This window comes from Corvus moneduloides, chromosome 17 (assembly GCF_009650955.1).
Source record: "Corvus moneduloides isolate bCorMon1 chromosome 17, bCorMon1.pri, whole genome shotgun sequence".
Classification (NCBI taxonomy): Eukaryota; Metazoa; Chordata; class Aves; order Passeriformes; family Corvidae; genus Corvus; species Corvus moneduloides.
In genome coordinates, this window is record NC_045492.1 from 3193618 (window position 1) to 3333670 (window position 140053).

Sequence of the window (140053 nt, forward strand, 5' to 3'; positions counted from 1 at the left end):
CTCTACAGACCTGTTGAAGCCCTGGTGCCCTACACAAACCCTCTGCAAAGACCCAGGGCTATTCTGCTGACCAATACTGCAGGAAGATAAAAGCAAGGCTGGATGTCTTATCCCTGGGAAGACCCTTCTAGAAGGCTGCCGTGGCAGCTGCTTGGAAAAGCGCTTTTGTGACCATGCTTCCTAATATCCATCTAATGCAGTGCCACCCTGCAGAGCTCTGGAACGCCACAGCCACCACGAATGGAGCCACAGCTTGGCAAAACACACAGTCCTCAGCAAAAATGCTTATGATCCAAGTCTATCCCACCCTCCCCTGTGCCACCAGAGTCAGCCCCTGTCCTCTGGGATCAGCCACCCTGCAAGGGGGAAGCGGGTTAGTACAGGGGACACGCGTGCACACAGACATGCTCTGTATTACTGACCTTGGTGCTAGGACCGAGTGGCTCTGTGCATGCTGCAAAGCCCCTTTTTATTGTGTCTGTCAAGGTCAGAGTGGGAAAAGATATGTCAGAAATTCCCATGTGTCATGTCCACACAGCTCCATTGGTGCTGCTGTCCCACTGCCCGGACAGACACAAAAGGCAAACTTCACTTTTATCTCTCTGCAAATGCAGCCTGGTTATTTTTACTCCTGTATTGTCAGGCGAGTACAAAGGCAGAGTGAGAGACTCCAGCTTGGGAAGGCAGCACAGCTCTCCCAGCCTGCTCTGCCTGCTCCAGTGGGGAGCTGAGGAATGAGAGCTCTGCCAGTTCCTCCTGCACCTGAGCACTCAATCCTGCTGCTCCTTCCTCACACCATGCCAGGAGAGCTGCTGCTTGGTGGGATGTGTGTGGCCGCTGGCTTTTCCAGCTGGAACATCGCAGCTTCTCACTCAGCTCTGGTTTAGCCTCTCCCAGACAGCCAGTCTGGAAGGGAAGGGACCGCGGGACTTGATCCTCCAGGTTCTGCTCTCAGAACTCCTCACCTTGGCATGGGAGTTTGTTTTGTGGCTAGGCCAGGTTCATAATGTCTCAGCAGAGAGGTTGCTGGGTTTCCTGCACGCCATTTTACCCAGCCAGCACCCAAAGGTGCTGTGTGCAACACGGTGATGGCAGCCTGGAGCACACCTCCATCCTGGCAGCACCACCACGGGCTGCCTGAGATGGGAATAGGACACCCTGGGGCTGCTCCAGCTTAAGGAAAAACCATTTAGCTGCTGGCATCCAAAGTGCAGTGAGGTTTCTACCCTGGAGAGCCAGAGCCTGTGGCTGCAGGGTTTGGTGTTCCCCATTCAGCACCTTTCACACCCCAGAGTAACTTGGGGCTGCTGTACCCTCCTGAGACCAGGGGAAACTGAGGCAGGGAGCAGTTAAGGATCAGCTGTGCAGTGCTGTGCCCAGGCTGGATGTGGCACGGCCTCTGTCACAGCCAGAATAGCAGCACCGGAGGCTGCTTTGGGTGTGTGGCTTCAGCCTGGGCACACAGCCCAGGTTGCAGAGAGATTTTTGCAGCCCCAGCACCTGCCCTGAATCTGAGCCCCAGTCACAGTCAGTCTTTCCATCCAGCACACAGGTTTGCTGCTACACCCCCCAGTCTGGGTTCCCAATGCCGCCATCTCCGCACCCCCCGACAGAAAGGTCCCCTGCCCTCCCACCCCACTTTGGAGAGAAGTCTGGGAGATTCATGGGGTGGAGGAGGACTCCAGATCCCTCCCCTGTGGGTTGAGCCCCAGCAGGGAGGATGGCTAGGCTCAGGGATGGGTTGATGTTGCCTTCACTGGCTGTGCAGTGCAATGTCAGCGCTTTGCACAGTACCAGACTCCCCCAAGAGTTGAAACGGTCCCACGGAGGGGAATCTGTAGCATGAACAAGGACTTTGGGCACATCAGGATGAAATGGGGTGCAGGCCCCCATCTCCATGTCCCATGTGGGCACTCCTCAGCAGGTTAGTGTTCAGGAGTGCAGCTCCTCATCTGGCTTTGTGAGCAGCTGGTGCAGAGCTGCAACCCCACCAGGGACACCATGGGCACACCAGTCCTGAGGTCTCTCTTGACCATGGCATGACAGAGGTGTTCAGACTTGCCAAGATGGCAGAGTTCCAGGGTCCTGAAGAGCCACAGGCTCTGGTGGGCCACAGCTCCCTCTGAGGTTACCCTGGTGGTCTTCTGCCTCTCTGCCCAGGGCTCAGAGTCAGGTTTCCACCCACTCCCTGGAGGGACCCGAGGATTTGGTGGGTCCTGTGCCAAGTACCTTTGCCACAAGCGGCCTGGCAGTGGGATGAGCCCTTGGCCCAGACACACCAGCTGGCCCAGCCTGACACATTCTTCCCAGGGCATGTACTCGCCCCGCACTCTGCTCACCCCCTCCCCTGCCTTATCTTTAAAGCAATTTTATTTTCGGAGATTCCTCCTGCAGTTCCTTCTGTTCGCCCTGGTTTCTCACCCTCTTTGAAGAGGTTCCAGCAGGGTCCATCAAAGGCTGAGCAGATCTGTAGACGGGGAAATGTGAATTGGTCACTCCAGCAGCTGCTGAAGGGTTCTTCTGCCAGGTTTGGGTGTTTTTGGCGCTGATGTTTCTGATGTGGTTTTCTGGATGGTGGGAAGCTCATCCTTGTGTGGCTGGCAAGGCCTGAGCTGTGCCCTGCTCAGGGAGGTGGGACAGGGCATTCCCAGTGGGGCAGTAGGATCCTATGGACCTCCCACAAAATCCCATGGGCACAACAAGGAGCTCATGGCTTCAGCCTGAGCAGAGGGGAGTTTTCACTAGGTGGCTCTTGCCCAGAATGAACAGTCAGCCTAAATGATCCACCAGCCCTGCATGTCCACCCTCAGCAGTGAAATCATCTCCCCTGACCACTGAGACACCCCTGTTCTCCCCCCAAGAGAGCTCTCTGTGTGTAGTGCTGGTGTCCCATAATACAATGGAAAAGGATGGGGCTCCTCAGCCAAGCCCCGAGGGCTGGACAAGCCTGTCTCCCCATGGGGCAGGACACCACCAGCAACAGACAGCAGAGCTGCCCCTTCAGTGAATGTTTTGTGGTCAGACCAGCTCCTACCCAGCCCTGGAGAGCCAGGAGGGTGCCAGGGGCTCAGCCACCCTCTCCAGAGAAATCCCCTGGCTGCTCCCTGACCCTCAGGAGGAATGTTTCCCATTAGCAGGCTCTGATAAGTGGCAGGAAGGAGAATTACTCTCCGTGTCAGGCAGCTCGCTAGAGGTTTCCACACTTAACATATCCCCACTATCAGCCCCCTGAAATGCACTGGAGGGGGATGCGAAGGCGGCTGATTAGATAAAGACAATCTGCAGAGGGGCTATTTCAGGCATATTTCCATGGAGTGGGAATGTCTGCTTGCAGCGAGGCAGGAGGTGACAGGCCAGTGCTGCCAGACTGGTCATATCCCCCCGGCTCAGCCTGGCTGTGCAAGGCCCCCTCCAAAGCAAACCCCTAAGCCCCCCCAGTGCTGTCCCACGAGGGTGACCAAGACAGCAGCCACTAGCCCAGCACAGCTTTCCATGCCCCTTCGAAGTGAGCAGGAGATGGGGGCAGCAGCAATTCTGCTGCTGGGATCCCAAAGTTAAGTTGCTCCTGTGGGGTTTAGGATGGGGTGAGCACTGGATCCCCTCATCTCACAGCTCCCTGGGCACTTCCCAGCATGGGACAGTGCTGGACCCATCCTGAGCCGGCTGTCCTTTGGCTGGGGTGAGGTGCTGCCTCTCTAACCCTTCATGAACACACACAAGGCTGCCATGAGCACCTTCCTGCAGTGGTCCCCACCCCACCATGCAGGAGCCTCGGGCAGCACAGGCATGTTGGTGGCTGACCCTCTCCACATAGGAAGCCTCCAAAATGAGTATCAGGAATGAGAAAGCTCCTGGAAGAGATGTGGCATGAGAAGTTAGTGTATAGAGTTAGTGAGCAAGGTCACACGCAGGCATGGAGAGAGTGAGGTCACCTGGAGATCGGGAAAATCGGAGAGGTTTTGTTTGTTCGCCTTGGATTTTCCAGATTTGAGGTTCCAAGGGGTTTTGTTCTGGGGATTGCCATCATAAAGCATCTGTGTAGGAATGAAGGTTGTACTGAACACTGCAAAATTACAGGAATATGTGAGCCTTTGGTGAGGTTTTGGCAATGCACTTCAAAACAAGGAGAGTAAAGAGAATCTTGCCTTGTTCATTTGAATACTTAATAGCACCTTAATTGCAGCTGGCCTGCCAGGACAGATCCTGGAACACGGCAGCCTTTGGAAATCATGACCAGCAGCTGCCTTGGAGACTGCAAGGGAGGGGCAGAGGCTGATCAGAACCAGAGTAGTTCCGACACTCTGTGGGCAGGGTCTGCCCCTGCAGTGCCCCAACCACTCTGGTTTTGCACTGGTTTTCATCTGCTGTGTGATCTGGGAGCAGATTTGGGAGATTTTTGGAGGAGGTTGGGTGGGTGTTGGCCTGCACATACACACCAAGCCCAGCCACACCAGCAGCTGCCTGCAGAGCATCAGTTCCTGGGACGATCCCATCCCAGCCCCCTGCTCTCTCCATCCCTCTTGCAGCTTCTCCCTCATGCCACAGGAAGCCTCCCCACTGCTCTGGGTCATCAACCCTCACACGAGATCGAGCTCAGTCCATCTCGTGGCAGGGGAAATTGTTCAAAGTGGAGTGGCAACAAGCATGGGAGTTCTTTATGGGATCTGGTCAGCTTGGACCGTTCTCAAGACCCAGGAGGGAGGAATATTCCTGCATATCCTCACCTCATGACAGGAGAGTTTCTCACCTCCCTGTGGCACATCAGCCAAGATGTGCTTTTCCATGCCAAAACTGCAGCGAATGTCTGGTTCCAGGCATCCAGTCTCTAGTCTGGACTGCAGACAGAAGCTTTTCCCTACAAGCTGTCCCCTGTCCCTAAACAAGGCTCTGTCCCATGGCTTTTGGGATCAAGGGTTTCCTGAGCACCCCAGCAGAGCAGCTGAGCTGGACACACACACACAGTCTGTGCTCCCATCTGCTTGGTGGCAGGTAAGTGAAATAACCCTCCCTGGAAGTCTGTAACTCCCTCCCGAGGGGCAGCAGAGGGGCAGGCACTGATCTCTGCTCTCTGTGACAGGGACAGCACCCAGGGAACGGCTGGAGCTGTGTCAGGGCGGGTTCAGGCTGGATATCAGGAAAAGGTTCTTCCCCCAGAGGGTGCTGGGCACTGCCCAGGCTCCCCAGGGAATGGTCCCGGCCCCGAGGCTGCCAGAGCTCCAGGAGCGTTTGGACAGCGCTGCCAGGGATGCCCAGGGTGGGGTTGTTGGGGTGTCTGTGCAGGGCCAGGAGCTGGGCTTTGATGAACGCAGTGTGTCCCTTCCAAGCCGGGATATTCTCAGGCTGATTCTAAAAGCTGCCCCGGGAAGTAAGTGCTGTTGTTGGTGGGGATCTGGTCCCAGGGACCAGCTGCTTGGTCCCTGCACGTCCAGCACTGGGGCTGTGCCTGCAGGGACCTGCTCCCTGCCGGCAGAAGGGGATCAACATCCCTGCCTGGTCCCCACCCTGGTGCTGTCGAGGCTTGGGCACAGCTCGGGGAAGCAAAGGTGCAGCCCAGCACGGCAGCTCCGTTTGCCACCAGCCGGTCCTGCTGCCCCTGTCGCAGCCAGGCTCGGGCTATTTATACCTCACTCCGCGGCCACTTCACGGCACAGAATGGTCTGGTAGAAAAGCCAAGGAAGTGAAATTACTTTGAGGAAGAAATGACACTAGTCGCTTATAAATAAACCCGGGTTTCATTGATCTTTTAGATGCTCTCTTGGCAGAGAGTCCAATGTCACTGCTCCAGCAGTGCAGACAATACTCGGGCATTGTTTTATTCTCAGTTACAGGGAAAAGGACAGCACCAGCTGCCGTTCTATCTTTAGCCCATGAGAGCACCCTTCAATTGTTCTGCATTTCAAACAATAGCCAAACGTGGGGAGGGGGGGGGGGGGGGGGGGGGGGAGGAGGATTGCTGGCTTTACCAGAGCATTTTGCATCGAAATACAGCCTTAGAGACAATAGATTTCTGTCACGCCCCGGCTGAAGCTGGGTGCTTATACCGCAGGGAAGACAGGGTTGTTTCTGTCTTGTTTTTCTCGGGATGATGGGCCAGCAAGAGGTTTTGGCTCCCGAGGAGACCTCTGAACTCTCTTGCATGAAAATAGCCCTATTGTTCTGTCTTTATGGGTCTGGTGCTGGGCATCGCATCATCCCCTCCTGCCGTGTGACCACTCGTGGGTGGCTTTGGGACTGCTCTATTGCAAGCGCTGGTCTCTGCATCGATGCCCAAATATCCTCAGGTACAACAAAGCCGCCCAAAACCTCAGACTGGGCTAAATTCTCTGAAGCCGGAAAAGCAAAGGAGATCCGGGGCTTTGGGGGTTTTTTTCCTCATTATAGGGTACCAGGGCAGCGAGTGCGCGAGTGATGAGAGGCTCCTTGGAGGCGTGGAGGGGCAGCCAGCACCCAGCTCTGCACCCACCGGCAGCTCCAAGGGTATCGAGTGCCCGTGCAAAGCTCAGCAGCGGTGCGGGCAAACGAGCTGGGTGCTGGCTCTCTGCTGGCCCTGCCAGCGCCCTCGGTGCCCTGCACGGCCGGGCCACCTGCGGTGTGCCGTGGGCATCCCGGCTGCGGGATGCGGCTGCCTGGGGGATGTACCTGCTGCAGAGCTCCCATTCACGTGCCAGGCTCGGCTGAGCGAGGAGAGCAGGGTCATGGCACAACTATTCATTCCCCCCACCCCGCTGTGGCTGATGTTGTCTCGAGTTTCAATTGTCTGAGCGCAGGGCAGCCTTTGAAAGGGGATGCGACAGCCCAAAGCCACAAAGCCCATCTTTGAAGGCTCTTTAACAGGGAGAGGAGAGGTTTACAAATATAAAATACTTTTCTTTAAACTTTGCGGGACTCTATTTTTAGCAAATAAAGATAATGGCCCAGTTGCTGTTGTTCATCTTTTGTTGCATGGAACATGCCAAATACTTACCATGTCTGCCATATTTTTTTATGATTCAACCTCCTCCGAGCTGCATTGCAGCTCTCTGACCCTGTGGCAGAGATTAGGAGCAATCTGCGTGTACAAATCCTCCCTGGGCTACTGGATTACTCTGAAAAAAATCTCATTCTCCAGAGTGAATCGGGAAAAGAGACAGAAAAGGCAAGTCACAGCTCCCTATAAAACACTTCTATTCTGAGCAGGGTGCATTCAGTTCCAGGAACTCCCAGGGAAAGGGCAGAGCTTTTTTCCCAGCTTCTTGCACTGAACTTGGACAATTTTTGCAATGTTTCACTTAGAAACTGAAGGGTTTTATGCCCTTTCTCAGACTCTCAGAGCAAGCATCAGGTAGGGGAGATGCAGGACCCTGACAGGAGTGAGGACTGAGAAGGGAAATGCCTCTGTTTGAGAAAACTTTGTCCTTCTGCATCCTTATTAAAATTTGTTCCTCACTGCTGGTGGGGTCTGAGTTGGATCCTGGCCCAGGGCAGTTTTCCAGTGAGATACGACTGGATTACCAGTTGCCAAATTCTGTATTAATTAAGGTGTGAATCCACAGTTACTGACAGATGGGGCAGCAGAGAGGGAAAAGAAGAAGGATTCCTGTGTCCAGAAAACAGAGTGGGTGTTTATGGAATCACAGAATGGTTTGGATTGGGAGGGACCTTAAAGTTCATCTCATTCCATGTCCCTGTCACTTCTATGTCCATGTCTATGTCCCTTCCACTATCCCAGTTTGCTCCAAGCCCTGTCCAACCTGGCCTGGAACACATCCAGGGATGGGGCAGCCACAGCTTCTCTGGGCACATGGCCTCCTCACCCTCACAGGGTAGAATTTGTTCCCAATATCCCCTCTAACCCTGCCCTCTGGCAGTGGGAAGCCGGTTCCTCTGGTTTTGTCACTCCAGAACCTTGTCTAAAGTCCCTCTCCAGCTCTCCTGGAGCCCCTTTAGGCCCTGCAAGGGGCTCTGAGGTCTCCCTAGAGCCTTCTCCTCTCCAGGTGAGCACCCCCACCTCTCCCAGCCTGGCTGCAGAGCAGAGGGGCTCCAGCCCTTGGAGCATCTTCATGGCTCTGCTCCAGCAGGTCCATGAAAGCTGTAACCACAGAGCTTCATGTTGGTGATAGATCCCTAAGAACAGAGCTAAGTGGCTCGAAATGCCCTGGACAACTCCTGGCACAGGTAGTAGGATAAAGAGCCAGCCATGTCCCAACCTGTCCAACAGTGATGAACTCTCTGGGTCTGTTCCTAATAGAGGAATAACCCTCTCAATCGCCCACACTGCCAATTCAAGCCCTACTGCTGGGCAACCAATGTCCTGCAAGTACATGAAAGGGTTCTGGGATCTGCTCTTTCTCAGGTGTGCCCAGGTGAGCAGGCCCAGAAGAGCCCCAGCTTTGGCTCTGTGTGACACGACGGCAGCGAGCAACCCCGTCCCCTGAGGAAGCGCGGCAGAGGGGAGAAAAATCCACAGCCACAGGGGAGAAACATCTCAGCTTGTGCTGTGCCCCAGGGCACCGCAGACACTGCTGAGCACCTGGGAGCACCTCCCTGCCCCGGCACACGGCCAGGGACACGCCCTGGGGACACCCGGGAGCACGGGAACAACGGGGGACACCGAGGTGCCCTCAGCCAGCCCCTCCCCGGGCCCTGTCACTGCGGTGCAGCAACGGCAAGTGGGGAAGAAAGAGGGCAAGAAATGGAAAGCACAAAGATATTTCAAATTCCTTTCACTTCCTCGGGCAGGTTTGCAATTCCCCTGCCTGCCAAGGGTGAGTTCCAGCTCCCACGAGGGCAGCAGATAACGCAGCTCCAGTGCGTGGGCGCCAGCGAGTTAACGCGGAGGCGCTTCCATGGGGCCGCAGCACGGCCGACGCTGGGAGCCGCCTCCGAGACCACTGCGCCAGCCACTCCCATCGCTTTGGGCCCCCAGCAGCCCCGGCCCCGAGCAGCCCCTGCCTGCAGCGCTCGGATTTAAGGAGCCGCAGCCCCAGACGCGGCCGAGCACCCCCAGCGCCCTCAGCGCCTCCTTGATGTCACGACATGACGTCACACCCCCGTGACACAGCCCTGCGCGTGCGCGCTGCGCGCTCCCCACGCGGCTCCTCCTCCTCCCGCCCCGCGTGCGCGGCGCCGCACGCGAGGGGCGCTTTCCCCTCACTGATTGGTCTCTTGCGCTGTCAATCTGAATGGAGGGCGGGGCGAGGAGCGCAGCCTGGCCAATCACGGGGCCGTCCGCAGCGCCCGCACCGAGCGGCCGGAGCGGGTCCGGGCGGCGGAACCGGGGACGCCGGGACGGACCGGGGGACGGGGTCAGTGAGGGGCCAGGGTCAGGGGCGGTGTGGGACCGGCAGCGTCAGAGAGGGCGAGGGGTCGGGGACTGGGAGTCGGGGAGGGACCGGGGGTCGTGGGTCAGTAGGGGCCGGGGGGCCGGAGAGGGACAGAGGGGTCGGGGTTCAGGGGACAGCGATGGCCCGGGGAGCGGGAACCAGTAAGGGGCCGGGGAGCGGGAACCGGGCTCGGGGGTCCGGGCGCAGTGACGGTCTGGGGACCGGGGGCCAACGACGGGCAGGGACCAGGGGTCAGGGCACAGGGGCTAGGGGACAGCGAGGGGCCGGGGGTCAGGGCACAGGGACTGGGGGACAGCGAGGGGCCGGGGGTCAGGGCACAGGGGCTGGGGGACAGCGAGGGGCCGGGGGTCAGGGCACAGGGGCTGGGGGAGAGCGAGGGGCCGGGGGTCAGGGCACAGGGGCTGGGGGACAGCGAGGGGCCGGGGGTCAGGGCACAGGGGCTGGGGGAGAGCGAGGGGCCGGGATCAGGGCACAGGGGGTGGGGGACAGCGAGGGGCCGGGATCAGGGCACAGGGGGTGGGGGACAGCGAGGGGCCGGGGGTCAGGGCACAGGGGGTGGGGGACAGCGAGGGGCCGGGGGTCAGGGCACAGGGGCTGGGGAACAGCGAGGGGCCGGGATCAGGGCACAGGGGGTGGGGGGCAGCGAGGGGCCGGGGGTCAGGGCACAGGGGCTGGGGACGCCGGGACAGGGACCAGGGGTCTGGTGTATGGGGACGGCGAGGGTGCGGGACGGGCAGTGAGCCCTTGCTGTGCTGTGCCCGCAGCGCTGCCATGGCCGCGCCCTGGCGGGACGTGGTGCGGGACGCGGCGGCCGTGCGGGAGGCGGCGGCGGTGGCGGTGGACGCGGCGCTGCTGGCGGGGGTGCTGATGCGGACCGGGGAGCAGCCCCACGCCTCGGATGTGAGTGCGCAGCACGGGGAGGAGCCGCTGCTGTGCCCGGGGTCCCTGAGCCCTTCTCAAGGAGCGTGTCCCGGCTGGAGCAGGGCCGAGCTGGGGCTGCAGCTCACAGCCCATCCCGATGATGAGCGCAGCCCCCGAGGAGACTGCCTTGCCATACAGATTCCCTTTTTCAAGGAGAGGGGTAGATCTGGGAAGGCTTAGGAAGTTGCCAGTGTTGGTGCTGGGAGTTAATCCGTCTCCCAGCCTCTTGCCACCTGTATGAACCTTTGAACCAGAGGAGAGTCTCTCGGAGGGGCCTCTGCTTTTGGCGTGTTCCCAGCTACGATCAGCCTTTGCCCCATACCTGGGGTGAGGTGACAGAGGTGGAGGTGGCTGATGTGTGGGATTTACCTCTGGGCAATCCCTGGCGGATGGCTGGGGTGGGAGGGCTCAGCCTGTTGGAGCAGGATGCCATGAGGGGTCTCAGAGGAAGAAGTACCCCTGTGCAGGGGGAGTGGGGCACCATTGGGAGAGGGTCTCTGAGGAGCCTGGGGTAAGCAGGCAGCTGCCAGAGGTATGAGGACGGAGGTCTTCACCACAGCACTGCTCCTTGGTGTCAGGGCTCTGATCTCAAAGGGTGAGAGGAAGAGGGAGCCTGGGAGGAGAGGCTAAACATACTGCCAGTGTCCCTTGTTTCATGTGAAAATCCAGGTGAGTTGGAAACTTCTCCGTGGTCTAATATATAGACTTTGAGTGTGACCCCGTGCCTGAGATGTGGGATGAGCCAGGGGTCTGGAGTCACTGAGCAGGGATCAAAGGAAGTAACTGATGGCCAAGAACCCAGGACCGGCAAATGAACCTTTTCTCTGCCACTGAGATGTTCTGGAGACAGTGCTGCCCAGTTCAGGTGGAGACAGGGGGAAGCCATCAGCCCCTGAGCTCTGGAGCAGCAGTGGCCTGTGGATGGTTCATAAAACAGAGTCCTCAAAAGTTAGGAATCCGCAGGGTCGAGGCCCTGTGTCTGCCCAGGAGGGCTGGGGGTGGCTTCACCCTTCAGACAAGCAGAGGAAGCACCTCTTTAGCTCCTCTTCAGCTGCCCAGACCTGACTGCTGTGCTTCATCCCTGCTTGCAGGTAGTGAATTACGCGCCCTTCACGCTGCTCCCGTCAGCAGTGCCACGGGCCTTGTTTGAACAAGCCTACGCTGTCCAGCAGGATTTTAACCTGCTGGTGGATGCCATCAGTCAAAACAAAGAATTCCTGGAGCAAACTCTGGCCAGGTAACGTTTCTGTGTGTTGCATTTTAATGAAGTATTTCAAATGTAAAGCATTTATCACCCTTCTGGCATTCCTGCCTTTCTGAGGTCTGTTTGCCACTGTTTTAGGCTTGTGAATTCATACTTGTGAGCTTGTTGGACCCTGGGTCTTAAATGCAAATCACTGGAGTCTTTGAGTCCTGGGTTTAGGAGTCTCCTGTAGTCTTATTGTGCATCTGCCTGTGTCTGTCCAGTAGCCACCAGCTCTCCTGCAGCACTGGTGGAGAGGAGGTGTCTGTTCCTTTTCCCACACCCTCTGTCAGTCACCCCCATCCCCTCTTTCCCATCCGCAAACTCTGGGTGCAGGACTCTCCAGCTCTGGCTCCAGGACTCTGCTGAGTTTATCTGTGGCTGTTGCCCTGGGCTGGAGTGACCATCCCTGACTTTGCTGCTCAGAATTGTGGGGCTGATGCTTCTACAAATCGCTCTTCCCTTCCCGCTGCCTGTTCTGTGCTGCCTGTGCACGTGCTGCTGCCTCTGGCACTGGCACAGAGCAGAGGGGGCTGTTTCCAGTATGCTTTTGTTTTGTTGAAGCCTGACCCCTTGGAGCTGTTCCAGTGCTTGTGCCTTTTCCAGAGCTGGCTGCAGCCAGAGCTTGTGGGGATGTGTTCATACCTGTGGTTAAAGAATGCAGCACCTGGGGCTTGCGTGTGCTCAGGTGCCTGCCCTGTGCCAGGGCAGCTCCCTGGAGGTGCTGCTCAGGGATTTGGGACCCTGAGGAAATTTTGGAGGGATTTGGAGCCTAACAGGGCAGGGGGACTTGGATTAAGCTTGTGAAACTTCTCTGAACTGTGTGGGCAGGCACAGAGAGACCTGTGGTTTCTTCCCTGAACCTGCAGAATTCTGCTGCATTTCTTTGCCTTTACTTGTCCCATCTCTGCCCTGCCAATGAGTCACCTCTGCACAGGAGGGCCTTTTTTGGAGTGGCTGTGCTGGGAAAACTGGGTTTGTGTTGTGGTTTTGCACTGAGCATTCATGGGGAGGTGTTTCACAGTGCTGCAGCACTTGATCAAGCCCTAGCCCTGCTCTTTGTGCTGGAGAAGGCCCCTGCTAAGGGCTTTTTCTGCAGAAGAATTAATTTTCTTGTTCCTCTGTGACAGCATCAGGGGACTGATGTGGTCTGTGTTTCTTTCCAGCACCATCAAGGTAGACGACTTCACAGCTCAACTCTTCAGAATCTACATGCAAGTTTTGGAGGAAGGCTTGGCTCAGGTACCTTGGCAGGGGATCCCAGTGGTCTGTGCCCCTTGGCATTGTGGTGGGGGTGCCTGGGCTCTGGCTGCATGCTTTGGCACTGTGGACTCTGAGCTGTCCCTTGGCCAGGCTGCTCACTGCCTGTGCTGCGATGTCTTGTCACAGCCTGTGAGCTCAGGACCTCGCCCTGTTGAACAGCTGAGCTCTTTGGCTGGTGCTGCTAGAAACAGCCTGGCCTGGAGTGGGAGGATTTAATGTGGTTTGTCCTCTGGGAGCCTCAGGAGTGTGCAGGGACATGTGTCCTGTTGGGACCTGCACCAGACAGGCCATCCCTGCAGAAGCTCCTTTACTCTCAGGAGTGTTGGGAACTCCTCTGGAGCTCTGAGAGGGCTGTGGGCCCTGGGCAGGGGGCAGAGCACCCAGGTGTGTGACCTGCAATGGTTTTTATCAAACTGAGGGTGACAGGACAAGGGGGAATGGCTTCAAACTGACACAGAATAGGTTTAGATGAGATACTAGGAAATTTATTGTGCAAGTGGGGAGGCCCTGGCACAGGTTGCCCAGAGAAGCTGTGGCTGCCCCATCCCTCAGAATGTTCAAGGCCGGGTTGGACAGGGCTTGGAGCAACCTGGGATAGTGGAAGGTGTCCTTGCCCACTGCAGGGGCTGGGTTGAGGTGATCTTGAAGGTCCCTTCCAACCCAAACCATTCTGTGATCCTCTGACTGGATCTGCTCTGGGAGGATTTTGAAGCGAGGTCATCAGCGGATTTGCAGTTAAAGGCGACAGGAGACCCCAGCTCCCCTCCCTGTGTTCCAGACTGTGTTTTTGGGCATCAACCGCTCGGATTACATGTTTGACTGCGGGCTGGATGGCACAGCAGCTCTGAGGCAGATAGAAATAAACACCATTGCTGCCAGCTTCGGGGGGCTCACCTCCCGCACCGCCGACGTCCACGGGTAAGGAGCACCTCTAGCACTGCAGCAGCTGCACTGCGTGGCCCCTGTGCTCTCCATGCTGTTCCCTTGGTCCAGCTGGGCATGGACATGGCATTAATGGCTTTTGTGTTCCACAGGCTGGTGTTGAAAGTGCTGGGAAAGACTGAGGAGGCATCACACCTGCTGCCCAACAACCCAGCGAAGGGGCTGGCCTTGGGAATTGCCAAAGCCTGGGAGCTCTACGGTTCCCAAAGGTAAGGACAGAGGAGGAGAGCATGGACAGGAGCAGTGCAGGAAGCCTGAATCACAGAGATGGAAGGCTGGCTATCCAGCTGGGAGCATGTGAAGTGTTTATGGGTTTAATGATGTTCTTGGTATCTCTTCCAGGGCTGTGGTGATGTTTCTGGTGGAGGAAATCCAGAGGAACATTTTTGATCAGCGTTGTGTAGAAAATGAGCTTTGGAGCAGGTAAAGTTTGAATTTCCCTGAGATGGGAAAGGAAGGAGATGGTTCAGTTTCTGGAAAGGGAAGCTGAGCAAACTGCTGCCAGATCATAGGATACATAGGAAGGGTTCCTATACAGGGAGTTTTTTGGGCTGTAGGATTTCTCTGGCTCCATTGTACAAAGCCTGAGGCTATTTGTGAAGGAACCTTCAGATCCTCCTTGCTGCAGCCACCGATTCCACCCATGATTTCCAGCTCAAGTACCCCTGCCCAGCCTGGTGACTCTCACTCTCCTCCTGACAGGAATATCCGTGTGATCAGGAAGCGGTTCCGGGATGTGTTTGAGCAGGGCTCCCTGGATGCCAGCAGGAGGCTGTATATGTGAGTATGAGCCAAGGTGCGCACTCCTGCCGTCTCTCGGGCACACGGGGCTGGCAGTGGGAGCTTGCAGCCAAAGCTGAGTGTAAGTAGTGACTGACTGAGAAAGCAGTTCTCTTCCATGCTCCAGGCTGCTGCTTCCTCTTGGAGCTGAGATGATTTTGTGTTCACAGTGGTGACATTTTGCAGATGCACATCAGCAATCGGCTGCATTCACAATCTCCCTCCTTGAGGCCTCAGCCTTCATTGCTCTGTGGGATCTTTTACCTCCTCCACAAAGATCTGCTCTCAACAGCCCTGGCTATTGGAGAGGCTTCCACAGGGCCATTTCCTGTTTACTGTCCACATGATGCTCTCCCAGTGGGAGCTGGGCTGGGTTGTTAGTGCTGGAGGAGGCAGCATTCCATGTCCTTTGAGGATCTCTTGGGTTTGAACTCACTCAGCATCTTGCCTGCTCTCTGTGGAGACCAGGATGGGAGGATCACAGACTCCCAGTTGGTCCCAAGTGTGACGTTTGTCCTATTTCCGGGTAATGTGCTTGGAGCTGGATGAACCTAAGGGAAGACATGGTTTCATGCCAGTGATTTTTCTGTAGTTAGGCTGATTTTTCCATGGTTTGACCTTTGGTGTCTGTGCTGTGTTTAATTAACAAATGCATTTGTCATGGCCTGATAGTTGAGGGGAAAGTGTATCTCTTGTGCTTCCTCCTGAGCATCCTTCCTTGTCACTGCTGAATGCCTCTGCCTCTCCTGCCTGCCTGCCAGCAGCTGCCAGACCAAGTGCACAGTTCTGTGGCCAAAGCTTGGGCATGTGGTGCTACAGCTGTGCTGCCAGCCCAGCCCTGGCAGGGTGGTTTGGTGCCTCTCAGGTTGATGAGTTGATGTCCTGCCTTGAATTACCACAGGAGGAGAACCCTGTTCCCTCCAGCTTCAAGAATGACAGAGCTGTTATGGTTGGAAAAGACCTCTGAGATGGAGTCCAACCTGTAACCCAGCACCACTGAACATGTCCCCAGGTGCCACAGCCACACGTCTTAAAGTCCCTCCAGGGATGGTGACTCCATCATTGCCCTGAGCCACCTGTCCTAGTGCTTGACAACCCTTTCTGTGATTTGCCCTAATCTCCAATCTAAACCTCCCCTGGCCCAGCCTGAGGCTGTTCCCTCTCCTCCTGTCCCTGTTCCCTGGCAGCAGAGCCCGACCCCCCCGGCTGCCCCCTCCTGTCAGGGACTTGTGCAGAGCCACAAGGTCCCCCCTGAGCCTCCTTTGCTCCAGGCTGAGCCCCTAAGCCAGTGTGGGGTAAAAGCTGTTAAAAAAGAGGTTCTTACTCTCTGCTAGGCTGGTTGTCAGAATTATTGAGCCTTTGGTTAGAGCAGGGGCTGGGTGTCAGCTCTCTGTGTCTTGGGACCAGCCAAGCTGGGGCTCAGTGGAGAGGAGCCAGGGCTCTCAGTGCTCAGCTTGCTCTGGCAGAGCCAGGCAGGAGCAGGAGGGCCAGAGGCCAAGGAGAAGGGGCAGAGGGCTGTGATGCCCCCTTGGTGCTGGGGATGGGGCAGGGCCTGGCCTGGCTCTCCGAGCACTTCTGGTTTCCATTCCAGGGACGGCCAGGAGGTCGCAGTGGTGTATTACAGAGAGGGCTACGTGCCCCAGAACTATGACCACCAGGTCAGTACCCACCTCCCTGCCCCAGAAACCACCAGCTGAGCACTGTTCAGGGAGCTTGAAATAATCCCAGGGGCAGCTACCCTGTCTGGGGTGGGGTCAGTCCTGCCTGGTGTGGCTGAGAGCATTGGGAAGCTGTGACTCCAGAGAGCATGTGGGTGACCCTGCAGTAAGAAAAATGGGTGGCTTTCTTCTCCAGGGGCTGATCCCTTAGTGCAGCACTGCATTGCTTTTGTACAATAGGGGTTAACACAGGTATGAGCACCTGCTTACAGGTTTCACTCTGTGCTCTCGTAGCACGATCAGGCTGCAGGTATTAATAGCACAGAGCAGATCTTGCTGGTGTCTCGAGGTGGCAGCACCGGACAAGCTGGGGAGGGAGCACACAGTGGATTAATCTGACTGTGCTCTTCCCAGAGGTGGTGGGAAATCCATGTCTGCTTTTCTCTGGAGTGCTGTTCCCACCCCCTGTCCCTGCCAGCAGGCAGGGAGGAGACAAACCATATGTCGATAACTGCACAGAAAAGAGCAGAGCAAACCTTTTGTGTGTTTCTTTTTCTCCTCACGGGGTGGTTGCTCCCTCGCTGCCTCAGAACTGGGAGGCGCGGCTGCTGCTGGAGAGGTCCCGGGCAGTGAAGTGCCCTGACATTGCCACCCAGCTGGCGGGCACCAAGAAGGTGCAGCAGGAGCTCAGCCGGCCAGGGACGCTGGAGAAGCTGCTGCCCGGCCACCCCGAGGCCATCGCTCGGATGAGAGCCACCTTTGCTGGACTCTACTCCCTGGACGAGGTGAGTGGGAATGGGACTGGAGCAGGAGTGGACATGCACACCTGTGCTCTTTGGTTGAGAAGAAGAGATGGCTTTGTTGTGGTCCTTGGGGAATTTGTTGATCCCTCTGCTCAGAGGGATCTGCTGAGGAGCCCCTGCTGCTCCCTGATGCTTTGCTGTTTGCAGAATCATTTAGGTTGGAAAAGCCCTCCGAGATCATTGAGTCCAACCTTTGACCAAACACCGCGTTACCAACTAGGCCATGGCACTGAGTGCCCTGTCCAGTTGTTCCTTGAACACCTTCAGGGATGGTGGCTCCATCCAGCTCGTTCCAGTGTGAAACCACCCTTTCCGTGAAGAAATCATTCCTGATGTCCAACCTGTTTCCATCCTTTCCTGCCAGGGTGAAGAGGGTGACATGATAGCTGCCACAGCCATCGCTGACCCCGACCGCTTTGTGCTGAAGCCGCAGCGTGAAGGTGGAGGTACGAGCTGGGCTGTGGAGGTGTGAGCTGGGCTGTGGAGGTGTGAGCTGGGCTGGGCCCCTGGGCGTTTCCATTGTGATTTGTGCTGTATTTGGGATGGGCAGTAGCTCTGTGCCAGCTCCTGGTCCTGTGCTGAGGGATAAAGGGTGGAGTGTCTTGTGGCTACTCATAGCCATGGGGACTAGTCCTGCTACTAAGGCAAAGCTGCTCCTGGAGGAGCTCCCAAGGCCCTGGTGAGGCAAAGGCCAGGTCATTTGGGCTGCCAGGGCTACATAGCTGGGGCCAGGGGCTTCTGCTGTCCTGGGAAGGGCTTGACATGCTGTTTTTGTTTGCCAGGGAACAATCTCTATGGTGAAGAGCTTAGGCAGGTTCTGGAGAAGATCAAAGACAGCCCTGAGAGAACCTCCTACATCTTGATGGATAAGATCAAACCCCAGCCAGCACTGAATTACTTGCTGAGGGCTCACAGTCCCCTCCAAGTGTCCGAGTGCATCTCTGAGCTCGGGATCTTTGGTGTCTATGTCAGGTGAGGAATGTGCTTGTGTTCCAGGGCAGGTCCCTGCTCCTGACGTGGATCAGGAACATTTTGCCCTCTGTGCTGCACAAGCACAGCAGCAGGACAGATGTCTGGGGACGTGCAGGTGCAGGGGACAGATGTGACCGTTCAGGCTGTGCCCCTGGCGGCAGCTCTGAGCTCGTGTGCACACGCTGAGCTGCTGCTCTGAACCTGCTGCCAAACGAGTTGTTAGAAAACCACAGGGCTCGTGCTGGCAGTTACTGGTGTAACGGGATCGTGGGATCGGTGTGTCTCATCCCTGACTTCTGGGAGCACTTCTTGGGTTCTGGATGCAGCCACATCCAGAAGTGTGGCTTTTCTGAAGCCCTGGTGGTCTCTGGAATACCTGAAGGCCTAACGCCTGTTCAACCCTAGTAGCAGCTGCTTTTGTTTTAAGCCCTCATAGACCAGATTTCCATAGGGTATAAATGAAAGTCCTTCTCACACTCTTTTGGGAACAAAGGTGCTCTGGCAGTGTTCAGCCCCTGGCACTGCCCGTGTGCAGAATGGCCAGGGCAGCCACCACTGCAGGGCCCCCACCTTAGCCCTGGGGCTCTGCCCTGCCCTGGGTGCTGACAGGGAAGGTGAATCCGCTGCCCAAGGTAAATGCCATGAGCTCTGTGCTCTGCAGGGGCTCAGTTTCCCTCTCCTTTGCAGGCAGGGCCAGGAGCTGGTGCTGAACCAGGCCGCCGGTCACCTACTGCGCACCAAGGCCATCGAGCACGCGGACGGCGGCGTGGCAGCCGGGGTGGCCGTGCTGGACACGCCATACCTGGTGTGAAGAGCCATGGCCCCACCCTCCTCTCTGCTGCCTGAAGAGCTGATCTGCCACAGGGATTTCTCCTAAGGGTGCACTTGCCAAGGTCCAACATGCTGGAGCTGTGAGGAGGGACTGTGTGGATGCAACTGCTCAAAGGTCCAGGGTGCCAGCCCGAGCTTCTTCTTCTGATTCTCCCTCCAGAAAGAAGGGATTCCCTTGCTCTGCCTGTTCAGGGGGCCTTGCCCTGTGCACAGCCCAGCTGTGAGTCCCAGGACTGCAAGGGTCTGGATGTTCCCTTGGGGCCTGGCCTGACAGCAGTGGGACGTAGAGTGCTGCTCCCACTTCTGAGCTCCTTGATGCTGTGTAATTTCTGGAGATGTACACAGTGTAAGGAATGAGAGGAGAAAGGTGGATGGGCAAGTACCAGCCTTGATCTTCATCCAGTGCCTCAGTGCTCTCCAGCTTAAAGAGGAGAGCCCAGCTCCACTCACCATGGCCCCTCCAGCCCTTCTTCCTGTGCTGCTGCTGTCCTCATTTCTATTTTCCCCTGTGCCTGAGGAGCCCTCAGGGTTCCTGCACCAGGCACAGCTGCCCTGGGTAATTTGCCAAGGGCCTCTTGCTTGCTTTCGCTTTGCCCAACTGCTGTTTTGTTGGACTGGGTGCTGATCCTGAACAGTGCCTCTGTGTCCCACAGGGCAGGCAGGAGTGCGGGGTCCAGGGCTGTGTCTGCTCCTGCTGCTTCCCACAGCCCTGTCCAACAGATCACAAGCTGGAGGCAGCTCCCAAGGCAGTGGTGAATTGGAGCCCTGTGTGTGTTGATAAACCCTGAAGCCCCCTGGGCTTGTGCCAGTGCATCCCACTGAAATCAAACACTGAGCATCTTCCTGTCAGGAAACCCCGACCTTGGGAATGGTCCTGCTGAGACTGGGAGCTCTGTGGTGGGGAAGCAAAGGAATTGCAGGAGAGGCTGGGCAGGCACAGCCCCAGCTCCAAGCACCTTACTCTGGGACCAGCACCAGCAGAGGGGGAGATGTGTCTCCTTCCAGGTTTCATGGATCAGAGGGAACAGCACAGCAGTGGAGGAGTGTGGGCTCTCCTGCTCAACGTCTTCTGCCTCTTCCTTCAGCCCCTTTCCTCCTCAGCCCTAAAAGCTGCACCTTTCTGGCAGTGAAGAGCCCAGGCAGCCTCAGCCCAGCCCTGCCAGTTACACAGAACCAGCACAAAGGTGGAATTCCTGCAGAATGGACGTGCTGAGTGGCAGCCCTGCTGGCTCTCTGCTGCTGTGGCATCAATCACCAATCGGTCACCTGGGAAACTGCTCCGTTCTTCCAGTGTGACTGAGCCTGGGATTCCTGGGTGTTTTGTTGGGGAATTGATTACCCCAAGCCAGAGATTAAAAGGAATGTGCAATCTGACTGCTGCTTGTGCCAGGTTTGTCTGAGCTCAGGGGCACACCTGGCCAGGTACACAGAGATCCATGGCTGTGCCTGGGAGGGGACCAGGCCCAGGGTGGAGGTGAGGCAGCCCTGAGCTGTACTGAGAGCCCTGAAGCCTCCTCAGCTGCTCACCTGTCTCCCTGGCCCTGGTGCTGCATGAGGGTGTTGGTGACATGTGGGTGTCACACTGTCTTGTGCTTTCCACGAGCCTTGGAGCAGCAGTGGCTGGAGACCAGGGAGAAACTGAGGCACAGGCTGCAGCCCTGGAGCCAGCACACACAGCCACACTAAATCCTAATCCATGGAAAAACATCATGGTGGCAGGAACCTGCACCTCCCCATCCCAAAAGCCAGTCCTGGTTTCTGGCGCAGCCACTTCCAACTGCACTGAGCACCCCAAACCCAAGAGCACACAAGCACCTCCCACCCACACACACTCCATGCCTGTTTCCATTTTGTCTTCTTGAATTTTATTTCATTTTGCATTAAATTCTCGCTGTTTCCAGCCAAAAGTACATAGCTGACAAAGAGTAACAGGAGGAAGGATGATGTAGGAATCCTTGTCACCAAGGTGGCACAATCCAGTGGTACAGAGCTGTGGGGGCACATGGGACACGGGCAGGCACCGGGGTTACAGGTGACACAGGTGCTGTGCCAGTGAGAGCAGCAGGTAGCAAGTGAGATTTGGGACTTGGCCAACAGCCCAGTCGAGCACCCCAACACCTGCCTTGAGCACCCCAACCCAGAAGCAGCTGCTCCTCCTTTCCAGCCCCATGTCAGCTCAGGTTGCAGGTAATGCCTGTCCATTGGCACTCCCCAAAACAGCTGTTGTAGCAAGTTTTAAAGCCCAGTTCTCCTTTGGTTTAAGTGCAAAATCAAACAGTTCACATGCAGTTTTCATACAGACATTGTAAAGGAGGTATCAGCTCCAGCTCAGCCCTGGCTGGAGTTAAATGTCCTTCACTGGAGGAAGGATGGCTTTGGCAGGACTCTGGTGGTGTTCAGGCTCTTGGGTAAGAGGTTTGGGGGCCTTTAGCTCTCATCATTCTTAAACCACACCAAATACAAGCAAATACTGACTTTAAACATCTCCCACCCTTTTTTCCTGATGAAGAAATGTGTAGGGCTCCTACAGCCCTGCCTGCCTTGGTTTATCTGCTGTAGCAGTGGTCGTGGTGCCATGAGAAAGGTGCCTCTGCCTGGCTCCATTTTCTCTCCATCCTCTGGGGTAACAGCAGCCCCCAATCCTCCCCCAGGACACAAAGGGAGCATCCAGCTGCTCCAGCTCTGGTTCAGCTGTGAGCTGGTGGCAGCAGGGCTGGAGGAACCGGGGCTCCATGGAACATATCACACCAAGGCTTTCCCTTCCTGGCTGCCTGTAGTGTCCATGGCCAGTGAAGGACGCTGGACTGGGGACAGTGCAGCAGCTGGCACAACACAGTTAGGAAACAACAGCTCCTGGTATCAGATTGCCCAAAAAAACCTGTTTAAAGCCCAGAGCTCCCTGGAGCCTTGCCCCACTCCCCTGGAAGCCCCGGGAAGCTGTGCTAGCAGCAGGACAGTGCATGCAGGACAAGCTGAGTTGTGCAGGGATGGTGTGGCTGTTGCAGTGCTCCTCAGCTTGCAGCACTCCGAGGACAGAAGGAAGCTCAGCTGCTCTGTGGGCAGTGGTGGATGCATCTCCCAGGCCTGCCTGCATTGAGTAACTCCAGCACCACTTCCCCTCCAACCCCCAAAGCTCCTTCCCACTGTGCACAAGGTGCCAGGGCCCCTCCAGGACATAAAGTAAATTAACGCCCTCTCCCCCGCCCCCCCAAATTAAATTAAAATCAAGAACGAGGTGCTGAAAAAGGAGGATGAGTCCCTCTGTGCACCAGGCTGACCCTCAGATGTGTGACATCCATCTGGAACATGATAGACACCTCATCCAGGGCATGGACACGGCCTCTCCAGAGCCAGACTCTCCTCGTTCCTACGACTGGTACATTCAATTCAACAGGTGAAGGTTTCCTTCCTGGGCAGGCAGTGGCTGTTGGAGGGACCTGCTCATCAGGTGCCACTGCCACTGTTCTGCTCAGCAGGGACAGGTCCTGCTGCTACTGCTTAGTGTCACATCTGCTGTTGAAAAGGTGTTTGATGATGCCCGGGTCTGCCAAGGTGGAAATGTCCCCCAGATCTTGGTCATTTTTGGCAATCTTCCTTAATATCCGTCTGGTGATCTTTCCTGTAATGACAGCCAAGAAAGGGAAGCAGGAATCAGAATCCCAGCATGGTTTGGGTTGGAAGGGACCTTAAAGCCCATCTCATTCCACCCCCTGCCACGGGCAGGGACACCTTCCACTAGCCCAGGGTGCTCCAAGCCCCAATGTCCAACCTGGCCTTGGACACTGCCAGGGATCCAGGGGCAGCCACAGCTTCTCTGGGCACCCTGTGCCAGAGCCTTCCCACCCTCACAGGAGACAATTCCTTCCTTAGGTCTGTTTAATCTACACCTGCCCCCCAGCAGTTTAACACCATCACCCCTTGTCCTTCATTATCTGCCCATATAAAAAGTCCCCCTCCCCAGGAGTCAGGATCTCCTCAGCATCCTTAGCAGAAGTGGGAAGTACCAGACCTGCACATCCTGCTCATCCTGAGCTTGCACCCTCCCTAATCTGAGCAGCCCTGGACAAGCAGTGCAGGGCTGATCAACTTCCACTGGCAGGAGCTGCCCAGTCCTCCCCAGTACCATCCCTGGAACTCACCTGAGCGGGTTTTGGGCAGGCTGGGGGCGTACTGGATGTAATCAGGTGTTGCTATCGGCCCGATTTTTTCTCTGACTGCAAAAAAAGAGAGATTTTCATTGTAGGGGTGAGGAGATAACCTTCTATCCTGACTGGAAAGGATGTGTGGCAAGACAGAGCCCAGCTCCTGGAGCACCTGGCAGGGCAGTGCCTGGGGCTGCTGCACCTGGGCCTCCACACTGTGGGAGGGGACAGCAAGACCTGCAATGCCAACAGGGCCATAAGCACATTTCCCCAACAGTGAGAACATTCATCTTTTCATTCCCTCCATCTTCCAGAGACCTCCCTAATAGCTACAACCATCACCACGACCATTTTGATAGAGCAAGGACTGATTCACTGCTGGGCAGGTTCGTTTTGTGTATTCAATGCTGCAGTTTGCAGTGAAACAGCTCCTTGAGAGTGGAGCACAAACACCCAGAGCACCACCCCAAAGAAACCAAATGATCCTCCCAGGATGTTCCAGTCTGCCAGGGAGAGCCCTGCTGCAAACAAAAGGCTGCTGAGTACCCCAGTCCCTCACAGGGCTGCCAGCTCCCACGAGGCAGAGATGGCATCACATGAGCAGCCAAAGGCCGAGAGAACTAATTTTAGTCTTTGTCAGCCATGCTCTGTAATCAAGAGGCACCTCGTGGCAGTTGTCCACGCTGCATTCCCCAGACCACAAGCACCTCCTGCAGGCACCCGAGCCCTTAACCCCTCCATCCCCTGTCCTCCCCCTGCCTGCTCCCCAGTATTTGGCTGTTGCTACCTTGTTTTTTGAGCTCATCTGTGAGGTTCTTGGTGAACTCGTGGCCCTCTCTCAGGGTCACGAAGCAGTAGAGGCACTCGCCCTTCAGGGGGTGCGGGTGGCTGACCACGGCAGCCTCGGCCACCGCCGCGTGCTCCAGCAGGGCCGACTCCACCTCCGCCGTGCTCAGCAAGTGACCTGGAAACAAGGGGGAGGCAGAGCTTTACTGACCTGCAGGAAGAGGCCTGAGGCTGTAAAAGGCCCTAAACTATAGGTTTGAAAGCATCAGTTTGATGTGCTCGGGAAAGGACAAGAGTTGGGACAGTGAAACTCATTTCTGCAGTGCTCTGGAAGCTGCCAGGTGTCACTCACCCGCAGCAGCCACCTCCCCTGGCTGTTCTCCCTCCCACCTTTAGGCTTCTTTCTGGTACAGATCATGGACAGTTCACAGTGATGCCCTTCCAAAGCACAGGCTGAGGAGGAGCTGGATTTGGCAGGAGGAGACCTGCCCACATGGAAGGTGCAGAGGAAGAGGTTGGGTCTGCAGAGTCCAGGCTCCAGCTCACTGCTGTGGGGAGGGGCAATGACACACCACATCTTGGGGCAGGGGCACAACTCACTCCTGCACACCTCTGCTCCTGCACCAGTGCTCTGACATCCCACCCTGGCACTGCTGTCACAGAAAGCCACAGGAAGGTGGTCAACTCCCAGAACGATCAGTTGGAGAATTAAGCACTGCTGGTCAGGTGGAAGAATCTAGTCTGATCCAGAGACAAGTAAAGCAGCACCTCAGAGCCAGCAGGATGTACCTGGAGGCTACAGGCTCCCGGAAAGGAGGGAGAGAACTATTAAATAGAGTATATGGAAAATGATGGACTGAGAAGCAGCTGAATCTCGAAGACTCACTCAAGAGAGGTAGGAGTCTTCAGAGCTCTGAGCAGCCTGATCCAGCTTTGAGGTGAGCCCTCCATGAAGCAGCAGGTTGGATTAGCAACCCCACAGTCCTGCCTAAACTCTGTGATTCCCTGTAGCCCTAAATCCTTCAGCACAGAGGTGCCCTGGCTGGTTACAGAAGGTTCATTCCTTCCAGGGCATCGTCTCCAGGGAAAATGGTGCAGCAAGTCACCAAGTCACAGGCTTGTGTGTCCCTGTAATAACCCTGAAATAACCCTGACCCAGCAACTGGATCCACTTTGAGGACAGGTTGCTGGGCAGAATCACAGATGCAGAACCATCCCTATAAACCAGGTGGCTTTTGAAACGGATGCAGAAGTGTCACAAAGCAAGGTGTCAGAAAGTGCACTGGTCCCCACTGAAGACAAAACTCCTTCTTACCAGAAACATTCAACATGTCATCAATTCGCCCTGTGATCCAGTAATAACCATCTTTATCTCTCCTGCAACCTAAAAATAGCCAGAAATGAGTGTGAGGCAGCAGTGCCAGTCCTCAGAGCAACTGATAAAGGATTCTGAGGGCAGGACAGGGTAAGATTTCCACTGCTGTCCCCAGGCCCCTGTGACCACAGCAGCCTGGACGCCCTTACCATCGCCTGTCACGTAGTACCCAGGGAACTTCTTGAAGTAAACAGTTTCAAACTGCTGGTGCTTTCCGTAGAGCGTGCGCATGATCCCTGGCCAGGGCTGCTTAAACACCTGGGGGTGAAAACCACAGAGCTGGGGCAGTGAGAGCCACCCCAATAACCCGGGGTACACCACTATCAGAGAGATGTCAGAGACAGCCATGAGTAGCACTCAGACACTTGCTGCCAGTGCTGATCCACTGGGAAAGTCTCACCAGTTTTGGCCAGGGGGAAGGAGCTTGGCTGAGGAGTTGTTCCCATCCTCCTGCCTTGCCCACATGTGCAAGTTCATTCAGTGATCAGCTGTAAAAGTTCCCACAAAGTTATGGCCTTGAAGGGAGTTCCCACCACCCCAGGGGGCTCTTTGTGTGGACCAGAGTTAGTGGAGGTAGAATCACAAATTTTTTAAGGTTGGAAAAGTCCAACCATCACCCACATTCACCACTAAACCGTGTCCTCAAGTGCCACCTCCATACATTTTTTGAACACTTCCAGGGATGGTGACTCTACCCCTTTCCTGGGCCAAAAGATGTGGGTAGTCTACCAGGAATATCCCAGAGCTCACAGGGAATGGACAAAGGGAGGGTGGGGATGATCAACCCTTCCTTACCAGGTAACCTTCTGCTTCTCCTTCCAGCTCTTCCCCCGACTCGCTCAGGATGGCAGGGACCACACCGAAAAAGGGGAATGTCTGCCATGAGGAGGAGGGAGAAATGAGAGATGGAGGTGAGCCCCTGCATCAGACCCCTGTGAACCAGCAGGATTGGCAGGCAGAGCAAGGGCAGCTTTGGAGAGCTGTGGTACATGGGACCCATGAGCATGGCTGCAGGGGGCCAGCCTGGGATTTGGCTGGTGGTCACCTCCCCACTGTCCCCCCACCCCCTGGCAGGCTGCAACCACCCAGCCATGGCACAGACAGGGCCCTGCTGAGGCTCATGGGGAGAACACAAGTACTCACAGCAGAGCCTGGCTTCATGGGGGTGGCAGCAGGAAGGGGTGTCAGCATGTGGCCTCCCTGCCAAGAGAGGCAAAAACCGATGAGTTTGGGCCATGCCAGCCCATCCCTCAGCTGTGCCATCAGCTCTGGCAACAGCACATCCCAGGCAGGGCTGCTCAGGGCAGGCATGCAGATGGGCCCTGGGAATGGCACAATGGGGAGTCTGTCTGGGCACAAAGCTTTGGAGCTGCTGGGGGAGAGAAAGAGGGGAAGAAGAGCAGCGTCCAGAGCACAGTCTGGAAGAGACCCTTGGAGAGGAAGGTTTCCCCTTGGAGCCTGTTTGAGTTCCAGGACAGGAAGAGAAGGGGCACACCAGAGTTTCCTGGGCAGGCCACAGACCCAAAACCCCACTACGGGAAACCTGCCAAGAGGCCCTGCAGGGAGCACAAGGGACAGAGAGGTGCCAGGGACACCCAGCTAGGACTCACCGTCTCTGTCTGCCAGAACGTGTCCACAATGGGACACCTCTCCTCTCCCACCACACTGTAGTACCACAGCCAGGCCTCGGGGTTGATGGGCTCACCCACAGTCCCCAGCACCTTCAGAGACTTCCTGCTGTGCCTGCAGAGAGGAAGGGGCTGGCAGGGGTTCAGCAGGCCGTGGAGAGCAGCAGCTGTGAGCCTGCTGCACAGCAGAGCCTGCAGGAACTCCTGGGCTACCCAAAACGGACTTTGCAGGTACAGCTCAGAGCTTTCTCAGCACTCTTCCATAGGGGAAGAGAGGAGACCTGGTCACTTTGGCAGTTCCCACTCAACCCTGCTGTGCACAGCCAATGTCCTCATGTCACTGGGACTGGCACTCACTTTTTGACGGGCTCCTCGCCGTACTTCATCAGCAGCCGGATGGCCGTGGGTGCTGTGTAGAACTTGGTCACCTTGTACTTGTCAATGATGCTCCACATTCTTCCAACATCTGGGTAGGTGGGGACACCTTCAAACTGAGCAGGAGACAGAGCAGTGACACAGCTGTTTCTCACTGCTCTGCACCTGCCAAACCTGCCCAAGCAGGAGGAGCCAAACAGCAGCTGGACCCCAGCAGGTCCTTATAGGGGTAGCACATAGTGAAACCAGCCCAGGTCAAGGACCCCCCTCGCTGCCTCCTTGGGATGGAGTTGGCATCAGCCCACCCCAGTTGTCCTAGCAGATGTCCCCTGACATCCCCTTGCAGCATGGGCACTTGGGTGGCCACCACAGTGACCCAGTTCCACCAGCCCAAATGACCCTGCCCACATGGCAAAGGGCAAGAGGTCCAACACTGTGACAGAATCACAACCCAAAGTACAAGGAACTCCCTAAAGGCCCCCCCCACCATAACAGTGATTTTCCTGTTTGCATTTCCCTGGGGATTTTGGGCATAGGTCTCTGGCTCCCTGATCTGTTACACTGCCAAGAGAGATACAGGCACAGGAGTTAAACAACAAGTTGCCAAATCAGCATCAGCAGGGAAAACACCAGCCCCTGATCCAGTTTTTCCATTAACTCAGAACATCCCTGCTTCCATTGGTACACAAGGCTTGTACTTCTATGGGAAAGAAACAGGGAGCATTTGAAAAATTAACCAGCCAAAAGCCACGTGCAAACTACCCCTGTGAGCAGTCACCATGCCCTCCCTAGAGAGCACCACCCTTCCTCCCAGAGCCCTGCACACCATCACAGAGCAGTGCAGGGATGCAGCTCAGCACCACCAGCTCCCTTTTTCTGGAGTGAAGCACGCAGCACTCACCAACACGCTGGTGGCCCCGTTGGCCAGGGGTCCGTAGGTGAGGTAGGAATGGCCCGTTATCCATCCGATGTCGGCCGTGCACCAGTACACATCCTCAGGTTGGTAATCAAACACGTATTTGAACGAGGTGGCAGCAAAAATCATGTACCCACCCACAGTGTGCAGCACACCCTGCGAGGAGAAGGCACAGGGGTGTCAGGGTGAGCTCCCACCCACACCCACCCTCATCCTGCCAGGCCCAGCTGAACATCACTGAGCTCCAACAGCAGCTGAGCAGGAATGACCAGCACAGCCCTTTTCCCAAGACCTCTGTGGCTCTTCTTCCTGCTAGGGACTCTCAACTCCCCCCTCACCAGTTCCCCAGCTGAGGGGTTCCTGTGGCTTGGCCTGTCCTGTGCAGGGAGCTGGGAGCACACCTTGGGTTTTCCAGTGGAGCCGCTCGTGTAGAGGATGAAGAGCTCGTCCTCGGCGTCGCACCACTCGGGCTCACACTCCGTGCTGGCACCACTCATCAGCTCGTGCCACCACGCGTCCACATCTGGGTTCCAGGGGGCCTGAGGAAAGCACAAGATTGGAAACAGGCTTGTCCAAAAACAAGAGAAGGGGGATGAGGAGAACAACCCAAACCTCGCCCCCCTCACGGGCCACCGAGGGAGATGTTCACAGCACAGCCTGCTGCAAACCATGCACCAGAGCTGCAGCTCCTACTCCAGAAGCTCCTTTTCACAGCCCACAGCCATGAGGAAAACCTTTAAACACAGTCTGCCTGCAACACCTGAAGCAGAGTGTCCAGACCGCAGGTAACGGCGATGAATCCCCGTGGGCAGCAGCAGCAGCCAGGAGAGGCCCTGCAGTAGCAGCTGCTCTGGGTTGTTCCCACAAACAGGCTCCTCCTGCCCTGTGGGGCTGCCCTGAGCTGCAATCCAACAGCGAAGCAGCAAGCACAGCCACACAGCCACCTGTCCCACAGCCACCTGTGGGGATCCTGACAGCAGCACGGCCCGAGACAAACAGCAGCATGGTGGGATCACACTGCTTGGCCCTGCAGGCCTCCCAAAAAATCTGTTCTCTGGGTTTTTAGGTAATAACTACCCTGGTAAGAAGTGACTGCACCAGTGCAGAGCCACCCAGCGCTGGCTGACTGAAGATGCCAGAACTGTGACAGAGCCACCAACACCTGAGGCTGATGGGCTGAGCTCACCCTGACGGTTGTTCTGGCTGTCCACCTCTCCAGGGTGGTGGCACTGCTCAGGGCAAGACTTAACTTCCCTGACCTTCTCACCTTTCCTCAGAGAAGCTTGAGGGAAGCTGTGCAGGGAACATGCCCCAGACTCCGCTCAGACCTTCACTTCTCCCATCTCTGTGAGGGCAGGCACCTGACCCAGACTCCTGCACATTTCCTCCTCACAGCGCCAGACTCCCCACAGCTCCTTCAGCTGGGGTGCACAGAGAGCAGCCACGGGGGCGCAGGGTGACTCTGTGCAGCCCTAAAGATGCTCATTTGACATCTGGAGGCACCAGGACCCCACAGCCCAGCACACAGCTCCCACACATGTGGTGCCCAGGACATCAGCTGCTTGACAGCTTGGCACAACTGGGCCCACTTGGAAAGCCTTCATGGACCCCCAGGGCTCCTGGTTTTACCTGGGAAAGCAGTTTCCACAATTCTGTCCCACCAGCAAGGTCCCAGCAAGGCACCAGGTAAACAAGCCCAAGGGCATCCAGCAGTTTTCTCTTGCATCCCTCCTTGAAGGATCCCTGATTTAGCACCCAGCCTCCAGTGCCCCAGGGAGGAGGTCAGCCCCATGGCACTGTGTGTCTTTGCCTGCCCACTCTGGGGTTCCAGAAGCCACGTGAGGCAGGCAGAGTCCACATGCTGGCTCTGGAGCTCCAGGTTTGCTGCCTGTGGCCAGGAAGCTGCAGGTGACCCCTGCCAGCTTCCCTGCAAAGGGAAGTGCGTTGTGAGAGCTGCTGCTGATGGGCAGAGAGCCAAACCCTGACCTGGATGCTGACACTGCATCCCAGAGGCTCTGCAATCCCCTGGCAGCACGCTGGCCTGTGCCCAGGGGTCACTGAAGTGGGTCTGCTTCTGGAAGCACTGGTGGCATTGCATTCACCCCACGCTGTGGGCAGCTCTGGCAAGCTGGGTGGGGTCTGTCACTGACATGCAGCTGCTGGTAGCCCGGTTAGGAGGGCACGTGTGGCCCTGCAGCCAGACCAGTTAGGGGAGGTGAGGAGCTGCATGGGAAGCAGAGAGGAGGTGCCAAAAAGAGGAAGGCAGTGCTGTGTGTAAATACCTTGGGATGGAGTCTCTGTGAGCTTTCAGTCTTTTTTTCCTGTTAAAAATCCACAAAGAGGGTGTGAAATCTGGGAAGCGGAGGATCCACACTGGGCTTTGCAAGCAGGGAGCTGGGAGCCCACAGGCCCGGATGCTGGGAAATCACCCTGGCAGCCTGGAAAACGCTCAGATCCAGGGCCAGGCCAGGAGATGCCCTGTGAGCAGAAGCCTGCCCATTCCATCACCTTCCCTGAGTGCCTCCAGGATAAGTCCCCAAGGCCACTTCCTGCACATGGCTGGCACAGAGGCACAGAGCCAGCACACAGCCCACAGACCATCCAATAGCCTCACACAAGCCAATGGCACAGTAAAAATGCATCCACGAGGGAAAAGAATCCTTAATAAAGTGTCCAAACAAGTAGAGCAGAGAGAGCCAAAGGGTAAGAGACACCCTCCAGCCACCCCCCAGGACATTCTGCACAAAAACCTCACCTCACCTACTGGAACCAGCACAGGGACAGGCTGCCCTGCAACCACTCTGCCAGGGAAACCTCACACAGGAACTCTGGTCTGCCCCTGTTTTCCCATTCCCTTGCATCTACCCTGCCCTCACAAGAGAAGGGGCAGAGCAGGGCAAGGAACATGGCCAGGCTGTCAAACACAGAGCAACACCCCAATAAAATTAACACAGCTGAACGAGGAAAAGTAACTCGAAGGTAGAGAAGCTGCTGGACTTCTTGTTCCAGGGAAGTGCACAGACCACTCCTCCTGAAAGCAGAGTCTAAAGCTCAAATACTCCCCAAACACAACCCATTTCTGAGCCAGCAGCAGCCTGGGGATAACTCAGTGCAAATAATCCCCCAACACAGAGGGACAGAAGACAATGTTGCAAGATTTGGAGCTGTGGGGTAGCTGAAAGTAACCTGCCTTTGGAGCAGGTAAGGGCTGGGCACAGCGGGGCTGCTCAGCAGCCTCGGGAGATCAGCAGGCAGCCACAGCTCCACACCTTCTCCTCCTTCCAGCCCCATCTCACCACATGCCTCTGGCCCACATCCTTTCATCTGTTTTCAGCTGCAAGGGAAAGCCCCAGCCTGAGAGCTGACAGAGCCCCTGTGCCAGCTGCACACACCCTGCACTGCTCTCAGCAGAGGATTGCTGCCCTGTTGGGGGGCTGCACTGAGCCCATGCCACGAGCACAGATCTCCTGGGTTTCCTCTCCTGCTTCCCATGTCACAGCTACAGTGCAGCACAGCACTGGTCTTTGCACAAAAGGGGAGAGAGACAAAGGGTTAGGAAGGAAAAGTCTTGTACTGGGCAGAGGAAAATGGGCATCTTGTCCCTAGTGGCTCTGGAAGATGTACCCAGGGGTCCTGTGGGCTGGCAGCTTGGTGAGGGTGTTAAAGGAAGCAGCAAGGAGAGGATCTTGTTAAGGAAAAGGAACCGTTTTTCAGACCACTCACACTGCAACATCAGTAAGAAGGGGAGTAAACAGGAACAGGAGTCAGAACAGGAGCGTCCAGGGAATCACTGCAGTGGTTTTGCACTGATCCATTTGCTAGTCTCAGGCCCATGGCAATAAAACCCCCGTCTCATCCCACCAGGAACACACCTGCACATCCTGGCACAGCCTTTTCAGAGGGGGAGACTTGCTGCAGGTCCCATCCACTGTTATCTCTTCCCTGCCCAGGTGCTTCACCACGATGCACTTTTTCAAAGAGGATCCCCTGTAAAAGGCAGGAGCTGTCACACTGGGCTGCTCAGGGGCTGAGCCAGCCCTTCCTGGGATTCACAGGCAGCACTGGAGGCAGGGCAGGAGCCTGGAGCTACTTTTGTTGAGCTGGAGCATTTGCTGCCATGCAAATTGCAGGTACACCATGAACTTCCAAGGACACCAGCCACAGGAACAGCTCAGAGAGCGGGAACAGTCTGTGCACAACTTATTGGGGATTTATCAGGTGTGATTCCTGGGGAGAAAGTGGGGGTCCCACAAGTCTCTCTCCAAGGACACTGCTGTCCTTACAAATCCCAAATTTGCCTGCCTGTGACCAGGAACAAGCCCTCCTACCAGGAGATACTGGTGGCTGCTCCAACCCCTAGGCATGACTGACTATCTCAGAGGGAGTAAAGGCTTCCAAAGCCTGATTATACATCAAGGAAAGGCGTAGGTGTTTGCCCCCTCATGAGGGCAAAGACAGCCTACAAAACACTGACAGAATGATCTTATTTCCCTTCAACCCTGTCAGAGTAACAACACAGTCTCCACCAGTTAATTCCCAGCTTCAGGATCAACTTCTGTCCTCCCAGGTACCTATTTTTACAGACATAAAGACTTAGGTTTTCTTAAAGAGTTCAAATTTCTAACGTGCAGACTATCTGCCCTGAATTTCCATGTTTGCTCTAACACACAAACCCACATTCAGTCTCACACAAGCTACACAGATGCTGTGTCTGTAAGCTTGGCAAAGTCATTTCACCATGATTATTTCCCTCTCTGTAACATCTGATGACTGTTGGTGTCAGACCTGCTGCAGAGTCTGCCCACCTATGACAACTCCCATTTGTGCAGGAGCAGATTCTGGCAGCAATGGCCTTTTTTACAAGGGAATCCAAACTTACCTGTCTTTACATTTCTGGATGGCTTCATCTGCAATGTGCTTCAAGTTGACCAGTTTGTCCCCTCGATAAAAGGCATCTGCAAAATGGTGAGGGAAACATCAGAGGGGCTTCCCAGCCAAGGCAGCCTGGGACAGCTGGAGCAACAGGCAGTTGCAGGGCGGCAGAGCAGAGCTCATGCACTGGAGTGAGGGGAAGCAGACAAGCAGTTGATGGGAAAGCTTTCCTGATGCACCTTTTTAGCCTAGAGAAACTGATGCCAAAAGAAACGGTGGAATTCCTTCTCTGGGAGCGGTCCCAGTTTGACCTGACAAATCTCTTGGGAATATCCTGTGGGAAATAATCCAATGCATCCAGAACACAGATTGCAGTTTAGTGGGTCTGTTTCATGCCATGGGAATTTACAAAAATACTATTTCTTGCACTGTTGGAAAAACAGCTGGGGAAATGCAGTGGGCTTACATGCAACGACTGCCACATTCTTGTTGACCCTTTGCTTTACAAGGCTGGGAGCTGCAGCAGGAATGTCCTTAAAAAACTGGGAAGGGTGGGAATTCTTGTATTAGGTCCGCCTCATCATACATCTTGCAAACATCTGGCTGACTTTGAGGAGGAACATGGATAAGAAGTGTTTGGAAACATGCTATTAGCAGCTGGTGACATCAAGCTTTACAGGACAAATTGGGGGGCTGCTTAGAGGCTTCACCACGTCCTGAGTGGGAAGCAGCACTTGGGCACAGCTACAGCACAGCATCCACCTTGGGAGGCTCAGCTGAGGCACTGCCCTTCCCTCTTCCACTTCCAGCTTTTAAAATAAAGACCTGTCAGCCAGGCAACAGGAAGAGAGCTGCTCAGATGTGTGTTTTACCTGCCGTGATGAGGAGAGAGCAACCGCAGTCAAGGATCCGCTCGCAAAGGGAGTCTGCAGAGAAACCTGCAAACTGCCAGAGAGCACACAGCAGAGTCAGCAAGGACACATAGAAACCCAGCCCCAAACCCCAACAGCTGCTGTGCAGCTCACTCAAAGCAAATGATTCACCACCAGGCACTGGTGGAGAGAGCTGGAGGAGCTCATTGCACAGTTAATGCAGGGAAACAGCAGCATCTTAATTAAGCTTCCATCCATCTCATGGTCAGCACTCGTCTTTCCAGCTCCTCTCCCAAAACCAAGAGCTGCTCCCCTCAGAGCTCAGCACCAAGGGCAGCACAGAGAGCTTGTTCCTACCACAACAGAGTGCAGAGCTCCAATCCTGGCACAGGCAAGCATAGCTACGACCAGCTCCAGGATCATTGGCAGGTAGATGGAAACCCGGTCTCCTTTCTTCACCCCTATGGAGGGAAGGAGAACATGGCATTTGTCAAAATGAACATGTTACATGGCAAAAGAACAGGATATAGAAATAAATTATTTTAATTCCACGTTTATATGCACACAATAAAGCTTCAACTGGAGTTAGAGCTGAAGCAGCCTTGGGTTTTGCCTTTCAAGCACTAATGACTCTTGAGAGATGATGGCAATGAACACTCCATGTTCTCATCTGCCTCCCTGAAGGAAGCAGGAAAATAACCAGAGCCCACTTGTTGGAAAACCCCAGAGCACAAAGTTTTGAGCACTGATTTCTTCCTTATACAGGAAGTGTACCAGTGCTGACATTACCAGCACTGATCAGTTTTCACAGACAGAGCCAGGAATGAATCTGCAGGTTGCAGAGCAAATTGATGAGAATTACTCAACAGACTGGAAATCACACAAGAGATGACCCCAATCTCCAAACCCTTGGCCAAATGCCTCCCCAGTATCCAGTGCTCCTGTTGCCTCAGCTGTGTACCTTGGCTGCGGAGGACATTGGCGAACTGGCAGACTTTGTGCAACAGCTCACGGTATGTGATTTTTGTGGAATCTCCAGGTTCATTCCCTTCCCTGGAAAAGCAAGGTAACATTTGTTACTGTGCAGGCAGTACAAGGTAAGAGTGAGACTGAAAACTGCTCTGGCCAACAAATATGTCCTCACCTGCCCTTCCGAGCAAACCAAACTCCAGAAATCAAATTCTGGACTAAAGTTCTCCAATAGTAGGAAAATCAGTTCAAGTACCCACCTCTGTGTAGACCACTACTGAAAGCAACTGAATGTGTGAAATGGAACTACGTGGCACTTTCAGAGAGGCAAAAAGAGTCCAACAGAACCAAAGCTAAGAGTGCACAGGCTCAGGAGCACTCTGGGATTTATGGCATGGCTCCCTCACTCCTGGCTGCTTACGCCTGCAGATATCTCTGCATGAAACATGGGCCAGTGTGCAGCAACACCCAGCCCCACATACCTGACATCTGATGGGCTGGGATGGGATGCCAAGGGCTGCCTTATTTTCCAAGGTCATATATAAATACACCCGTGTATGTTTGTTTAGTGTCATGCCTGCTCTGCCTTATTCTGTCTGTGGTCCTCCGTGAACCAACTCCGGGCTCCTGCAGCACAGACTCTGATGGGAAGACGAGCCAAGGGCTGCACCCGGAGAAGGGACAGGAATGTCATATTCCCAGGGAAATGGCTTGCTACTGAAGTAAAAACCAGCTAATTTTAATGTGACTCAACACTTCAGACACGCAAATGTGGTGGCACTCCCAAAGGATCAGGAAATTCATAAAGAATTTGACATGACTTCACACTTGGAGCAGCAGCACTCTCCTACACTCTGGAAGGACACAGACACATTTCCAGGTCTCTCCAAGGCAGCCAGCACAGAAACTCCAGTGACCCATAGATGAATAAGGGTATCACATCACTCTCAGCTGCCAGTGCTTCTGGAAAAGCGTCCCCTTAGTGTGTGCAGCCAAATGAAAAGCAACACTGGTGCTGGGGAGAGGCCAGGAAGCACCTCCATGCCAGTGGGGTGCACAACAGTGCTCCCTCAGGACTGCAGCCAGGCTCTGCCTAGCTCTGAAACAGAAACCTCACTTCTTCAACACATCAAACAGAGCACTCCAAAACTAAGTACGGAATTCTAGCAAAACCAACCACTTCTGCCAGCAACACAAACAGCAGGAAGGCTTCTGGGATGCAGAAATGCAGAAATTCTGTAAATCATGCCATTCTGTGCCATCACAACAGTGACCACGTGCTCCAATGGCAGACATGGTCCTGGTGGAGAAACCACAAGAGCTGGGGGAGCCCCACTGATACAAGCTCTGCTCCTGCCCCACACAGAACAGGGGTTCCAAAACTGGTGGATACACCAGGATCATCCCCTTCAAAAGCTACTTGTGGATCTGCTGCTTACACACTTGACTCATCCCTCTCGATACCCAGTTACGCTCCTGGCTTCCACAGTGCTCTGCAGCAATTGGGACCATGATACCTGCACTGACACAGGACAGGGAATCTTCCCACCACTGGCTGCAGGAAGGGTGATTCTCTGCTTGATCCTTTATGCAAGTTTGGCCCCTTCTAAGTGCAAAGGGGAGAGACACAAGAATACAAATCAAAAGCAAAGTGTGGGAGAGTGTTGGGGTTTCAGTTTAATCTTAGTTTTTTTTCCTGTTAAAGGAATTTTCTCCCATATGCATGTTGCTAGGGGACAAATAGCTGTACTTAAGAAAGACAAAAAGGGGGGGTGGGGCGGGCCTGGCTACTCCTTTGTCTACACCTGGGTGTGGGGTCAGTTCGCTCTGAGCGTCCGGAGAGAGAAGCTGCAGAGAAAGGAGCTGCTGCTTCTTTCTTTTTGGCCGTTCTTTCTTTCTGCTGGAAACAACGCCGGGACCCCAAAAGCCGCTTTCCCTGCCCTGCTGGAGGCCGAGCTGTGGCTGCCCTGCCCCGCTGCTGCTTCGATCTTTCGCTACGCTGTAGCCCTGCTCGCCCTGCCTGCCTGGGCCTCCGTGGGTTTTTCCCATCTGGATACATCTCGCCTGCCGCCCGGGATTTGCGTCCGTCCCTGCCGTTCCAGCCTGCCGCTCTAGCCTGCCGTTCCAGCCTGCTGTTCCTGAGAGCCCGGGATCGGCTGCCCAGGGGTTTGTGAGGCCTTTGTCCCATCCCTCCCCGGGATCCCGGGGCACCGGTGCCGCGCGCTCCCCGAGCTCGCTCCGGAGCGCCCCCTGCAGCCGCGGGGGAACCATCGCACCTGCCCTGCTCACCGGGAGCCGCCAGCGCCCCTGCCGGCTGCGAGCGGAACTGCACCCGAGGGGAAAGGGCCCGACAGCCGAGAAGGCTGGCACTGGGTTTGGGATTGTTTGCTGTTACTGCCAGAGTTATTGTTGTTTGTTTGACTGGTTATATACATATATATACATATATATAGTAAAGAACTGTTATTCCTATTTCCCACATCTTTGCCTAAAGGCCCTTGATTTCAAAATATAATAACTTGGAGGGAAAAGGGGTTATATCTGCCACTTCAAGGGGGGCCTCTGCCTTCCTTAGCAGACACCTGTCTTTCAAAACCGAGACAGAGAGTGAACCAGAGGCCAAGGCAGGCGGCTCAGCCTTGACATCCCAGCAGTTTCCTCTCCTTTTCCCATCACAGCCAGAAGCATCACTTTGAGCTAAATGACATGTGAAACTATTAGTCAAGGTCCCTTACAGCAGGATTCTCAGCTAGGAAAGGGAAACCAGGAAATCAGTTTCCTTTTTCATTCTGTTACTTGAGGTCAAAGATCCAAGAGCTGATTTCAGTGCTGGGCTGGGCAGCTGTAACTGATCTGGCTCACAGGAACAGCATCTGCTATTGCTGTGTCTGGCTGCACACTGAGCGCCTTCTCTCACCATCCAGGTTTTCCTTTGTCCATCTACATCCAGGCTGGTGCTGTGCAAACCTGCTTGTGACCAGACGTGCAGGATCACTATGCATGCAACTCTGCCCTTAGCCACGAGCCTTGCTATGGAATAGATCTTCAAAGACAATTATAATGCTTCCAAATGCAAGCTGGAGCATCCCAGCCCACTAATCCCTCACCTGAAGGTCACTGGGGTCTGCTGGGCACCACAGGCAGGCCCTTTGCGAGCCAGCCCCCAGCTCAACAAACAGGGCAGGGTGGAAAGATGTCCCTTTGTCTGTGCTCTGCCCCAGCAAAGGATCCAATTACAGCCTTTACTAAGAGGGGAACACATTAGGAGGGAAGACTAGCACAGGCTGCCCAAGGCCCTGCGTGCTATTTGGGGGCTGGTAGCTGAGGGGAGAGGCAGCCAGGTCACCCAAGCTGTGGGTTCTCAGGGCAGCAGCCCTGTGACCCCTCAGGCAGAGCTGCATCGTGCACACAGTGCCCATGAGGGACACGGACCTGCCCAGAGCCACCTGGCACGAGGCACCGCTCGGACATTCCTGCTCTCCCTGCACATGAGAGGCACATCTCAAATATGCCAGGTCCTCCTCCTTGGCAGGATTCCAGAGGGACATTCAGGCCAAGGAATGTACCCAGGCCTCGTCCTCAAGGTCAGAACACATAAGGCACTGCAGGAGAAGCACAGAGTAAAGTCAAAGAGAAGTTAAAACTTCTGCGAGGATTTTCAGGAGGCTTTCAAAGTCCTCTCCATTTATTTGCGTGACTGCAAATAAACAGCTCCTCTACCACCAGCGGGGGAAACCTCAGGCTTCATGTTTTAAGAAGACCTTGTGCTCAATGGGAAACAAACCATGCCATTGCTTCTACAGGACAAGATGCCTCCTTTCAGTGCATCTCCAGCCAAGGTCTTGAGCAGTCTCTCAAGAGCAGGCAATTGCTTTATGTCTCCCTGCATCTGAAAATAGTCTGGAGTGCCCACAGCTATACTCAGCAGGCTACAGTAGCACTCAGACTGCTCCGTCCTCTGCTCTGGCACAAAAGCCCAGTGAATGATGGATTTTAGAAAGGGCATTTAAAGGAATGCCCACTTGCATGCTATCAAGTACTCTGCATCAAAAGCGAGCCTGTAAACTCCTGGCATCCAAATTCTGCCAGCAGCATCTTCCCAATGGTGCCCATCTGACATAAGCAAGAGCATCCGAGCATCCCACATGGGCTCCCTTGTCCAAATTCAACTGAAAAAGAAATAAAACTCCAAAAATAACCCTCACTCTTCTGAAAACAGCACTGCAGAACTCACCTCCACAGTTCTAACCCCACCAAATCCAACACCCCCCAAATACATATTTTTTTAAGATCTGGTGGTGAAAATAGTTGGCAGCAGCACTGCTGTGATTATTCGTGTGCAATCTGTGCTCTAACAGCAAGGCTTCTTCTGAAAGGAAAATCCAATTCTCAGCTCCCCAAACACCCCAGATATATCACTGGATGAAATATTTGGTAAAGCATAGTGAGTCTGACTTTTTTTTTCCCATCTTGAAACCGAGTCCTACATTTAGCAACTGTAATCCAAAATTTTACAGTATCATCTGGCCCATGGCAGGAATGCATTTGAGATTTTTAGCACTTGAGAAGCCTGTGTTTTACATATTGCATGTTGTGTGAATACTCAGCTGGAGAAAGGAGAGTTTTGGCCATATGGAATACATACGGAAGAAATTCTTCCCTGTGGGGGTGGGGAGGCCCTGGCACAGGCTGCCCAGAGAAGCTGTGGCTGCTTTATCCCTGGCAGTGTCCAAGGCCAGGTTGGACACAGCTTGGAGCAACCTGGGATAGTAGAAGGTGTCCTTGCCCGTGGCAGGGAGTAGAACTAGATGACCTCTAAGGTCCCTTCCAACCCAACCCATTCTAAGATCTCCACTGAATCACCCACTGACTCAGTAAATCCAAGTTTTTCACCTAAACACACAGATGCACAACCGGAGGCATTCTGAGGCAGGTCTTCTCCTAGAAATGGTGATTTGTTGAAGAAGCCAGGTTTCCTGCAAAGAGGAGAGTTTTGTATCTGCCTGCAGCCATTCCTTGCCAGGCCCAGACACCCCAAGGGCATGGGGGACCACCACCACCACCACAGTGTGCACGATGCACGATGGTAGCACCCAGCCCTGCTCCAAACAGATCCTTGTCAACATATGAAAGGCAGCACAGGCTCTGCAGAGCTCTTACCCTCCTGCTCCCTTCTGCCAGCAGTTAAAACATAGGGCTCCCCACTTTGGAGCAGGCACTGGCACACACAAAGCCCCATGGCGCAGACCCTGCCAGCGTCCGAGCAAGGAACAACCACATGGAGAAGTCACACGGGCAGGGGAGGAAGAAAACATCAGGTGGGAAAGCTGAACACTCGTCACCTCTGTGGCACTACCACACTTACAGGGGGCTCACAGACTGCCTGCTCAGCTGGAGTTTGACCTTGGAGGTGCAGAGCCACAGAGCTATTTCACCTGGTGCCCAGGTAGTAAATCAAGGTTAAGCTTCCCTGTTAGAGCCACCACGCAGGTGAGCAAGTGATTTAGTGCTGTACATACATGGTGTAGGAGGGAAGGTGGTTTGTAGGAGCAGGCAAGCATTTCTGTAGAGCCCCATTAGCTCAGGCAGTTACCCTGTGGAGCAGTCAGGGATGCAGAGCAGCAGTGTGGGAGAGGGATGCTGTGCCCAGATGCTCTCCTGGGTACTTACACCAAAGCAGGTTAAGAAGTTACCGTCCTCTGCCAAGCACCAGGGCTGACTACAGGACTTTGTAAAGCATGGTCTGCTTCACCCACTCATCACCTAACCAAGTGAGCTGAGCCCATCTCAGCTGTAGGGTGACAAACAGGAGGGAGGGGCAGGAACTCAGCAGCCAAGGGGACACACACTTCCCAGAGCACCCAAACAGACCAAGCAAAGCTGACTTGAAAATGAATCAGCCATTGTTTGGCTTTTCTCTTTCACCACATTTCCAAAGAAAAGTTATTTGCATCACCTGTTTGAATAACAGATGACTACAACTCCCTAGGCAAAGCTGCCCCGGCATTGGCACGGAGCAGCAGGAAGCGTGGGGTGCCTCAGTGGCAATTACAGTTTTCAAAGGAATTGAGGATGGCAACTGTGGTTTACAAGGGCTACAACACCACTGATAAGGTGATGTACAGGAGAAAAGGAAGCACTGAAGCCAAGCAAGTGAAGTGTTAGAAGTTTTCAAGGTCTGCCAGACCATCTGCAGATCCACACAGCCAGAAACACAGAAATCACAGACCAAAGTAAGCTAAGGACAAAGCCAAAGCCTTTCTGATTCCTGAAAATGCTCCCACTGAGGACCAAAGGGGCTGCAGATCATTTAAGTTTCTCCTCTAAGCTCCTGTCAACACATCACTCAGCTTTTGCAAGGGCATCTAGTGACCGGACAAGCAACAATGGCTTTAAACTGATGGAGAACAGGTTTAGACTGGGTATTAGGAAGAAATTCTTCCCTGTGATGGTGGGGAGGTCCTGGCCCAGGACCCACAGTTGTCCCATTGCTGGAAATGCTCAAGGCCAGGTTGGATGGGGCTTGGAGCAACCTGGGCTAGTGGAAGGTGTCCCTGCTCATGGCAGGGGGGTGGAACAAGATGAGCTTTAATGTCCTTTCCAATGCAAACCATTCTGTGATTGAGTAAAAGCAGTAACCCAAAGTTACGAAGCAGAGGTGTGGGGCATCTGAAAGGTAAATTTTCAGAGCACAGCAAACCATCTCAAAGCTACCAGGTCTCATTTTCTGACTGGCAGAGATGTGATGGCAGCCCACAGAGCAATTTTTCTTAATGCAGGACAAAGGCTCTGCATTTTCCCTATTGGAAAGCACCCTTAAGTAAACATGGATTCCCAGTTTGGAAAAGGCGTTGTAGGAGGGAAAGAAGCCTTTACCAGATGATGCCATGTCACAGAAAGAATTTGCACAGTGGGGAACCACAGAGAGACTCAATGATCTCAGAGGTCTTTTCCAGCCTAGTTAATTCTGTGATCCTGGGACTCCAGTAGAGCACAGACGGCGACTGTGGCAATGTCCGCCCTAGAACATCTCTGTTGCCATCTAAACTAAAACATGCTCAGAGCCCAAAATCCCTCCTAAACATGGGACCAAAAGCAGCATGAGAGATCTCCAGCTCTTGCTTCACCAGCAGCCTGTCCCCAGAGCAGGGTACAAGGTAAAGGAAGGAATTGTCCTGCTGTGGTGACAGCTCTTCACGTGCAAGGTCACCGGGGGCGGCCAGGAGAGCTCATGGCTCCCCGATCCATTCCACATCCAGAATTAGAGTAGCCAAAATTCCAGGCAGAGCTGGGCCCAGCCAGGCTCCTGCCATGTGGGAAATGTGCTCACGCGTGAGCTGCATGGGCAGCGAGAGCCCCGGGCGTGCTCAGCCACTGTGGTGTCAGCTGCTCACGCACCTCCTGCCACCACCTGGCCTCGGCTGTTCTTAGGACAGACCCAAAACTGCTGCCTGGAAAGGGTCTGCCTGGACATATCTTCCTTTCTCAGGAACAACAGCAGCCAAAACTGAAAAAAAATAGCATTTCTCCCTCTGCCCCAGCTTTGCTTATGCCATTTTAGAGAGGAATGGCACTTGAGTAAAGACAGCATTTTAAATCTGATTTTGAGAAAACAGATTACATTGGAGCATGAAGTTTGGGGAGAGCGGCTGTGCAAGATAATCAGAAAAAGACACCCTTTCATCAGAAAAAAATTCTGGTATTTGCAGGGATTGTTCAATATGGAAATGCTCTTAACTGCTCAAGCAGATGGGTCTGCAAAAAACTTCCATGAGAACATTTCATAATAACAGGGCAGACTGCCCAGCCCTGCCCATGCTTAGCGTCACTATCTCCCACCACAATAATGTAAAATTCCCGAAGGAGTTCTGGGAAGCCTGAGGTTTCTGGAGCAGCAGGTTTACCAGAAAGGTCAACCCCACCATCACCATGCTTAAATCCCCTTGCGTCACAACATGGATCAAGAAAGAAGAAGTTGAGTAATGACAGAGCTCAGCTTGGGAGGGGCTGGTGAAAAAGTCTTCCTAGTGTGTTCAGAGATATTTGGCAGCACTGAGAGAACATTGTTGAGAAAACCTGGGAACACAAAGCCCAGGGAAAAGAAGAATCTTAACAGTTTAATACCATCACTTCCTAAACCCACACAGCTGACTGCGACAACTGCATTAAAACCATCCATCAATTTTCCCCTCCAGCGTCCCCCATACACTTAGGTAGGGCCTAACAAAGCTCTGCTCTCAAATCCATCTCTGAGCCAAACCATCCCAAAGTGACTTGAAGTAGATTTTAAAAAGCTGGTCACATACCTAGGATGAATGGGTTCCTATTGCTGTTAAGAAACCCAAACCAGCTGTGTCAAAGCAGGAGCCCTGTGCTCTGCAGGGCACAATGTTCTATGCTCAGCCCCAGGCCCATCCCCTCCAGCCCAACTGACTCCAACACAGGCACTGTGTTAGTGTGTATTCTACAGAACAGCTAAAATGGAGCTTATTTCTACAGGGACACTGGGCCACCATCTGCTCTTTGATCAGGGAATCAGTCCTCTACTCACCTTTAAAAACAGCCATATGGACATGCAGCCTACAAAGCAAACACCCAACACCCTGCATGGCTGCTACTGTCCCATAGGAAAACCACATCCATCTTTCTGTCCTTCCCTCTCATTAAATGCACTCCCAGCTACTCTTTGTATCTGCAGCCTTTCAGAAGCTGAACAAATACCAGAGGCATCTAAAGAAGTAATATTTACCTTGTGCAGCCCAACCACTGTTCACTCTGCCATACCCTGAGTGATCTTACACCACAGAGCCCAGCTGGAGGTGGACACTGCTCCAAAACCACTCTTTAACTATCAACCTACCAAAATTACCTCCAGTTATCCAGCTCATGCCAGGCTATGCCCTAAAATCTACTTCAAGCCCCTTTCTTTAGGCAGTGGGATGCTCAGACATCTCTAAAGGAATCAACACCTCCCACCTCACACTGCTGCTGGTTCATCAGCCAACATGGGCAAGTGAACTCAGTGCCGTGGGGTTTGTACAGTGTATGCTCACACCTGAGAGCCAGAACACTCCAGGGGAACAGTTTTGGGGAAGACAGGATTAACAGCAGCTAACAAGTCCCTGTTCAAGGGAAATAGACTCTCATCCTGGAACACTTGACAAGATAAGTCATTTTACAAGTCATACAGACCACATGTGAATACCCTGCTGACGGTGTCAGCAGCCACTCTGTGCTGATGGGCTCAGCAAGGGGAATTTGCTCCTCTATGGCTTCACAGTTTTCCTACTTGCTTGATACTGAGTAACCATCAAGTCAAGAGGAAAAGCATTAACTCTAACTCTTACTTTCTGAAGTACTTTAAACCACAAGAGAACAACCAATGGAGACAAACGACGGCTTTTTGACTATTTTATTTAGGGGAGAGGTTTTTTAAAGCAAATTTTAATTACTTTTTTTGAAACAAAATGATCATATAGCGTTACAACAGAGATCATGCGCAAGACTCACCCAGCAGGTCATGGAGTTTGGCTGCCCTCAGCCAGCACTCGTAACCCCACCAGTCAAACCCACTGAATGCTGCAGAAGAATGTGAGGGTTTGACATGAGAGGAAACATTTTAGATGTTTACCATCAGTTTCTAAAGGAGCATGGACTATTTTTACCAGTCCAATGGGAGTAGGGCTTATATTCAGTACAAAACAGCTGATTCCTTGTTTAAACAATTCACAGTTGGGCTGTGGAACAGACCCTGGATGAAGCTTCTGTAAGTAAAATAATCAACGTGCTCCCTGCAGCTGGGAAATGCCCCATTTTGGGAAATAGCTGCATCTCTGGCTGGAACACTCTGCCAAATTCTGAAGAGCTTCTAGAAACACAGAAAGCCAGACAAGGCAATTTCAATGGAGGCTCAAACAATATCCATAAAGGTCATGGTAGGAAATTAGGCTTTTAATCAGATTTTTGGTGGACATTTCAACTCCATGCATCATAAACCTCCAGAGGTGACAGCCAAGTGTCACCTGCTGGAATGTCATTTAGGGAACATCTCTTAGAAGATGGTCAGTGGCATCAGGAATGGCAAACATGCTTCATTACCACTGAATGAATCATAAAACGAATGGTCTGGTTTGGAAAAGATCTTAAAGACCACCTGGTTCCATGGGCAGGGACAGCTTCCACCATCCCAGGTTGCTCCACGCTCCATCCAACCTGGCCTTGAGCACTCCCAGGGATGGGGCAGCCACAGCTTCTCTGGGCACTATCAGGTAGTCAAGTGTAACAAAGCAACCAGGAAGGCCCTCAACTTCCTTGAGGGATTCCCCCAAAGAAGGGAGGTGACATCTGTGAAAATGAATTCATGGAAAACCGCCAGGGTTCACGATTTCCTACCACACCTCATTTCGACATTTCCAAGTGATGTGCAGAAATGCAAACAGAGAACTGAAACCCTGCCCCAAAAAGGGGGAGGCAAGAGCTCTTGTGAAACCACTGGCCATCGGCACTTCAGCCCAGGAGCTCTGAGCACAGAGAGTCCACCAGGCACAGCAAGTGCAACAACCCACCAGAAAAATGCCACACTTGGAACAAGCACCCACTCACACCTCTTTTGGCAAAGCTTGAGCATTTTGCCCCCTAATTGGAGCAAGTCTCATCCACGTGGAGCCGGAGTCCTTGTCCACTGCTGCTCCATTCACACCAGGGGAGAACACACAAGCGATTCACACAGCTAAAATAATCAGGTTTTCTAGTCCAATGAGCAAACTGAAGGCTCTGATCTTCCATGTCCTGAATCCATACAGAAGTTCACCATCCTCTCCGTCCATGAACTCCATTTATCCACCTCAAGTTTCAAATCTCCTGCCAATATTTACAATATGCCATTATGGCACAACCACGGTGCCCTTCCCTACAGTAATCAAGTTTTCTTAAAACACAGCCAGTTGCCTGTACTAGCTGCAAGCAAAACAAGACAGAAGTTTCACAGAAATGGGAAAATCCAGGTGCCACTGTCAGTGCACACACACCCCTCATACTGCCCCAGGTAGTCATTGTACAATCACATCCCCAGAACCATGCAGAAAGGCAGCATTGCACAGGGTATAAACCAACATTTTTGGGTACGGGTGGAAGCAGAAATTCATGAAAAGTTATTAAATCCCTTGTGCTGGACCTAGAGAGCTGTCAGAGCAATGAGGAGGATGAGGAAAAAGTACTAAGTAAAGATAAAAGCTGTCACTGGTGTAATTTACGCAGCAGCGTTGCAGTTGTGTTCACAGCAGCTCAGCCAAGAGCCTCTTAGACTGAACCAAAGTACCATGTTGGGTAAGAACCACAGCTGATGTTTTGCCTCCAGGAACAACATCAGCAGCAGGAGATGCTGTTTCTGGAGCACATGGGCCTGGCCACCATCAGCAATTCTGTTTCAACATTGTCCTTGGCAGTCCTGCTGCTGACCCTGAAGAGTGACCACTGAAAGTGAGGAAGCAAAGGGCAAGGCTAAACCAGCTCCACAAAAACACTGTTCTTCCAGGCACACTTGAATTACTTTCTTGAACAACTTTTTGTGGGAAAGCTCCCGAAGGTGGTCTGAAAAGAGCCATCTCCGTGCGCTCAGTGCCACCGGCCTCGTGCTCGGGCAGCTCTGCCAGCAGCTCCACCACCTCTCCCAGTGACCCTGTTTCACTGTACCCCTAGGGATGCAAATCAGATTTACTGGTTCCCAGGACTCCCTCCATTGCCCTCTCTGGGCAAAGAGGGGCTGGCAACCTCCCAGCCCTTGGCACTGCAACCTTTTGCAAACACCACCAGCATACCCTGGCCAGCAGCTCTGCAATTCCACATTCAAGTTCCTGCCCCCCATCTGGGACACATGCCATTTAATCCTGGGCACTTACGGACATCTCACTTGTTTATCTGGTCCAATACCTTCTGGATATTCCCTTGTATTTATATAGATGGATGCTGTATCCCTGCCAGTAGCAGCTACCAAAGGTTTCTGAGCAAATGGCTGGGAACAAACAGATCCAACAAAACCCAAATGAAAGCTGCTCCCCTGATTCAAGGCAGCTGAGCTGCTCTCCCAGGCAGGAGAGGTTAAACAACCCCTCTCCTCACTGCTCTGCCACAGAGCAACCAACAAAGTGTTGCCTGAGTTTCTTGTCTCTTAACAGATTTGACTTAACAGAGAAGAAAAATCCCACTCTGTCTCCAGGAGCAGGATTATGTGTTATTTGAGCTCAATAAAAACTACTTCCAGAGAAAATCTTCAATAACATGGAATGCCCCCCCATGGAGGCACAAGTCCAGGGGTGCTTCTGAGTGGGCAAAACCACAGGAGACCACAGACACTGGGTGATCAAGTGGTCACCAACATTTAATACCTGTCCCTTTCCTTCCTTGCACTGCATAGCAGAACAGCACGAGGCTGAGAGCACTTGCCAGCTCCCTGCTCCTGCCCTGCCTGGCATTCGGGGATGGAAGAGGCTCTGCAGAGCAGGAATGGGGCTTGAGATCTCCAAAACATCAAACTAATCACGCTTCCCAGCATCTCCCTGCAAACCAGCAAGTGTACCTGACAGGGATGAGTCAAATTCTGCTTTCAAGTCAGCCCTTGGAATGGAAAAACAACTTCCAGTGACTCTGAGCATGCCAAGTGCTTGAGTACCACAGTGCTCAATCTGCTGACTCACAGCATCCAGGAAAGCACACTCCACACATGCCTGAGGAGGTAGCTCGCTGCTCTCAAATCTTTATTTCATCCCTTTGGCACAACTGCTCACCTGGGAACTACCTTGGAGATTTCAGTAGTAATGAACAGGATGGAGGATGCAGCACATGAGTCCAACAGAAACACTTGGGTCAGAAGAACCTCAAGACATGACAGGAGAAAATAGGTCTCAGCACGCACATATAGAGCCCTTGGTAACAAGTTTTAGATCATGATCCCTGTTTTTTCCAGCCCCTCAGGCCAAACGGAGAACCTCAAACCCTTAAGCTGGAATCACCATGCTGCCTTGGGGCAGCATCACCTTCTTATCTCATCCCCAACCAAACCCACAACAAGACAACCAGAGCACTTACATGAATTTAATTTTAAACCCATCATGACCTTGCTTCAAACAGCCCACAACCAAAGTTGGAGACTCCATTCACTTATGGAGAAGGGAGCTACACCTGAGGAGAAGCTGTGAGTCCCTCCTGTCCCAGCCTATACTTACATACGAGTGTCCAAACACTAACCAGCACAGCACTAACCACACTGCTTGGTGACTGCCTAGAACTGGGAGAGGAAACATTTCAAAGAAGCCAGGAAAGCACATGACTTGGACATGTCTGAGCTACTACACTACTCCCTGTTTTAATACCATGTTTCTGTTGATGCTCCCTCTACTGCCACTCCTGCACTACCCACGCAGCTCAGTCAGGGAGGGCCCCACAACACAGGGATGTTCCCGTTTGGAGGGATGAGAAATGCTGTCTGAAGCACCCAGTTTTGTCATCCCCTCCCACACTGGCAGATTTCACAAAGGCCACCAGAAAAGAGCTACACTTTCCATGATAGAATCTACAACTATCATTGCCTTGAAGATTTATGAAGATTTACAGCTTCGTAAAATACTCATACATTCAAGGTAATTTATTACCTATTTTAGGTGCACATAATGTGCCTGATCTCCAGAAGCAGAGCATTGTATTGTTCAGCCGTGCTTCCAAAATAATTATTATCTGCCAAAACAATCTATTCCTTAACACACACAACAGGGAGATGACATGGAATGCTGAGGAGGCACCCCAGAAAGGGCTGTGTGGGGCCACCCCTTTTCCCATAGAGAATCCCCATCAGGAAAAGAGCTGTGCTGAGCCTGGGTAGTGCTGTGGGCATGAACTAAACCATGCACATGCCCGCAAGTGTGGATCAGTAAAAGCAACCTTCCCAGTTGTGAATTTTGTTCTTTAAACAAACTGTGATTTAGTCGTGTACTTTCATCACCAGAAGAGCCTTGAAAGAGACTGCATCACTGGAAGGGTAGCAAGTCATCCAGGAAGTTACAAAAGAATTGAAGGGTCAGCTTGACACAGGAAGCCACAATCCTGAAGCCAGTGGAAGCAGCAGAGCCAACTGCACCATGTAGAAGCCAGCTCCAATTAAGCACTTGGAAAGGCTGGATGCTAACAGCCAGCATCCTCTGCCACAGCATCTGTGCACATGACAGATGTGTGGGGTGGTTGGTTTGTTTCTTTTATTTATTTTAAACATGCTCTTATAGTTGTTCGGTTTTTTCTTACAGAAGGTTTTATTGGAAGAAACCTCAAGGCTACAAGGCCCTAAATCCATGATTACATTTTAAAGTCAAATCATATAAAGAAACCCAAACCAAACAAACCACACCTCCTAATTTTATATTTGCATGTCCTGTTTGTTCCAGGCCCAGAAGAGGCACTTATTATTTTGTTAAACAAAGCTCCAGTAAGCTCTGGCAGCCTTTACTCTCTTTATTGCTCCCTTCTAGATGTGTAATGTCATATGCCAATATAAAAAAGCAGAAAATGAATACACTCTCCCAGAGATGGCAGAAGCCAGAAGCACCCAGCTAAGCCCCACCTCCTTAGCTACAGGGACTCTAAAAACAAAGCTTTTCCTCCTGTCCCTGGTCCCACCAGGCACTACCAGCACTGCAGCTGGGGTAACTGGTTTGAGAAACAGAGGCACAGGTTACACACAGAACAGGCCTCACCCAAGTATTTTCATACCCTGGGGTCTAATTAGAGAGTTTTGCAACAGGTGTTGGTTTTTTTTCATTCCCACCTGGTTATATTTCACCTCCACAAGCTGCCCAGGCTGAAGTTTATATGAGATTATTAACAGACGCTTCAGCACAGAACTAAGGGCTGTCCAAGTGACTTAGGCATGTCTACAGCAGGGTGAAGGAATACTGTGCTCCTGCCCTAATTAACCACCCAACACAAAGTCCCCAGCACTGCTGCAAGTCCCCTTATCATCCCAGTAGCTGGTCCGGTCCCTTTCCCCTGCAAGGCCCACAAGAGTCACCAGAGGTACCCACCTGCACAGCAACTGCTGTTACTGACCTCAGCCTTTGCACACCATTATGAAAGAGATTTCACTTTTGAGAGCAGCACTTTATCAGAAGCATTTCCTGGAGCTTCTGTTCCTTTTTTTAGGCCACATCAACAATACCAAGCAGAGAAAGAGGAATCAGAAGCAACAAAACCAGAAATATTTGTAACGTTTGCAAGCAGCCCGAGATACCCTAGTGAAACAGGCAACAGGGAAAAATCCGTGTTTCCTACCAGCTCAGGATGGCCATTTTGAACTACACAGTCCTAACAGCACCATGAAGACGACACCATGACAGCAAACATCACCTATGTACAAGTTCTGCAACATTAGGCAATCCCATGTGCTGCCCTTTGTGCTGAAAACGCAATTCCATGTGGCTTGGGATTAGACCCTCTGAGTGGAGCCAATTTGGGCAGTCCTGGGCTGCTGGTGGTGCAGGAACCTTTAGAGCAGCTTGGCCCGATGAGCTGCTCACTCCCTCCCATCCATGCAAGACTGGAGACAGCCACAGCCAGCAGTTCTGAGTTTTGTCAGGACACATCGCTTCTCAGAGACACTCAGCAATGCCTCCAAACATTATTCAACTTTTCCCTAACTTCCTCCTCTCTGAAAGCAAAGACCATGGTCCTGTACCTTTTCAGAGCTCTCAGAGCTGGGCAGTCAACAAAATCTTGTTTTAAGTTCAGCACCTTTGCCATCTAGCAGGCTAAGACTTTCTTAGAAGCAATCAAGTGGCTCAGGTGTTCAAAAATAAAAAAAAAAACCTCTTCAGCTTTCAGAGGCTTTAATTTCTTTTTTGACCTTTTATACAGTGTGACAAGTCTCAACAAGTTTTAGGGAGCCAGGCTCATTCCAGAGTGTTAAACACAAAACTTGAGAGGACAAGATGACAGCAATTAATTATTGTTTTGTTTTGAAGAAAACCACCTGCCCAGAGAGGAGGAATTTTATGAGTTGCAACCCTCAGCTCCGCTTTCTCAAGTCCTCAGTGCCACAGGTTTGCAGGCCAGTGCCACACGTCGCACCTCTTCCCTCACTCCCACCGGCATTCCCAGCTGACAGCTCCACACTACAGTGCCTGGTCACCTGTGACAGAGCCACACTAGGAGAGTTTACCCCAAAACAGTCAGGGGAAACTCTCTGCTAAGGAGGAAGAGAGACTTTATTTTTTTGCACTGTGAACACCATGACTGACAGCCACCCACCATTTTCATATCCACTCCAAGCTTTGCTCAGCATCACAAATCCCCCCACAAAGGCTGCCAGAATAACCAACAAGAAAAATGTTCACCAAGCCCAAATTAAAACTGTAGGCTGCTGCCTTGCTGTCACACAAAGATTTATGAACATGAAGAACTCAGTCCCTCAACAAACCCCAGCACAGGACCAGCACTGGCTGCCAAATGACTTTGTTTGCTGGCACACCTTTACCTGCATGAGTTTACAAAGGAGTTTTCATTCAGAAACTGCAGTCATTTTACATCAGAGTGAGCTAGAGAATCTATTTAACTAGCAGGGAAGTAAACACTTTCCAGCATCTCACCTGTGCCTTATCAATATGATTATCTGCTAGGCAGTGTGTGTAATTCTTTCACTGAAGCAGAAGGGCTATGGACAGAAACTGTAGAAACTCTATGAACCCAATTTTACAGCCACAGACACACTGGTATAACCATGTTCCTTTCAGCAGCGGAGTGGCTCCCCGTCAACTTTACACCAGGTGACTCAGGGGGACCTTTAGCTGCACAATAAATCACTTAGAGTATCTGATATTTTTATTGCAATGATGTTAGGATTTCTCCATCTGCTCTGCTGAAGGGAGTCACCATATCCCAATGAGTTATTGCATCCCTACTATGGGGTACATTTAATTGTGCTTCTGCCCTGCCACATACCCAGGCAACAAAATACCAGTTCAAGGGAAACAGCAAAATGCATGGGAGAGCCAGGCACAGCTCTGTCTGAGGACACAGCTGTGGTGCCAGCTGAGCTAGTTCAGCAGGAGAGCATTACTTCTGGAGCTTGGACATCACCAGTGAAACCTACTTTGTCTCAATATGAAAATTAAATTTCACATGGATTTTAACACTAGTAACTACTCTGGTAAAAAAAACCCAGAAACATACTTCAGATAGGGTTGCAAGCAACTTTTCTTCCCAAAGGTAGAGAAGCCAGTCTTTCTGAAAGCACCACACATTCAAGTGCAAGAAATCCACACATAAGCTCAGGTATTAGAACCTTTCTGCCACAGGAGTGGAAACTTGCCAGACCCACAAAACATAAACACGGGAGATAATGGGGTTTATTAGCTTCTAGCTGTCGGATGTTGGCTGTTCCTCATCTCGTGCCTCTACCCACATCCACCTCGTTCACCAGGGAGTTGTGGCACCTGCCTCGCTCCTGTCTGACTGCTCTGAGCTCTCAGCAGGTACAACTGCAGAGGCAGAGCTGCGAGTCAGGCGCTCCCCGCTGCTATGCCGGGCACTTCGGTGCATCCCAGGAAGGGCAGAGAAGCTTCTCGGGAAGGGCAGAGAAGCTTCCCGGCACAGCTCTTCCCAAGGACACTGCAAGCAAACACGTGCTGAACCTATCTAAAGATTAGCCCCTCTCAGGTTTTATGTTTTCATTCACCTCAGTAGAAATCGACACTGTTTGTATACTTTAGGGTGCTATTTACACATCTTCTCCACCACAATAAAAACAGAAACTTACCAGTAAAAAGCAACTTTGTCCCCAAGCTTCTTCTCATTGACATTTCTGTCCAGGAGATTGTAGCAGATGTTGGTGGTCGCTCCTTTCATCCACTCGATGAAGATCTTCCCCTTGGTCACGTCGAAGTTGTACTTCAGGAAGGGGCCCGTGTGCTGACGCTTCCAGTAGAACTCTTTAGCGATGTCCCCCCAAAATTCTGCAAAGGCAACGGGCGCCGGAGCCCGTGAGCGGGAAACAGGGATGGGGAAAGCAAGGAAAGGAAAGCGGGGATGAGGGAAACGGGGATGAGGCACGTAACATTCGTGGCGACACGAGGGGCACCCCCTGCGCACCTCCCACGCGGGGGTTCGCGGAGGGCTCCCCACAGCCCCGCGGGCAGCCCCCGGAGGGCCCGGGCAGCCGCCGCCCCGCCGCGCCGGCCCCGCGCGGCCCCGCTCACCGTGCGGCTCCTCCACGGAGCGCTGGTAGAGGCGCTGGTAGTGGGGCAGCGAGGGGACATGGGCCGCGGGCAGCAGCTCGGGCCGCGGCCGGTAGAGCCGGGCCTGCTCCCCCGGCAGCACCATGGCGAGACGCCGGGGCTATGCGCGGGCGGGGGCCGCCCAGCCCCGCTCCGCCGCCGCGCCGAGCCGGGGGCGGGCACGGCGGGCACGGCCCGCCCTCACGGCGGAGCGGGGCGGCGGCCATGTTCCAGAGCGGCCGTGTGCCCCGGCGGCGGGGGCAGCGTGCTGCTGGTGTCCCTGTATCTCTGGTGTCCCCTGTGTCACTGCTGTCCCCTTGTTTGCCGTGTCCTTTCTGTCAGCGGTGTCCTCTGTGTCAGTGGTGTCCCCCTATCAGCCAAGTCACCCTGCAGCCATGTACCCTACCCGCCGTGTCCCCCCCGTCAGCCGTTTGTCCCCCACCAGTGGTGTTCCACTACCAGTCACGGCCCTTCTGTCAGTGGTGTCCCCCTGCCGGCCACGTCCCCGCCATCAGGGGTGAGTCCCCACCCTGTCAGCAGTGTCCCCTGTCAGCGGTGTCCCCCCGACAGCCATGTCCCGCTGTCAGTGCTGTCTCTGTCAGCGGTGTCCCCCTGACAGCCATGTCCCACTGTCCCCTGTCAGCCCACGGCCCCCTGTCCCCCCACCATCAGCCCTATCCCCCCATGCCAGCAGTGTCCCCATTTAACTGTGCTGCCCTGTCAGCCACCTCTCCCTCGTCAGCAGGAGCTGTGTCCCCTTCGTGCCAGTCCCTGCCACTTTGCCAGGCGAGGGGAGCAGCCCAGAGCGCTATCCATGAGATCCAGCCCAAATACAAGCCAGCAGACATGACCAACACTCCATGCCTTGTCCCCCTGGAGAAAACAACTTTCATTTGGATCCATGACCCTCCACTTCCCCTCCACTGAGCTGTGTGAGCACAGCAAGCTGTGGCAGTTCACGGAGCACCTTTCTCCTGCAAGAACATTGTACAGATCTTTTGAGGTAGTGAGAAATTAGGCTTTTTCTTTTTCTTTTTTTTTCACTTTTTTTTCACCAAGAAGGCAGTCAAATGCTGGAACGGGAGCCCAGAGTAGGAGCAGGGTCACAGTCTTTAGACAAAATTCAACAAGATAAGCCCCTGAGTAACCATGCCCATTGGAGCAGGAGGCTGGAGCTGGGGTCTCCCAAGGACCAACGTGATTCCAAGAGTCTGGTCTCAGAGCAGGAGTTGCCTGTGGTTGTACCTCCTGCAGCAGACTCTCAATCCTTGACATTAAGCCCACCTGCCCCTACAGCATTGCCTGCCCCTATGACATTGCCTGCCAAGAAGATATTTCTTAGGCAGGCTGCCAAAACCTCAAATTCCTTTTCTCCACTGGGGAATATCACCCTTTGGAGCAAAGCACTGCTGTGCCCAGGTGCGGAAGGTATCTTTTCAGCTTTATACCGGCTAGCGCTTGTATTTCAATGCCTTAGAAAGCCTCGAGCAGCCTTGAGAGGTAGCACGGGCAATCTAGCACTTTAGTAGCTCTAAAATCGGTACCTGAATCAGCTGCAGAGCAAATACCATCAGCAGAAGCAAAGAGGGAGAAATATAGCTCCCTGCTCGCTCAATTCCCTGCAGTTAGAAGCCTTCAAATGAGACAGACGACCAGAGATGTTTACAGGAAAGTAGCTGAGCTGAGAGAGGGCGTTTGCCTCCCCTCGACCATCTTTTATTAGGAGAAGGGGAAAGGGGAGGACTGGGGGCGGACCCGGGGTGAGCGGCCAATCAGACACTGCTGAAGAGTCTGAGTTACATTTGGCTTTGCCCGCGCTTGGAACAAAGGAGCTATGAGCACATGTCTTTGGGAGGGGGGAGGGGAAGCTCAAAACAGGCAGCAACAATTCCCTATTTTTTTTTCTTTAAAGCTGGGTTGTAACTCTTAGTAACTTAAAAGTGCATAGAACAGTAACAAAACAGTGCAAAATATAATTGTAATCTATCGTCCCTACAACTCGACAGTACCTAGGATGCCTTTAAACTAGTTCCCCAGTCAAAACTCAGGGGTTTAGTCAGGACATCTATGGTATGGAGTATCAGGACAAAGGTTTACAAAATACAGTGCAAAAACCTGAGTGCAAAACAGTGCAACTTAACTTAAGGGATTAACATAAAGATCTGCAGTAGGGGGTTTACATGAAGGTGCAAAATCAGGATTCTTTTTACGGCGTCTCTTCCAGGAGGCAGTTTTAACCTCCTTAACTTTTGAGGAAGTGACATAAGGTTTTACCCACTTGCCTGGGATCCATCTCAGTCCTTGAGGGGTAGATACACTGGCATACCCACGTCCCCAAGTTACAAGTTTGTACGGTCCTTGGATTTTTTGAGTCTCTGGGTCCCGGATCAGGACTTCTGGATTTTCCTGCAGTTTCTGTCTCCTGGTGTTCTGGAAATGACGATAGATGGGAGGGTTTGGATCCTCAAAGGTGCCATTCAGGAGGTTTATGGTAAACAGTGCTTTGCTGAGTCTGAGGACAGGTGAGTTGAGTTTGGTGGTCCCTGATTGTTGTAGCAGCATTCGCTTGAGGGTTTGATGGGCACGTTCAACAATGCCTTGTCCAGTTGGGGAGTGAGGAATACCTGTAACATGTCGAAATCCCCACTGCTGACGAAAGTTTTTAAACTCCTGGGAGGTGTAGGCAGGTCCATTATCAGTTTTTATCTCCTCAGGTATACCAAGCACAGCAAAAGCTTGGACAAGATGTTTTTCAACATCCTTAGCCTTTTCACCTGCATGTGCAGAGGCATACATAGCACCAGAGAAGGTATCAATAGAAACATGAGCGTATTTTAATCTCCCAAATTCAGGGAAATGTGTGACGTCCATTTGCCACACTTCACCGCTATTAATGCCTCTGGGATTGACCCCCATGCCCAGTGATGGAAGCTGTAGCTTCTGGCAGTTGGGACATGTTGCCACTATTGCTTTTGCTTGTGTCCGCGACAGATGGAACATGCGGATAAGAGCAGGAATATTTTGATGGTACATGGCATGGCTCAATTTTGCTTGTTCAAAAACTTGGGGGAGCTTTGGTAAGTCGGCTGATAGAACTATTTCTGCTGGCATAGCCAGAGCATCAGCTCTACGATTACCTTCCGCAATAAATCCTGGCAGGTTTGTATGTGACCTCACATGCATGACAAAATAGGGATGCTCTCTGTGGGAAACCAGATAAATTAATTTTGAGAGTAAATCATAAATTTTCTTGTTTGAGATTTCTTTTAGGAGAGCATGCTCAGCTCTAACAGTTACTCCAGCTACATATGCTGAGTCTGTGACCAAATTAAAGGGTTCTTTGAACCTCTCAAATGCTCTAACGACAGCTGCTAATTCAGCTACTTGTGGTGATCCCTGGATTACCTCGATGTCAGATTCCCACTTTTGCGTCTTTGGATTTTTCCATGTGACCACGGACTTTTTACTTTTTCCTGAGGCATCAGTAAAAACAGTAATCGCATCGAGGGGTTTTCTACTTTGAATCTCTCGAGGGATGAAAGAGAATGGGAGATTAAACATGTCATGTTTTGGGTAATGATTTGAGATTTGGCCTGAGTAACTATCTAATGCAAATTGTAAATTTATATTATTTTGGAGTAGGTGATCTAATGCGTCAGTTGTTACAGGTAAATAGATGCATGCAAAGTCACATCCTGCCAGGGTGCGGAGCCTTGCTCTACCCTTCATGATAATTTTTGCCATTAGTTCTTGTGGCTGTGTGATGGTTTTAGGAGGTTGCAGTGGAAGGAATACCCATTCAATTATGATGAGGGGTTCCTTCTGCTCTTTGTCCCACTGAAATATGAGGCCATGAAAGCGTGGTACCTTCCCTAGAATGACAAGCTTAAAGGGTAGGGAGGGCTGATACCTGTGCGCTTGTCTGGTGGAAATGAGCTCTTGTATCTTTTTGAGAGACTGCCTTGCCTCTTCTGTCAGGGATCTAGGGGATGCTGGACCGCCTTCCCCTTTTACTAGGTTTGCAATAGGAGCTACATCCTCTGTGGTGAGTCCTAACCAGGACCTTAAATACTTCAGTGTCCCACAGATCTGTTGCACTTCCTCTAATGTTTTTGGGTTATTATTAATGGTGACAGGTGTTGGGGTGATAGAGGTTTCTGTGATTTTGAGTCCGAGGTATTTCCAAGGGCTTGTTCTCTGCATTTTTTCAGGTTGTAATTCAAAGCCCTTGGCCTCTAGGGCCTCAACCACCATGTTAAGTGTCTGCTCGAGATACTGATTATTGGGAGCACACACCAGCACATCATCCATGTAATGCAGGATGATGGCTTTCTCTGCCTTGGCACGGATGGGAGATAGAATTTTAGCAATATACTCTTGGCACAGAGTTGGGGAATTTTTCATACCTTGGGGAAGCACAAGCCAATGATAACGTTCCATGGGAGTTTCGCGATTAAGAGATGGTACAGAAAATGCAAATCGGGGGGCATCTGCAGGGTGGAGTGGAATATGAAAGAAGCAATCTTTAATGTCAAGAACAGCTAAATGCCAATGTTGTGGGAGCACTGAAGGTGATGGCATACCTGGTTGAAGGGGTCCCATGTCTTCAATAACCTTATTAACTTCTCTAAGATCTTGGAGTAGCCTATATTTGTTCTTTCCCGGTTTTTGTATTACAAACACGGGTGTGTTCCATGGGCTGTTAGTTGGAACTATATTTCCTTTAGCCAATTGTTCAGCCACTAATGTTTTGAGTGCCTCTAAGTTTTCTTTTTTTAACGACCACTGGTTAACCCACACGGGTTCATCTGTTTTCCAAGTTAATTTATGTGGATGGCACTCTGCTTCAGTGGCCTGCAAGGGAAAATTTTGATGCCTAGGCGTGATATCAATTTTTGTTCCCCACTGAGACATGGCATCCCTTCCCCACAGGGTGAATTTGGTGTCTAGGACATACGGACGAAGTGTCGCTATTTGTCCTTCAGGACCTTCAATTTGGATGGTGTGTTTGGACTGCTTTGCAATTTGGGTACCTCCAATCCCTTGTATGATGCCCTGAGATTGCAATTCCCATTGCGTAGGCCACTTATCAAATGGAATGACAGACACATCAGCACCTGTGTCTATCATTCCCATTATACTGATTTTATGTGATTTGTAACGGAGCTTACATTCTATTACAGGTTTGTCGTTTCCCAAAACCTCAGTCCAACAGATGGCTGGGATATGACCATCTGTGGGCAGGTATTTGGGCAGTGGAAAGGCCTGTGCAATGACTTGACCTTTAGGCATAAAGTACGGCGGATATATACATTGTACCATTAGGTTAGAACACCCGTTCTGATCCACTTTCATCAGTGTGGGTGTAACCTCTATCCCAGCAGGTGTTTCCCGAGTGTCCCCAATAACAAAAAGGTATGTAAATTCTGGCATGTGGTCCACATTCTGGAATGAAATGGGTATTACAGTCTGTTTGTTGTTGTTGAAATGGTGTGCTTTATCACAGGTTACCTTAAACCTGAGTCCAGAAGTCCAAGTTGCTTTGTCTGCAGCCCTATTTATGTCTGAACGCGGAGCTGTTAGGACGCGTTGAGTCGCTAGTTTCCCTGCTGTTGACCTGGGGAAACAGTCTTTGGAGAGTTTTTATCAGCAGTTATAATTGCTCTGCAATTGCGAGCTACATGTCCCTTTTTCTGACAACGATAGCATACAAAGTTACCGCGCGATTGAGTTTCTCCTGTACCTGTAACATTCTCCACAACCTCCCCAACCATCCCCACTTTTTTCAAAAAGGGAGCAGCTGTGTTCAGCTGCGCCTTCTTCGTACAGACTTCGAGGATGGATTCAACAGTAGGAGGAGGATACAGCGGGAGAGTGAGAATGACTTGTTTGCAAGCATCATTTGTATTAACTTGGAGAAGTTCGAGTAGGAGCGCTTGTTGGAGGTCAGGATTAGGGACCTGGGAAAAGACAGCTTCGTACAAACGGTTATAAAACTGAATAATATTTTCATTTGGCGATTGCTTGATGGTGGTATAATGAGAATTAGGAGTTTGAGATGGTAATAATGTTAAGGCCTTTTCAGCAGCACGTGTGATTTCAATAAGAACTGGACGAGGGATAAGCATTGCTTGTTTTTGAGGATTTGCCATATTATTGTCACCAGATAAAAGGTCTAATGTGATATAATTGTTTTCAAAATCCAGGTAATTATCTGGAGTTTGCCACAAAATTTTTAATAAATCAGATAAAATTATTTTCCATTGCTTTTTCCACACCATAAAATCACCAGGTGTGAGAAGAGTTTGCATTAATGTAAGTAAATCATGAGGTACAAGTAAGTGAGTTGCAAAAGTAGCACTTAAAAGGCTCTTAAAATAATTACTATGCATTCCAAACTCCTTAATTGCCTTGCACAAATCCTTAATATCAGAATAAGAAAGGGGTTTCCAGTCAGGGTTAGCTCCATTGCTAGTACAAGAGAGTGTAGTAGAAGCAGTTGGAGTTACTTCCTGGTAGCCATGGGTTCCCGGATTCAGAGGGGCGGTCACAGGATTGTGGGAACCTGGGGCGGGACAATGGGAAGCAGGGGCGGGGAGTGGAGGGGCAGGGGCGGGGAGTGGAGGCGGGGACACGGCCGGAGAAGGGGAGGGGTCGGGGGCGGGGTTGTGGGAGGCAGGGGCGGCACTTGAGCCGTGGGCGGGAACAGAGGGAGGGGTGAAACACGACACTGTGGGGGCGGGGTCAGGTTGTGACACAGGAGTGGGAGGGGACGGGGACAAGAAGGGATTTGTGGGATGGGGAGAAAGGGATTGTGGGAGGTGTAGTTTGGAGAGGAAGGAACATTGCGTCCGCCATTACTGGAGACAAACAAACTGGGAGAAACGCGGTTGGGGGGAGGGGTTTTTTCTTGGCCTGCGAGCACGTGGCAATGGCCGTCCCTGGGAACAAAGAGGTCAGGGGAGAAGGGGTTTCTTCGTGCGCTTGAAACATGAGGGCTAGAAACTGGGGAAAAGGGAGTGGAGAAAAGGGGTTGGGAAGGTCCTGGGATGGGCTCCGGATTCCCATCCAAGGCAGGGTGCTGAGGAAACACGGATGAGCCAGGAGGACGATAGCTCTCCTGTGCTGAGAAGCAGTCTGCTCTAGCTGTGTTTTCCAGCGTAGGGGAAGAGGGGTCCGGGACACAGGGGTTGGAAGAGGGTATAAGGGAATTAGCAGGGGGGTTTTGCAGTGGCTTTTCATATACTGCCTTTTTCTCCGGCAAAGTATAACTTAGTAACTGGAGAGGAAAGAATTTTGAAACTGTTTCATCTCCTGCACGCCTCAGAGAGGAGAGTTTTCTCCCCACCTTATCCCAAAATTCAGCAGATCTTATGTCTTCGGAGGTCAGATTAGGAAAGTACTGAAAAAGCCATTGTACAAAAGATTGAACTAGATTTTTAGGGTATTTATGCCCAGTTAAAGAAAGGTAACTTTGAACTTGGTGGTATATTTCTCTATGGTGTGCAGAAACTTCAGATCCCATTATAAATGCACCACCAAACCTCAACCCCAACTCGCCAAAAAGGAGGAAAAAAAAGAGAAAGTTTGCACCGGCACCAGCTTAAGACAGGAGCCCCTAAATCAGCAGGGAGATACTCACCAGAATTCTGGATTTATCACAGGAAAGCAGGTCCGGAGAAAAAAAAACGCGAGAAGGGTCTTCTGCTTTCCAGCCGTTCCCTCGCCACGTGGCGTGGGGGGAGGGTACAGGCTGAGGCTCTGGGTTCGATGTTACACAAAAAGTAACACCTCGCCACACAGAGCTGGCACAGCAGGACGTGCAGAGCTAACTCCAGCAGACACAGCTGCCGGGACACCCTGAAAATCTCTCAGAACCGGAGTTCAGAGATAGCACGTTGGGGGCCAAATGCGGAAGGTATCTTTTCAGCTTTATACCGGCTAGCGCTTGTATTTCAATGCCTTAGAAAGCCTCGAGCAGCCTTGAGAGGTAGCACGGGCAATCTAGCACTTTAGTAGCTCTAAAATCGGTACCTGAATCAGCTGCAGAGCAAATACCATCAGCAGAAGCAAAGAGGGAGAAATATAGCTCCCTGCTCGCTCAATTCCCTGCAGTTAGAAGCCTTCAAATGAGACAGACGACCAGAGATGTTCACAGGAAAGTAGCTGAGCTGAGAGAGGGCGTTTGCCTCCCCTCGACCATCTTTTATTAGGAGAAGGGGAAAGGGGAGGACTGGGGGCGGACCCGGGGTGAGCGGCCAATCAGACACTGCTGAAGAGTCTGAGTTACATTTGGCTTTGCCCGCGCTTGGAACAAAGGAGCTCGGAGCACATGTCTTTGGGAGGGGGGAGGGGAAGCTCAAAACAGGCAGCAACACCCAGGGAGCCACCTGCCCTGGGAATTTTGTGCTGGTTTGGGCCAGGGCCAAGGTGGCACACTGTCAGTGAGCAGGTACAGCCTGCTCTGGTATCCTTGGGTTTTCCATGGTTTTGTGCACTCCCTGGGAGTGTTGCCCTTCTGTAGACAGGAGGAGACACGAACCTGTGGACTGGTGAGCATCGTCTGCCACTCCAAGCAATGTCATTTCCATTAAGGATGCTCCCTAGTTTTGAAGGGTGTACCTGTGCTGCAGCTCCCTGCTCAGGTGTCAGTTTGCTGCCTGCCCACACTGCTTCAGGGTAAAGATTCTTCTGTGACCCCATTTAGGAGGACACAGCTGGTTTACTCTGAGGTGAAACCCAGGAGTAGTTCAGGTGATATCTCCCTCCATGGACTGTGTCCTATGGACAGTATCACTCCAGAGATACTCTCTACACACCTCCAACATGAGCTCAGCAGGATTTACACCCCAAATCTGTCAGCCACCCCCACACCACACTGTAGCCCGTGTAACAAAGCTTCCTCAGCCATGTGGTATAAAATCCCTGTCCTGGAAAGCTATTTCATTGTTAGTTACAGGGGGAAAAAAAAAAATCACAGGAAGAGCAGTGTGCAGGGTCTCGATCATTATCACATGGATGAAGGTGAAATCTCCAGCACAAGTCCAATCCATCCAGATGCCCAGTTTTAGCACATTCCTCATTGGACTTTCAGCCTGGGATCACCAGTTTCTGAGCCCAGGCTTTCTTTGTAGGTAGACCAGTAAGGATACAGCCAAATCCTGCAAAACGCTTCCCCTCACCAGCCAGCAGTATCATTACCTCCAAGTTCCCTATTACAAAAAGTGGGGGGTTTTAAGGAAAAGTCAATTTGTCTCTGCAGCCTGGGGTCTCTGACAGGCCTATTTTTGAAGCTCCTCAGGAGCTATAGGAATTGCACTCCAGCACTCCCCTTGGATCGATGGTTTGGGCACAGCCCCATGAGTGTCTGGGTACACTTGGCACATCATTTAACAAGCCCAACTGGAAACCACACTGATCCTCTCCTGAGAAGTGGGACAAACCCAGCAGTTCTGATGTCCTTCAGACTCCACCTCAAGCTGAAAATTTTCTGTTATGAGTTGCCGACCTTCAGCTCTAGCAGCCTGTGTCCCAGGGATTTGGCATTTACCAGCAGCTTTCTAACAAATCCTCTGTCCCCCTAAGAGCCAGGAAGGGGGCTGTCATTCACCCCACTGCTGCAAAAGGGCTTTGTCTCTCTCCTTGTCACAGGACAGTGTCCCAGAGCCAGTGAAGAGGTGGTTTGCAGATCTGGGAGGCACCCTCTGCTTCCCTTCTCATTGGCCTTTTTGCTTTTGGTGATTTGTTCAGCTGAAATTCCCCACCAGCCTCAGTGACAGCATGATTTCTGTCCAGCAACTGTTGCCTGAGTGTGCAGGACATTCTGAGCCACAAGGCTGGGGCAGCACCACGTCCCACCAGCCCACAGCTGTCCTTCATCCAGCGTTGTCCAGCTTGGGCTGCTGCAGCCAGGGAATTCAGTTGTTGTGCTGCAGCTGTCCGCAGCTGTGGCCCAGGAAGCTGCCTGATGGGGAGAGGGTGCATCTCCTCTCAGAAAGCACCTGCAAAGCAGAAAATTCCAAATAGCCTCCTATTGTTTTCCCAAGCTCTCTCCTCTTCCAGTGACTGTCAAAGCAGCTGTGTACAGGATTGTGAACCACAGAGGTGGTACCATCAGTCTGACCCCCACAGCACAAAAAGCCCTCCTCACATTTTCATTTCAGTGTCTCACAGCTGCAAAAACACTGAATCATGGGATGCTTTGGGTTGGAAGGGAACTTTAAGCTCGTCTCATTCCAACCCCCTGCCATGGGCAGGGACACCTTCCACTAAGCCAGGTTGTTCCAAGCCCTGTCCGACCTGGCCTTGAACACTTTGTTGGTATGTCCAGACTTCCCTTGGTGATTTTACAGGATCTAGGAAAGGGCTCTTGCTGTGTGACCATGCTTTGCTGCTCTGGCTCCTCCACCCCAGAGAAGTTTGCATCCAGCTGGGCTCCTGCCCTGGGAGCTGGTGTGTGGTGGGGCTGGATGCTGCAGGGTTTGCTCCGAGCTTGGTTCCCAGCTCTCCTAACTCACCAGGCAGCCCTGGAAAATCAGCTGCTTTATAGGCCCTTTATTTCCCTCTTCCTGTAAAGGAATAAAAGTACTTAAAGTATATATGTTGATTTATATCAAGGTCTCTTGAAGAGACTCAGAGGGTCAAAAAAAGATACTGGCCAGGATATGTGGTGTCTTGCTCAGACTCTGCTTGGGATGATGCCATGAAGATTTTTTTGCCTTTTCTTTTATACCCCTGTTATACCTTTTTACAACTTCTGTATTCTCAGTGCTTTTTCCCTACATTCTTGGACTTGTTTGTCAAGCTAAGAGACTAAACATTTTAGAAGCTTCGTAGCTGGGGATCAGTGTGCCCCAGACCCCAAGGTCCCCTCCAGAACACATTCTGTAAACCAAGATAGAACCATCCAGGGGAAGGCTCCTTGGGAAGGGGGGCTCACTTGAACCTCTCATGGGGGAATCTTTGATAGATCTGCTAATTGGTAAAACCTATAATGTTATACCAGACCTTTTGGGGCATATTGGGCAGGGTGCATCTCGATGCATATGACCTGGACGTGTGCACCTAAGGATCCTTAAAGCAAATACCAAGGTAAAATCCCTTTTTCCCTTCTAACCATGTATGACTCTTGATTTTAAGACCAGGAAAAGGCATCAGGGATACTCAGGAAATTTGGGATACTCAGGAAACAGCCTCTCTAGTGCAGCGCCCACAGCAGCTCAGCAGCCGTGGTGGGACCCTTCACTGCATCTTCCCTGACATGAAAGATCTCAGTCCTGGAGATGCTGGGGGTGGGGGAAAGAAACTGGAAAGTGTGAACTGGTTTGTACACCTCAGACCTTCTGATCCTGGTGGGGTGAGCAGGAGGCAGCCTCACATGGGAAACTTGTGCTAATTTGGGCAAAGCCCTGCTCCAGTGAGCAGGTGACTTGCCTGGGGGCTCCAAGTGGGGTCACAGGGCATTGTCTTCTGACTGGCCTTATTGCCAATAAATGTGTGGGAATCACATCCCTGTTGGTGCAAATCACTGAGAGTGTCAGGCAGGAAGGATGCAACCCACAGCAGTGGGGGAAGGAACTCAGGAAGGCACAGAGGTGTCTGAGCCACACCGAGGCACCAGTGTGATGGCTGAGGCTCATGGGCTTGTCTGGAGGAGGACAGCAAGCCACCTCCTCTCCCACTGCCCGTCCACTCCTCCTCGAGTGTCTCCTGGGCAGGGCAGCCTGGACCAGGGCCCAGTGAGGCAGATCCAGCAGCTTGGTGATACAGCTGTCGGTGATGCTAATCAGAGAAGGCATCTTCTTATCATGGACCTTACTCTTGGTGAACATACCGCAGCACAAACAAGTTTATGCCTTGCAAGGCCATGCCAGAGGCAGTGAGAGCCTTTATCAGAATATCCCATAGCGGAAAGAGAAAGTTTTCTTTAACCACAGGCAAGGACAGAGAATTGAGGGGCAGAACAAAAGAGCAAAGGATCTGGAAGGAATCACAAGTGACACCAGCAAAACCTCCTGGGACCTGCAAAGCAGGGGTGAGATGGAGTGGGAGGCGCAGGAGATGGAGTGAGAGGATGTGACCAGGCTGTTGATCTTCCTGCTGGGGCTTTCTGGGCTAATTTTCAGCACATGGGCAGGCTGGGCAGCCCTTCACTTGTGCTGAATGAATCAGCACTCAGCAGCAACAGGGTTAAACACCGGCTTGCACTGTCTCTCCACTGAGGACACTCCCCCTCGTCGCTGGCTGCAGAGGAAATTTTAATCAGCACCGTGATAAGAGCCCTTCAGTCCTGCTGGGAGTTATCAGCTCCTTTGTTTGTAAATGTAACTGCTCAATACCAATACACTTGGCTCTGGGTTCCGGCACTTCCCTGCTCCACAGCCCTTTGGTTCAAGGTGCTCCCTCCCTCCAGCCGCCCGATTAATCGGGGTGTTAAAGCAGGCCAGGTTGTGCTGAAAACAAGGATCAAGCTTGAGCTGTTTGCTTTCTACCGCTGCTGTCACTGGGAGAGAGAGCTCTGAATTTGAGGCGGTTTTAAGCTTCAAGGAGTAGCTGATGAATATCAGAGCCTGGTAATTTAGCCCTCTGCAGAGTACAGACAATATATTCATAATCATTCTATATGGAGATGAGCTAGTAATGCAATCAGGCTTATAAATCAAACCCAGGAGACACGTTAGTGCTGTTTGCCTGAGCTTCTTCAGCGATCTATCCACGGGAAATGTCTGTCTGACTCTTAGATGGCGCCAATTAACTTATAAAGATGCTCTCTCCTCTCACAGTGGCTCATTTGTTTACTTGGGCTCTGCCAGCTGGTGCTATTTTCATTCTGGGAGAGGGGGCCAGGTCGGTAAGAGATTCGTTGGAAGCCTGGGCTGCAGAGGAAGGGAAACAGGGCTCGGGAGAGGCGGTGCTTTCATCAGCAGCACGGAGAGGAGATTGGGGTTTAATAAACAGCTTCCCTGTGTGAGCTGTCCCCAGGCTTCAGAGCATGTCCTTTCACACCCATAAACGTGGCTGCCTTCTTTTGTCCCCGTTTTATTGAGCAGGAAGGGCTAGCTGGAGCTCTGGGTCAGGCTCGGTCATGCCCAGGGCGAGGCTGTGTGAACACAGGAGCACATCCCACACTCCGGCAGCTTGGGAAGTAGCACCAGCGCCCGGTGGGGCTGTGAGGGTGATGCCAGCACCCAGCAAAGCAGCTCTGCTGCGTTCCTGCTTTGCTTCCTTCTGGCTTGGCCACGTCCTGCCCCACACCGTGCGGGGATGTCCGTGTGCTGAGAGCAGGGTGGGATCTGCTTTGACTGAGCAGGATTTGGGGCGGTGCAAGGATGCGCTGGCAGCCAGGCAGAGCTGGGAGCAAAGGGACACGGCTGGAGCAGGGCCAGCGCGGAGCTGAGGTCGGTGCTGACACCAGAGGGTGGTGTGGTTTCACTCTGGAAAGCCACCGCTGGAGCCACATCCCTGCTCTGGCACATCTGTAAGGAGAGGACTTGGAGACAAGCTCGCATTTATTTTTTCATAGAGACTTTTAATGTTTATTTTTTAACAGACTTGGTTTAAATTTTTGCTTTCTACAATAATTCAATGTAAAAATCCCAGTACAATATACAACAGTTTGAACATTTGGAATAAGAAATCCAGCTTGGGGAGACACGTAAGTTCAGCTAGTTCCTAACACAGGTAGCAAATTCCCTCCACCCTCCCCCAGATTTACCAGCCAGGAAGGCATGTGGGCAGGAATGCTTTACAAATGTCACCCCCACCCCATAAAGACACTGGGTGCCCTGTCCCTGCATTGCAGTGGGACAGTCCCTCTGGCACATCCCCTAGGAAAGGGCATTGTCCCCTCCATGGGATGGCTGGGAGTGTCCAACATGGCAAGGCAGAGTCTGTGGTGAAGCGAGGCTGGCTGGTCCTTGTGCGTGAGTGATATGGGATGCTGTGGAAAGGCCCTGCATGCAGGTCCCTCAGGGTCTGGAGCTCCCTTGGGACGGAGAGGAGACCTCTCCTCCCCTGGGCAGCAGTGCCAGCAGCCTTGTGCCCTAATGCAGCCATAAGGCTGTTGGAAGGGGATGGCCATGGCCCTGCAGGGCCCAGCCTGAGGGGAGGAAAACAAAGGTGATGAAGGGTCCCTGGCTCTTGGGTCTGAGGTGACATCTCAGGGATCACTGACTGGCCTAGGAGCTGGCAGCTTTTTCAGAAAGCCACTTTGGCCTGGCCCATGGTACTCAAGCAGCCTGGGAATAGTCCTGCTTGAACAGCCTGGGGTAGTCCTGCTCGAGCGACATGGGGTGGTCCTGCTTGGGCAACATGGGAAGGTTCTGCTCCAGCTACATTGGATGATCGTGCTCAAGCAACCTGGAGAGGTCCTGCTCAAGCAATTTGGGGTGCTGCTGATCAAGCACGGTGGGATGGTCCTGCTCAATCAGCATGGGATGGTCCTGCTGGAGCAGCATTAGGGTGGTCCTGCTGGAGCAGCATGGAATGGTCCTGCTGGGGTGGTCCTGCTGGAGCAGGGTGGGATGGTCCTTGTGGAGCACGGCATGGTCCTGCTGGAGCAGTGTGTGGTGGGTCTGCTTGAGCACCATGGAACAGTGGCAAGTGGCAGGGATAGTTCACGTCCTGCAGCGTCCCAAGCAATGCATCCAAAGCCATTCCTGGCCCTTCTCACCCCTCTTGGAAATCCTTCACTGCTTGAAGTGATCCCAGGAGAATCTAGTTGAGCTCCACGTTCCATGTTAGTTATTGCTAATGTTAGATCAGGACACTGGTGACTTTATCTGGCTGAGTTACTGAAACCTTCCAAGGGCAGAGATCATCCCCTTTCCCCCATGACCAGTTCCAGCTGCACCAGCCCTAAGGAGAAGTGTTTCCTGATGTCAGGAAGGGCCCTTCCTGCTTGCTTTGGGGGTGGCTGGTAGTGGCTTTTCTGGGTCAGTAAGGGATGGGATATACGGCAGGAGAAGCAGGAAGAGAAGCAGAAAATTGCAACTGGAGTCAGATGTGCTGGGAGTACAAGAGTTCAGGGAGGAAGGAGGAGGGGATGAAGGGGAGAGGTCAGGCTGGGAGAAGATTGGAAGTCAGGACAGAGGTGGGAGATGAAGGAGAATGTAAGGACAGTTAGAGAGGGAGCTGTGAGGCAAGGAAGGATGGCTGGAGAGGGAAATCTGTGAGGTATGTGGGACATTAGAGGACAAGGAGGGATATGAAGGTGGAGAGAAGTGGAGGAGCATGAGGAGAAACAGGGAAACTGTGGGAAACAAATGACAGAGGATGGTGAGATAGCCAGAGGTTGAGTATGAGAGGGGCAGGGCAAGAGCTGAAACTACAGGAAAAAGTATGGGGAACACTGGGAAGTGAAGGGTCACAGGAAGGATTGAGGTGGAGGAAGAAGTATGAGATGGAAGATGGTGGAAAGGACAATGAAAAGAGAGGTTGCATAGGATGAGGAGACTGGGCAGATGGTAGAAAGTGGAGGGTGAGGAAGGACAGGCAAATAGTGTTTGGTGTGGGGCAAGAGGACAAATGGAGGACAGTGGGAAGTGGAGGATGAGGACAAAATGGAAGAGGAAAACAAGAAGAGGTTAGATGGCAGGTGGTGGAGGAAAAGGATGGAGGGGAGATGGAGAAGAGGGACGAGGAGACAGCAGGAGATGGACAAGGATGACAGCAGGGACAGAGAGACACTTAGGGGGATAGTAGAAGACAGACTGGAGGGCAATGAAGGAGGATGGATGAGGAGATGGGAAATGGACAAAGGGGATTGGAAATGTGGAGGTGGAGAAGGTAAATTGGGGTGACATTGGCAGTTGAAAGGATGGTGAATTGGTGGGAGGTGAGGGTGGATTTTGGGATGGGGAAGTGAAGGAGGTTGAGAGAGGAGATAGGAAGAGAGAAGAGGATGAAGAAAGATGTGGAGAAGATGAGGAGTGGAGGAGGTTGAAACATGTTGGGGTGAAGATGGGAGCTAATGGAGGATAAGCAGGGATAAGCTGATGTAAGATGTAGAGGACAGTGGTGGTGGGAGCTGAAGAAGACATGGTGAGATGTTGACATGAACATGAAAGAAAAAGCTGGAGACAAAGCAAGTCACGGATGGATGGGACAGGGTGAAGGTGAAGAAGGAAGAGAAGATGTGAGAAGAAGGGGGGGTGAATGAAGATAAAGAACAAGATGTGGTGAATGAAGGAGGAGCAGGTGAGAGGGATGGGATGAAAGTGTTGCAGGAAGACTGGAGGGTGGGATATGGAGGGCAGTGGAGGAGCACAGGAAGAAGGGATGGGAGGTGGTGGGTGATGGAGCAGAACGAGGAGGAATAGGATGCAGCATAGGATGCAGGAGCACAAGAGGGTGGGAGGGAACATGGTGGGTAATGGAGGAGAACAGCATGGCAGGGAGGGATGGGACACAGTTGAGGACAGCACACTCTGGAAGGAGGGATGGGATCTGAAGGGAGTGGGGGAGAACAGGGAGGGATTGGAGGTGGTGAGTGACAGCAGAGCACAAGAAAGGATAGAACACGATGGAGGATACAGGACAGGAAGGAGGGACAGGACATGGTGGCTGATGGAAGAGCATAGAAATGAAGGATGGGACCTGGTGGGTGATGGAGGAGGGTGGCAGGGAGGGATGGAACACAGTGGATGACAGCAAGGAAGGAGGGATGGGTGGACAATGGGGGGGCAGTGGAAGAAGGGTTGGGACATAAAAGATGCACAGGAGGGATGGGATGTGGTGGGTGATGGAACATGGGAAAGAGGAATGGGATGGAGTAGCACAGGAAGGAGGAAAGAGGGCTGGGTTGGGTTAGGTGGGTGATGAAAGAGCACAATAAAGAGGGATGGAACATGAGGGATCAAAGAGCAGAGATGAAAGGGATGGGACATGAAGGATGATGGAGGAGCAAAAGAAGGAGGGGTGGGTTTTGGTGGGTGATGGAGGACCTCAGTGTGGGAGAGTTTAATGGAGTGAGGGGAGGCTGGGACCAGCAGGTGATCAGAGAATCACAGAATCATTAAGGTTGGAAAAGATCTTTGAGATCATCAAGTCCAACCAAGGGGCACAAGGGCAGGAAGCCATGGGCAGCAGAGGAAGGGGTATGTATGTGGGTGTGTGTGCAGGCTGGGGTGAGCTGCTGGGCAGGCTGGGATGGGACAGGGGAGCCATGAGAAACACCAGCATCACAAGCACAGTGCAAAGCCGAGGGGAGCCTGGTGTGGGGTGACAGTGCTGGCAGTGAGGACCCACGGGAGCTGACAAGAAGCCCTGGTGGTGTGGCACAGTTGGGGTCAGCACATGGGGGCAGTGTCAGGGACAGACAGGTGGCTGAGGAGAGGATGGGACACCATGTGTGGGCTGGGCAGCAGGCAGGACGGCAGGGACAGAGAGACAGGATTGCCCCACACCTCCCTTCGCAGCAGCACCGCCTCAGACAGGACAGACAGCACGGTCTCCCCACCACAGCATGGGAAGGCAGCACCAAGGGTGGGGGTGAGGGGTTGCAGGGCCTTTATTCATCACACAACAAGCAGGCATGACACAGGGGTGCAGGATGGGGTGGGCAGAGAGCCTGTCATCAGGGCAGAATGTGCCCTTCATGCGACCTTAGCATGGGCTGGTGAGAGGAAGCAGGAGGACAGGGCAGGGACAAGCGTGGCTTTGCCCAAAACACCTCGGGTTTCACCCCAGGCTGGGCACTGGTGGTGGGAAGGACAGGGGCAGAATCCACGGAGGGGCTGGAGTAGAATCAGCCATCTCCACACCGTAAGCAAATTTTCCCCACAAATTCCTTGCCGGCCTCAGCTCAGCCCCCCTGGGAAATGCCCAGCACCGCTATTTACAGAGTAAGACAGAACTGACCAATATTACAAATAATTAAAAGGCAGTTGTAAAAATGAGAAACCACATTCCAAAAACTAGAGAGTCTTTTAAAAAAACCAAACCAAACCAAAACCCCGATTATCCATGAAAATGCTAAAAACCACCCCGAAAGGATCTATGTACAGCAGGAGATTGCCCGTGGCAGTGCTGGACCTGACTCCTCTGTGGCAGGCAGAGACACAGCCCGGCCTCGGCTGCTGGTGAGGGTGGGCAGCACCTGCCCTGAGTGTCCCCCACCTGGGTGACAAGGGTCCCCCAGGGGCCAGCCAGGCGCCGCAGGAGCAAAAGGCCATCGGTGCTGGGCCTGCTGGGCCCTGGCTGATGCTGGTGTGTCCGGAGACACAGGCAGTGAGTGGCCGTCGCGGAGATGCTGACGGAGGCTGCGACGTGGCAGAGATGCAGCAGCTGCTGTGGGCAGCAAACGGCTGGACGGGAGAGGGCAGCAGCCTCAGCAGCACCAGCAGTTCTTAAGAGAAACTGCAAGATGACAATGTGCAGAGGCCCTGGAAGCAGTGTACAGAGCTCCAGAGCAATGCACAGAGCCCTTGGAGTGCTGTACAGAGCTCCTGGAGCAAGGCACAGAGCCCTTGGAACAGTGTATGGAGTCCCTGGTGCACTGTACAGAGCCCCAGAGCAATGCAGAGCCCTTGGAGCAGTTTATGGAGCCCCTGGAGCAATGCAGAGCCCTTGGAGCAGTTTATGGAGCCCCTGGAGCAATGCAGAGCCCTTGGAACAACGTGTAGAGCCCCCAGAACAAGGCACACAGCCCCAAAGCAATGTGTGGAGCCCCAGGCACCTGCAAGCAGCTCCATCTGGGTGAATCCCCGCCTGGCCCCTGGCAGGCAGCTCGAAAATAGGTCAGGCAGCTGCCTCAGAAATCTCTGTTCTCTCCTGGAGCTGCACAGAGGCACCAAAGCTGCTCTGTGTGGGGCTGGGTCACAGTCCCCCAGCCCCAGGAGCTCTGCAGTGCCATGGGGGCTGTTGGCTGCTGCCCCCTCCCTCTCTGGGTAAGGCTTTTTCTGGTGGTGATGGAGGGAATGCGCAACACAGACCGAGGGCCGTGCTGCAGCCTCCCAACCCACAATCTCTTAATCCAATTGGTGCCTCTCCAATGTAGCTCATTTCGGTATTTTTAAAATGCACTTGGTTTTACATTGCAGGCTGTCCGGAGTTGGGCAGAGCCAGAAGTGGAGGTTAAAAAAAAAAAAAAAAGAAAACACAAAAGAAAGGAAAAAAAAAAAAAAAAGAGAAATACGTATATTCAGCACTTGGAGGAGAAATAACTACAAGTGGCCCCAAGCAGGGAGGTGGGTGCAAGGAAGGGGCACCATGGCCCCTTGGGAGCAGGGGATGTGCACACACACACACAGAGGCACAGGCCACCTCTCCCCATGCTGTGCACCCAGCAATCCCAGCTCTGCAGCTGGAGGAGCCCAGGGACCACCCGGACCCTTCCCAGCAGCAAAGGGCCTCAGCAGCATCCCCAGCGCGGAAGGGTGGCCAGGGAGGGCCTGCAGCCAGCCCAGCGTGGGTGACCACAGGGAGCCTCCCTCCTCCTTCCTGCCGGGGAGGCACACGCGGCCCCGCGGCTGATGCAACCGCGCCGCAATCGGGGCCGGCGGGATGCTGGCAGGATGCGCCGGAGCCCGGGCAGGGCGGGCAGCGCTGGAGCCAGCACCCTCCATCCGCGGGGCTGGCGCGGCATCATCCCTCATCCAGTGCTTCCCTACAGCGGCCCTGCTGTGCCTCGCCCCAGCCCTCCCTGTCGACACGAGCAGCCTCCCGCGGCTGCTCTCCCTCTCTCAGCGCCCTCGAGCCCTCGGCATAGCGGGGTCTCAGCTGACATTCCCAGCGCGGTGGCACCGGCCAGGTCCCCCCCAGTGCCGGCAGCGGGTCTCCGCGCAGGCGGGAGGTGATGCAGCCACCCTGGCAGGGTGTCCCCGCGCACCCCGGGGCTACCGGCAGCCTCCGGCTCCACATCTGCTTCGTAAGCGTCCCCGGGGCCGAGGGGACGTTTAGGAGACAGATGCGCCCGCGCCGCCTCCGAGAGGGGCCCCCGCGGGCTCAGCGCGGGTGCTCTTCCGGCAGGACAGTGGATGGCAGGCACGCTGCGTCCCCCGGCCCCCCGTCCTCACTCACTCGAGGCCCCCGGCTTCTCCTCCGCCCTGGGGGGGTCCGCGGGGTGCAGTTTGCACTTGGAGGGGGAGTGGCGGACCGCGGAGCGGGATGGCCGGGCAAAGCAGGAGGTGAGGGACTGGGAGCTGCAGTCACACGCCGTGTCCTGCAAAGATAGACAGGGCACAGCGGGGTTAGAGGGGTCAGGCATCCTGTCCCCCGCCACGGCAGGACACCCCGGGGGGCTCCGTGCCTCGTTACCTCGCTGGCTATGGCCGAGATGAGGTCGGGGTCCCGCAGGGCTGCGTCCTTACTGCCCTGGCTGGGGGACAAGGGCTTGGGGTCCTCGCAGGTGCCCTGCTTGAGGACCTTCTTGTTCAAGATGCGAGAGATGTTTTCAGCTGGGTGGTGGGTGGTGGGGCTGGGGTGCTCGGCTCTCTTGCTCTCCTCCCCAGTGGCCTCCTTCTTCTCCTGGGGGGCAGTGGGGCTCTGCGCCCGCCCACAGACGTTCCTGAAGAACTCCTGCACGAGGCCGTACTTGGGTGCTTCGGGCTTGGCCCGGCTGCTCTCAGGGCAGCCCGGCTTCCAGATGGACTCAGTGCTGCCCGCGTGCTCCACCACGCTGAACAGGCTGGACAGGCCATCGTTGATGTTGCTGAGGACGGGGCTGTCGCGGGTGGTGGTGGAGCGGGCCCAGGCAGAGCCGTTCTGCTTGCTCTGGTGCAAGTTCCACAGGCTCCTGTCCTTGGAGGTGTCCAGCTTGGAGGAAGACCTCCTCTGGAGCTTTGGAGAGCCGTATTTTGGGGAGCAGCACGGCCGCTCGATCCTGGAGTGGACCTTATCCAGGGAAGAGGAGATCTGCTTGCTGCGCACGGACACGAGGGAGGAGCTGCGTGGCGACCAGCTCTTGCCATGCACGCCGGCACCGCGGGGCAGGTCAGTCTGGAGGCCCACGCTCACCGTCTGGATGGTCTGTGTGCCCACATGGGCCAGCCCCACCGTCTGGCTGGAGGTGCTTTTCACCTTCCTCTCCAGTGAGCTGGAGCGGATGGCCTGGCGCACGCAGTTGGTGATCTCCTTCATGTCGTCGCTCATGTTGCCGGAGATCTCCAGCTCGTGCAGCGACGGGGGGAAGTGCGGCACCGGCGGCACCGCGCTCTCCCCCGCGCCGCCGTCCAGCAGCTCCCGCTGCTGCTTGGAGAAGTTGCACAGCCACTGGCTGTAGGTGCCCTCGGCGCTGGCCGACTCCTCCGGCTCCTTCGGCTTGGCCATGGTGAACAAAAATCCGGGCTCGATCATGATCTTGCCCTCCTTGTTGTGCACCAGAGGCGCCTCCAGCCGCCGCACCACTGGCGGGCTGTAGTAGATGCGGATCCCCGTCTTGTCGGGTGCCGTGTAGCTCCTCTGGATTTGTTTCTGAGCTGGGTCGTGCCCGGAGAGGCTGCTTGCCCGCGAGTAGTCCCAGGAGGAGATGCCCAGCTTTTCCTTGGCCAGGCTGTCAGGGGCAGGTTGCTCGATATTCACATATGTACAGTTTGAGGGAGGAAGGCTGGTGCTGTCCCGGATCCCGTTGGGCAGCAGCTGGGTGGTCGAGGATGCCTTTTTGCCCCGGGCATGGTCACCCAGCCCTGGCACGGTCTTTCCAGGGAGGTAGGGAGAACAGTCAAGCAAGCTTTCAAACTCTGACATGGAGGAAACAGACTTGGTCCTGTGGGAGGAGAGAGGATGGGGATCAAAAGGGGGTAGGGCAGGGGGTTGGGGGACAGCTGAAGCACCCTGCTCCCACCCAATGAGACCTTCCTGGGCACCTAGTCCTGCTCCTCACAGGGAGCCCTTTGCTTCCAGGACTACCCTGGAACATGGTTGCATCTCTCCATGACTCTCAGGCATGTCAAGCCCAGGGGCCCCCTCTCTGTTGCAGGGACCATGGAGACACCAGCACACTCACCTTTTGAGGTTGGTTCCCTTGGCTTCTGCTTCAGAGATCGTCTCCTTGTCTGTGATTTTCTCATTGAGAGCCTAGGAGGGCACAGGAGAAAGCTCCGGGGTCAGCAAGCACAGGACCAGAACACAGAGATGGGCCGGGGCTCAGGTGCTGTGTCCTGCTCCCCTCCGGCACCACCAGCTTCCCCACACACTGAGGCACAGCATTCCCAGGACTACGTGGGGCTTGCTGGAACCACATCTATTTTAAATCGGGTTTTTATAACCCCATAGAAGCTCTTGGGGTTCAGCCATGCCCTTCATCCTCTCATTCTCCTGGCGCTCCCCCTTGCAGTCTCATTTGCTGTTTAAGGGGGTGTTAATTGGGGTGCACACATCCTCCCATCTAACCCTTAGCATAGACCTGAGCACTAAGAGCATCCTGAGAGCACTCCACCCTCTCTTACCCACCTCTTTCCAGTTGCTGCCGTGCTTCTCCTTTTCAGAGTGCTTCAATGCCCATGGATTGGATCCTTTCTGCAACTGGAGAATGTGTTGGTCACTCAACAGGTGCCACACATGCCTCTCTGGGCAAGCAAAAGCATGAAACATTCTTGGAGCAAGCAGCAGAGGCTGCAGGACACGTGCAGGATGGGGGACACCATACCTGGTTGAGTTTGTTCTGCAGGTCCTTCGCTTGCTGCTCTGCCTGCTGCTGCTCCTCCTTGAAGCGAGCCAGCAGCTCCACCTTCTCCTGGTTCCAGTTCTTCTCGCTGATCTGCAGCTGCTTGGTAAGGTCCATGACAGCGCTGTAGGACTCGGCCAGGAGATGCTGGTGCTCCTCACGCTCCCTCTTCAATGCCACCTTCCAGTCTGGCAGCGCACGCTCGGCAATCCCTTTGCCTGCCTTTGACTCCAGCTGTGGGGACAGAGTGGTGGCTGTGGGGGACCCATGGCTCCAGCGTGGTGCTGGACATCTCCAGCAAAGGGACAGGGCTGCAGGCATCCCGCTTGCCAGTGCCGGTTCTGTGCTGCCAGGCTGGGCAATCAGCGTGTCCCCAGGGACACATCACACGCAACATGGTATGCCCATGGCACAGCCAAGCCATGGTCAGCCCTGGCTTGCAGCCACGCCATGCCAGCTGGCCCAGCAGACGGTCACCCAGCAGGACACGGGCTGAACGTCCTGCCTGCCCGGCTGTGCTCCTGCCTGCAGGACATGGCTCCTGGAGAGGACCAGCCTCACCTGCAGTGCTGGCAGAGCGGCCCCTGAGGATGCAGCACCACTGGGGTGCTGCCACCACGGCAGCTCTGCTTGCTTTTGAGGAGGAGATATGGGAACTGGGGACCCATGCTCTGCCTGGAGAAATCCTGCCTGGAAAGTGCTGGCATCTGTGCTGGGGAGCGGAGCTGATGTACAGCTATGGGCTGCTGCCAGCACAGTGTGAGTGGAAACCTCTCAGTGCTGGGAGGGCAGGGCTGAGGGATCAATGGGACTCATCCTACAGGCAGGAGCTTCCCCCAGTGCCCAGGCTGCCCTCCCTACACCTCCTGCCTTCCCTGCATCCCTTTGCATCCCTTTTGCAGCATCCGCAGGGATGCTGCGCTGTGACTCGGGGTGGGGGAGAGGTGGGCTCTGATGCTGCTCTCAGCTGCCTGTCCTCAGGAGGGATGCTGAGCCCTGTCCCATCCCACCCTCCCCAGACAAACCCAGCAGAGGAATAAAGAGCATCCTCTGCTGCTCCACAGTCAGATTTCCATGCCAGCCCTGTTGCCATGGAAACTCTCCAGCATGAGTGGCTGCTAATTAAGATTCCCACAGTGCCACCCTGCTCCCAGCCCAGCACTTGGCACAGGGCACAGGCAGCCCCCCAGCCCCCCAGTAGGCATGGGGAAGCTCTACCAGCCCACGGGGTAGCCAGGGCTCCCACCTGGGTGATGTGGCACTTGAGCTCGGCGCGCTCCATCTCCCAGGCAGCCTTGGCCTTGGTGAACTGCTGCTGCAGCTCGCTGGCACCGCGCCGCTCCTCCCGCAGCTCTGTGCACAGCTCCTTCAGGGTCACCTTCATGTCCGCCAGCGTCTTGATGCACTCGTTGGGCTGCAGGAAAACAGGTGTGAGCACAGGCAGCAGGAGGGGACCCAACAGGGTGGGACTCTGTGGGAGCTGCCCTCTCTACATCCCAGCCCTGCAGGCTGCTCCCAAGGTGAGGGACATGGGAAGCCGCCAGGGCAGGGGACCATCCACAGCTGCAGCATCCCCACCCATCCATGCACCCTGAGAGGAGCCACAACCCCATGCCACACAGCCACAGCAGGGGCTGATCCTGCTCTGATCCACCCCTTGGGCTCATGGGGGACCCTGCTCACCGTGTTGGGGGTCCAGGTGTCCCCAGCACACATCTTGTTGTCTGCCTGTTGCTGCGGGGCGAGCTCCTCTTCTTCCAGCAGCAGGTACAGCTCCTTCATGCTGTTCACCTGTGGGTGACACCATGGCTGGGGTGATATGGGGACCCACAGCCTGTGGCCAGGGATGGGGGACACCCAAACAGCCCTGGGTGGGACATGAAGCATGAGGGATGCGCCCAACAGTGTGTTCCCCCCTCCAAGGCAGCCCACTGTACCTCCAAAAAGTCCTCGCCCTCACTGTGCACCACCTTGCCCTGGCGCCAGCGCTTGAGGAACCACTTGAGTTTCATGAAGAGCAGGAGGAAGCTCTGCCTGAACTGCTGTGACTCCTGCACCAGCAGGTTCTTCTCCTGGCTCCAGAACTTCTGCTCCAGCCGCCTCTGCAGGTTCAGGCTCTGCAGCTCAAACTCCCGCCGCAGCAGAGCTTTCTGGTGGTCCTCCTTCAGCTGTGGAGAGACAAGTGGCTCCAGGACAGGTGCTGGTGGCAGTGATGTGATGCCTCCCCACCAGGGTCTGAGCTAAGCCCGGTGCCAGCCCCACATCCCCATCTGGGGGAGCTGTGCCACCCTGGAAGCATGCTGGGGACAGCAGGGCCATTGAGGCAGTCCCATGGGGGAAGCCCTGCACGGAGGAGCGTGCTCAGCCTTGAAAACGGGACATGCTGTGTGTGCTCCCAGGTGACACCCAGGTTCCCACGTGGGTCATAGGGCTGGGGCTGGAGGTGGCACTGCCATGGGTGTGAGGACACTTGTCTCCCAGGGGCAGAGGCTGTTACCTACTCACCTGGCAGATCTTCTGTGAGAAGTTGTCCACCTCGTCCTTCCTCAGCTGCCTCTCCTGTGACAGCTGCTCCTGCAGCCCCCGCAGGCTCTCGTTGGCCTCTGACAGCACCAGCTGCAGCTCCTTCATCTGTAACAGCCCGGGGAGAGGATGGGGAAGGTGGGCTGCACTTCCCTGTGTCCCTCCCAGATGGGGCTCTGCAGCTTCTCTCGTCCCCAGCTCTCAAAAGGTTCAACCCCATCCCACAGCCCTGTCCCCAACCCCGCTGGCTGAGGGGATGTGGCTCCCTGCCCGTGTCATACCTCGGTGGCATAGGAGTCGTTCTCCTCAGCCCGGCAGGGTTTGTAGCTCTGGGGATGTGCGGGGTCCGTGTCCTTGGTGTGGGGGATGCGGAAAGGGTCGGCGTCCCTAAAATCAGGCTGCTGCATGCGTGGGCAAGTTAATGAGAACAAACCAAAAGAGCGGGAAGAAAAAAAAGCCAGAAAACAAAACAATGGGTCTCCGAAACAGTAAAGAACTACAAGACAACAAAAAGGATGAGGAGGAGAAGGAGCTTCATCACCATGGCGGGAGACAATGCAGAAACCAAAAGGAAACACAGGATGAGGAGACACGTGGCCTGGATTGTTTGGGGAAAGGGGAAAAAAGAGAGAAAGAGGGAAAAAATGTGCAAACACCAGTTACGGTGCCATGCAGTGACTGGGGGAGACTGGGACCTCGGGCTGGGGGGACCACATGCAGAACAATAGGACTCTGAACAAGTGAGTGTGCTCCAGAAAGGGGCTTGTGCCTGCAGCCCCAACCACCACCAACATCCCTGGCTCCTGGCATGAGCTGGGACCCCTGAGAACAGTGGGACAGCAGGGCATGAGCTGCTCTCCACTGCTCCAAAGGTGTTCTCCCTTGGATGCAGATTTGCCCTGAAGCCTTTCTCTCCAAATTACCCTGCCTGGGTACCTCTGGGGGCTGAGGATTCCTGCAAGCGGGGTCCCTACAATTTGGGCTGCTTTCAGGGGCTGCAGGCTGCTCTCCTCCCACCCAGCTCATCCCCAACAAGCAAAGAGCCTCTGAGACAAAATTTTGGGCTAAGCCAGAGAGAGCAGCCAAAACATCAGCCCCTGCTAAGGCGGGATTGCACCTGAGAGCCCCTGGCCATGGGCAGGGCAGCCTTGGCACAACCAGCCTGTGCCAGGATGTCCTCTGCCTCCTGCCCTGGGCACACTCTGTTGGAGCAGAGTCCTACCTTGTCCCCAGTGCCACTGGCATGCAGTGAGGTGTTAGTTTGGATTTTGCTCTGGAGAGGCAGGAGGGAGGTTACACTGGGGATCAGGGTTTGCTCCGTTAAAGCAGGAGGAAACATGGTGGCAAATAAAGCAGCAGCTGCTGTGAGGGATGTGGGAAGAAGCCGTACCTGGAAGTCGGAGGCGTGCTCCTTCTGCAGCCCCTCTTTGGTGATGTCGTGGCTGCTGGGGCTGGAGAAGGGGAATGAGTCCGTGTGCTCCTTGAAGCCGCTGGTGAGGTGGTCCACCTTCCTCACGAAGCAGCCCAGGTCCTGCTGGAGCACGCCCAGCCGCATCAGGAGCACGTTCATCAGCTTGGCATCGCTGGGGCTGTCACCACCGCTGCCCACCGCCTCGCCCAGCAGCACCCCTGCGCACTCGTTGTCCAAGCAAGCCTTCAGCCCCGAGGTGAAGCCGTTGGCATCCGAAATCAGCACGTCGATCGCTTTGCTGACCAGTGTTGCCTGGTCCCGGATGCCCAGCAAGGTCTCCAGGTCCTTGGGCTTGAGCAGCTTGGCAGGGCCATCGGGCACCTTCCCACTGCCCAGCCCCCTGTCCTGCCCGTCGGCCTCGCTGCTGCCCACGCCGTCCCTCCAGCCGGCGGTGGGGACGCACTGTGCCGAGTCGCCAGCCTCGGCGTCGGTCTCCAGCATGGGCCGGGTGGTCTGGCAGGAGGCCAGGTCGCAGCGCTGGAGGTTGGAGAGCAGCACCCTGTTCTCGTACTGCAGCTTCTTCACCTTGCCACTGAGCTCGCTGATCTGCACCTTGGCTGTGGCCAGCTCCTCCTGCGAGGGCTCGCTGACCACCGAGCAGCTGTCCTCCGACAGCGTCACGTCCAGCTCGTGGTCCGACTTGTACTTGGTCAGCTCGTTCAGGAGGAGCTTGTTCTGGTCCTCCAGCTCCAGCAGCGAGCGCCTCAGCAGCTCAGCCTCCTCCTCCACGAACTGCAGGTGCCGGCGCAGCTCCGCCACCGTGTCCCCCGCGTCCCCGCAGCTCGAGACGCCCACCAGGAACCGCGTGTCCTGCCCTGGCAGCTCCCTGTCCCCCTGGCCCTTCATGTCGTCCATCTCCGCCCGCAGCCCGCGGTTTTCCACCTCCAGCTCCACTATCCTCCGGCTGAGGATGTTGGCTTCCTCCTCCACCAGCTTGAGGTGGACCTTCAGCTCGGCCTCCCGGGAATGGGGAGAGTCAGCCAGCTCCTCCACGGAGAGGGAGCTGTCGAGGTCCCCGTAGAGGGACCTGTACTTCAGCAGCTCCTCCTTCATGCCGTCGTTCTCCTTGGCCAGCTTGGTCAGCTTCTTGCACATCAGGGCCGACTCCTCCTTTGCAAAGTGCAGCTGGCACTTCAGGTCTGCGCTGTCCTCCTGGAACAGACAGGGGGTGGGCATTAGAAAGATGCTCCCAGGGGCCACAGTGATTCCCAGAGAGCCCTGGGGACATGCCACCCTCCCACCCCAGTCATCCTAGGGAAGCTGCTGGCTCTGCTCCTGGAGGGGGGAAAGCTTTGAGATCCATCCTGGAGGCTTTCAGAGTGAGCCTGGAGATGGGACGGGGTGCCCTGGATGAGGAGACCCGTGGGTCTTGCCCCAAGAAGGACATTGAGCCACCACCAAGGATGTGTGGACCAAGTCCAGCCTGATCCACCACAGGGCAGAGGGGAAGGGAAAGCTCTCAAGACTCCATAGGGTCACCAAGGTTTCCTCCCAAAAACTGGCACTTTGTCACTGCAACACCCTCATCAGGGCTCTCTCTGCTCCTCCCACTCAGCTCCCCACGCTCCATCACAGGGCTGAGAAGCAGCTGAAAAACTCTCAAAGTCCCAACCCTCAGCCTTGCTGCCATCACCTTGCCAGGGCACTGAAAACCCAGGCAAAGCCTCAGCATCAGCTCACTAGTCCCTTCCCAAGCGCCTCTGCTTCTCAGGACCGTTTCTCCATGTGTTCTGTTTTTATTTAGCAGTTAGGATCTTGGCTGTTTGCCCAGACAGACCGTTTCTCTGCTCTGGGAAGCTTTTTGGATGGAGGACCAGGATTTCCTGACGTCCAGCTCGCAGCTTCCTGTGCCCTGGGGTCACTCGAGTGCTCCGAGCTCCGGCGTGGTGACTGCCAGGAGGGGACCTGCTGGGCTGTGACTCTCACCCCACTGCACCCGCCGGAGCTGGACAGTGCTGGAGGTGGCCAAGCCCTTTGGCTGGGTGGCTGCTGGCCCTGGCAGCCCTCTGCCTGGCTGAACTCATTCCTGTTCCCCTCTCCTTGGCTGGAAAAAGCAAGCTGTCCCCTTCTCTGGGTGCTCCGGACCCGCAGCTCCCCCCAGCCACACCCACGCTCACCCCAAACCCTTCAGCAGTATTTACTCTGCAGACTTCCTGGACTGCTCATAACAAGGCCAGGGGTGATGGAAAGAGGATTCCCATGAGTTTGAGGTGCCATTTTATTCCCTAAATATCCTGCCGTGACCACAGGAACCACCCTGCTGCTCGTCCATGCTCGTGCACCAGGACACGACCTCACTAAGGCGCATTAAAGCTGTGCCCCCCTAATTAGGTGAGGAGATTAGGGGAGGGCTGGCTCAGGCAAGGCAGACATGACCTCAGTTCCTGTTTTTCCAGGGAAAAAAAAATAAAAAGCAGCAACCCAGTGTGTCCCTCTACACCTTGGCATCACAGGAGGGACACACATGTCCCCGAGTGCTTCTAGGAGCGGGGCAGACTTCGGTGTTGACTCCATCACCCCCCCAGCTCTGTTTTTGGGGAGTCATGATGCTCAGCCAGCACGGCCGGGCAGGAAAGGGGCCCAGGAAGCCACAGATGAGTCACAGCCTCTGTGCCCGCAGGGCCACCAGCCACGGCTGCGTGGGGACAGGGAGCGGATGGGGGCCACATCCAGGGGCATCTGCACCCCAGGAAGCCCAGAGTTCCTGGAGCATTGATCCCACTGCAGAACTGGGGCTACCCTGCAAACCCAAGCTGAAGGGTCTTGGCTCCATGGGGGTGTGAGAAGCAGAGGGGGCTGGTGTTGTTTCCTGCCCCAGGAGGAGGCAGATGAGGGGCTTCAGCCTCAGGAAGGGGGTGATGGAGGGGCCCCCTCAACTCAGGGCAGAGCTGGCTGTAAGTGCTCCCTGGGGAAATGAGGGGAAGGATGCCGGGACCATCAGCTGGCCAGAAAGAGCTCTCAAGAATGGAGTTAAAGGGAGATGATAAAGACTGAGGAGGAAAGCCTTTGAAGGTCTGGGGGTCCCTGTGCTGTGGCTGCATGGAGTGGGCTGTGCCAGCATGGATACAGATGACCCAGAACTCTTGGGCTGCTCAGGGTTCCTGCCATGAGACAGCAGTATGTCAGGAATGGCTTTACAGGGTCTGCCTCCACGTCCCAGCTTTGGGGGAGCAGATCTGCTCCCCAAAAGAAACCCTTCAGGTCTTTTGCCTTTGAAAGAGGATTTTTCCTTTTGCCTTTCTATCCCCGCAAGAGCAGCTCTGCCTCTCCGAGCCCTGGTAACAGCATTAGCGGTCACAGCAGCTCAGCTCAACAGCAAGTGACAGCTGAAATCCTGCTGCAACCAGCAAATCCCCCGCTCCCTGTGCTGCCCTGGCAACCTGTGAGGGGCAGGAGTGGCGTGGCCTCCAGCCATCCCCACAGGGACCCTCCGCTCCCCCAGACCCCGTGAAGCTCCCAGGCCACCCTGAAGCACAGCTGCTGGCACTGGCAGGAGGGACACGGGCTGCCAGAGCCACGAGGGCAGAGGCAGCTTTGCAGTGTAAAAGCCAAACTCCTTCAGCTCCTTACACAGGGAAAGGGTTAAAGCCACCACCCGGCCACTGCTGCTCCATTGATAAATGAGACAAGGGATCGGCTGAGGACAAAGAGGATGGCCCAGCACATCAATCCCTCCCTTATGCAGGGGCTCTGAGAAGCAGGAAAGCTCTGCAAAGCCCTGTAAGGAGGGGATGGCGCTGCCATGCCCAGATTTACTCCTGGTCTGGGTGTAGTGTCCAGCCGGCACCATGACCCGGGGTGTTGGTGGGTCACTGTGGCGTGCCCTGGGTGCTCAGGTGCTGATACCTGCACTGATGGCTTCTTCTCAGTCTTGCCCATGGAGCGAGACCCCCGCTTCTTCAGGGAATTCTGCAGGAAAAAGAGAGAGTTATGACCCACAGCGAGGGCACTGCACCCCAGCAGTGACAGACAGACAGACAGACAGATGCAGTGTGCATGGACATCAGCGCTGATGTTCCCACATGCTTGTGGACCCCAGGAAAAACCCGAGCCTCGGTGGGCTGAGGCAGACCCTTTGCTTTGAGGGAGCTGGACTGGCAAGCATCACATCATGAGGTTTAGCCAGAAATTCCCCCTGCAGGCAAACGAGCAGTGAAAAAGCCGGAGTGAGCAGGAAATGAGCCATGGAGAGTGGAGAGGCTGAGTCACAGTCCCTGTCAGGACTGAAAGGAGTGGGGAATCCAACCCCCAGGCCAAGGGACAGCTCTCAGGACATTGCAGTGTGGGAGCAGCAGATGATGACATTCCCCATCGCCTTTTCCCCAAGCAAGGGACATGTCCTGGTCCCTCAGCAGCACGATGCTGACTCTGCTGTCAAGGTCACAAGGGGACACGTGGGACAATGTCCAGGCTAGTGAGGACAGCTGGGAGGTGGGGAAGGCAGACAGAGCAGCAAGAGAGACCAGAAGCACGGGAACAATGCAGGTGCCCAGAGAAGAGCCAGTTATCTGGGGAAGGGAGCTGGGGGAAGACCCTCAAGCACATCCACACAACCTCCCATGAGCGCTGGCTGATCCATGCAGCTGCCCTGGACCTATTTCCAAGCTGGTGCTGAGGCCCAACAGCCAAAGAAAGCAGCTGTGAAATGTAAGCTGCTGCCTGTGCCAAGGTGCCGGGCTCCAGGCTTTCCTATTAAGGCCACGACCATCAGTGGAGCTGCTGGAGCTGCAGAGCCTCTCCCAGGGGCTGGCTGTGCCACATCACATCCCTCACCCCCACCGTGCTGGGGACTGGAGCTGGCAAGGGGCAGCACCAGCCCCAGACAGCCCCAGGCATAGCACCCCGGGGCAGATGTGGATGTCACTGCTCCACCCTGGGAGCAGCCTTGGGGTGGCCATGCCTGAGGGTCCTGTCATGGCCGAGTTTGGTGTGGCAGGCTTGGCATGGGGTACCCAGATTGATCCCACTTTTTCCTACCCCTTTAGGAGACAGAAGAGGGGGAAATGCCTGTGCCTTCGGGAACAATCCCCAGACAATTATCCAATTATGGGAGAAACCTCGTGGAAGGGAGGAATAATCAGCCCCGAGGGGTGAGTGCAGCCCGGCACAGTCCCTGGCTTTGGCTGCTAACAAGCTCTGCCAGGCTCTGTGCCCTGCAGCAGCAGGGAGGAGGAGGGCTTTTAGCTCACTTTGTCTAATGTTTGCCTAATTAGCACTCTGCAATCAGTGACTAACCCCAACGCCCTTGCTAGCCTGGGGACAAAACATCCCGAGCTTGGGGACCATCTCTGAGCCTGTGGCAGCCGGCAGCGAGGAGCCCTATCCCACCCCAATCCCACCCCACGCTCTTCAGCCAGGACAAGGCAGCAGCTGTCTCTCGGAGCTCCCCACGCTGACCACACAACCATTTTCCCTGCCTGTTTTCCGAGCTCGGGAGAGCTGCAGCGCAGCTCCTGCTGCTGCCATTTGTTATTCAGCCCGCGCTCCCGGCTGCAGGGGAACCCATTTCACGGCTCTTAGCGGGGCTCTTAGCGCAGCCCGGGGACGAGACACCCCGCGGGGGGAACGCTGCTCCGTGCCACCGGCGCGGGGATGGCTAAGAGGCCACGGGGACAACCACAGCTGGATCCCGCAGCTTCCCAGGAGCTGGGCTCGGCTTTAGGCGGGGATGGCCCCAGAGATCGCAAGCCGTGCGCAGGAAGCACGGTGGGGGAAGTGAGAGCCTTCCCTCGGTTCTGTCTCCTCCCCCACGCTGCCCTGATGGCTCAGCCAGAGATGCATCCCGAGGTTCCCCCGGGACCAAAGGCATCCCGGGCAGTAGGGAAGTGGGTTACAAGGGCTGCAATGGATCTCAAGTCCATGCTGTCACCAGGATGCCTTTCCTGTCACCGAGGTTGACATTGATCCCGGCCAGAAGCTGGTCCCAAACACCGCAGGACATGGAGTGCCCTGGACCTGTCCATCTGGGTACATTTGCGGCTGCCCAGGACACAGAGGGGATTGTGTACCCATCCAGCTCTGCAGCACCACTGGGACACCATAGGGACACCGCTGGGACATCTCAGCCCCGTTTGAGCCAGCAGGATGTGGTCAGGATACAGCCAGCACCAGGCACTCTGCCAGGGACAGGGACCCCACACATCGTGCGGAGCTTTGCTCAGATGGAATTGGGCACGGCCCAGGGGGCTGGGCTGAGCAAGTGGCCAGGGACATATAAAGTGTCCCTAGTGCAGTGGGGAAGTCCTGTAGCCCCCCTGGATGGGGCAGAGCCAGCCCATGCCCGCAGGGTGGGACGAAGCCTGCTGAGGGCAGGCGCTGCTCAGGTTTCACAAGCATCTGCAGCACGGGTTGGGTTTCAGTGACTCAAGCAGGGTTGGGGGATCCCATGATCCGGGGCCAGGACACCTGCTACGAGCAGAGCCTTGGGGACGCCTCCCCGTCCTCCTCCCGTGTCCCACTCACCTCTCGGAGCTTGTCCATCTCGTTCTGCACCACCTGCTTGGCCAGCTCGGTCTCAATGAGCCGCTGGCGCAGGTCCTCGTTCTCCTCCTCCAGCCTGATCCTTTTCTTCTCCACCACCTCCAGCTCATTGTGGAGCCGCACAGAGACGTCCTTGGCCACCTGGGGACACAACAGGGCTCTCATCAGACTGGGCACAATGTGCAGGGGGCTGAGACCACAGCCCCTGGGCACCCACAGTCCTTGTGCAGAGATCAGCAGGCAGTTGCTGAGACCCTCTGGAGCAGACACTATGGTGGGTGACCCCTGGCCCCTGAGTCTGTCCCCTCCATCGTGTGCTGTGACTGATCTTGTTCCTTCACCAGCTGCAAGGCTGCCCTGCATCCCCATCCCCCGGCCAAACCCTGCCTTCTCCAGCCTTAGCATGGTGCTGGGGGATGTTCATCACCTTTTTTCCCCATATCACAGTGCTGGAAAAGCCCCCAGAAGGCTGGAAGAGTTGGTGGGCAGCCACAGAGCAGGCAGCCTCTCACTGCAGGCAGCAGCTGTGCTGGTCAGGAGAAAGGCGAGCTGCTGCATCACATTACAGAAAAACCAGCAGCTGCCCCAGGGTGAAGGGTGCCCACATCCACCCCAGAGCTCCCCCTCTCCAGATCCCTGCACAGGAGCAGTCCCCAGCATAAAGGGAGCTTAATAACACGAAATATTCACTCCTGCATTTGCAGGACAGCAAAAGTTGTCCCCAGTGCCACTGGTCTCCCGCACAGTGCGTGGTATCAGCACTGTGGAGGCAGCAGCAAGCCGTGCTGCAGGGCTGGGGGACCTCAGGGCACAGGGTCGGGCTCCTGTTCCCCCGAGGATGGGCTGTGCTTTCCTTCCCAGAAAGGGAGAAGCTGGAGGGGGCGTTTTTGGCAGCAGCCACCCAAGCTGGGGGGGAGCTGATGGGCGGTTTGGGGAGGGGATAGGGGCCCCAGCAGGGATGGGCAGTGAGGCAGGTTCGCAGCCCCACACTTGTGGCACATCTTGGCTCCAGAACCGGCTGTTTTCTGCTCGAAAAACAAAATTAGTCCTCGAGCTGTTGCACATCCATCCTGAGCTGTCTCCGCCTGCCACTGCACCCCCCTCTTGGCAGCAGTTTCGTTGGTGAGAGCCCTCAGCAAACACTCACCAGGCTCCTCCAGGGCGAAGCAACGTCACCCTGCAGAAATCCCCTTGTCCTGCCCCTCGTGCCACCATGCCTGGGGCTCTGCAAGGTTTTCCCGATGGCCGAGAGAAGCAGCTCCCAAGCCTGCAGAGTCCTGGTCCCCACACTCCCTCCCTGCACACTCGTGACGCCCCATCCCGCAGTGGTGGTCCCATCACATCCCCATAGGAGCAGGGTAGGGGAGCGCAGCCCCAGGGCACAGAGCTGGGCTGCAGCCTGCCCAGGATGAGCCTCACATATGGCACATTCTCAGGCAGTGCTGGCCCTCTCCACCACCAGGATCCCCTCAGACCACCTGTGAGCTGACAGCACTGCTCCCCACTTCCCACATCACCACTGCTAGCAGGGAATCATGATGTCTCCAAAAAAACTGCGCATCCCCACAAACCACACATCCTCACAGAGCTCCCTGCACCCCAACATCCCCTGCCACCTCCATGCTCACAACTCATCAAAATCCCCTCTGGGGGCTCTGCGGGCTGCCTGGGTGCGGAGGTGGCCTCCCAGGCTGACCTTGACGTCCTGCTCGAGGCTGTGGATGAGCTCGCCGTCCACCTGGCCGGTCTGTGCCACGCGCAGGCTGCGGCGCTCGGCCTTGCGCAGCCGGTACTGCAGGATGCGGCAGGTCTTGCTGGCCTGGTCCAGCTGCTGCCGGAGCTCCTGCAGCTGGTACACGTCCTCCTCCATGTACACATCCCGCATCTCCAGCATCTCGGCGCGCAGCTCCTCGATCTCATCCTGCGGGGAGACGCTGTGTTAGACCCCGCAGCTTGCTCTGCCCTCTTTTCCCCTGTGACACCTCCCCACCATGGCTCTCCATCCATCCATCCATCCATCCATCCATCCATCCATCCATCCATCCCATGAGCCTTTTTCACAGGTCTTCAGTGCCTTGGGCCAAGCCCAATCCTTGCAGGAAAAGGCTCAGAGCCAGCTGGGTGCTGTCACCCAGGGGTGAGCCAGTCAGCCAGGGGGGAACAGCCAACACAAGCGCCTGAGAGAGTTTGTGGTGAAAGAAAGAGGAAGTTGGGGGAGGGAGAGGAGCTGCAGGAGCAGCTCACGCGGCGGCCACGGGGAGAAAAATTAGGTTATCTTTGGAAAAGATGTGTCAGGGAGGCAGGCAAGGGAAGGAGGAGATGGCAGGTGAGGACAAGTCCCGTTAGGGGAGGCGACATGGGGACACGAACGAGATGCCACCAGTCTTGGGGACCAGAGGTTGCCCCTTGTTTTGCCACCAAGCAGCAGTCCTTGGGCTGGGTCCTCTGTTCCCAGTGTCATCAGCTCTCCCAGTGACCTCCTCCAGCACAGCAGAGCCTCTGGCATGGAGCAATTGCATCACTGTCACAGCAGGGCCGAGGGTGACATCCTGCTGGCACCAGCACTGACCCAAAGCCTCCTCCAGGGCTGTGGCACACAACCACTGTGAGGTGTCCAGTGCCACTTCCCCATCCAGCACAGGACTGTAGTCACTGGGGATGCTCAAGGACTGTCCCCTATGGTCCCTGGGGACCAACCAAGCTCTTTCCATGTTACCCTGAACATGGTGTCCACCCAAATCCTCCAAGCAAACACTCCAGCCATCACACTGGCTGTTCTTGACAGGACCTGGTGGGACCAGCACGCTCCTGGGAAGGGATCAAGCATCTGCTTTCCTGCCACAAACCCCTACCACCGAAGACCTCCTGCCACTGCCACTTGAGAAGTGAGGGGCTCACGCTGCCACCCTGCACCATGGCACAGTCAGGGAAGGGACAAAAGGATCTGGCAGAGGCACTGGGGGTGCTCAGCCCTGATTCACCCTGGGCAGAGGGGACAGGGGAATGCTCCCCATATTCCAGTGACAGTGACCGAGAGCCTGAGATGGCAGCTCTGTGCTGGCTCTGCCAGGCGCTGGCACAGTGGCTGCCACACTCACCCGGCCTGACAAAGCCCCAGCTGCAAGAACTCCCCGAAAGGAGAAGCCAAGCCCGGGGAAAGGGCTGGCAGCTGCGGGGACAAGTCACAGTCGCTCACTGTTGGCTTTAAACAGTCTGTGACAAAGAAGGAACGACAAACAGACAATTCTGGATTATCTCCTGGCCTGGGCTGCCGGAGCCCGGTGGCACCATGGCCACCAGTGTCGTGTCACCCTCCGCTGCTCTGCTTCTTGCCAGGGGGTCTTGAGAACAGACCTCTTTTTGTTCTGTCTCAGAGCAGAAACAGCCCTGAGGCTTTGAGATGAGCAGCGGGGGTCCCAGGGACACCCAGCCAGGCTGTTCCAGGGACAGCCAGACACTGTCCTGTGAAAGAACATCACTGCAGACATGTTTGAGTAAAGTCAGGTGTGAAACCCCCCAGGGACAAGCCACATGTGCTGGCAGGCAGTCCTGCAAGGGCTGTGATGCGCCCTGGGAACCCCCACCAGCACTTCCAGCTCCCTGCCTGGCGGGGCCACAGCCCTGGGGGCACCAGCAAAACCCCTATAAACCAAATCAGCCTGGGGAGCTGGTTTGTGGCATCTGCTCCTTGGGAGCCTTCATAGAGAAAAAAAGGCGTTATGGATTGCAGGTGAGCAGGCGCACTGCAGCGGGTGGGGAAAAGAGCCTTTCACCGCCAAAGGCAGGCGAATCGTGGCTGGAATACAACTGCAATCCTGCTTCAGTGCTGACCGTTCCAGCTCTCATTTGCCATGTGGCTTTCCCAGGCAGCAGCTGATCAGGGCAGGGAGCAGGGACCTTGGAAAAAACCCAACCAAATCTTGCATTTGCTGGAAGAAATCCTGGGCTTGCCCTGCTAAGAGCTCCTGCTTGTTTATGCTTTGGGTTGTAGCAACCGTTATTTTAGGGGGAGGCTGTGTCCAGCATGTCCAGCCAGGGCAAAGCCTTGAAGTACAGCCATGGAGTGGGGCTGGGGGCATCTGCAGCACTTGGGGGGCTGGGAAAGCTCCAGCTGCAGGAGTTCACCCACATTCCGTAACGCCAATAAATCCTTGGATTGGGTGCAGCCTGGCAGGCGCACAGCCTGCCCCAGTTTGGTCCATGGAGGCAAGCCGTGCTGCTAAGCTACAGTAAAGGGATTAGGATTGGAGAGTGGAAAAATGCCAGCAAACTGGAAGAGAGCTTGGAGGACAGAGCTGATCTGCTAAGGCAGCACATGGGGTGCACTGGGGTCCCCTCACAGCTTCAGGGGTCCATGAAGGCCACGGAGCCTCGCCCTTTGCACCTGCACATTTTCTGGAGTTGATGCCCAACTCAGCAAAATATCCATTTGGATTAATGTGGGAGCAGAGCCAGGAGCTGAGGAGAAACCCCACAGAAACATCCCAAATTCAGGGGTGGCATTGTGGGCATGGAGCACTGTCAGTGACGTTAAATGAAGCGTGAGATGGTGACAGGTGGGCAACACTGGGGAGGAGATAAATGACCTCTCCAACACAAATGGCCCTGGGGACTGCCATGCTGGGCCACTTGCCCTGTAAACAACAGAGTGCCCATCCCCATGTGAGGTCACAGCCTCCCAGCACCCATGGGCTCCTCCCCTGCTTTGTCCTCCAGGATCACCCACCACTGCATCCCATCCCATCTCTGTAGCAGCAAAGATTTCCTGCTGTTTTTACACTAGAAATCCCCTGTCCTGAAAAAAACGCTGGGAATCCGCAGTCCAGGGAGACTCATTTGAATGCCCCAGGGACTGTGTGCAGAAGCAAACACCCCATTCCGTGGCTGCAGGAGCCAGGTTACACTCGGTGGAGGAGCTCGAGAGACAACCTACCTTAAAGCTCCTCCGCAGAAACCTCGGAGACACTGTCTCTCCCCGGGGAGATCATTAAGGAAACTAAGAAGCGGAAAGGTGGGATGCAAACTGCCTGTTTCCAGTTCAGGAGAAAGAAACCATGCATTTTTAGAGCAGGAGGAGGCAACAGCTGTGTTCACACGTCCACTTGAAGGATATCAGCTCTTTCAGGAAGGGCTGAGCTTTAGAGTGATGACCCTGAGCAGTGACAGGGCAGGAGAGGGACCAGTGGAGATGGCAGAGCACACCTCAGAATGCACATCGGACCCATTACAGGTTGCAGAAACAGAATTAAACCCTGGGATCTCCAGCCCAAGGGGAGTTACACGCTGATTTCGGCGCCTGCAAGAATGCAGCAAGCTCCGAGCAGAGCAGGGGACGCACACTGTGCAACCCCAGCAGGACCTGCAGAAGCAGAAAGCAGCAAGGGACACAAAACAGGCTCACACAGTGCAGCCACGGCTGGCTGTGGTGCTGCTGGCAGCACGCACCCCCACTTTGGCAGCCCCAGGCTCTGGGGCACAGCCAAGCAGCAGCCGCCTGTCCTTCCAGCAGCCTTTTGGGGGGCACAGCCCTGCCTGCACCCTCCAGCTGCACCCCTGAACCTCAGCAGAGGAGGAGGAAGGGTGGGAGGCGCCTGGCTGCTTGGCAGAGCCGCCTTTGTGCGGAGCTGGGGCCGCGCTGGCAGCGAGTGTGCCTGCGGCTCGCCTCGATCCCCGTGCAAAGACGGGGATTACCGTGCAGGAGAGCAACAAGCACGGCTTCCTCCGAGATTACAGCACAAAAGCAGCAGCTTTCCATCAACTCTGAGCGCCCGTCAGGCAGCACAGGGAATTATGCTAGAATTTGCATGGGGAAAAAAAAAAATCAGAGGGGATTTTTAAAGGAAACTGCCCAGGGTGCTCAGGCATGTCCCCTGCCAGCAAGGGGAACCCAGAAAATGCAGCTCACCACAAGCCCATGCCAGGGTGCAATGGGTGGAAGGATGACCAAGGCACGCCCGTGTCACCCACAGGGGTTTCTTTGGGTGCATTAAGAGCAGCTCTAGCCCAGCTCTGACAGCAAACACCGGCCATCCTTCCCCCCATGTCACACAGGAGCTCAGTGCAGCAGCCTGTGCGCTGATCCCTGCCCCTGGCTGGCATGGCAGCTCCCCCTTGGCAATGGGAGTGAGGGAAAAATCAACATTTCTCAGCTGTACACCTGCCCCCATAAATTACCAGGCAAACAGCTGGGAGCTCTCTGCAGCCCAACCCATGTTGTGCACCATCCGAAAAGGCGCGAGGCTGCAAAAGCCCTTCAGGGTGGCTGCTTGGCAGAGCCTTGCTCCCCAGCTCTGCAGGTGGTTACTGGGACTCCCAGGCATGATCCCTGCCCCTGTGGCCAGGCAGGATCTGGGCAGCAGCAGAGCAGGGACTCAGTGCCAGCCAGGCTGCCCAGATGCAGCCCCAATGCCCCTGTGGGATGCTCTCAGAGAGTCCTTGCTGCTGGCATGGCTGCCTTGGGGGAAACAAGGCACCCAGGCACTCTGAATGTCTCTCCACAGAGCTGGGAAATGCATGCAAGCCCCAAGGGATGTGGGATGACTCAGGGCAGGGAGCAGGAGGGGGACAGGCAGCAGGAAAGGGCAGGCAGGACTGAGCTCCCAGCGTTACACAGCTCTTGCCTAAATCCCTTCCCGTGGAGAGGAGAGGAAAGGGTTTGCAGGCATCGCCTCCCCTCGCTCCAAACCCTCCCGTGCCCACTCTTTGTCTGCCTGTCCCTCTGCAGCTGCTGCCATATCACATCTCACATTTTCCAGCCTGCTGAGCAGGGCTGGGAGCTGCTCTCCATCGCACGGCTCAGCAACAGCGCAACGGGGCAAGGACACCCGAGATACCTCCTCCCTCACCAGGCTGCCAACCTGCATGTGAGAAACAGCCCTTTTTGGGGAAAATGCTTGGAATAACCCGTTCAGGGGTGTCACAGCAGGTGCACAGGCCTGAGAGCAGGGGTAAGAGGAGATCCCAGCCCGCCCAATACACCCAGAGCGGGAGGAGGGAAGCAGAGCCTTGCACAAATCTGGGCTGCAAAGAGAAATGGGTGAAGTGTGCTTAAACAAGTAGGTTTTATTATGGCAGCTGAGGAAAGATGGGACGTGAGCTGGCGCTGCTGGAGCACTGCTGGGAAGCTCCCAAACCCAGCGTGCATCACACGGGCGTAGTAGCACCACACACGTCTGGCTCGTGCCAGAACGTCACCAAAGCCCTCCCACCCCCAAAAATCCTCATCTCGCTCTAAATATGCACTAGGTTTCAGCTGGTGCTGATGAATACACGAAAAAATATTCATTTGCAGCTATTTGGGTGAGTCCTAGGAAATAAGTCACCTGGGCTAAGTCTGATTCATCCACTCCTGAGCGGAGGAGAGCTGCATGGCAAGATGGGCAGTGCTAATCCCTTAGGTTAGGGCTTTATTTTTTGCCCTAAGTCCTGAAATGCCTGAATTTTTAGCACAGATGGCACAAGCCAGCACTCCGCTGCAGCCCAGCCCAGTTTTCTGCTCCTTGCTGGAGAAACGAGGCAAATCTTCCAACATTTTTTGGAGCACGAGAGGCATGTGCTCTGGGCTTCTGCCCAGCTGGAGCCAGGGTACCACCCCAGCCACCTCCTGCTCCAGTGTCAGGAAAAGCGAGCTACAACACGGAAACACGGATGTAAGCAGGATGCACATGGCAGGGAGGAGACACAAGTGCTGGCAAAGAAGGGACGATGCCACCAGCATCCCCATGGCCATTCTTGGTGCGTGCCTCCAGCAGCTCTCCCCTCTCCCACTGCCCCTGGCCAGGGGATTTCAGCTGCCACCCCTCACGGCAGGTAAATCCCTCGCACCCCGCACGCCTGCAGCTTGCCAGGAAGGAGATCACGCGGAAATGGAGGAAGCGCCGGCTCTGTCCGCAGGAATGGCAGCACTGGCACTCGTGTTCTTGGAAACCAGAGGGGCCTCATCTGTATTTTTCCAGCTCCCAGTAAATCAAAGCCCTGAAGCTGTTGCTGCCAATTCTGGCAGGAGTTGGGACACCAGCTGGGAACTGGGGCTTTGCTAATGGACAAAGGGCCTGACTGGGCATCTTCGAGCGCATCACCCAATGCCCACCTCGGGCTGGAATCCTGACACTTTCACAAACTTGGGCAGCAGCAGATGACAGCTGGCCTGACTTCCAACCTGCAGCACCCAAAGAGCAGCTGGGGAGCCTTGGTACCCAGCTCTGAGCTCCCAGCAGGTGACTGCCCAAGCAGCTCAGCCACAGCTCTACCCTGAAGGAGAGAAGGGGGAACAAAATGCCTGCAGCCCCCCTCAGGAGGTGGCACCTGGTGGGTGCTGGTGCCCACCACGCCGAGGTGCATCAGGCTGATGACAGGGACGGCTCTGTGTCCCTGTCCCCTCATGGCACGTCTGCCCTGGCTCAACCATGCCCCCATGCACCAGGCAGACCTGGAAAAAGGCCCCAGGGAACCTGGGAACCAGCGGGAAGAAGAGAGCTGGAAAATGTCCCCAGGGTCTGGCAGCAGCAGCAGCAGGCAGGGAGAGCAGCAGGGAGCCATGCCCAGCTGCCAGGCCATGCCCAACTGCACGGGGTCAGGTTATGCCATACTGTGTCCCAGGATGCCCAGCTGGGCTGAGCACACCCATGCCATGCTGAGCTGTGCCTTGCTAAGCTTTGCCAGCTGTGCCAAGCCTTGCTGTGCCAAGCTGGGTCCATGCTAGGCTTGGCCATGCTGCACCCAATGTGCCATGCCAGGGCAGGCCATGCCTGGCTAACCTGGCCCATGCTGTGCCAAAGCTTGCCCTGTGCCAAGCCATGCCATGGAACATAGAGCTGAGTGGTGCCCAGCCATGCCACACCACGCTGGACCATGCCCAGCTGGGCCGTGCTGTGCCACACTGAGCTCTGCCCTAAGTCCAGTGTGGCCATGCCAGGCTCAGACAAGCCAGGCCCTACATCCAGTCATGCCACGCTGTGCCAAGTCAAGCCCAGCCACCCCTGGCTGTGCCATGTTCAGGGATGCCATGCTGGGCTGAGCCATGCCAAGCCCTGCATCCAGCCATGCTGTGCTGTACTGCCCAACTGAGTCAAGCCAGGCTGAGCCAGGCCATCCTGAGCTGAGCTGTGCCCTGTGCCCAGCCTTGCCCTGGGATGCTGAACTGCACCAGGCTGTACCCAAGGATGCTGTGCCACACTGAGCTGCACCTTGGAATGCAGTGCCATGCCATGTCATGCCATTCCCAGGGATGCTGTGTCATGCTGAGCCATGCTTTGGGATGCCGTGCAGTGCTGTGCCATGCCATTGCCAGGGATGCTGTGCCATGTTACACTGTGCACAGGGATGCCATGCTGTGAGGACAAGAGATGCTGTATTGTGCCCAGGGATGCTAAGCCGTGCTGACCCCTGCCCTGGGGTTCCTCACCATGCCATGCTAAGGCCAGGGAAGCTGCTCCATGCTGAGGTATGCCCTCAGATGCCCAGCAAAGCTCTGGGACGTTAAACCCCGCTACAGCCAGGGATGCTGACCCTGACTGACCCTTGCCCTGGGATGCCACGCTGTGCCACTACTGCCCAGGGATACCATGCCACACCGAGCCGTGCCAGGGATGTCACGCCACGCCGTGCCCACCTTGAGATAGTCATTCTCGGAGCGCAGGTCCTCCAGCTCGCGGAGCAGCCCGTCGGTGCCGGCGTCCAGCAGCTCCTCGGTGAGGTCGGAGAAGGCGAGCGAGGTGCTGAGCTGCAGGCGGCTGCTGGCCATGGACGCGGCCGAGGGCTCCTCGGGCAGCGGCGACGCCTCTCCGGCCGAGGGCGGCGGCGGCGGGGCGCTGCCCGGGGACTCGCCATCGCTGCCGCTCAGCCCCAGCTCCAGCGACAGCAGCTTCGCCTCCTCCGAGGCGCTGCAGTCCGACACCTCCGAGCTGCTGTCGGTCAGCCCGGACCCCGGCCCGGGCCCGGACATCGAGCGGGGTCCCGACCCCGTCCTTCTCGCCCCGGGGGCCGCCGTGTCGGTTCCGTGCCGCCGGCCCTTCGGCCGCACCGCGCCGCGCCCCGCCGGCCCCTTGCCTCCGGCCCGGGCCCCCGCCGGGCCCCGCTTGTCGGGCCGCCCGTCCTTGCCCCCGCCCGGCCGCCGCGGGTGCGGGTGCGCGCCGCTCGCCGCCAGCCGCGGGGCCGCGCCCGGGTGCCCCCCGCCGCCGCCGCGCCGGCTCTTGGCCAGCGACCAGCCGGGCACCTCCTTGGGGCGGGCGGGCGACGGCGCCCGCTGCGGCTTCTTCTTCCTCTCCGGGAGCGGCGGCGGCGGCGGCGGCGGCGCGGGGGGACCCGGCTCTGCCGGCGCGGCCTCCATCTCCCGCTGCGCTGCGCTGGGCTCGGCCCCGGCTGCGGCTGCGGCTGCGGCCCCGGCCCGGCCCCGGCCCCGGCTCCGCCCGCCGCCGCCGCCGGGCGGGGACGAGCGCGGGCGGCGAACAAAAGGCGGCGGAGGGAGTGGGGGGGAGGCGGGGGGCGGCCGCGCTGGCGGCAACAGCGACCCCTCCGCCCGCCCGGAGCCGCACGATCCCACCCTGCCACCGCAGCCCGGAGCCCCGGCATCCTCGATGGATGGGGGCATCCCCGATGGACGGGGCATCCCCGGGGCGAGGGGTCCCCCCCGGGTGTCCTCAGCAACGCGTGTCCTTTGGGGAGCCGTGACAGGGCAGGCCCTCCCAGCCGATCCCTGGAGCATTCCTGGGGACAGGGATCCCCTCCTATGTCCCCTGCAGAGCAGGTCGCTGGGGTACCCTGCGGAGGAGGGTTACTCCGGGGCATTCCAGTTCCTGGGGCAGCCCTGAGGGTAAGTGTCTCGCGGGACAGGTCTGGGGAAGGAGGGCCCCAGGGTGTCCTGAGCAGTGCGAGTCCCCTGGGTGTCCCTGTAAGCGCAGGTCCTCCGGGGCGGTCTCAGAGGTGAAGGTCCCTGGGGGACACTGAGGGTGCCTGTCCCCCGGGGCACCGCTGTCAGTGTGGAGCATCCTCGGAGCTGGAAACCCCTCATGTGCCCCGTGGGTGGGAGGTCCCTGCGGCCCCTCTTGGTGACAATCCCGTGAGACACCTCCGCTCCCCGCCAGGCCGCCCAGGGCCAGCTCCAGCTGCCGTGCGAACGGGCGGAGCGCGCACAGTGCCTCTCCAGGGAGAAGCCTGGAGCAGCGAGTGCCTGTTCAAGTCTGCTCCCACCCACCCGCCGCGTCTGTCGTACGTTACCGACCGGCCCCGAACCCACCGCGGAGCATCCAAAGGCTGAGTTTGAAAAATGCTCCTCGGCTGTATTTGTAAAATGCTCCTCTGTGCTTTCCCGCGCGGCAGCACGGCCGCCGTGGCCTCAGCACGGGAAGCGATGCTCTGCTGCATCACACCGACCCTGGCACCCCCTCGCTGCTCAGATTCCATTTCTAATGCTGGGCAGCACAGCCCGAAGGCAGCGGCTTCTTTTGCCCAGGAGAAAACCCGAGCCTGGCCGAAGGGCACGTCTTCGGTTGTATCCTGCCCAAAATAAACACACGAGGGGTTTATTAGAGGATTGCTCAACACCCCTCTCTGTCCAGCTCACAGCCCCCTGCCCTCCTCCCCAAGCACCAGACACCCTCTGGGGACAGGCTGGGATTGCACTCCTGCTCTGCCCCAAGCCAGCTGTGCATCCAGCACAGGAAAATCAGGATCGTACAACAAACCCAGGCTTTTGTTGCAGGTATCACTCCCTGCTGCTCGTGGCCTGAGCAAGCGCTGTAAATCGGTGTGTGCCTCTGGCCACGGCTTGCTGAGCCCCCCCGTGGCTCCATGAATGCCGAGGTGGTGACTCCAGCCTACCAGCAGCTTATGAGCATAACAAGGGGAGTGTGGGTGGAATAAGGGCTCCAGGAAGGACAAGAGGGGCTCTGTGTCCCAGCCCCACACTGCAGTGCAGCCACTGCACTGGGAAAGGAAGGTTCCTGGCCATCCTGCCTTTTCCAGGGTGAATCACAGCCACGGGTGCCATTTTCCAGGCTCTGGCACGTTGCCTGACACCACACCTTGTAGGAAAGCAGGCTGAGCAGTCCCAGGTCCTATCCCAGCAGCGCAGGGAATGAGGAATGGATGGATGGAGGGATGGAGGGATGGATGGATGGAGCGTGGCACAGCCCTGCCCTTCTGTACGTGCTGCAGAGCAGCCCGTGCCCAGGGCTCACGGGAAGGCTGCTCTCCCCAAGGCTCGCAGCATCATTAGCAGCGCTGTGACTCAGTCCTGCTGCATGACTGCACATGGCCCTGAGCGGGACAGCAGGCCCTGACCGACCAGTGCTGCGCTCATTAATGAAGATCATTAGTTTTGCTCCGAGCAGTGGCTAATTGCGTAACAGTGGGCACACGGTGGGCTGCCCTCGAGGAGCCACACCGCTGCAGGGGAGCGAGGGATGAGGGCAGCATGTCAGCAGCCTGGTCCTTGGGAGCAGCCCCCAGGATGCCATAAGGAGGGACATGACATGCTCCCAACTCTGCCTGGGGCTGAGCACAGAGTAGAAAGTCTTTCCCAGAGAGCAGTCTCCCTGAGGGAAGCCCACCTCCCAGGATCTGTCAGCTCTTGTCACTCACAGCCTGCTTGCTGGAGCTGGGGACTCATCCCTGCCCTCCCAGCCTGGCTCTGGCTTGTCCCCACTCCTGTCCTCAGACTGTTGTACCTGTATGGGGTTTGTGTGGCCAGGTTTTGGTAGTGGGGGGAGGACTGTGGGGATGGCTTTCTGTGAGAAGCTGCCAGAAGATTCCCCCACGTCCAGTGAAGACAATCCCTGGTGGCTCCAAGCTGAATGCAAACCCTGGCTGTAAACCTGGCCATACAAACCCAGTACAGCACCCAAAAGAGGACATGAATCCCATCACAGCAGGGTGTGCATCCAGCGGTACCTGTGCATCCCCACAGGCATATTGGATCTCATCACCTTTGCAGAGCTGGCAACAGGCTTTGGAGGCAGCTGAGGGCTGAGCCAGCCCCGTTCTGGGACTGCTGCCCATGGGAACACAGCTCAAAGGCAGGAACAGGTTTGGAGTGGAAGTGGGAGGGATATTAACAGACCTCAGAACATCCCCTGGGGCTGGAGGCAACGCAGGCAGCCAGGTTTAGAGCTGAGCCAAGGCTGCCCTGGGCCAGGTGACTGGGCCTGTGCTCACCATCATCACCTGGGCACTGCCACGGAGATGTGCTGGAGGGGACAGAGACATGGCCAGGGCCGTGCCAACTGATCTCATTGATGGTCTGTTGCAGTGGTCGGTCCTGAACTAGTTGTTCCCAGGAGAATTATTCAATAAATGTGAATTAAATGTGGGCAGGCAGCTTTTTGAAGCCTCTGAAAGGAAAGCAATGAGCTTAACCAGCCCCCTGGGCCCTCAGGAGGTCTGGCTGGCAGCCAGCCGGAGCCAGGATCTGGCACATCCCTGAGCAGTGCCGAGGGAAAGGTCTCCTCACTGGCATCATGCTGCTGGAGATGGAGCTGGGGCTGAGCAGTGTCCTCCTGGCCACCCAGCTCCTCCTAGGGGTCACCAGGGCCTGAAAAGGGGACACACAAGAGGTGACAAGAGGCAATATCCTCCTGCTGCACTGGAAGGTGCTGGGTCCTGGCACAGGGACACCAACCCTGCAGATCCCAGCTGTCACCTCCAGAGCCACCAGCTCAGGGGTTGCACTGGAGTCAATGGCACCACTGGTGTGGGCAGGGGCAGGAGCACCCCAGGGATTCTGGGGGACATATCCAAAAACCTGTGTTCCCAGTGCAAAGGGGAGAACCAGGAATCAGCAGCAGGTGTTCACACCTGAACACCTTTCTGGATCAGGCCCTGGGCTCTGCACACTCCCTGCTCCTTCTCTGGCTCTCAGTGGCAGTACTGGCTTCTCTCCAGCCCTCTCATGAGGCTCTCAGGTGCATTTTAGGGTGCTAAAAACCTTGTAGCAAGGAGCAGCAAGCCCTGGGGAGTGGCAGGAGGCAGAGCCCAACCCCTCTGTCTCCAGGAGTGCAGACAGACCCAGTGAACCTGGCCCAAGCTGGATCAAGCAAAGCCAAACCCCCCTTCCTTAAACTGATGATTCTACAATTTCTTTGGGAAAAAAGATTTAGAAATAGCTGTCATGCTCAGCCAACATTCAGCATCCCCTTGTTCGAGCGGGGTTTGCATCTGCTCTCCAGCACCTTATGCAGACACAGACATGCATAATACCCCAAGTGCATTATTTTTAAACATCTACATGCATTGTTTACTGTCAGAGCCGTGCTCCCCCCTCCCAGTGCTGCTTCCATCGAGGAGATTTTCACTGCCAGGGAGGGTCCTGAACAGGGACATGCAACCAAGGATCCCAGGGAGGCTGTGGGAGCACAGGGGACTGTGTGTGGCCTGCCATGCCGTGCTCACACCTGGGGGGATCGCTTTGCTCTCCAGCTGTGGCACATCTGCTTGCAGAGCTGCTTAACGTGATGTTGCGTCGAGGATGGTCTGCAGCAACCATAGCAACGGGGCTGCCTTGGATTTCCACCTTCCCCAGCAGAAATGATGCTGATTTCTTCCAAATTTGCTGTTGCCTGAGAGACACCAGCAAGAACCTCTGGCCAGGCAGGAGAGACAGGCTGATCTGCCCCAGGGAAGGTGCCCAGGCTGAGGCTCTGCTGTCCCCTGTCAGGTGAGGACTCTGGTGCTGGGCCCAGCGAGCTCCAGAGGCTCCAGCCAATCCCACCTCCACAGAACCTGAGCTGCATCCCAAACCCTGGCTCTCTCCATCCAGCATCAGCTGGGTTGGGAGCACTGCTTTTGTGCCCCTACAGCTTGGATTTCACAAGAGGAAGGAGGAAGAGCCAGGCATCCCAACATCCCTGGGCTCAGCAGCAGCCTGTGGGCAGACAGCAGTGCCAGCACAGTGTTGTACAACAGGGCACGATGGCATTGCCCCCTAAAATGGCTGCTGGCATTTGGAGATGGAGGTCCAGGAATGGTCACGGGGATTTAGGGTGTCAGAGCATCCCTCCCAGATGCTGAGGACACCCTGGGATGAAGGCAGCACCCAGTTTCCATAGCACAGCAATAAAAGACTAAAGAACTACAGGTGCAGGGAAAGAGACAAACACTGGACATTCTGGGCCCTCCTTCCCTGGTCCTGAGCTGCACCCACTCCTGGGCCAGCCAGGATCAGGCTGCTGCAGCACACACTGCTCTGCCACCAGTCTCTCCCTGAGCCAATCCCACCTCCCAGCACTTTGGACTTTGTGGCTCACACTCTCCTGTCATTATGGGTGATGCCCTTGGTTCCTCACCCAGCCTTCAGAGCAAGTCCAAGAGCTTCCCAGAGCCCCCCAGCCTGCTCTGCCCTCCCCTCCAGACACAGTCCAGGGGGGCTCTGGGCTGTTTTGCTGCTGCTCAGTGCTCCTGGGACCTGCTTTAGGGAGGAAGTGGGGAGGAAGTTCCTTGCTTTAGAGGAACAAGGCCACCACACTGAGGTCCATCCCTGTTGGAGTGAAAGCTCCTCTGGATTCAGGCCCAAAGCGAAGCCAAAGCACGGGGGCTGAATTAAAACCTTTGGACGAGCTGAGATACATGAAGCCACACCAAAGTGAAATAGAAATACAGAATTTTAACTTTTATTAGAAATATATGCTAAGTGCCTTAAACATTGAAAAGCTGCAGCAGAGACCTTAAACACAGTTCTTGCTGCAGCAGTGTTACCTTTTCACAGAATTCTTTTCTTTAGACAAAATATAGATAGAATTATACTGTTCACTTTTTTTAGATAGAGTGTTCACATAAACAATAAGAGCTGATAGAAACTGTAAATCTGTATAATACCTATGTAACACTTGTGTAAGTCTTACGACTGTTAGAATTAGACCAGGATAGGTTAAGAAAAGGAAAACCAGAATCCTGTGTTAATCTGATTGGTCAATTAACAAATATAATCCACACCTCTGTGAGAAAAAGTAGAGAGTCTAGACATCCTGCCCTCCCCTTGCCCAGCTCTGCTCTCCCACACCCTGGGCAGTCTGGCTCTGCAGGGACAGCAGGGCAGGGCCCCCCAGCCTGGCTGTCCCCAGCACCAGTGACACAGCAGTGTGGCAGGCAGGATGGGGATGCTCCTGAGCAGAATCTTGCTCCAGAAACCCAGCACAGCACTCAGCAAATCCCACTGATGGGGGAGCAGGGAAGTGCCACTGCACTTCCAGGACCTTGGCAGGCAGCCTGGCTCTCCCAGGCTGGATTTGGTTACCGTGGTCCAGGAATGGCTGTGGGAATTTCGGGCATCAGAATGGCCCTAGAGATGTTGAGGGCTCCCCCAGCTCAGCTTTCAGAGGCTGCTTCTTTGGGACAGGGGCAATGGCCATGGGCCAGCTGGGTGCTCTCACCCATGAGTCTTCTCCTGACCCAAAAGCCCAAAGCAAACCGAGGCCCTTAACAACAAAGTCCTGCAAAAAACTCCAAATCGGCGTTTTCCGCCCCATTTCTGCTGGGCGGGAGCGGCGGGGCTGCATCGCCCCCTGGTGGCCACAAGGGAATAGCGCAGCCGCCTTCGCGCTGCTTCCGGGAATGGGGAAAAAAGGTGGGAAAAAAGAAAAACTAAAAGAGGTGAAAACATTTTTCAACACTCAACAGACACAGCAGCGTTGTGCAAGTACGCTTATAAATCATTTTCCCTATAAATGTTGTTATGTTTGCCGCTAGACGTGAAAGTAATACAAAGTTCCCTCAGACTTTATCCAGTGGTTAATTTGAATTTTGTATCCCTGGGCCGGATACTTTCAGTGCTTTCGTGCTTTTCCTTTGGAGCAGGGAGGGGCGGAGACCACAGCCGTGCCCCAGCCCTGCCCACAGCACTCCAGCCTTTTTTAGGCATTACCAGCAACACGTTAGCAGGGCAAAAAGCCTTCATCCCACTGGGGTGGGCTTGTGCAAGGAAAACCGACACTGCAAAGACTGGCCTCATAGTTAAAGGATACATATTTTTTTTTTCTGGATACCCAATAGAACATTTTAACACCATTGCAAATGTAAAACCCAGCCAGAGCTGAGCGCACAGGTGTCCATCTCCCCTACAGCCACCAGAGACACCTGAGGATGTTCAGCCAGGGAGGGAGGAAGGAAGGAAGGACAGCAACACAACCAAAAGCTTGAGAATACATAAAGAAAAACCTAAATGAATTCTTTCCTTTTGTCAACCTGGCCAATGAGAAATTACAACCTCCTGCTGTGTGAAAATTTTCTGAGTTGAACGCTTTCCTTGATGTAAAGACCACAAACTGGCTTTTAAGAAGACTCCAATATGCATAACAAGCTTTTAAATAATATATCTGTCAGAAATATCAGAAATAAACCATCAGAGCCTGAAGTTTTAGCAATATTCTGAAGCCACAGCAGTGTTCTGCAGCTGTAGCAGTGCCCAAAAGCTCTGACCCCAGTGCCAGCCCAGTTATGCTTGCACTCGCCCTTCACAAGAGACTTTGTAATGAGAAACCCAGGGCAGGACTTGAACAGTGATAAGGAAGAGAGCTACTGAAACCATCAGTGCTGTTCCAACATCTCCCACGAGAAGCAAAAACTGCACTTTGTAGCTTTAAAAACAGTCAGCATTTACTAACTGGATAGAGACAGGAGGAGATCACAGAGGAGAAGAAAATAACCCACTCATATTTAATCTGTGCTGTGAATCCCAAGGTAACTCGGCTTCCTCTGTCAGCTGCACTGACCATTATGGGGGCTCAACTCATCCAAGCAGGGTCTCTGCTTAACCAGCTACCCCAGGTTGCCCTGAGAGCACTGATAGCTCCCAAACAGCCCCACCTGGGACCCCACTCCCACCCTCCACCTGTAGAGCCAGAGTTCCATTTAAGTACAAACCCTGGCCCCTCCTCTCAGTTCTTGCCTGTGGCACTTTCTGTCTGGGCTGGTTTCTCTCTTGTGGCTGCTCAAAGTTGATGCTGTCAGGGAATTCTTCTGCAGTCCTTATCTATTGTGCTGTTTTCCCGGAAGATAGCGGGTGTTGCAATGGCTTTGCTGATTGCTAACTGGTCTGTGAACAGCCACCTTTGGTGCCAAGGAATTGTTTGCAGCTGCCAAGGGTAGTTTCCAGCCCTACCTCAGCTGTGTGCCTGTGCTATTCCTGTGGAAAGCCCTAGGGAAGAGCTGTGTTTCAAGGAGCATTTTCCTTACTAGGAGACACAGTCCTCGATGGGAAAATCCCTGTGGTTGCTGTGCTGCTGCTCCCCTGTTTGGTGAGCCCAGGGATGGCCCCTGTGGCTGTGATGCACATCCTTGGGCAGCTCATCCTGGCTGCTTTGGCTTGGTGCTAGTTTGGGTGACCAGAGAGCTTGCTCAGCCTGGCTTTCCTCTGGGGAAAATCGGGGTACAAATTCTAAGGGCTCAGAGAAGCAGTGAATGGTTCTCCCACCTCCTGGGTGAAGCTCTTCGTGCTGATCAGGCTCAGGGAAGAAACTTTCTGTCACCTTGTGGGAAGGGAAAAGGGCTGGGACTGAAGGCTGGGCCAGCAATTTCCTGCAAGGAAGAAGAGGAGTGAGGGTGTCAATATGTGAGGGGAAAGACTGGCTGGATGCGAAAAGCAAGCCCAAAACTTTAAATGAGTTGTAAATTTAAATATGGCAAGAAGGTCTGTTTGATCAAGTGAGGGGGCCTTTCACTGCTCTGTGCCCTGGACGTACCATGTCCTCCTCATCTTTCAAATCTGTTTCATGTGTTGTTTAAAGACTGTTTCTAATTAGCAGAGCAGAGCTCGGACAGCAAAATCCAGAGGAGAGCCAGTGCAGAGACCAAACCCCTCAGAGTTCAAGGGGATTTAGTCCAGCCAAAAAGGAATGGCACACTTAGAAAATTCTCATGAATTTAAATTTTGATCAGTCTGTGTCGCAAAGTGATTGCATTTGGAGTATGAGGAAGGCTCTGTCTTTGGCAATCTGAGTTGAGACACTTTTCCTTCACCTCTGTAGTCGCTGGGTCCTGCATCCCTGTAGGAGCAGTGCTGGAAATGCGGCTGCAGCTCTTGGGCCTGTGCTCTCAGCTGTTCTCTCCCAAGCTCAGCAGCTTTGTGTCAGGTCACTATTAACAAGGAGAGTTGGGATTTCTCGGGATGAGTGCCTCTTCAGAAATAAAACTTATACAGGCTTTGCTTTTTCTTGAGAGCTTGAACAAAATGAGATTTTTAAAAATTTTAGTCATTGTAGAACCTTCAGAGTGTGTCAGATCAGTAAAGCCAAGGCAACTTTCAAACAGTGGAACAAATCCCTGTTGAATAAGAAACAGGTAGTTAACACAAGGCAGATTCTCAGTTTATTTACAGCCTCACCCCTGGGTTGCCTGTCCCAGCTCTGTTATTCCATCCTGTCCCCTGGCACCTGTTCTGTGCAGTGTGGGAAGGTCACGCTGGTGCTGGTGACGGGACAGTCCGAGGCGAGGTGCCTGCAGTGTTGTCTGCCCTGGAGGTGGCAAATGAAGCCCCTGTAATGAGCTGGCTGGGGCACAAGGGCACAGCCACCACCCTCAGATGGGCTCAGAATGGCTTGGCTCTGAGCAGCAGCCCTAATTACTGCTCGTTAATGGAAAACCCATTTCAGTTTAATTGCTGAGAGTTTGTGTGTCTGATATAGAGGATCTGGTCTCTGATCTGCTCCAAGTGGGTCCTGCAGCCCAGGGAGGAACTTCAGTCTCCCATGTGGTCACAGCAGACTTTGAAATGTGATAGAAGCTTTTCCATGTTGGGCTTGAATTCCCAAAGATCCAGATGCCAACAGAAAACCTTTCCATCTTTGCCTCTTAGCCACTATTTCCAAAAACAAAGCCTAAGCCAGGCTTGGTTACAGTGAGTTTGAGGGGTGGAAGCACTGGGGAGCTGATGGACTGGCGGTGTGATAGATGAGTTAATAAGAGTTGGAGAAAGCCCATGGGAGGGGATCCTTGGAATGTTTTGGGAGGTTTCAGCTTGCAGCTGACTCCCTGTGCTGGCAGGTCAGCCTTTCCTGGGTGGAGACAGCCCAAAATGCTCGTGGCTGAGACAAAAATCTGTGCAAAACAGGCTGCGGGACACGGACTCAACAAACCTCACTGCACGGGCTGGTTCTGTCAGGGGACGGAGAAGGCAGTGGGGTGAAGCCGGGCTCTGCCCTGGTCCTGAGTCTTGCAGATCAAAGAGCATCTGGTGCAGAAGGGAGGATGGAGAAACCACTGCAGAATCCTCTGTCTGCTGCCTCCCTCCTCAGGCAGGCCTGAACGGGCAGGCAGAGGGGTTGGCTCTGCTCCCTGCTCCTGGCCGTGGGCTCAGTGTGCACAGGGCTTTCCCTGTCACCAACAGCTCACTCTCTCGGTTTGCAAAAATAAATCATCCTGGATGTTGGCTCAGCAGGACACCTGGAAGCTCAATGGCTGCCTGACACACCACATTTCCCGTGTGCTGCTGTAAATGGAGCTCATCAATAACCCTCCAGGGCTGGGATCTGGAGGAACTGGAAGCTCCTACAGCTCCAAGCTGGAGGCTGAACTCTACTTTTGGGTATGGGGGTGGGAGGTGCAGCCAAACATCTGGGGCTCCTGCCTTTGTGTGCAGGCTGCTGCTCCCAAAGGGGATTCCCAGAGCTGTGAGATGTGGAGGGAGGAGGCATTAGCTGCTAATTTGATGTGCTTTATGTCAAATGTTTGCAGCAGGGAACAGCTGTTTGCTACTCCCACTGTTCTCCCACTGCAGCGTTGGTTAAGAAGGGGGAGAGTTTCTAAAAAGAGTGATAATTTTATTAAAGATGCAGCAGAAGATGTTTTTATGGGATGTCTGTGGGGAGGCCCATCAGGGAAAGCAGTGCCATTGAAATAGGCTCTGGTGATGCCTTTCTAGCAGGTGAAGGTGCTGGGTGTCTCCATGGCCCATGGTGGGACACAGCTGGTGACCTGCAGCACCCAGGGTTGGGAACACTGGTTCTCCTCTGGTTTTCCCAGTATCCTGCGAATCTGCAGCTGCAGGCAGCCTGCTGAGACAGAAATCATGCTTTTTCCATGTAGAAAACATGTAAAAATTAAAAAATAGTTTTTAACATGGTGATTCCACCTTCCAAGTTGCTCTCCAGGAAACCTTGGAAAAAGAACAGGCTCCAAGTTTAAGCCTGGCACATTCTCTGGGCAGGAACCTCGCCCATATCCAGAGTCTGGAACCCTCTTCCTCAGCACACAGCAGTGCTGGTGTGGGAAATCTTGTAAATATTGGAAAAATCATCCCAGCAATTCCACTTCAGTCATGGCCTCCCAAAAGATGGAACCACAAACACAAATGTGTTTTTGAGATGATGAAAATTTTCTCTGTTCTAAGCTTCTCTGACATATCCTTCAGGCACATGGTTTTGGGCCCACTGAAAGGTCTCCCAGACTGGCCAAAGAGAGATTTTATGAAAGTTTTTTCTGGCTTTGGGGATTCTTGTCAGGGATATTTGAGGTTGCAGCTGAGTTGGTGGAGGCTTTGCCAGCTCTTGGATGCAGGAATGGGAGAGGAGCTTGCATGGACTCTTCTCTCACTGATCCTGTTCTGAGAGCCGAGCAGGGAGCACTGGAGGGTCTTCTGTGAAGGATGGAATTGCAATAGGGCACTTCAGAGATGGGCTAAATAGTTCAAATAATTCAATAAGTCAATAATAATAAATATCATTCAATAGTTCAATAATTCAATTTGGAAAAGCCTTTTAAGATCAAGTCCAACCATTCACCCAGCACTGCCAAAGCCACCACTAAACCATGTCCCTAAGCACCACATCTACATGGTTTTTTTAACATTTCCAGGGCTGGTGATTCCATCACTGCCCTGGGCAGCTGTTCTAATGCCTGGCAACCCTTTCAGTGAAGGACTTTTTTGTAATATCCAATCTAAACCCCACTGGTTCAGCTTAAGGTCATTTCTTCTTCTCCTGTCACTTGTAAGCTGGGAGAAAAAACCTGGATTTCTTTGAAAAGACCCGGGTGCATTTCTGCACTTCTGCTCCTGGAAAGATAAACTTGGGTGAGGCTGTGGAGGTGTTTCCCTGTCAGTCCTTGGTGTTTTAGGGGAAGCACCGCAAGCCCTGCAAAGATGCAGCATTTATCCTGCTGTGCAGAGATTTGGAGCTGTGGGAAGAGCAGTGGGATTCTTGGAAGTGGATTTATTCCAAGCTGGTGGTTTTGCTGGTGGGTTTTTTCAAGCTGCAGCCTCCCACGAGATGGTGCTGTGGGATAGGGGACAGTGTCACCGAGACACGACTGCGGGGCCCTCGCTGCTGCTTCTGGGTATAACAGAAAATTAATTTGTGGCTTTGTCAGAAACTGAGGATTTTCTTTGCAAAGTCTCTTAAGGGAGGAAAATGGGGAGTGAGTAACAGCAGCTGCAGCTGGGAGAGTCCCTTGTGCAGGAAAACCCAATCAGAGGGAAAGTAGTCACCAAATCCCACTAAACAATTCAGAGATGGCACCTTGTACTGAGCCCCTTTTCACTCAGAAATTAATGCTGCTCATGTTCTGCTCAATCACAGAATCACGGAGGGGTTTGGGTTGGAAGGGACCTTTCAGATCATCCCATCCCACCCTCTGCCATGGGCAGGGACACCTTCCACTATCCCAGGTTGCTCCAAGCCCCGTCCAGCCTGGCCTTGGACACTGCCAGGGATCCAGGGGCAGCCACAGCTTCTCTGGGCACCCTGTGCCAGGGCCTCCCTACCCTCCCAGGGAAGGATTTCTTCCCAATACCTCTGTCAGCTTGAAGCCATTCCTCCTGTCACTGCAGGTGAAGAGGAAGCACATCTAATGCATAAGTAAGTCCAAGGACATATTAATAGTTTAATAAAATAGATTGTAGCAGAAAAAGAATTCAGTTAAAGTATTTATACAAGCACTTGGCTTTTACCCCTCTTCTGTGTGGGTTTTATGCTCATCCCTGCCTTGTTCCCCTGGCCCTTGAGGTTGGTGGTTTCACTCTGGGAGAAGTGAGGGATGTTACAGCAATTTGTCAGTGCCTGAATCCTTTGCTAAGGATTTCATGTTCTCAGTGGTGATTTTGGTTTTCTTGCCCTGGGTCAGTTCTCTGTTTGCTGACACACCTTTACAACTTTGCTCTTTCTTTGCTGGCCAAGGAAGCCTTTAGAGCACTGCTGCTTCCTTCATGGTCTGCAGCTGAGTTGTGCCTAAATTTATCCCATGCAGTGGCCTTTTCATGTGTTAGTTGCTGATTCTGCCTTCTGTGCCACTCCTAAACCCAACCCTGCCCAGCTCCAGGTCTGCATTTCTTTACGTGACCATTATTGAGCTGTTTGCCTTCCCCAGTGCCAGCCTGTGCCATGGCTCCTGTCACCCACTCCCCTCTGTGCTGCAGCCCTGGGCTTTTCCTGACTCAGTACCAAGCTTTCGGCGTGCTGCTGGTGACGGCAGTGCTGGGTTCCAGGGTGTGTGCTTACCCTGTGGGATTTCTGAGTGTTTCTGCACACACTTTGTGCAGCTGGCACAGTTTTTTGGCTTTTTCGATGCTGAGCTCCTGATCTGAGGGTCTTGTTAGGGGAAACTGGTTTTTTTTGGACATGCCCTGTCGAATGATGTTCCTCGTTAACAATGATACCTTTGATCGGTGCCGTGGAAAATGTGGACAGTTCTTACAAGATTTGGTATTTTACAGAGGAGCTGCAAGAAAGTGAATGAATGGATGAGTATTTGCCACAGGGATCCTGCTTTTTTTTCAAGCAAACATCTGGGTAATTTCAACTGGGAAAAAAAAAAAGGTGGTGTGGCAAATACAAAAAGATCCAGGAATTGCATGTCAGCCTGTGGTTTTATTTTTTAATTTCAGAGCCCCTCCATCTTGAAATAAAATTATTACTGGGGTTTGATCTGGGATCCTCTGAAGTCAAAGGAAGATTTCTCCTCTGAATGCTTCAGTAACAGTAAATACTGGATCGAGAGAGGCTGAATCATTTAGGCAGCAATTCCCAGTGCTGTGTGTTCACTGTCCAAACACTCTGCAAGCCAAAGGTGCCCTGAGATGTCCATGAATACAGAGATCCCCTCCACTTCCAGTGCCCTGGCTGCTTCCAGCAGCAGCTGAGCCCCTGCCAGCACGCCTGGCTCCTTAAACCCTTCCTTTGTGGCAGCTCCTGAGTTTTGCCCATATTCCCACCGTGGGGATGGTGTGGGATTTGTCCCTCCTGGGTGTAGATTGATGATTGGCAGAGCTCTGTGCTCTCACCTGGTGATGTTTGTGTCTCTGTACCCCAGGGGAGCTGTGGGTGACTGCCAGAGGCAATGAGGTTGCACTGGTGCAATTAATTCAGTTAGGTGAATTTGCCTTTTTCTGTTTGTTTTTATTCTGAGGAATAGGCTGGCCAGCTAACAGGTATAACACAAGTTGCAACCTACTCCTGTAACGTGCCAAAAGCAAAATAATCTTGGTTTGGGGTTTTTCTCTTGCTCCTGTTGATTGGCAGGGCCCGTCATTACTGTCCGAACAGTTATTTTAAGCTGTGCTTCTACAGCAGTAAAAGTGATGATCAGTTGTATTTTTCACCACCAAATGTGATTAATTTATCTCACCAGTCACTCAGGGGTGACCTTCCCCCAGTCTTTCCTTAATGAACTCTTTTGTGATATAATGCAGCTCCGCTCTAAGGCTACAGTGAATTGTTACCTGCTGCAAAGGTGGGCAGGTTGGATGGGATTTTGAACAACCTGGGATAGTGGAAAGTGTCCCTGTGCATGGCAGGGGGTGGAATGAGGGGAACATCACACCCCTTCCAACCCAAACCCTTCTGTGGTTCTAAGGAATGCTCGGCTCCTGATTTTGTGCGGATGAATTCTATCTCTGCCTGGTCACTCTGCTTCTGTTTCCTCTGTCCACACAAAAATCTCAGCCTGTCTCTTCATTGGCCTCTGGAGTTACAACCATCAGCCCAATCTCCACGCGGCAGGGAGTCCTCAGCCTCTTCCCCGTGCCCTTCCCTCCTGGATCTGCTGCCAACACTGTGATTATCATTCAGGTCAGCTGCCCGTTGCTTCCTTAGACTCAGATTTCCCTCTGGGTCCTGATGTTGAAGCTACTTCTGATTTTTGCAGGCTTTCTGCCTCACATTTCTATAATTTGGCCCTCCTGATGCAGCTGTGCAGGTGTGCTGTGTGTGCCTGTTGGCTTCTCTAGGAACCCTGTGTTTCCTCTGGGGCTGCCAGGGACACACAGTGCAGGGGGGAGTGTTCAAAACTTCCATAGCCACAGTGGGCCTGGGGCTTCTCCAACTTACTGCAGGTTTGGAGGTACCTCAAGCCAACTCTAAATTATTTCTCTTAATGGACTTCCAGAAAAATGCAAACCTGGAAAATGTCATGAATCCTGTTTTCCTCTCCTCACCTAGACTTTTTCATTGAGGTGCAAAAGAACTTGGTGTTCAGGTAAACCCAGACATGCCAGAAAATTGGGAATGTGACTTCACCTCTGCTGCTGCTGCCCTGTTCTTCCCTCAGCAAATGCAGTCCTGCCCCACTCTGCTCGGTTAAAACTTCCCTGAGAATCTTGTTTTAGCAAATTTGCTAGGACTGCCTCCCCTCTGCCTGCACCCCTGCTGCTCTCCTTCCCTGTCACTGCACCAAAGCTGTTGTCTTCACTCTCCAAATGCCTCCAAGTGCATTCCTTCCCCGATGCTCATGTGCCCTCTGGACAAGCATCTTTGCAGCCTCTCCTCAGCAGTCTCCCACAGCTGGACAAACTCCGCCTGTAAAGAATTCCTAGATTCCTCCCCATGGGCCTTTTCTTCAAATCTTGACACCAAGTAGAGCACCCAAATGGGATTTTTGTCTGTGGAGCTGCTCAGTGTGCTCTCCCTGGTTCCTTATTGCTTCTCTCCTCTTGCTGAGGGCAGCAGGAGGTGACAGGGGGAGTGATCATAGAATCCCAGAATGTTTTGTGTTGGAAAGGATTTTAAAGGTCACCTTGTTCCAAGCCCCCTGCCATGGGCAGGGACACCTTCCAACTAGATCAAGCCCTGTCCAGCCTGGCCACGGCTTCTCTGGGCAACCTGCGCCAGTGCATCACAGTTCACAATTTCTTCCTAATATCCCATTAAAACCTCCTCTCTGTCAGTGTGAAGCCATTCCCCCTTGTCCTGTCCCTCCATCCCTTGTAAATAGTCTCTCTCCATTTTTCTTGTAGGCTCCCTTCAGGCACTGGAAGGCTGTCATTAGATCACCCCAAAGCCTTCTCCTCTCCAGGCTGAACAATCCCAGCTCTCCCAGCTTTTCCTCCCAGCAGAGCTGCTCCATCCCTCTGCTCATCCTGGTGAACTCCAGCAGCTCCACGTGCTCCCTGTGCTGGAAGGAGGTCACACCAGCTCCCTGCCCTGTGCCTCTCCCTGACCTGGAGACCTGCTCCCACTTCCCTCTGCCATCCCACCAGCCTGGCATGTGACACCTTCAGCATCCAAGGCAGAGCCTCCTTTGTGCTGAGAACAAGGAGCCACAGGCCCGTCCTTCCCGGCATTTGTGCAAATGTTTGCTAATTGCATCCCCAGATGTCTGTGCTGGTCCCCTGCAGGCATGAGTCTCTGGGATCAGTATGCAGAGGGAAACTGGTGCACTGGACAGGGCTGGTGGTGGCCCAGATCTCTCTGATGTGCTTTGTCTCTGCAGCTCCCAGGCTTTGTTTGTTAGCGCTAAGTCACGATGCAAAGCGGAACAGTCCAGACTTAGGGAAACTGGGTCAAATTGCTAAGGAGGAGCACAAAAGCCTAGTGTGTGAGCCTGGGAGGGCAGAACAAACAGGCCAGGGCACAAAATGGTGAGGGAACTGGGGAGGACAGAGAGGAAGACGCTCTGCACAAGCGTGTTAGACACAAGAGGCAGTTGGGGAGGTGTTGGGCTGGTCCTTGGAGAGGAGGGAATGTTGTGGAGGAGCAAGGCCCAGCTCATTCGTGTTTATGTTGAATTGCTTCAGATTCAACTCAGATGTGCAGCTGCCACCAGGCAGCCAACACAGGAAAAAAGGAGCTAAAAAATGGGGATTGTTGATCTCAAACCGCGTAGGTGCTGTGGGAAATCACCGCCGGGTGACTTGCTCCACCATGGAGCTGTTCACTGCTGGTTTTGAGACGTTACAAAGCGTGGGAAATATATCCTGGCAAAGATAAAAATGCCCTTTCAACTGGGGTTAAGGAAGCTCCATGCACAGACCAGAAGTTTAACTTTATCTGCCAGGAAAATATTGGAGTAAATAATGAAAATGTTAGCGCATAACGAGGAGGTCAGCAGCATCCTGCGGGCTTTGTCTAGAACAAGTGGCTTCCAAAACATTTTGATTTTTCTCCTGCGACAGTATAATTCGCTTTTATGGGCAAAAGAAAAGCAATGCTTATTGTATAAGTTGGCATTAATAAAGCTTGTGATTTTCTCCAATTATGTTTTGATAATCAAGGTAGAGAAGCCTCATGAGAAGAAAATTTTCATTTGTTGGTTGCAAAACTGGTTGGAAAGCCATGGCGGAAAGTTGCTTCTTATCAAAAGAGGAGACTTTGCTAAGTGGGGTTCTGCAAAATGTTTGCTGTCAATCAGCGTTTTCATTAATGATCTGGAGGATGACATAGAGATCGTTCTTATTAAATTTGCAAATGAGGTCAAGCAGAAAGCCTCAGCTGCAAATATGTCAGAGAAGAATTAGGATATGAAACTCAAATGATCTCTTTGCTCACTGTTGATGGGAGGAGAACTCATGGTTGATGTTCAGCTATTTGGAGCATTGAGTGAGCCTTCCCAACAGGAAGGATAATCAAGGACTGGCATCACGGGCCTCTGGGTGCTTCAGTCAGAAAATGGTTTGTGTAAAGATGATCCACCCCCAGTGCAGAGGGCTGGCCTTTGAGGTCTCTTCCCACCCCATTTCTGGCCTGTAAAGTGGGAGAGGGTTGCTGGGATGCTGTCTGGGATCAACCCCACCATCAGGACCCAGCCCTGTGTGTGGGTGCTGGAGGGCAAGAACGTGCATGTTCCCCTGCCACTGACTTTCAGATCTTTCCTTCTCTTTACAGAGAACCTTCTACTGCCTTGAGGACCACCAGGGTATTTAAAACTGCTTTTGCTGTTCCTCCAAATTTCTTTGGTTGTGGGGGTGAATGTGGGAATTCATAATGTGTTTTATCAACTACACAAGTTAATAATGTGGATCTTGTGTAATTTGGAACACTACCAAAGGATGAATCAATGATGCACAGTTCTAAGTTCACTAAATTCCCAGAAGTAAAACTTGTTCAAAATATTTCTGTATCTGGAATAGTGTTGTCTTATCCTTTACACTTGTGTTTCTATTTCTGCACTGATACAGCTCATATAACATTTCATTTCCAGTTTTGAACTTGAAATGCAGCAAGATGAAAAACCGATTTTTGGTAAACAGGGATTTTTATTTTGGACTCTATAGAGAGAACAAAATTGGCTGTGCATGCAAGCCTTGCTGCTTTGAAGTGGTTAATTTGCCTTTATCTTCAAGACACATGACATCAGATTGGATCCAAGTGTGTCCTGAAGTAGAGATGGATCAAGACCTGACACCCCCTAACTTTGGGTTCATTTTCAGCTGGGTTAGACTCCTGCAGTAGGAAGCACTCCTTCCTAGAGCCGGGCAAAACCCATGAGGCTTCCCCCGAAATCTTGGCTTAAGTGGTTTTTTGAAACTGGACCTGATCTGGATCCTAATTTAGCACTATTTTTTTGTGCTTAAAGGGAATGTATAGGCAGGGAACATATTGTGCTCTGTTGTAATAAGATCTGAGTTTCATCAATATTCAGTACTAGCACATGCTGGGTGGTGTTAGGGACTGAGCAGATATTGCGAGCACCAGCTGCTGCTTTTCTGCCAGTTTTTCATGCTGAACAGTAGGAAACTAAACTCCAGCATCGTGCAGAGTGGAGAGCTATCACGAGCTGGGAGCAGCACAGGAAAATTCATGCAAATCCCCCTGTGCTCCTTAATGGTGTCTGTGATTGGTCTGGAGGAGCAGCTCGGTGGCCGGGGGCTGTGGGGACCAGAGCTGTTTCCCTGTGCTCTCACAGTGTCTGTGCCACCTCGGGCATGTCTCCAAGGCATAATTATTTTGAGATACTGAGGTCCACAGAAGCTTTTCCTTTAAGGTTGACTAATGCATTATAATGTCTTTTAAAACTCTGGCCCTCAGGCTCCTTGGCGATGAGTCATCTGACTGAAAGCATCTGGCCTCGTCCTATTCCCTCACGTTGTGGGAGGGTCTTTAGTTCTCTGGGCCCTCAGCTGGTGACACAGGGCTCCCCAGGGCCTTGTCCCAGTCTGTACCAGCCCTCAGGGTAGGTGCAACCAACCTGCCCAACCTGCCTTCCCTGCCTCTGCATGCAGTCATGTATTTGTCTGAATTCTCAACCCTCTGCTCTGCAAAATGAACTTGTAGGTGTTTTTGTCCTTTTTTCAGGTACTTTGAGAAAAGACCTTGCAGGTTTCCTTGCCTTAGATCACCCCAGAAAACCCAACAAAGTCTCCAAGGATGACAAGTGCTGAAGGTGGAGGCTGTGTGTTATTCTAGAGTGAAGCCCAGCCAAAGACCTTGTGGATGTCACACCGGCTGCCCTGGGGCCACCACCAGGAGAGCAGGTCCAGTGTCACCAGGAGATCCCATAATCGTGTGGATGATTTCTTGACTGACGTTGGACAAGCCATCCAGCCCCCCCAGATCTCTGCAGATTTTTGTGTAAAGCAACAGCTCTCATTTTCCACTCTCTGTCTGCCTTGAGCTGTCAAACTGAGACATCCCATAGTGGGATGTTCTTCTTGCAGTGATTGATCTGTGGGGAAACTCAAATCTTGGTGGCAAGTCAGTGCAGTTTTAGAGCTCTTTAGAGTTAAAGTCTGGATTAATGTCTGGAGAACAGGTTTTTGGCCCTCTAAGATCCAATCCACAGCTGTTCATCCTCTTTCAAATTTGTATTTACAAAAAGTATATCATAACCTTAGGAAATGCTCTTTTGGCTGGGAGTAGAAGTTGCTCTGAGATTGGAACCTGCTTTGGTTATAAGTCTGTAGTGTGTGGTCAGAAATCTCAATCTTTAATGATTAAGACATCCCCCCTGCAGTCCTTTTATTGTTAGTGGCAGCTTCTTGCCATGATACAGAATTTCAATTTATGTACATATTTTTTTCAGAGCAGGTCTCCACGTTGAATGCCTTTAGGCTGAATTCAGCCATCAAACTACAATTAAATCACAGCTCAGAAATGTCTGTAATCAGGACTCTTTAAGGGTTATTATTACTATTTTTGTAATTCACGATATAGGAGTGACTTCTAGCATAATGTTAAGTTTTACTGTTGATTTTCCCATACCGAAAGACAGGAAATTGGATTTTATTTCTGATTTGGATTTTATTTCTGATTTGGAGGAGTGAGGGAGGTGGCATCAAACAGCAATTTCCATCCTGTCTGGTCCAATGACAAGATGGTGAATCTGCAGGAATGGGAATACACTGGGTTATGTGCCATTTGCCAGGGGAGGAAGCAATTTCCCGTGGAGACTAAAGGCCTCTGCTCCCCTAGCAAGGTCAGCAGAAGCATTCTCTGCCTTTGGCTGCATCATAATTGCATTAATAAAGACAGCAGCTCCCGTGGGGCAAAGGCTGCAATTAGAAGCAGCATCAGAGGTTTCATCCCTGCCTCTGCAGTGTTCCCCTGCAAGCAGAGAGGTTCTGTTGGAATTTATTGATGCCATTCCCTGCCTCTGAATGAGCAGCTCCTGCTGTGCTTTCACCACCCAGCAAATCTTTCCACAGCTGGAAATGGGCTCTGGGGGTGCTAATGTGGAAATCAGGTCTGCTCCCTGCAGTCCTCAGCTCGGGGTGGTGGTGGGAGCTCACCCCAGTCCAGCACTGAAAATCAAATGATTTGGGGAATCATCTGGTTCTTACCAGGGAGGTGATGATCGTGATCAGTGTGTTGTCATTGTCTGGCTGTGTGGTGCTCTTCCAGGTTTGAGGTTGGTCAGGAATGACAGTACGTGCCCAGACTACTCTGCAAGAGTCACAGAGTCCCAGAATGGTTTGGGTTGGAAGTGACTTCAAAAATCATCTCATTCCAGCCCCTGCCATGAGCAGGGACACCTTCCACTATCCCAGCTTGCTCCAAGCCCCGTCCAACCTGGCCTTGGACACTTCCAGGGATGCAGGGGCAGCCACAGCTTCTCTGGGCAATCCTTCACTCACAGGGAAGAATTTCTTCCCACTATCTGATCTAAACCTACTCTTTGTCAGTTAAAAGCCATTCCCCTTTTTCCTGTCACTCCATGTCCTTGTCCAAAGTCCCTCCCCAGGTCCCTCAGAACCCTTTAGGCACTGGAAGATGTTCTAAGGTCTCCCCAGCACTTTCTCTTCTCATATCTGTGCCTTCACATCACCCACTTAAGTGACAATTCCTTGGCAAACCTTGGCTGCATTGACATCTTCATTTTATTGCAAAAATAAATGATAGAATACAATGTTTGAAGACCCACAATCCACGACATTGACTGAGATTTTGGAAGTGTGGGCCTGTTTAAGCTTCACACACACATGGACACAGAGAAAGGCACAAACCCACGCGAGGCTCATGCTGGGACTGTCGGGGACTTGCCAGCCACAGCTCCTGCCATCCATCTCCAGGAGAGCTCTTCAGGGGAGCTGCTGCCTGGAAGAGTGAGGCAGAGCTACCACCGAGCTTTTCTTTCTGAAAATTCCCTGCTCTGTGCTACTGCCTGCCCAGGAGATTATTAATTTTCTCCAAAAATTGAAGATACTGGCAAGGTCTTAAATAGCTTCTCGACAGTTGCACTTTGTGGAGTGGCTGCTCTTCAACATTTCAGCTTGAGTGAAACTCCTTCTAAAGAAAGGGAAAGGAGTAAAGTAGTGTGGTAGTTTACTCACTGCTTCCATGTGGGAAGTGTGGGTAGGGTGGAGCAATGTGCAGGAGAGCTGATGGGCTCACGTGTTCGTTAGCACTCCCCTCGGAGCTCCAATGAGGAGGGCCACAGCAGGGATGTGTAGGAGACTTGGACTTGACCCATATCTGGAGTAAATCAGCCAGATCTTTTGTTGGATTCAGTGGAACAGAAGACGGAAAAGCTTCTGTCCAATAGCAGGAATATATTCATACCCAGGACTAACTTTGTTAGCCTGCAGTGCTGTTTCATTCTGTGTCATACTCCACAAATGGAGGAGAATGCTCCTGGTTCCTCCCCCTGCCCCATCACCACCCACCAACCTGCTGCACCACACCATCCCTCTCTCCCTTTTCCCCTTGCCAGTCTGAGGAACTTTAAATGGGAAAAAAAAAAAATCATAAACCACCATCTGGTGCCCACGAACAGGATCAGATCTTGGGCCATTTCCTCAGCACAAGCTGGCACAGTTCCCTCCTCTGCAGCAGATCAACTCATCTTGCTCGAGCTTTGGGTCTGCTCCCATATGGTCAGTGCCTAAATTATTGATATTATTTATACTACTGTTGTGCCTCAGGTCCAGGGCATTTTTTGTGCTGGCTACTGTGAAGAATGAAACCAAACCAGTCTCTGCACTGCCAACTAATACATGTTAGTACTGATTATGCTCAATACCTGGCTATATTTTTATAAAGTAGTGTTCCTGGAGCTTCATATTCTTCCTCTAGACAATCCCTGTGGCTCATAGCTTTTCTTCTGCAGCATTTGACCATTTTCTTCAAGTCCCAGGTGGAGTCATGTGCTTATATGAAAATCGCTGCTTTTAAAACAGGAAATTGAAGTTTATACCACTATAATTTTTGTTATGAAAACTTCACATCCTAAAGACTCAGACCTCAGGGGGTCCAGCAAACTAATGAATTTCTTATAAGATTAAGTTTAACAAGACATTGACTTTGTCAGTCTCAGCCTGAGATGAGAATTGAGGTTAATAATGACAATTCTGCTCCAAGAAGGCCTGTTTATCATGGAGGTGTACACAGTATTTAAACTGTTTTCTTATTTACCTAATAATTTGGAAAAAAAAAAAAAGGTTTAAATGATGTTTATCAAATGAAATATCTGGAACTCTTTCCCCTGCAATAGTGAATGAATGAGCAATTGGAAATGAATTCTCACTGAGCCACTTGGGTTTTCAGGCTGTGGTATGTCTGTTCTTTCAAGACATCAATAATAAAGCCATCTGGACCAGTGGAAATGAAATGGGAAAGAGTTCTACCCTTTCATGGAAGCCTGGAACCTCCTGGTGGCGACAGCCACAGCCCATGAACACAGAAAGCACCACAGGAGCTGTTTTACCTCCAGGAACCATGTAAGAAAAGACAGATGTTTTCACACCCAGAGGCCTCTGAAGCATTTTGCTGTCCATACCTCGAACTTGCAGCCAGGGTTGTCTTCCCCATTTGGAAGCTGGAGGATGGTAATGGGCAGAACTCACGACAATGGAGAAGCCAAAGCCAAGTAGATGCTACTCTGGAGCTTAAGGGAAGTCTCCACAGGCATTTGGGGATGGAGAAGTTGTCTGGAGTGAGGGGAAGAAGACAGGATTACTACAAGAAAAGCTTCTCAAAAGTTTTTTTGTTTTGGTGGATTGATCAGATTTAGTGCAGTTAAACAGTGTTTATAGCCTCTGAAAGCAGCAAAATAACTTCAAATTAAATAACCTTTGATTTTTAAACAAACACTAATAATACTGGATCAATGAGTGAAAGTCAATTACAGTTCAGTTAAGCTGTGCCCTTTAAAACCTCCCAGAACTGCTCTGCTGTTTCCTCCAGTGATGTATCACAGCTCCCAGGGCTGCTCAGACAGCAGGAACCTATCTTTATTTCCAAAAATCAGAAAAAGACAGGCCTGAGTGTATTTTTCTTCTGTCTTCTGAAAGAGGAAAGAGTTCCTTAACAGCTGCAGAATTGTCAGGGAAAATAGTGATGAAAAATCCACGTGCCCGTCTGAAATGGAATACTTTGACATGCTCCCCTGCCATTTCCCCTGGGTATTTCTATAAGTGACAGCCACTTATGCCTTTAGAAATGAAACACAGTCACTGACAGTGCACAGGGCACGACAGCACAGAAGGGCTCTTAAAAATAAAACAGAAAATAAAAAAAATTAGTGCCCTTATGACCACAGCCATGCTGTATAATCTCAGATTCTGCTTTTTGCCCCTGTTATATTTATTTACTCCGTGTTTCAAACTGTGTTGTGTAGGTTGTTATTGAAGCTTTTCAGTGGTGGCCACATCTTTCCTTCGTGATGGAAGGCAGAAATGCCTCCTGGCTATGCAACTGAATATCTGGATGTGGAAGGACATGAAAAGGTTGATATCAGGGTATCCCCAATGAACTTGTTTATCAGCAACATGAAACAGTCTTTGTAGACATCAGGCAGGTTTTTTTCCATGTTTGATTATATTAAAAATCAGTCTTATGCACTGAGGAGTCAAATTGGAAGGGGACAACGTTGTGAAGCCCCCAGATTAAAATCTGCTAATGGCCTTGTGGGAACCTTGAATTTCCCTGGCACAAGTTGGAGTGTTGTAATGATGCAACAGAAAGCAGAAAACTTAGATTTTCTTTGTGCTATTGAACTCTTAGACAATTCTGTTGGATGAACTGCATGTAGGAAGGCTCAGGGGGTGGTGGGAGGAACGGGGCACCTTCAGCCTGAAGTGTGGCGTTTCCATCAATTTCATCCTTGTGAACCATGAAAATCCTTTTTCTTTAAGTTTTGCCTCTTAAAGAAGCCACAAAATTCTGTTTCAGAGGACATCAGGGCTGAGGGACTGTGTATGGCACTGCATTTGCAGTTACCATGAGCCAGCAAGTGCAACAAGGTTTCTGCCAGTCCACATGCTGAATTTTATCTGTAAATTAGGGAATAACACAGATATATAAAACATGTAGCGTGTTACATTGGAATTATTTTGTGGTCAGGCTTAATAAACAGCTATTTCTCAGCCAGTCAGTGTCCCAGGCTGGGTTTGCTGGGAGCAGCAGAGCCTTTTTCCATTTCCATTTCCTTGTGTGCATTGGCCAAGATGGAGATATCACTATATGTGTGGGGCAGGCTGGCTCTTGATGCCTTTCATGATAAAGGGGAGAGAAGAAAGATCTCTAAGGCAGAAAGAGTTAATCCATTAACATCCTTTAATTATGCTGCTGCCAACCAGCCTGTCTGTGCACCTGACCAAGTGAACCTGGGATGCTTTTTATGCAGCAGAGACAGAAGCTTCTGGAAAATGTATCTACAGAGGCTTTCCAATTACTGCTGCCCTTTTTGTGCTCTGTTCATTTTGCATTAATTTAGATAGGTTCAGAGATATCAGGTTAGGCAGGATGATAAATAAATTAACCTTTATTAATTAGACTCTTTAGGACTGATTCATTTATTTTGTTTCAGCATTTGTGATTCACCACAAATGAATGTGCTCTGCCTCTCTGCCTCACAATCTGTTTGTCTTGAATTTCAGTTTATTGTTGCATCTGTTCAGGATCTTTCAATATGGGAGAGAGCTATGATTTAAAGATTATAAACATGTATAAACAGTGTAGGAATAAGCTGAGAGGTTTGGGATGTTGCTTTGGGCTCTGTGCCATGCTAACATGACTATTAGGTTTATCTGGTCTCGAGCTGTCTCATATCTGTCTGCTTTGGAGAGGAGATGGTGATAACAGGCAGCTGTCCGTGCCTGTCCATGCTGAAGGATTCCTCCCTGCCAAAATTAACGAGCACTCCCTGCTGAAGCACCAGGGGCACAGGAAACAGCCCAGGCTGCCTCACAGTGACCAGAATCTGACTCTGGTTTGGGTTTGATGGACACACATCGTGCAGTTTGTCTGTCGGACACACCTGACACTGAGCACAACATTCCTGCCTCTCAATTTTGCAGAATGGGACTGAGCACGGTCTGAACTCTATTTCTCCTCTGAGAAGAGGACCACAGCTCTGATATGCTCTGGCTGGACACTGGCCAAGCACCCCAGAAGATAGAAAGAAGCAGACAGGCTGTGCTGCCCATTTCTCCTGCTGCTGGGGCTGAACCTGTCCCTGCACAGAGACTCTGTCACAGGCACTGTGTCTTCAGCATGGGACTAGGTTTGTGCCTTGACAGCCCCTAATAAAGCCATTTTTCTTTCACAGCCTCCACCAGGCAGGTCTGCTCTGGATGCTGATCAACAATTTAGCTTTACTTGGGTGACTTAGAACAATCCTGGCTCTTTCAAGGCTGAGTGGAAAAATGTTCTCACCATGTCTAAGGGAAGACCTCGAAGATTTGTCTATAGTTTTTATTGCTGGTGCATCCCACCGGGCATTTGATTCCCACGTTTAAATTCTGAGCAGACAGCACTTACTCTTCACCAGAACACTTTTTTTTTGCAACTCCATCAGTGTATCAGAGAGCAATATTAATGTTCTAAAGTTCAAGTCCCTGACACCCCAGTTCTGCCAGGAGCAAGCAGCAGGCTAAAGCATCCAGTGGTGAATAAGCTTAGATTCTTGATAGAAAGTAGAGAAGGGGCACATAGGAATAAAACAAAATGTTCATCCATTTGACTTCGTTAATTTGCTAGAAAAGGATGTGATTTTCACACAGCACTTTTGGTTTGTGATTTGTGTGTCTCCAGCTTTCTGGTTTGCTCATATCAGTGTTGGTTTGTCTAATAGAAGGTGTATTATACCTTGCCAAAAACTGCCTCGCTCTTTAGGCAGTGCCATGGCATCACTGCAGCCCAAGCAGACATTCAGGCTTTGTGTGTGGTTTCTCTTTTTCAGTGTCTGTCTTTAGACATTCCTCCAAATAAACAGGTCTAAAATATCTCAAGCTGCCTTTACGTAGGGAGCAACTGGGCATATAATGCAAATTTCATAAAATACTGCAGGGATGGGCACCCCAATTCCCTCTGAAAGTGGATGGGATTAATTACTTCTGGGTAGCAATAGCAGCTGGGCTTTAACTCCATCAATGACTCTGTCTCAAACTTTGAAGTGTCCATTTCTTATTAAAAAATAGCATAAGGACACAGCTAGAGTGAAGTTCTCCTTGGAAAAGGATTGCTTTCTTTCTTGGACAATACAATGATTCACAGTTGTTTTCTTTTAAATGGATAGCATAAAAATACATTTAAAAAATCCCAAACCTAATCTTAGCTCTAAACAATTTTGAAAATTACTTGCAGAATGCCAAGGTTGCTTATTGTCAAGACAGACTGGTGAGACATGAGCTTGTATCAGCCATGCTTTGTAGTTTTGTGTGCTGAGTATGTGAGAGGGTAAAAAAACATCAGTAGAGGTAGTTGGGGCAGATTTGTTAATGGGACTGGTAACTTTCCCCCACCCACTCATCCCCTCCCTACAGGCTCTTGTAGGCAGAAGTCACAAAGCAAGATTTTTTCTCTTCCTGCTTGTCCTTTACAACTTACTTTGAGCTGTGAAACCATCTGGAGCCATAAAACAAAGAGCAAATCCTCACCGGAGCTCCTTTGCTTCTGTACATGTCACTTTTATGGGCAAATAATTAATGCCACGTGGGATTTGAAAACAAAGGTGATAGTTGCAAAAATATTTGCAGGCTGTGGTTCATTTCCAGCAGCCTTTGCTTTACGCCCCAGGACTCAGCAGCAGAGATTGCTCCTCTCCTGAAATAGCCACAGCCAGACGAGCCTGAGGTGTTTTAACAGCAATACCGAGGAGGAATTGCTAATGTGTTTTTTCATCTCGAGAGCGAGTGGCCTCTGTTGTGTGTGCCTTGCGATTAATAGGGAAAGAGACACCTTGCACGAAGCTGGCATCCTCAGACTTAAAACACCACCACTGTTAACCATTCTTCTGCTGCATTTTGATTTGAATGCCACTTCAAACCCTCCAAACACAGACACAAACGTGTTGCAATGCAAAGGAGCCCTCTGCCTCACATCCGCTTCCTCCCGCTCCGCAGACGGCTCGACGGAAACAAAGAACAAGATTTTGATATGCAAATTTCTCCTATCATTAAAATATAATGTTGGCTCGTCCTTTATCAACAAGCTTGTTCACCTCTGAGGCTCAGCTTGTCGTGTCTAATCGTGTGCTGTATCAGCTGTCCTCTGAGGCTGCAGGGGGAGGGGGAATATTAACACCAGACAGTTGCTGTTGGCCAGCCACATTTACTTAGATCTCAACTATTTCTGCCTGTGCCAGCATCAGTGGCCTTGTGGAATGTCCCTTTCTGGCCTTGCAGTCTCTAACTTGCTTCTCTGATTTCAGCGAGTTGCTCCTCACTTGGCTGGGGCAGCTCTGATCTGTATCTGTTAAAGCCAGATCAAACTCCAGCGCTGCTTTTGCTTCCTTGATTTGATTGCTCTACCCTGAAGTTTCAGAAGAACCAGCTCTGTTCTTGCAGGCAGGCACAGGTGTGGAATTGCAGAGAATGTGACATCTTGCAGAGGGACCTGTCACTAAGAAATTCCTCTTTAAATTTTTTTTGGCGTTGATCTCTCTCAGACACCACAGTTCTGAGTCCCCAACACCACACACCTTAGGGCAGACTGGATAGCAGATTGTTCTCCCACCATAACCATTCCTTACACTTTCCTCTGGCCTCTGCTGTGATTCCATCCCATGATACAGACACATAGAAATAATTAATTTTATTAAACTCATCCATTTGTGGCTAGAGAAAGCAAATCAAAAGCTAAACTTCTTGTACCACAGGCAGGTGTGATTTGGGGAGCAGCACTTTCCCCTGCCATCAGCTGTCCAGGAATAAAATCTGGAGGCCAGCACACAGACATTTCTTGGCTGATTTTATCTACCGGGATGGATTATTGGAACAGCAAGACAAAGGGAGAGAAAGGGTTCAGAACATATTCCTGTTATATGCATTGTGAATTTGCAATGACTGTGTAGAGTGGGATTATTTTAGTTTATATACAGTACGATTTCCAGCTCCGTGTTTTCCACGCTGATATTTGTGACAACACTCATCCTCTCTCTCTTTCTCTCTCTCTCTCTCTCTCTCTCTCCCCTATTTATCTCCATCCAGGCAAAATGCCACACATACTTGGTGAGTTGGTGGCATCGCTGCACAAATGCCTGCCTGGGCACCAGGAGCTCCACCCAGGGAAGCAAAATCCATCTTGCAGCTCCCTGTCCTTCACATCTAGGCTGAAGATGGGTCAGGCAAACAGCCCTGGCCAGCCAAACAAATCCTCCCTGAGGAGCAGCACGTTGTGCAGGTCTGGCTGGTGCAAAGTGCTATTGATCCCACATTAAGGCATTTAGGAATGGCTGTAATACAAAGGAATAAATGTCGCACTCATAAATAAAGAGTTGAACTAATTTAAATTATTCCTGCTAGACAATTAGAAGCTGTTCCAGCTCTGGATCCACATGCCCTCTGCTTGAGATAGATAATTTGGAAGCAGAGAGCCCCTTTTTTCTCTATTTGTTTTTTTTTTTTTTTTGCAAACTTTCCAAGGGCAAAGCAGTAATATTGGATGGAAATGAGAAAGATGCTTATAGCATGAATTGTGCTTTCTTATAAGGCACCTAGGAAAAGCTCTCTCCTCATTCCATGTCAATAAAAAAAGCTAAAGATAGAGGGCAGAGAAACAGAGCCTTAAGCTTTCACAAGCAATCTTTCTAAACTTGCTATCCCATACTGCTTTTTTAATTAAAAATTTATCCTCCAAATTACTTCTGGTTTCCATCTGAATTCAGTTTTTATTTACTTTTTTTGACTGGCTCCTGTTTTGGCTCGTGCAGCAGTGCAGAGAGGGGTGGGGGGTCAGTCTCTCCATCAGTGTGTGTCTTCCCTGTTTACCTCCAGCCTTTCATCTCACTCCTCTGCTGCATATGCTGAGCATCTGGCTGCTGCCCAAACACGGTTTGACTACTGTCTGCAAATAACAGGATTCCAAATATAAAATATTCTGTGACTTGCATTAATTACGAACAGAAAAAGAACAAAAAGGGGGAAAGGGGGGGAAGGAGAAAAAAAATAAAGGAGGGTTCTAAAGAACTGGAAGTTTTCCTGGGAAGATGAAGCAATCTATCTGACTGCCATGAGCCAACTAAAGAACAAGATAAATCCACAGAGGAAAAGAGAAGTCTCAATTACAGTCTAAAAGACAGTGAGCTATGTATTTTAGATAATAGATTTTAAATTATGCTGTTTTACAGTAGTCTCTGATCACATCCCACCTTGCCTTGCTCTGTGCCCTTTTCCAAAGTTGAGAAGAAGCTCAATTTATTTATTGGCATTTGGCAACGTAGATACTAAACCATTTCAAATTTATTTTGTGTACCCACATGTAGGTTACGGGCGGGTTCGGTCGGGACGGAGACGGATGGAGAGATCTCTATAGGCAGGTCTTGGGACACAGTCGGTTTATTGTAAAGGGCGTGGGTATTGGGGCACTGCTCAGAGCTGCTAGACTCAGCTCTGAGCAGGCCCAAGAGAGTAAGCAGGTGAGAGAGAGAGAGAGGGTGTAAGAGCAAGAGTGGAAGTAAGAGTAGAAGTGGAAGAGAGGAATAGAGAAGAGTCTGAAGTCCTGGTTACAATACAATAAATCATCTTCTGTACTGAATATTCTAATTGTCACTAACCAATCTAATACAAGATACAAATCCTATAGCATTTACATACAGCCTATAAGAGTTCTTATATTACCATAGAGTGTTACATCTTAACTTCTAAAAACTACTCTTTGGACCCCTTCTGCTGAGCTAGTAGGGTCTGCTCTGACCCTTGGACCTGTTTGCAAGCAGAGGGTATTGTTTCATCAAGAGGGGATTACTTCAGTGGCCATACCATTGTTTTCTAGTTGTTCAGTAACTAAGACCTGGTATTTCAAAAGTGGCTTTCATTTTGATGTTGCCTGTAGTTTTCATATTCCCAAAATCTTTTGTCAGGCAATCATATTTCCAAGGTTTTCCTGTTCCATCTTCCCCAACATCTCCCCCTTTTCGATGGACAATTAAGATATTAGACATAGTCCTACTCGTCATTTTTTGCACACACTGAAGTATACAAGGTACTGCTACTAAAACTCTAATTATTACTACTAGAATAATCAAGCCTATTTTACAGAGTTCCCTTAGCCAAGGTGCAAAGCTCCAACCATCAAACAAACTGTCTAGCCAAGACGGGTTATCTGTTGTAATTTGGTTAGCTAGGTCCCTTAGGTTTTGTAACTGTTTGTGAATGGAAACAGAATGATCGGATAAGTTCATACAGCATAATCCTTCAAAATCTTTACAGCCATGTCCATGTGCTAATAAAAGATAATCAATGGCAGCTCTATTTTGTAAAGTGGCATGTCTGACTGCCTCTTCATCGGTTAACAAATCACTGATCATAGTAGAGGTGGCATTTACCTCCTTGCTGAGCCAACATCCCAACTTGTTTAACTGTTTTAGTGCAATTGAGGAACTTAACTGAGGAAGAAAAATGCTCGCAACAATTGATTTTTCAGAGTTCCAAGGGTGAAAGTCACTATCACAGTCGCTCTCATACTGATGTCCCCAGGAAGATCTAATTTTTCTGTTTTTCTTTTTGATTACTTCTTTGACACTGGGAGCAATAATTGTAAGTTGTCCCAGAGCACAAGGGCCACCATCTATTTTTGAAGGTATACCTTGCCAGGCTCTGTCTCCACAGATGAGCCAAATTCCTCTAGGGAATCGAATAGGAAGTTTGTTGAAACGATCTGCATGAGGTTCATCATATATAAGAAGCTTAGCTTGGTTGCACCAAGAAGTTACATTGCTATAAGCTGGGTGATATGGGGTAACGTTTAAATGAGGACCGTTTTCTCCTAGAAAGTGAAAGAAATAGCAGGTATCCATAGTTAATGAGCCTAGGATTTCTAGCTCTTGAAGGTCAGATTTATCAATTTTAGAATTATCAATATAAGTTTGGTGTTTATGGCTGGTAGTTGGAGAAATGTGATCATCATATGGCCAATATTTATCAAAAGTAACATTATCAAAACCTTCTGGTAGAGGTATTCCAACTAAACAGGTTGAAAAAGGTTTGTCAGGGCTTGTGTCAGATAGACAGATGGTATCGGAGCCTGCAGATTTGGCTAAAGCAACCCAAACATTTGTCTTTGGTTGATTTACAGGTAAAGCTTCACTACAAAAACAAAAACATAAGAATAAAAGCAACATGCACGCGCGCAAATGAGAAAACTCCATTATTTTCTTGAGCTGTTTTTGGCAGATCGCTTTCTTCTGGTGATTCTGCGCGCTTCAGGTTTGGGTGCTTGCTTCCTGGCTTCCACTTGCAGGGTCACTGGCTGGTGTGGAGGCGTCGGCAGGTTTTGATGTGTGGTATGGCTTCACGTTTTTTGCTGGAACCCACTTGAGCTCTCCACCTGTGGAAACACATGCAAACCCCTTTCCCCATGTTATAAGATTGTATGGTCCTTCTATTTTTCCTGATTCCAGATTCTTGATTAAAACTAGGGGGTGCTCTTTCAGTTTTGCTTTTTTGTTGTTTAAGAAGTGTCTATAGATGGGGGGGTCAGGCTCTTCTGCAGAGCTATTCAAAAAATTATAAACATACAAAGCCTTATTCAACCTCCTTTGAGGTGTATCCTGGGCTTCTCCCCCTTTCTGTTGATCTAAAATGCGTTTTAGAGTTTGATGTGTTCTTTCTATTATTCCTTGACTTGTGGGGGAGTAGGGAATGCCAAATGTATGGCGGACACCCCAGTCATTTAAGAATGCAGCTAATTCTTGTGAAACATACGAAGGACCGTTATCAGTTTTAATTTCTTGTGGGATACCCAAATAGGAAAAAGCTTGTGAAAAATGATGGCAAACATGCTTAGCTGTCTCTCCTGTATGCACAGAAGCGAAGACTGCATTTGAGAATGTATCGACAGAGACATGGATATTTTTAAGTTTTCCAAAAGAGGGGTACTTAGTGACATCTGTTTGCCATTTCTGTAAGCTCTCCAACCCCCGTGGGTTGGTGGCTCCTGAGGAGGGGATAGGTTGAACAAGCTGGCAGTTTGGGCATGCTCGTACAATATTTTGAGCTTGCTCTAGGGTAATGTGAAAATCTCGTTTGATTGCCTGTGCATTTTGGTGAAAGAACGCATGACTTAATTTGGCTTGTTCAATAGTGTTAGGCAAGGTAGTTGCAGCAAACACCGAGGTAGGATTTTCGATGTCTGCTGCAACTTCTCCATCAGATGCTGCTGATGCCAATGCATCAGCTCGTGCGTTTCCTTCTGCCATAAATCCTGGAAGACCAGAATGAGCTCTAATGTGGCAAACGAAATAAGGGTTAGTTCTGTGTGATAAAATTTGGTAGAGACAGGTGAGCCAAAGACATAATTTGTCGTTGTTCACATCCTTTAAGACTGATCCTTCAATCCTCTTAATAATACCAGCAACATATGCTGAGTCAGTGATTAGGTTGAAAGGTTCTGGAAAGAGCTGAAAAGCTCTTACAACAGCCGCCAATTCAACAATTTGAGGAGAACCTTCAACTTTTTGAACATCTTGCTCCCAGACTTGAGTATCTTTATTTTGCCATATGACCACAGAATTGTGTGTCCGCCCTGACCCATCAGTGAAGATAGTGACCGCATCTAGAGGCTCTTCACTGATTAGGGGTTTTTCTTTGTAGCACAATTTAGCTTTGATTAATCCGTGTGCTGGGTAATGAATAGAGCAAACGCCTGGAAAATCGAGCAAGGCATACATCAAGTCTTCTGATTTTTGCATTGCCCAATCGAAATAAGATTTAATCATGGGCAAATAAATAATTGCAAATTCGCAACCTGCTATTGAAAGAAGCCTTGCTCTGCCTTTGATGATGATTTGAGACATCATTTCTAAAGGTGTGAGGATTGTCTTTGGCGACCTGTAAGGGAGAAAAACCCATTCAATTATCAACAGCGGTTCTATTTGAGAGGCATCCCATTGAAAAATGAGGCCGTATAGTCTCAACTTTTCTCCTAAAACTGCAAGGAAAAAGGGTTTGTTAGGAATACAGCGATGTGCCTGCCTGTTTTGTAGAGCATCAGTAATTTTTTCTAGGGCCTTACAGGCTTCAGGAGTGAGAGATTTAGGGGATCTAATGTCACTGTCTCCTCTCAATAAATTGAAGAGTGGAGCAAGTTCATCATTAGTGATTCCTAGCACAGGCCTGACCCAATTGATTTCTCCTAAGAGCCGATGCAAGTCCTGCAAGGTACGAACATCAGTTCGAATTTGTATTTTTTGAGGTGTAATAGACTGTTCTGTTAGTTTCCATCCTAGATATTTCCAGGGAGCAGTCTCTTGTATTTTTGATTCAGAGATCACCAGCCCAGCCTTTCTGATTTCAGCAACAACACTGTTACGAGTTTCTTCCATTTGTTTTTGTGTTGACGCTGCGATGAGCAAATCATCCATGTAGTGGAGAATAACTGATTGAGGGAATTGCTCACGGACTGGGGACAAAGTACGGGCTACAAAATGTTGGCAAATAGTCGGTGAGTTCTTCATGCCTTGAGGCAAGACTAGCCAATGATACCTTTGAAGCGGCTCTTGCAGGTTTGTACTTGGAACGGAAAAGGCAAAACGAGGAGCATCATCTGGATGCAGTGGGATGTTGAAGAAACAGTCTTTTAGATCGATAATTACAAGCGGCCAATTTCTTGGGATCATGGAAAGGTTGGGCAGGCCAGGTTGGAGAGGGCCCATGTCTTCAATTACTGCATTGATTTTTCTGAGATCATGTAGCAATCGCCACGTGTCAGAAGTTTTCTTATGGATTACAAACACAGGTGAGTTCCAGGGACTGTTAGTAGGTTTAATGTGGCCTTTTTGCAGTTGTTCAGCCACTAGTTTTTTGAGGGCACTCAGCTTATGATCTGGCAGGGACCACTGGTCGACCCAGAGAGGGGTGTCAGTTTTCCAGGTCAGTTTTAAAGTACTGAGTGCTTTAGTGGCCCCTATGAAAAATCCAGCTCAATTTTGGCTCCCCATTCAGAGAGCAAATCTCTTCCCCACACTGTGATGGGTTTTTGCACTACATAGGGACGGATCAATGCCTTTTTCCCTTGTGGTCCTGTAATACTGATGACAGATTCGCTCCGCAGGCATGGAGTGACACCTCCAATGCCTGTGAGAGCGCCTGGGGGGGTTATTAATTTCCAATCTGTCGGCCAATGATAATAAGAGATAACAGAAACATCTGCCCCCGTATCAATCATCCCCTTGATGTTAACTTGAATCCCACCATTTGACAATTCACAAGTTAGCATTGGTCGTTGTTGACTTATGTGTTGAACCCATAGAACCTCAGGACTTTCAGGAGCAACTGAGAAACGGCGCGGTGGTATTTGTTCCGCAGTTCCCATGGGCAGTGCTATGGCAATAGCTATAGGGGTTCTAGGTGGGATATACAATGGGGGATGGCAGGCATTTGCTAGCACTAGCAGTTCTTCATTGCAGCTAGCAGATATTACACAAGGCAAAACTAGCAGTCCCAGGATGTTATTTCTCTCTTTACCAACAACCAAAAAGTCTTGTCTAGTTTGTGAAGCACCTGTAATTCTTGTTGAAATATAGTCATAACCATTATCCTTTAAAAAGGCTGTTGGCTTGGAGGTTGCCAAGGTGCACTGGGACCCTGGGGGTAGCAGGCCTGGGTCATTACTTGGGATTGCGCTGACGGTGAAGCGAAGTGGTTCTGAGTCGGGGTATTCATAAATTTTACCTTGGGTGTTTGGGGTGCCACTACTTGTTTCGTCACGCGATGGCATTGCGCGCTCGTATTGGAGTTTTTTGGACTGTGTTTTCCATTTGTATCTTGTCTGGATCGACACTGCCAGGCAAAATGCTTTCCCTTCTTGCAGATAGGGCAGCGATCTGGTGCTTGTGCACCCTTTTTGAGTTCTGGGCAGTTCTTCATGATATGGCCGGGTTTTTTACAGAAATAGCAAGGTCCTGAAGTTACAGCAGCTTGCATAACAGTCATGGTGTTGCCTTGTTGCTGGAGGTTTAGATGCAAGGCAGCCAGGATTTCAGTAAGTTTTTGGTCTCGTGCTTCTGCTTGTGCTGCCTGTGCAGCTGTTTGTACTGTTTGAGCTGTCAGAGCCCTCTCAATTTTTTCTCCTAGAGCTTTTCCAAGTTCATTTGCTTGTATAGTTGCCACCTGCTGTGGACCTCCTATTTTGTTACAGGCATCAATCATCTCAGGCACTGTGGGTCTTTCTTTTCCCAAAGTTTTGATAACTTTTTTACATTCCGCATTGGCATTATTTTCAATAATGTCCCGTATCATTATTGGGCGAGCTATGTCGTCGTTGCATTGCCGTTCTGCTGCTTGGATGACCCGGTCCACAAATGTGGTGAATGGTTCAGACAACTCTTGGCTAATGAGATTATAGGCTTTCTCAAAACTTCCTGCAGGCTGAATTTGCAAGAAGGCTTTGCGAGCCATCTTTTTGATGTCATCTAATGCTGTTTTGGGTAAATTTATTTGATTGTCATTTTGATCATCAGGATGGTCACCAGTCAGCTTAGATATGACAAGGGTACGAAGGTCTGCGTCAGTACTTTGTTTGTAAGTGGCTAGTACCCCTGCAAGCAGTCTCTTCCATTTGAGTTCCCATAGCATATATTGTGAGTCTGTGAGAATTATACTAGCAAGATTTTTACAGTCATTTGGTATAAGTGTATGTCCTTCTAGGGTACTTTTCAGCAGTTGCTTAAAGTATGGAGAGCAGATACCACTGTCCTTTATTGCTTTCCGCAATTCTTTAATCTCATGGTGTGGGATAGCTTGCCATGTTCTAGGACCACCAGCTTGCTGGCTGAATAGTACAGGCATAGCTAAAGGATTTAGATTTTCCTCTTTGCAAATTTGGCGTCTGATTTCATGCCAGTCTGTAAATTGAAAATTATTGAAACATTTTTGGGGGTTTTCTACTTTTGGGATTAATGCAGACGAATCTTCAGGGTTTAGTGTCTCTTTCTGAGTTGAGAAGTCTGTCCCAAACACTGGGGGGACACCAGAGCTGTTTGGGAACAGACTTAGTTCTTTTTTGGAATTGTTCTGTATTGGGATTGAGGGGTTGGCATTTGCAGGGGCAGAATAGTTCTCAGTCTGTCCTGTATTTATAAAAGCAGGTGTCATATTCCATCCTCCTTCTCCTTGCTGCACGGCTTGTGTGCCTGGTTGTGGCAGTGGGATCGATTGGTGATACAAAGTAGTCCCATTCGGTGTCAGGAGCGCAGAAGGCGATAGCGCAGCTGGATGTTTGAGGGGGTGCGAGCGTGATTCGGTGCTGCTTGGGTTGGTTCCGGGAAGCGGCGGCGGAGTCAGGGAGGCAGGCGGCGGAGTCGCGGGAAGATGCGCGGCTGGTCCCGGGAGCGGTGCTGAGGTTGGAGAAGTCTGAGCGGCGTGATATCGCTGATCCGGGAGTTGCAGCAATTGCGCATGCGTATGTTGCAACGATTGCGCATGCGCGTGTTGCGTCATCAGGTCCGCGCGGCAGGGTGTAATGGCCGCAGCCCGCGTGGCGGATGGTTCAGGCGGAGCGGGAGATGGCAGGACTGCAGAACCAGGGGCTGGGGCTGCGGTCGCGGGAGGCAGGAGGGCTGGTGGCTGGATCGCGGCGTGCTGCTGCTGGAAGCTTGTAGGCTGGGCTGGGGTGGGTGGTGGCGGGGCGGCGGTGCCGGGAGGCGGGGCTGGAGCAGCGGCAGGAACGGAGGAGACTGCAGACCTCCGTGCAGGCAGCGCGGTACCGGCATCAAGTGGCTCGCGGGGCTGGGGCGCTCCCAGCGCAAGCGATGGTGTGCCGGGATCGGGGAACCGCACAGAAACGGCGGCAGGGGCGGGAGTAGATACAGGCGTCTGTGCTGCCACGGGGCTGGGCGACCGCTCGGGGCGTGCTGTGTGCGCTTGAACGGCAGGGTGGGGGGGTAGGGTTTCTGCAGTAACAGGGGGTGCCGGAGACAGCAGCGCGGCCGTGGCCCACGCTCTGGGCACCAGTGTTTCGGGAGCGGCAGGGGACTGTGAAGACGCAGCAGCGGCGGACGCGGATGGAACAATGGCTATCATCGGCGCCGTGTGGGGGGGGGGGACCTGGGGGGCTGGAAGAAGGGTCGCCGCTTGGCTTTGGCGGGGGCCGGCTATGATGGCAGCCATGGCCATAAGCGGCGCGGCTGGGGGAGGGGTAACACCCGTAGGTAGCAGGGGGGTAGGCGCTGGCCCCGCCGGGGTACCGCCGGGGGGCGGAGCCAGCATGATGTCAGCAGCGGGGGGTGGGGCAGCAGTGACGGCAGCAGGGGGGGGTGGAGCCGCGGTGACGGAACCGGGGGGGGGGGGACGGGGGGGCAGGGGCAAGGGGCGGGGCCGCGGAGACGCTGGCACTGAGGGCGGGGGCCGCGGGGGCCGCGGGGAGGAACGGGATGGCGGGAGGGGCTGTAGGGTTCGGTGGGGTGGCTGGGGCCGGGGTAACGGGCGCGGGGCCCGCGAGCGCGGGGGGCGGGGCGGCGCGCGTCAGCCGGACCGCGGGTATCGGAGCCACGGGGTCCGGCGGAGGGGCGGGGGCAATGCTCTGCTGCGGGCTCGCGACGGCAAGGGGCGGACTCGCAGCCGGAGCCGGGCCCGGCGGGGTGACTGCTGCCGGCGGCGCCACCGCAGCAAACAGCTCTACCAGCGCTCTGCAAGCTGGGAGCAGCTGTGCAGCGGCCATATCCCGGTACGAAATATTATTAAAGAGTTTAACTCCAACTGTGTCCCAAAAGTCTCTTGTAAAGACGGCTGAACGGTCAGCATTTGGGAAGTTCAGTCGGGTCCATTCTAGAAGATTTTTTAGCTCATGTTTAGGCAACTGACTTGGACCAGAACTTATAAGTAAATGCTTAAGTTGCTTATAGAGATCTCTGTCATGGGCAGAGTGGGTTTGTCCCATTTTTTAGACCAGTATGATACTCACTTAGGTGATGTCGCAGGAGCAGCGTCCTTAGTCAGATGTCTGTCGTGGGGAGATGGCCAGTCACTCCACTCAGCACTCAGGACGCCGCTTTTCGGTCCTTTCCCAGAGCTCCGGTTTCAGGCGTCGCTTGGCAACGGCTTTCCGTGCTCAGGACCTCACGGGTGGGTCCGCACTGAGAGCTCCAGCGCGGGCGGTGCTCAGCACTACTCGCCTGTGCTCGGGGCGTGCGGCAGATTTCCCTCCGCAGAGCTCCGGTCAGTACTGCTTAGCAGCGTGTCCGTGCTCGAGGGGTGATACGGCAGACCTCCTCTAAGAGCTCCAGGGGGCCGCTGCGCAGCAGTGGCGGCCCGTGCTCGAGGACTGCCAGGCAATTGCCTCCAAGAGCTCCAGGTAAACCCCGTGCTCGAAGGCTGCCTCAGCAGAATTACAGAGCTCCAGCTATTACGATGCGCAGCATCGGTATGCCGTGCTCACGACAAGTTCTAGGTGGCTATAACTGGTCTTTTAGTTACCGTTCATGGAGAAGAGTCCTACAGATGGAGAAAGCTGAACCGGGCCTTCAATCACGTTGTGCGCCAGGCTGCAGGTGCTGGGTGTGGGTTCGGCAATCACGGTGGGCGCCAGACTGTAGGTTACGGGCGGGTTCGGTCGGGACGGAGACGGATGGAGAGATCTCTATAGGCAGGTCTTGGGACACAGTCGGTTTATTGTAAAGGGCGTGGGTATTGGGGCACTGCTCAGAGCTGCTAGACTCAGCTCTGAGCAGGCCCAAGAGAGTAAGCAGGTGAGAGAGAGAGAGAGGGTGTAAGAGCAAGAGTGGAAGTAAGAGTAGAAGTGGAAGAGAGGAATAGAGAAGAGTCTGAAGTCCTGGTTACAATACAATAAATCATCTTCTGTACTGAATATTCTAATTGTCACTAACCAATCTAATACAAGATACAAATCCTATAGCATTTACATACAGCCTATAAGAGTTCTTATATTACCATAGAGTGTTACATCTTAACTTCTAAAAACTACTCTTTGGACCCCTTCTGCTGAGCTAGTAGGGTCTGCTCTGACCCTTGGACCTGTTTGCAAGCAGAGGGTATTGTTTCATCAAGAGGGGATTACTTCAGTGGCCATACCATTGTTTTCTAGTTGTTCAGTAACTAAGACCTGGTATTTCAAAAGTGGCTTTCATTTTGATGTTGCCTGTAGTTTTCATATTCCCAAAATCTTTTGTCAGGCAATCATATTTCCAAGGTTTTCCTGTTCCATCTTCCCCAACACCCACATTCCTTAAAGGTTGGGGTATCATGCCAAATTGCTGCAGCTGCCCTTTCTTCTGCTCTCCCACTGATGCCTTTTCCTGGTCTTAAAATCAAGAGTCATACATGGTTAGAAGGGGAAAAGGGATTTTACCTTGGTATTTATTTTAAGGATCCTTAGGTGCACACGTCCAGGTCATATGCATCGAGATGCACCCTGCCCAATATGCCCCAAAAGGTCTGGTATAACATTATAGGTTTTACTAATTAGCAGATCTATCAAAGATTCCCCCATGAGAGGCTCAAGTGAGCCCCCCTTCCCAAGGAGCCTTCCCCTGGATGGTTCTATCTTGGTTTACAGAATGTGTTCTGGAGGGGACCTTGGGGTCTGGGGCACACTGATCCCCAGCTACGAAGCTTCTAAAATGTTCAGTCTCCCAGCTTGACAAACAAGGCCAAGAATGTAGGGAAAAAGCACTGAGAATACAGAAGTTGTAAAAAGGTATAACAGGGGTATAAAAGAAAAGGCAAAAAATCTTCATGGCATCACACGTTAGAAACTGTGACTTTTCTCTGGCCCTCTCCCAGACTGCCTGGGCTACCTGTTTGGAGGGAAGTCTGAAAACTCCATGGAAAAGCACGTGGAGAAGGTCACACTCGGCGAGATAAACGTTATTTTCAAGCTTATAGTCAAGGACTGCAAATAATTACAAAACAGAGCTCTGTATTTATGTGGCTTAGTGTTATTTCAACGTGCATTGATCAGTGCTTGCTCCAAGCCTCTGCGTGGAAAATTCTATCGAGAATAATGCTCATTCACCGCGGTTCCGTGGGCAGGAATAGATCCTCAGGTGATACAGCCGTGATGAGCCGCTTTAAAGAGGGTATTATGTGCTTCTCCAAGGCTTTCGGAGGGAGGAGGGAAGCTCTGAGACAATAGCGAGCTGATTCAGGAGCTACACGTGAGGCAGAATGCAGGCGCAGCCCTCCCAGCGCCAGCCGAGCATCCACAGCCTTTAGGGAGCGCAAACGGCGTGGAGGAAACGAGAACAACTTACAGAAACAAAGGAGAGCCCGGCAAAGGCCAGTTAAAATGAGATGGATGCAAATCTTTGCGGGGATTTGGAAGGGAACCAGGACTGAGCTGCTCCATCAGTGCTGCTGCTTGCGGAGCTGTTTGCTGTCAGATTGGCAGCTGGGGTGTTGATCTCTTCTAAAAAATGCATGTTTTTGTGTGTTTCTGGGGCTGTCTTAACAGCCTGGATGAAGCAGAGACTTGTTCTCCAAATCAGATACCGGGTCAGGCTTCCTCTACAAACACGGGCGAGCCTCAGTTAACTGTTTTTATCCAAGGAGGCAACAGCCAAAAATTGTATTTAAAAGGTCACGCTAGTTTGTCTTGTCTGTATCACAGTACAAGAGCCTCTCCCTGAGCTGGGAGCTGCTTTTTACAGGATCACAGAATGGTTTGGGTTGGAAGGGATCTTAAAGCCCATCCAGTCCCACTTCCTGCCATGGGCAGGGACACCTTCCACTGTCCCAGGCTGCTCCAAGGCTCGTCCGACCTGGCCTTGGGCACTTCCAGGGATCCAGGGGCAGCCACAGCTGCTCTGGGCACCCTGTGCCAGGGCCTGCCCACCCTCACAGGGAAGAATTTCTTCCCGACATCAATTCTAACCCTGCCCTCTGTCAGTTTAAAACCATTCCACCTTGCCCTATCACACAATGCCCTTATAAAAAGTATAATTTTGGATGTGGAAGCAATAAAAAGTGCATCCAGATGTTGCGCTGCCCAAAATACCACCAGGAAATGGCAGCACTATGCAGAGAGGTGGTACCCCAATGTGCGAAATCCATGGAGGTATTTTGGGGGTGTTCAGGATAAACGAAGTGTGAAATTCTCCCTTGAGTGAATTGTCACTGAATGAAACCTTTTTATTTTTCCTGGATGCCCTTATTGAAGCAGCTCATGGCTCGGAGGGGGTGAGACAGCGAGGATGGAATTAGAAGCGCATTCATCACTCCCGCTGCTAATTGTTTTCTAAGAGTGCAGGAGAAGAGCATCGATTGCTTTCTGAAGTGCCTCATCCCGCCGCAGGTACCACTCCACAAGCGCGTGAAGCTGAGGGCCCAGCCCTGTCCCTCCTGGGGCTCATCTCCGTGCCGGACCCCACTGCTCTGTGTGCACAGGAAACACGGGAGCGATGGCAGGAGCAATGAAACACCGCTGGGAGGGCTTCATGGCAGCCTGCTGTACCTAAAGAGGGCCTACGGGAAGGACGGACAGGCACTTTTTGCAAGGGCAAGCGGTGATAGGACAAGGGGGAGTGGCTTTAAGCAGAAGGAGGGTAGCTTTAGATTGGATATTGGGAAGGAATTCCTCCCTGTGAAGGTGGGGAGGCCCTGGCACAGGGTGCCCAGAGAAGCTGTGGCTGCCCCTGGATCCAGGTTGGATGGGGCTTGGAGCAGCCTGGGCTAGTGGAAGGTGTCCCTGCCCATGGCAGGGGGTGGATGATCCTTCAGGTAATTTCCAACCTGCTTTTCTATGATTCCAAGCACTCTGTGATTCCATGGGGCTGGGAGGAAAATGCCTGGGATGACAGCTGGCCCCGGAACTTACCCAGCTGCTGATACTTGGGACAAAATGGAAAAGGAAAAGAACAGAAAGTAAGCCAAGCTGCTTTCTTGAGCTTTGTGATTCAGCCTCTGCCTTCATTGTGAGAGCATGCATCAACCCAAATTTATTTTAGAGAACTCTGACTGCAAATGATGCATTTTGTGATCTGGCAGGGAAGGGTTTAAAAGTCTCCCTGTAAAAATGAGGCCAGTTGATCTGTGCCTTGGCTGTTTATTCCACAAAATCAAAGTGTGTATAAAATGCTCCTGAATCAAAACAGCAACAATTGCTACCAGCTGGAGAGAGCCTCTGATCAGTGCCCCAGTGCTCACATCTGCCCTGAAGTTTATCTTCTGCTGGGTGACCCAATATGGGCTGCAGCTGATGACCAAGAAAGGGAAAAGTTCTTCCTTTGAGTCACTTCTGTGGCCACAGCAGGGACAGCCAGCCAGGGCTGTTACAGGGTTTTTTCAGGTCAATAATAAATATATTAAATAGTGAAGGATTTTGCCCCATCCATCCTCTGTCCATCCTCCTCTGTATGATGGGGCTGCCCTGACACTCCCCTGCCCACTGGCTGCAAAAACCCTGGGAACCACCAGAAATAATTAAAAGTTTTGATCTGGGTTTAGCAACAAAAACCTCCAACTGTAAACAAATTCACAAGCACCCACTCCATAAATAAATAAATACCATACTGCCTCCCCATGCAAATCAGAGCAAAACGTCAAACTAATAACAGAACACTGAATAACATAATGAACAACTAATTAATCACCATTCAAGCAAGTGCTTCTCCTGGCAGGCTGAGGGCAGGTCACTCAGCACAGCCTGGAAATGATGGATCCATCCCTCCAGATGTGCGATTCCTGCTCCATTTTTATAAAACCTCTTCTGTCTGGAGCTGACAGAATACAGGGTAACATGTTCCTTCTGCCTGTTCAAACAGGTTATGTCTACCAAGGAGTGCAAGCCAGTGTTTTGTTTTATGATCCTTTTAATTGGCTGCACAGTCCATAATGTGCATTATTGCACCCTGGAAATTAGGTTTATCGTGGTATTGCAGTATGTGCTGTTCCAAGGGGCTCGCTGTGCCCCTGTAAATGCTGAGTTTTGCTCGTGATGTAGGTGCCGAATAGAAAAATCCATTCCTCTGTGAGCTTTCCTCATTACTAAACTCTAACAAGCTGCTGAACAGCATTCAGTGCACCAGTCAAGAAACCTGCCTGCAGTAAGAGCCCCTTTACTGAGCCCCAGCCGTGCCTGGAACAGATAATCC

General features: G+C 52.9%; 3 protein-coding genes and 1 long non-coding RNA gene across 6 annotated transcripts; 2 read left to right on the top strand and 2 right to left on the bottom strand.

Annotated features, from left to right (window-relative positions):
• Positions 1-6108: 6108 nt before the first annotated feature.
• Positions 6109-6919, top strand: LOC116452775. The gene is made up of 2 exons (XR_004243599.1): positions 6109-6281; positions 6382-6919. It is a non-coding gene; the product is annotated as an uncharacterized LOC116452775 (long non-coding RNA).
• Positions 6920-9207: 2288 nt separating this feature from the next.
• On the top strand, positions 9208-20110 carry GSS (glutathione synthetase). Its single transcript, XM_032126736.1, has 13 exons — positions 9208-9284; positions 10088-10223; positions 11336-11481; positions 12654-12729; positions 13529-13668; positions 13785-13901; positions 14035-14115; positions 14395-14472; positions 16064-16130; positions 16721-16915; positions 17298-17379; positions 17716-17905; positions 18593-20110. Exons 2-13 carry the CDS (start codon positions 10095-10097, stop codon positions 18714-18716), a joined length of 1425 nt encoding a protein of 474 aa, XP_031982627.1. The 5' UTR covers positions 9208-9284; positions 10088-10094; the 3' UTR covers positions 18717-20110.
• Positions 20111-20578: 468 nt separating this feature from the next.
• ACSS2 (acyl-CoA synthetase short chain family member 2) lies at positions 20579-53070 on the bottom strand. Of its 2 annotated transcripts, XM_032126734.1 has the most exons (19): positions 52905-53070; positions 52466-52661; positions 34664-34755; positions 34060-34163; positions 33703-33775; positions 32838-32913; positions 31831-31945; positions 30241-30279; positions 28360-28497; positions 27944-28114; positions 27025-27158; positions 26650-26782; positions 26183-26239; positions 25835-25915; positions 25189-25297; positions 24980-25048; positions 23666-23842; positions 22876-22950; positions 20579-22355 (listed from the first exon to the last, which is right to left on the bottom strand). In XM_032126734.1, the coding sequence occupies exons 1-19, from the start codon at positions 53026-53028 to the stop codon at positions 22228-22230; spliced, it is 2091 nt and encodes a 696-aa protein (XP_031982625.1). In that variant the 5' UTR covers positions 53029-53070; the 3' UTR covers positions 20579-22227. The 2 variants fall into 2 exon arrangements, with proteins under 2 accessions (XP_031982625.1, XP_031982626.1); XM_032126735.1 differs by lacking the exon at positions 30241-30279 and having other exon boundaries at positions 52905-53069.
• Positions 53071-66429: 13359 nt separating this feature from the next.
• Positions 66430-96028, bottom strand: SOGA1 (suppressor of glucose, autophagy associated 1). 2 transcript variants are annotated; one of them, XM_032126687.1, is made up of 16 exons: positions 95610-96028; positions 87696-87920; positions 85982-86140; positions 83366-83428; positions 79439-80671; positions 78330-78446; positions 78031-78156; positions 77463-77693; positions 77209-77316; positions 76772-76939; positions 75508-75759; positions 75312-75383; positions 74866-74936; positions 73179-74625; positions 72942-73083; positions 66430-71963 (listed from the first exon to the last, which is right to left on the bottom strand). In XM_032126687.1, the coding sequence occupies exons 1-16, from the start codon at positions 95940-95942 to the stop codon at positions 71935-71937; spliced, it is 4776 nt and encodes a 1591-aa protein (XP_031982578.1). In that variant the 5' UTR covers positions 95943-96028; the 3' UTR covers positions 66430-71934. The 2 variants fall into 2 exon arrangements, with proteins under 2 accessions (XP_031982578.1, XP_031982577.1); XM_032126686.1 differs by having other exon boundaries at positions 78330-78449.
• Positions 96029-140053: the final 44025 nt, after the last annotated feature.

Excerpts from the sequence above, each read along its gene's own strand:
- GSS (XM_032126736.1), top strand. The coding sequence starts at position 10,095 with ATGGCCGCGCCCTGGCGGGACGTGGTGCGGGACGCGGCGGCCGTGCGG. Across the intron at positions 10,224-11,335 it reads AGCAGCCCCACGCCTCGGAT|GTAGTGAATTACGCGCCCTT; the intron begins GTGAGTGCGCAG and ends CCCTGCTTGCAG. Across the intron at positions 13,902-14,034 it reads GAGCTCTACGGTTCCCAAAG|GGCTGTGGTGATGTTTCTGG; the intron begins GTAAGGACAGAG and ends TATCTCTTCCAG.
- ACSS2 (XM_032126734.1), bottom strand. The coding sequence starts at position 53,028 with ATGGTGCTGCCGGGGGAGCAGGCCCGGCTCTACCGGCCGCGGCCCGAG. Across the intron at positions 33,776-34,059 it reads GAGCTCTGCACTCTGTTGTG|TTTGCAGGTTTCTCTGCAGA; the intron begins GTAGGAACAAGC and ends GCTCTCTGGCAG. Across the intron at positions 26,783-27,024 it reads GGCGAGGAGCCCGTCAAAAA|GCACAGCAGGAAGTCTCTGA; the intron begins GTGAGTGCCAGT and ends TCCTCTCTGCAG.
- SOGA1 (XM_032126686.1), bottom strand. The coding sequence starts at position 95,942 with ATGTCCGGGCCCGGGCCGGGGTCCGGGCTGACCGACAGCAGCTCGGAG. Across the intron at positions 77,694-78,030 it reads TCTCACAGAAGATCTGCCAG|CTGAAGGAGGACCACCAGAA; the intron begins GTGAGTAGGTAA and ends GTCTCTCCACAG. Across the intron at positions 75,384-75,507 it reads TGCAGAACAAACTCAACCAG|TTGCAGAAAGGATCCAATCC; the intron begins GTATGGTGTCCC and ends CACATTCTCCAG.